The sequence below is a fragment of the Balearica regulorum genome, chromosome 16, assembly GCF_011004875.1.
Source record: "Balearica regulorum gibbericeps isolate bBalReg1 chromosome 16, bBalReg1.pri, whole genome shotgun sequence".
In the NCBI taxonomy this organism is placed as follows: domain Eukaryota; kingdom Metazoa; phylum Chordata; class Aves; order Gruiformes; family Gruidae; genus Balearica; species Balearica regulorum.
Genome location: NC_046199.1, coordinates 11,189,848 through 11,333,464, shown reverse-complemented (window position 1 = coordinate 11,333,464; position 143,617 = coordinate 11,189,848). Strand labels below are relative to the sequence as shown.

At 46.0% G+C, this 143,617-nt stretch overlaps 2 protein-coding genes across 2 annotated transcripts; both read left to right on the top strand.

Annotated features, from left to right (window-relative positions):
• Nucleotides 1–23,475: 23,475 nt before the first annotated feature.
• On the top strand, nucleotides 23,476–51,685 carry SLCO4A1 (solute carrier organic anion transporter family member 4A1). The gene is made up of 12 exons (XM_075768699.1): nucleotides 23,476–23,538; nucleotides 36,340–37,301; nucleotides 38,392–38,482; nucleotides 39,313–39,434; nucleotides 39,750–39,861; nucleotides 44,796–44,950; nucleotides 45,634–45,829; nucleotides 46,382–46,547; nucleotides 47,181–47,350; nucleotides 47,743–47,807; nucleotides 48,352–48,500; nucleotides 49,297–51,685. The coding sequence occupies exons 2-12, from the start codon at nucleotides 36,494–36,496 to the stop codon at nucleotides 49,444–49,446; spliced, it is 2,184 nt and encodes a 727-aa protein (XP_075624814.1). The 5' UTR covers nucleotides 23,476–23,538; nucleotides 36,340–36,493; the 3' UTR covers nucleotides 49,447–51,685.
• Nucleotides 51,686–81,264: 29,579 nt separating this feature from the next.
• On the top strand, nucleotides 81,265–141,920 carry NTSR1 (neurotensin receptor 1). Its single transcript, XM_075768774.1, has 4 exons — nucleotides 81,265–82,082; nucleotides 125,310–125,511; nucleotides 137,281–137,371; nucleotides 139,745–141,920. Exons 1-4 carry the CDS (start codon nucleotides 81,414–81,416, stop codon nucleotides 139,992–139,994), a joined length of 1,212 nt encoding a protein of 403 aa, XP_075624889.1. The 5' UTR covers nucleotides 81,265–81,413; the 3' UTR covers nucleotides 139,995–141,920.
• Nucleotides 141,921–143,617: the final 1,697 nt, after the last annotated feature.

Sequence of the window (143,617 nt, the reverse complement as noted above, 5' to 3'; positions counted from 1 at the left end):
TGCATTGCTGCACCGGTCAGAGCTACCTTTAGGAATCCCTCGTGGTGCACACCAGACCAGCTCCGCGCCTTTCACTTCTACTAATGTTTGTGAGCATCTAGTCCTTTGCATTTGGCATCTGGCTTTGTTTGGTCCTTGATGGACCACAGAGCAACCAGCGTGGCCGGAGCAGCAGAGATCAGCAGGGAAACAGTGGAAAACGCAGAAGCCCTGAGATCCTCAATGAAGTCTTAATTCAATTCTTGTTAATTGGTGTGCCTGGCTCTGGAGCACTTGCTGAAGTCTGGGAGATCCACTGCAATGTAGTCCTGCCTCAGTTTGTATTGAATTAACTGGTGACACTCAAGTCTTCAGCTCTGGGGTGATGTACGGTGAGGCTCCACCAGCCCTATCCTGGGAGGCACTGAGCAGCATCAGGACTGTCCACAGTTGTCACATCCTGCCTGAAGCAAATCCTCCACTTGGTATTCTGGGTGCTCAGCTCCTTGGACTATCAAGCCCTTGTGGCTTATTACTGATGTTCCCAGATCTGCCATAATAAATGGTGGGGAAGAAAATTGTCACCTATGAAAAAGCCCTGGGTGATATTGGGGTCCCCAGTGGTCCTGGTTTGGCTGCTTCCCAAGACTGGTGTTGAAGCAGAACCTCAGAAACAATAGCGCATTGTCAATAGGATGCACAGGACATGATTAATAAACATTAGGGAGCTTGATATGATCTGGCAAAAGCAGTACAATGAAATGAGGTACCAAAAGCAGGATGGAGAGGAGGGGAAGAGACCTGAGCAGGGTGTTTAATGACTCACCGGACTGTGAAATGCAGGGGAGAGCAAGGCTGGGAGAGAAAACCTTTTAATGAATTCAACATGTGTGCACCCTTTGAAGGCTTAGCTCCCCATTCCCCAGTAATGTTTGACCCACCTGAAGATACTGATCATATAGAAAATATTAACCAGTAAGTAATAATAATAGTAATAATAGGAGGAGCAGGACCCTCATCTCCAATTCATATTTATAATCCAGCAAATATCTCACCTAAAGCCAGAAGATTTATGGGTTTGCATCTATAATTAATATCCTTCCTTAAGCAAGAAAGGGTGTATTTTCATACAAATAAATCTGGTGTTCTAGACCTGGATTTTGAAGACTAATATTTAAATCCCCAGCAATACCCGCTTATTGATTCTATAGATGCATATACAACACAGACACACCACGCTCATATATATAGATAGCATTGTACATTTATTTTTAAAATAAATAGATATAGTTTCTCCTTTAAATGCAATAGATGAAGCTTAAGCAGGAAAAAGGAGGAAGATGGGGAGGTTGGCTTGGTGTCTGTCCCTGTTTCCCAAAGATTCCATTTGCATTAGGCCTGTTGTTAACAGCAGGGCTGTTCCTGGGCGCCAAGACGCATAAAGGGCTTTGAGACAAAGGCAATCGATCTAGTTTTAGTTTTATGAGGAAAATAAACAGTTAGGCTGATATAACAGTAAAAGGGTCAAACAGGGTCAGGGCTAATGAAGTGACTCACAGCAGGTTAAAATTAAAACACCCTTCTTTTTCTCGGTCCTCCCTTGCATACCTGTCCTGCGTGAGTAACCCCTGTGTCTGCCCAAAATCACACGTGCGGGTGACAGCAAAGCACCAGCTAAGGGTCCAGCCAGCTTGTTCAGGGCTGGGGGCAGGACTTGTCTCAGCTGAAGGTTTCCATCACTCAGCGGATGCTGCTGGAGATGGAAACCTCCAGCCAAGGCAAGCTCTGTCCTTCAGCTCCTCGCCGTGGCCACGGCATGGACCGCAGCCACTGCACGCTGCCAGGGGGGCTCAAAGGTGCCTGAAATCACCCCTCCAGGGCTGAATTGGCCGCTGGTGGTTGGAGGTTTCCTTTAAGGAGCTGTGTTGTAGGCTTGGAGCTTTGCAACCTGAGGGCTAGCTCGGGTCTCGTGGGGTAGCCCCCTTGCTAGCCCACGGCGGGTCAAGATCAGCTTGTTCAGTGTCTGCGAGCCTTGGTCTGCACTCAGGGTTCTCCTCTCAGTGCGGAAATGAGTTGGGTAAGCAGTCAAACCAAAACTAGGAAAGGACAGCTTCTCTGGTGCAAGCAGGGATTTATCTGAAAAATATTGAGAATTACTGGAAATTTAAAGGTAGGCACTGTTCCAAGGTCAAGGGTGTAAGCATCACCTCACTTAGTGGTACACTTACTAACAGAGGTAAAGTACTTCTGCTGTTCTGGATCCACAGAGTAAAAATATGAACAGAGCCCAGACACTTGTATTTATACTATCCTAAGCTGTATAACATCCCCATTTAACTGAGATTTTAATTATTCATGTTTAAATACTATTCATCAAAAAAAAAAAATCCCTTATGCACTCGGTCATTTAAGGAGCTGCTGAGTGATTGCGTGCCAGCGTGAGAACCCCGTGCAAACCTCATGGCACTGGCTGCCAGGAGTAGGGAAGCAGCTTCTTCACCCAAAATTACAGGCTCCCGGAAAAGAGATTATACACATGGGAAGGAGGGAAATGGCAACAATACTGGTGCAGTGCAGCAAAGCTGGTTGCACCCTGCTTTGGGGTGTCAGCTCCATCACCCGTGGGCTGCATGAAGAGGCAGATGGTCTTCTTCCTCCAAACATCACATTCCAGTGTCAGGAAGCCTCTGTGGAAGGGGAAAAGAAAGAAGCAAAGGAAACCTCCTGGCAAGCACATGAAGGAGCTGTGCTGCCCCAAGACCTAGTCACCGTGGAAAAGCTTTCCCTGTAGGCGTGTTGCCCCATGCACTCGCTCCCTGTATGATTTTTCCCCCGTGAAGAGCACAGGCTGTTGATGCCCAGACACTGCTCTTTACCTGCAGATGTGAAAGGGAGAATAAATTCATGGTTGTTACTCTCCAAGGCCAAGTACAAATGGCACAGGGGCTCGGGGAGCTGCAACCAGTGTGGGGTACTCAGTCAAGGCAGAGCTTTGCTGCAACTTCATTTTCATGATTTAGCATTCCTGCTGTAAATAATTGATACTAATGTAAGTGAGATAAGAGACAGACTGTCTGTGGGCCGGGAGGAAGTGGATCCTGGTGACATCCACCCGAAAATGCGCTTGCAGATTTATCTGAAATAAAAACGTTGAAAAGCCAAACACAAAATCTGAGAGGCGGGGAAGGGAGGAGGCATGAGAAAGGTAATCTGCGGATCAGCTGCGAGGTCTCTCTTCTCTCTAAGAAAAAGCTCCCAATATTAATTTCACTAACAAGAGAGCTCCAGCACTAACTATCACTTTTTAGCTCTCTGTAAACATTGCTCTCGCACTAGTCAATAAGCTGCGTTTGTGCGTTGCCAGAGAGCTGGGTGGGTATTAGCAGGGTTTAAGGAATCAAAACCTCATTACAGGGGGTACGTGGAGCGCACCCCTCCTCGTCAGAGACCATGCCGACAGGAGAATGCCAATGAGCTCGGTATATTTGATGCCTTTGGCTTAGGTTGTCTATAAAACAGCTGAGTACCAGGAAGGCGCTCTCCTGCATCTTAGTCTTTGAAACCGGAGAAGGCAAAATTCTATATCTGGTCCTGCGAGGGCAGCCGTGAGACGGGCGATGGAGACAGCCGCTGCTGGCGTGGAGAGGGGCAGATTTCCCTGCAGGGAGCGTTTGAATCCAGCACGTCCCAGGGGCCATTGCACAGTATCCTTTTCTAAATCCTGATTTTTGAGGCTGCGATTGGCATTTCGCATCCTCTGAGCAGTCTGTGCCCGGTGGCAAACATTCACTTCACCCAGTATGACGTAATGCCCCTTTTCATCCTGTCTAGCATATATAAAAAAAAAAAAAAAAAAGATAATGTCAACTGAAAAAAAATGACACCACTGTTGAGCCACCTTTACAGCTCTCCACTGAACTTTCTCTCTCTCCATCTTTACACCCCACCGGCGTTACCGGTTGCTCATCAGTGCAAGGACCTTCCTGTATGGACTGCAACAAATAAGAGTGCCTGATGGTTTTAAATTGCTGGACAATGCCACACATAAGTGAAAGAAATCCATAGTGGCAATTCCTCCATTTTTAACTATTTCTTTGTAAATGCAGCAAAGGGTCCCCCAGATCGTGAGTCTCCCATGCCTAGAGCAGGCAGGTTTGTTCTACTCATGTCCCAAAGGCCATGACTTTACGCATCATTCTGGTAAGCACATATTCAGAGCTCTGAGTTTGTTTTTAAAAAATACTTCTTAACCCATAGATTTCATCCAGGAAGCCAGATGAAAAGAGCTGCTTCAGAAATGCTAGGAAAGAGCAGCATTGACTCATCAGTGATACGGACGGAGAAAGCTAGAGAGACTTTCTCATCTCTAACGTGATTTTATGATTCAGTGAATAATGCATATTAGCATAATACTAACTAAAAAAAATCCATACTCATCATTTACTATTAATTAGTTATCAACATTATCCTATTATTAATTATTAACATTTACACTATCAATCAGCCCCTGGCTGACTGATAGCTTAAAATCTTGCATAAAGATTGTTACAACAGTAGCTACAGTACATCACATAATGTGCTTCACAGTCGGGTTGTCATATCCTCATCTATAAAGCTTTTTACTAATGCACTTTACAACATATCTTACAGTACATGGATGAAGAATGTGGCTGCACCCAGTAATAATTCCATTAATTATGAATAAAGCATTTACAAATGACATCCTTATTTAAAAATGGTGATGAACACATTTTGTTTTAATGCGGATGCACTGTGTAATTTGTAATTCCATAAAAAGCAATGCTGGCAGCACGGGTCAGGGAAAAAGGGCCAAGATCTTATGATCTTTACATCAGAAAGGGGAAAAAAACAGTGGAGAAAACAATTCACAAGCAACAAATGTTGGGATAAAGCTGACCAAACTCCAAAGTGATGGTTGGAAGGAATGATTAAAGGTGCCATGCGAAGCTGAGAGGCGAAAGACCTTACCCAATGACCTTGCATTGCGGTTGTGTCAATAAAACTCTATCCTGTATTAATAAAGTCTACATTTTCATTGCTTTCTCTCATTTGTGATGTTTTCAGCTGGCTGGCAGCTCACCAGGACTCATTAGCCACGCAGAGTTTGCCTTTGCAGTACCTTGGTACCGCTTTGTCCTATAGGCTTTCTGAGATGGCAGAATATTTATTACATGCAATATTTCAGCAAGGCTACTTACGTCAAGAGGCTATAAATACATTACTCTTCCTAGTTTACTTAAGGGATAAAAAGCGAGTAGCTAAGTTTACAGATCAGGCTCAAGCTCTATTAATGTGTGGTCTGTTCATTTTCATATATATCTCAATTGTTTGAAATTATTTTCCAAATGAATCCTGTGAGTGATTCTTGACTTACTGATCATTTCCGAGCACTGCTGGTCAGTTGTGCAGCGGTTGTGTTCAGGTTATCACATGTATTATGCAAGAAAGGTTAATTTAAACTTATGATGCTTTTTGGTAATAAAGCTGTGTATATTTATGTTGGTCATAGTTTTCAACTGAGAGCTGTGAGCCAAGAGCTTCTTACACCAAGGTTCTACCATTTAAATGTGTGCTAAACGGGGATGCAAAACTCCAGGCAACTCACTTCTGACCACACTGGCGAGTGGCTGAGACCTTTGGTTGTCAGCAGAAAGTCAGCAAACTCCTCCTGATTATTTTTTTCCTTAAGTAAGTTCATCAGTGGTTACAGCAGTCTGGATCAACAAGGTGCCCGGATAATTCACAGACCGTGGTGCCATGTACCTGTTAGCATGTAGCCAAAGCCAAGCGTGGTGGTGAATGCTGAGTGCGGTGCAAGTTTCTGCAGAGTCAGAGAGTCCAGAAGAAGAGACCTGGATCCATCACAGAAAGATGAAAAGAGATTGCCTTGGGAGGGACCTAGTTTTGGGTTCAGCCAGATCTTTTTGCAGGCGTCCTACAGAGATGAGGCTGCAAACCGGAGCCAAGCCAGGCAGGAATTTCATGTGAATTATTTTCACACCCCCTTTCAGCGTCCCATTCTGGTATTCATGGGTGACATTTAGGCAGTGCAAAACATGTCACCTGACACGGCCCTTTCCCCACATTTTCAAGTCAATAAACATAGTAAAAAGTTAATATATAGGGTTTATTGCCAGCACCGTCAAAGAGGATATTCTGCAGTCCCCCTCTCCTCTCAAACCCAGGGGAGAGCCAGGCAGTGTAGGAGAGACTGCTGTAATTACAGGTCCCCTTGTGCAAGGCTGCTTTGAAATTCCCAATATTTCTCCAAACCACCAGCAAGTTGTTTTTCAGAGCTGGCTGACAGAGGATTTATTTATTAAGGTTTTGGCTGTTTGCAGCAGTGGCTGGGCAGCAGCAGTTCCGCAGAGTTATCAAAAATCTATTTCCTCGCAGAGTCACAAGTAAAATATCAAACCCCCTCTGAAAAGCCGAGTGCAACATTTACATTTTAATCTCACAAAACACTTTCGTTTCTGACAAACTGTGTTTTTCTGTCTGCATGTTACGGAGAGGGAAGGCAGCGGGGTTCCAGGAGAAAGCTTTATAGCCCTGGGAGCGAGCGCAGGCTGTTTCCTATACGTGATACAGCCGGAGCGGCACGGTGACCTCCCCATCCGCAGCGACAGCAAAGACTGTCACCCTTCAGCTGCTGGGGCCAGGTGAAAAAGAAAAGCAACCTGGCCCCAAAAGCTAACGGTGCACGGGCATCTAGCACTGAGTTTGGTTAGCGATGGCATTTACATATATTAAAAAAGGTCTGGGGCCGGAGGAATAAGCAGCCCTGCACTGCTGGCTGCCGTGCACGGTCACTCCCAGCCAAGACGGGGGGTTTGAACGTGGGCTCATGTGGGGTTTGCAGTTGTCGTCTTCAGCCTCAGCTGCCAGCGACCCAGGAGCAAAGGTCTGCCAGGATGCACAGCTCTGAGCCAGGCCGGCCCTCCTGCGATGCAGAGGTTTTTCTTGCACCCCTGAGCAGGCTGTACACGCACTGGCAGCTCGTCCTTCCCCGAACCCAGCCACAGCTCTACTTTCACTGTCTCTTCACATCTTTGCCTGCAGGGCAACCAGGATAAAGTGGAGGTGCTGGTTGGACCCAAGCTCTACAGTTTGCTGTCTGGTGACGAAAAGCTTCTCTCTCTTTTCCCTGTTATCACCAGTGCTGAGGTCCTGTACTGCCTCCGTAGAATCGCTGCAGCAAGATATGAATTATGGATGAAATGAAAAATCCCAGCCCGGTGCACGGAGGGAATATGCAAAGTGCAGAGCAATCGCCTCTGTGCACGAGCCTTGCTGCGTGCCACCTTCAGGTGCACGATGCCCGAAAATCTCCGCTCAGCCTCAGCCTGCGACTCCCTCATCCCACGGGTCTCAGGATTCCCTCCTCCCAAGGGCTTTGGGTTTTGAAATGACCACATCCATTAATTTGAAAAGCATCCCCTTACACTTTGTGGGATCTTCATGTGGATGTACTAAGGGCGCTGTACGAATAAGCTTTCTTTTGAATGTACATGCAGAGCCTCTCCAGCAGTGCAGGCATCAGGCAGGATGGGTGTCTGCTCCCAGTGTGGTAAGGGCTTGCCCTGGGGAAATTTGGCATGTTGCAGGTCCCCCCACTCCAGATTTGCTCCTGAGCACATGAATGCACATTTGCAGTCGAGGTGCCGCAGGGAGCTGTGGGCAGGAGCCCCCAGCCATGGCTGGTTTGCAGGGGCGAGCCTGGCACAGCCTGCCCGCCAGCAGAGGAGCTCCCACGGGGATTTGCAGAGGCGCTGGCTGGTCCCTACCAGAGCTCCCTTCTGCGGAAGCAAAGTGAAGTGTTGGACAAGTAGTCACAGACTCTGGTTTTAAGGGTCTGTGATTTGGGGAAACTCAGTCTCTGTACTCATAACTTCTCTTTCAGAGAAGAAAATGCCTTTCAGAAGGCATTTTTAAAATGTCTTTTAATTTTTAAATGCTTTAATTTCTCCCTTGCAAGCATGGCTCTTTGCTTTCGTGCACCATCTAATAGCACACTGCAAATGTGTTTCCACACAGCCATTTCTGAGTGTGCAATATCAACATCTGTGCTAAAACCAAGCAGAAAATTTTCCCCTGAAGCAATATTTTGCTCAGTATTATTGTTACTTTTTCTTTTTAATGGTTTGCTTGTCATGGGAGCTCTTCAGCCCCTTAGTTTCAGGAAATGAAGGCTCCCTGCTTCTCCCTGCTTTTCAAAGCCAGCCCTGGCAGGCGAGAGCAACGTCACCCTTGTCCCTTCCGCTCAAAATGTTTTACTTAGCGCTCACTAAAATTACGCAGCACTGAAGCACCTCGTTGAACTGGGGCTCGGCCACCGTCTTCATCATCACACAGATGCCTGGTGGGCATGCCCAGGTGTGGGAGAAGGACCACGCACTGCAGCCAGACTAGACATCCTTCTTCAGAGCTCAGCTTTGCAGCAGGCAAAGACTACTGGTTGGAGATTGAAGAGATGAAAAAATAACTAAATAGAGAGGTTGCTGCTATAAAAAAAACCCCACAGGAGCCAATGGTCACCCTCCCGCGGTAGCTGAGATGCTGCAGCTGCTGCTCAAGGTCTGGTTTAGTTAATCCTCGTGCAGTGCTGTTATCCTGTCTGGGATATCAGTCAAAGTTTGTCCTGTTCCAAAAACCAGCATAACTGGATAACTGCAGGTAAAGAGGTGCTCACTGAAGGTATCAGCAGCACCTGTGCTGAAGGTGCTGATGAAGGTCACAAACAGCTGAGCAAAGTGCTGATTTCTGCCTGGGGAACAGCATTTAAGTGTTGTTATTCAACCTGGGCTCCCCCAGAGAAGATTCAGTAACCTCCTGTGTTTGCCCTGGCTTACTGCCTGCACCCTTTCCTTTGGGAACTGCTTTTCCAGGCCAGTTCATCACCCCTGGTGCCACAGTCCTCTCCATGCCCACCAGCATGGGCTCTTCCAGCAAGGACCACGACTTGAACAGGCTGTGGGATGCTGTGCAGGTGAAGATCGCTTTCCTGAGAAAGGGCTGATGTGCAGGACTGGCCCAAGGTGGGGAAAGGGAATGAAAGTCACTGGTTACATGCATCTGTAGCATCTCCAGCAGGAGAAAGTGCGATCAACTTTCAGCTCTTGGAAACTAAAATAGGTCTGATGTATAAAAGTCTGCTTTTGGTTTTTTCTAATTTGCATCTCTGTTGCCTTGCAAAATCCTTGAAGGATTTTGTGTGATGGCAGCGATGGTGCAGGCAGGGATGTCTTCTGGGGCCTCTGGGAGGGGGTGCAGTGGAGGACAAAGGGGAGCTCTGGGCTCTCTCTGCAAGTTGCGCTCAGAAATGGGAATGAAGCAAACGGCTCGTGTCTAGGCAGCGCTGCCTGCAAGGGATGACTCCAGCTTGGACTTCTCTGTCAGCAGTTTGCAGGTCTCTGGATGGACAGTTGCCTTCTCGCCCATCATCCTTCCCTTGCCTGATGCATGGCAGGTTGGCAGAATTAATTGATTGGTGTTTGTACAGGCTTTTGAATTTCTCCTGTTAAGTAGGCATTTATTATTATTATTTTCCATCCTAACCGCAGTGATGAATGTTCCCCCCGTGCATGTATTTAAGCCATCCAATGTGGGCTGCTTTGTTCTTAATTTTGATTATTTTAAGAAGTCCTTTAGCACATCAAATAGTCTCTGTGGATGAGGATTTATAGGAAGGTCTTGAGAGCTGTCAGAGTAATGTTTTTCCAGTGGCAAAAACTTAACCTCCTCTTAGATCTTTATTTCTGCTTCGTCCTGGGTTTGACGAAGAGATGGTGTAGCTGCAGCAAGTGCTCGGTTACAGCTATCAGGATGAAGGGGATGTGTTGTCAGTTGTTTTATTTTTGATCTCATTTGAATGTGTCAGTCAACTGCCTCAAATCAAAGAAAGCGAGAAGGAGCCTTTAATAGTTGTGATTGGAAACTTCAAACTTACCTTTTTTTTATAGACACTAAGTAAATGGTTGGCGGGCTCTTGTAAATCATAACATTTCTAAATATATCAGAGAGGCTCTCTGCCAAGCTGCTGGCGAAGACTGTGCTTATTCCTATTGACTTCTTTTCCCCCTTCAGATTACTTTTGCATTGGATAACTTCAAATCATAATGCAAAAAATGAGGGACTCTTAATGAGAGTAGCTAATGCTGTGATTAATGAAAGTGTAATGTGTGCTACTGTACAGCCATTAGAAACCAGTTAGTTAATTAGTGTAATCACAGAGGTGGAAATAATTAAAAGACCATAAAATAGAGGTAGCCTAATAACAACATTTTCCTCTGACCCAGAACTGGTGAGGATGGTTTGTTGTATTAGGAACAGAGACCAAAGTATCTGGGAGTAACCACAGTCAATGAGGTCTCGGGGTGGATCAGACAAGTATAAATAGAGCAGATTTTATAGCAACATAGTCCAGATCGCGGCAGAGTCCTCTGACAATGGCACTTCATGTCACAGCACCCCTCTTCCATCTTTTTCCATTGCCACAAGTTTCATGGCAAACTAAGCAAGACACGGGAACTTGTGGTGAGGCAGGATCCGGCCGGCTCTCTTTTTCTTACTCTGTTTTTCCCTTTTTTTCTTTCCCAGGTTATTAGCAAATACAGTATTAAAACATCATTCACCTTGCAGCCCCTGAGCTCTCCAGGTTTGGTTTTGTGAAAGGGAGAAATCAGTGTCCTAAGGTGCTTAAGAAGAATATAGGATTCCCTATATTTATGTAATGGTGTATTTATGGAAGTTATTCACTATAAGTTTCCCAGGACTCTCACAGCTGGCTGAAAAATCTCTTGCTAAGAGGGAAAAGTCTTTCTGGGTAGAGGAGAGCAGTGACCAGTGAGGGACCAGCCACTGCCGGAGCTGCTCCCAGGAGCTGGGTGCCAAGCAGACCTGCCACCCCGGCCAATCCTCACCCGCAGCCTGTGCGCTTGCAGACTGCCCCGAGTCCTTTGGGCAATACCACCACACTGATGTGCTGGTGAACCCTAAACAATCCCAAAATGCGTGCCTGGTGCTTCTCCGAAGGGTCTCCCCTGAACAGGGACTGTTCAGATTCATCTCTCATTAGAGACATGGGATGGTGTGATGAGCTGAATTTCACCCCCGGTGATTAGAAGTGACCTACCTCTTGCTGATAGACAAAATAGCTGTATGCAACAGGTTATAAAAATTCCTAACCAGTAATTTTCCAGTTGGGATGGGTCACTCCATCCACTATGGCCATCTCCATCGCTCTTATAATTTCTGCCACGGTTTTGTGTGTGTTTCATTTGAGCTGGGTATAATGAGCAAAGAAGAATAAAGTAGCTGCAGACACACAATCAACGATCATCTGCTGAAGCTGATGAATATGCTGAGACTGCTAAGTGGGTCTGCATTAGCTATTCACATGCTAAGAGCAATCCTTATTTATTCTTCTTTCCTAGGTGAATCTATTTTTGAATATCTTTTGTACTGATCTTGTCTGGGAGGTGGGAGGTTGGATGGAGGGTACCACCACTGCCAGGTAACCAGATTATTTTCATGAAAAAACCAGACACTGTGACACCAAGTTGGCAGCAAGCTGAAAAGAAGAAACAATGTGATGCCATTTAGAGAAGGAAGGAATAATTTTCCCTGGTGACACCTCTAGTGGGAGGCAGAACTTTATCTTCTCTTCGCAGCTCAAGTGAAGCATCACAGCAGTAGCATTAACTGTGCTTCCACATTTTCAGCATGTCTTTTCATTAACCTTTTTTTTTTATTGCTGTAGCAGGGAACACACTTTCCATGGAGGGTTTGCAGGGCCATTGCCGGAGATGCAAGCCCAGGATGTCCCACCTGGGTCCCCAGGCTGTGGCACATGTGGTGTGACTGCAGCCAAACGGATGAGCCTGGTGGTCTGTGCTGCATGTAGATGAGCTTGCAGTGAAGAAGGGAAATCTGATGTATTTCTACAAGTCTGCTGGAGAGAGGATTTTGGAGCAGCAGGTTGTGGCTAGCCTTGTTCCAGGGACCCTTTAACCCACCAGCTCGGCTGCGTAAATCACATCTCGGGACATCCTTGAGGATGCAGATGGGACCCCTGGCAACAACAGTGTCTTCATGAGAGAAAGGTGCCTTTTTCATCTGCACAACCCCTTTTTCCACTTTGGGCATCACTTAAACTTTCTCATTTAAGCTTTTCTTAAAAGCCACAGCTCCCGCAGCGCTGGGGCAGGTTGGTTGCGGATGCCTCTCGCCCTCCTGGCTGCATCCGTCTGCGGCGAAGGCTGCCCTCTCCCGACACGCCGAGTATCTGAGGGATGCGGTGGCTGAGCTGCGCGCCAGCAGCGTGGGGTCCCAGCACCCTCAGCCAGCACCCACCCTGGTCCCAGCCGGACTGTGCACAGCCCAGCGATGTCCCGTCCCAGTGAGCGCAGACCAACACGGCCTCATGCGTCCCCCAAGGTGGCCTGGCCCCATCACCGGCTCATGCCGAAGCTGGATCCAACCTGCATCGCCCCTCCGGCAGTGTGTGGGTGCTGCTGAGAAACCACCCAGAGCACTGCATTCCTTCTGCAGAAGATTTCCATTTCACCTGACCGATTCCTGCCCTCCCAAACCTGCCCAGCACCATTATTTTGTTGATTTTTTTTTTTTATAATCTGACAGTGTGGGAGTGAGTATCATACTCATCTGACTTATCTTTTTCCAGCCGAGTCTAGTCACACTGCAGACTACGTGGGTGACACCCAGGGAAAACCAACTTTAGCAGCGTGCTGCTCCAGGAAAGTGGCTTTGTACGAACAGCAATGCCAGTCAAGCACTTGTACCTCTGGGGTTTGTAAACTGCTGATCTATGAGAGATTAGGTTGTTTAGGTTTTTCTCCCCTGTGCTCTTGATCTTATTTGCTGAAAATAAAATGTCATCTAACCTTCCAGGAAACACCACAAGTCTTTGACCTGACACGAGAACATAAATCTTCTGTAAGAGTGCATCCATTCTGCATCTCAGGTCTCTGGAACTAAGTTCTGGACACTGGAGTGGGAATCGCAGCATCCTGAAGCTGGGACAGCAGGACCTGAGCCCCACAACTCTCCAGCCCAGGGAGCAACAGCCCCATGGGGTCAGGCACTGACTGAGCTGGTTTTGCACCAATATTCAATGGAAAAATTGGGATTTACTTGGCCTGAATCACCTTGAGCATCTTAAAGTTTTGCAGAAGAGGTGAAACCTTTCCCATCCAGCTCTGTGGGTCTGGCCAAAATAAAACACAACTTTACAGCTTGAAGTAATCCACCTTGCCCTGCTTCAGCCTCCCCATGTCACCTCCTGGGAGAGGTTTCAAAGGCTGTTGCATTACTGAAATTTTGGGCTCTGTATGCCACGCTCAGCGAGTGTAGCCTCCAGCTCATGTTTCCGACAGCGTGTTTCCTGAGCGCGATGCCTGCGGGTACCTAATCTTGGTACGCGATCAGCCTTTGTGGGTTGTGCCTTCCCTTGCTATTTTTGGGGGGCTGCAGAGGGCCTTCTGAGATGGCAGTGGGGCAGCTGTGGGGTTTGTATGTGGGGCGGCTGGCGAGGAGCTGTGAAGCTGTGTCTGCGTCAGGGTCGGAGCAGTGCAGAAGGCTATTTGAGTTTAAGAAGTTATTTACGAGAAGCTGCAGCTCTCGCGCTGCTCTACAGCTTTCTGCTCCCACCCACCGCAAGCGGTTTAAAAGACATCATTTTGCTCAAGAAGCGCATGCTTTTAGAGCCCGACTGTTTTACCTGGGCCGTATTCATCAGCGTGCAGCTGACTCCCTTGAGGCTTATTCCTGGAGCAAGAGCCCCTCCAGACCCCGCTGGACCCAGGGAACGACCCGGAGCCAGCTTTGCATTTTGCTGCGTTTCCCTCTGGATCAGGTTGGTGACATTCCGATTCCCCAGCGTGCTGGGGGTTTAACTGAACCTACAATGACACCCCCTCCAAAAGCCCAGAAAACTAAAACTTCTTTCCTTCTGCCTGGACCATCTTTCCTTGTTTTACCACTAGATGGGAGAGTGAGACCGGGCTAACGCAGCTGCTCCTGTCCTCATCCCGGTAGGAATTCCGAGGGGAGATGAGACCTGAGAAATGCCCGCGGGTCATCCTGCAAATCCTCCCATGACGGGACGGGGTAACCCCCAAAAGTGCACGGTTTGGGGGGGGCTAACATTTGCCTGGTGCTTCCCCTCGGTGCTGGTCTCCTGGCGGTAGCAGCCCCTCTGCCCTCATGGAAGGAGGAATCACTTACACAAAGACTAGATATATTCTTGGGGTGAAATACTTAATTTTTTTTCATATCCACCTCTCCTAGAGGGAGGCAGGGAAAGCGTTTGCAATTCATTCCTCATCCATGCCCCAAATCCTGCTTCCAGGTGACCCCAATAATTGCTTTGGGAGGTAAAGAATAAAGCATTTCTTTATTTCTCCTCATTTCTTCATTTCTTTATTTCTCCTCACTTTTTCCATGCTTTTCTCCAATAAGACTCTTGTGTAACGACACTCCCAGGGATACCATTTTCCCGCAAAGATTAAAAATAGGCTAGTGCAAGGATTCCACGTGCAGGAACAGAATTCGTGCCCTGGTCTGACATCGCTCGCCTCGGGAGCTGTCACAGGTGAGGGAGGGGAGGGTGCCCAGTTCATTAATGTCTTATTAAATTTACTTTCACTGCAGCACTTCCCATCTCCTGGGACACTTCCTGAGCTTTTGCTGAGACTGGGTGTGTTTGAGAATTATGTAGTTGCAGAAGTACATTCTCAACCAAATCAAAGATTTCCCAGCTTCAATATTGTTATTTTAAAGTTTGGGATTTTTTAAAATGAACAACCCTTCTTTCCTGAGATTTCACAGGTTCTAGAAGAAATCTCATAGTAGCCAAATTCTCTGAGTGACTATGGCACAATATGTAATCCTGTAATTTGGAAATTATATTTTGGGGGATTTTGCTGTTTGCCCAGCTTTCCTAATTTGCATGATTTTTAGAGAAGTGACTTAACTGATTTGTTTAATGCTTGGCACAGTTGGGCACTGAAAGCAAATAATTCTAATAACACCCCCACCCCCCATTACAATGCCCTTGTTATGTCTGTTGGGGTCTCCTGGCTTTGCCTTCACAGAAAATATCTGTCATTATTCTGTTAGAAATAACAGTGTCATTGGAAGAGGAAGTTTGTGGGTTTTCTTACTGGGCATAACTACTTCTATTTTCCATTAGCAACAGCCACCCCCACCCTCCTGTGTGTGCAACAAGGGCACGGTGTCACCAATATGAAGCACCAACTGGCTCATGCTGGTTACTGGGGAGGACTCAAAATCTCCTCTGAAGAAGAGAGGAGACATCTTTCTTTAGGTGATAATTACAGATGAAAAAATGTTGCTTGAAAGTAATAAAAAATTTGATGTTCCAGATCTGGCACATCCAGGGCATGTTTGCTTGTGCAAATGCAGCTTGTAGCTGCTGGGGAGAGCCTGGGGTGACAGCAGCAAACAGGACAGCCCGGGTGGGAGCATCCCTTGCCAGGGCTGGGGTTCACCCCACTCTGTCCATGGGTGGATCTGGGACATGTGGGGCTGAAGGTCAGAGCCACCACAGCGTGTCTCTAATAGTTGGTTAATCATATGTCTGTTTCTGGCCGTGGATACTCGTGGTAGAAGTTACTGCCCTTGGCCAACTGCCTGTGGCTCCCTGTCCTCCTCAGATGTCAAATGCTGGGCAAGCAAGTGGGGAAAAAAAATCTCAAATACTCAGGACCACTGCAGTAACTCTGATCTGCTCTGCCATGCTCCCAGTCTTTAAATCCCTCTCCTCTCTTCTCTCCCCCTCATTGTCCTAGAAGAGAATTAAAAACCAAAAAAAGCACTAACTGGAGAGAGGAGCTACAAAGTGACCGGTGGCACAGTGCACCCTTGTGATGACACAGGACCAGAGGGATGAGGACACCGCAGAGCCTGACTTCTGGCCTCTGCCGACTGCAGGAGATGCCGCAGCTTGTCGCTGTCTAATGGCTGTCGGCATGCCAAATGCAGAGTCAGGCCTACTGCAGCCTGGAGAAGTGGAGCCGAATAAGTTTCTCTGTAATTATAACAAGGAAATAGCACATGTATGTGCCGTTGCTTCAGGCGAGAAACACGCGGCAGTCCCCGAGCTAAAGCTGTAACCTGTAAACTTTTCCAGTATGTGAGAGTGAGACTTGAATTCCTGCTGCTGCAGGGCCAGGGGGAGGAGAGGAAAAAGGATTTGAGTGTGGACCAAGCTGCAGTCGATGGGACTCGTTTCAGGAGAGCTCAGCTACCCGTGAAACACGGGCCCTGTCAGGGTTGGGGCAGAGTCCGGCACAACGCGCCTGCATGCCTGGTATTTACTGCACTCGAAGGCAGCTCCAGCAGCAATATGAAGAGTGTAAAGTTTAAACTTACAAACCATCAATGCGGAGACCAGGATGGAGCAGCAGACTAACAAAATGCAGGCTTGCTCAGAAATGTTGTGTCAACACAGGTCGCAGCCAGAGCCCTTCGGTAGCTGGCTCACGGCATCACAGCATCCACGTGGGCACTCGTGGTGGTGACTGAGAGCAGCTCCATGAATTTGGAAAAGGGGCAAAGGAGTCTGCCTCCTCCTCAGGGGCACTCGGAGCTCCCAGCCGAGCGCGGAGGCGGGGGGTGTGCTGGTGAAATATGTGGGATGAGCTCCGTGGGGCTGTGACGGGCAGTTGCGTGATGGTGAGCACAGAGCACGAATTGAGTGACAACTATTACGTGGGTGAACATTGACCCCAGCACACCGGGGCATCCCCGGATGAGGGCTGTGCACCGTGGGGATGGCTGATGCGTCCTATGAACAATTAAAAAAATCAATTTCTGGAGCAATATTTTCTATGTTTGTAATCTCTGAACTAATTACAGGACTGGAAAATCAATAGCTATCTGAAAATCTTTCCAATACAGCTAACTAAGCGTGCTACATATCATGCTGCAATATATTCTTCACGTACACGTGATGCTCCTGACCATCTCCCAGATCATACGGGCAGACAATATCACTGTCATTAAGGGTCTGTACTTGGTTACACTGCAATGGCAACATTTATCAAAATCTGCAGGGAGAATTGGGCAGAGCGAATAGCACAGTAGGTGAAATCTGGAGCGACATTTGTGCCAACATTTTAAGTCAACAACAGAAAGAGTTGAAACACTCAGTTCAACAGGAATCTTCAAAAAGATTATAAAACAAAGTGATTAAAAGTTCATGCCTCAGTTGCAATGTTGTTTTTTCATCAGGCTTTATGGAAAAAAAAAAAGGTAAAACCCTTGGTGACTGAAAATAACCTCTTTCTCTAGTCTCCTAACGAGAGAAGTGGTGTTAATGGGCAGTTGAATGGTGATTATGCTTCAAAAACAGGCGTAAAAAGGAAGGGTGTTGCTTTGATGAATATGATCTGCTCTTGCTGTACAAACAGGCTGTGTTGACCATAGCAACTTGGTTAGAGCCAAACCCTGGTGCTGATGCTCTGCACCGCTTCCTGCACACCACGGGGGTTGCTGGGATCTTATTTGAGACGCTGCCATCTCGCTTGTGCCCTGCAAGAGCTCAGTGCACTCTTCCTTGGTACGGTGGGGTTTGTGCTGCTGCTAAATGAAGAGTAAATATTCCCATCGGACACGGTGCCAAAAGCCCAGCAAGCGGATAAGAAGCAAAGACCACAGTACAGGTGATTTTCCCCACACTCCTGTTTCATCACTGCTTGGTACAACACAGTGATGAATTCTGAGCTGTCACATACATACTCACAAAAGATTTGCTCTTGTTTTATATGTTTTTCTCTGATTATTTTTCATAGCTTTCTTTCCTCCCAGTGAATCGAGCAGAGAAAAAGTGGGACTGGGGTACATCTCTGCCCTCGCACCCTCCCCAAGCTGGGGGATTCCCACAGCTGCACCCACACACGCAGCTCTCCGAAGGTGGCTGATCCTCATCCCGGAGCAGAGCTTCGGGTCTAGCAGCTCATGAAGGTAAGGTGGAAAGTATCCCTTGTTCCAGCCTTCATCTCAGGACACAGGCCATAGTCCCTCCTAAGTAAGAACTTAGCAGGTTAGTTATGCTCAGAGTATTTAAATTTTGGAGCGGGGCATGACCCATGTAATGACCTGGACTGTAATTACTGTTATTATTACATACTGTTTGCACGTCCAGCTCAGGAGCTCCTGGGCATGGTGCAACACATCAGCACAGAGGAAGGAGACCCTCGAGGTCCTGACAGCCTGCCCGGAGCAGACGGCAGCGGAGCTGGACCCGAGCGTGGCCGGGGGTATTTATGGTAACAGCACTGCCTCCTCTGCACTCCCACGGTGCCGTGTTGCTAGTCTGGGCTGCCTTCAGCCAAAAAGCAACAGTTAGTTAGTTACAAAAGTATTGTGCTTATCACCATCACAGTCAAAATTTCCCTTGTAACTCCTAAGCCTGAAATAACTCAGAGCTGCGGGGTGTCACGTCCTGTTCGCACTCCATGGGAACACACCTACAGCTGCTGCACTGAATCATAGATTCGTTTTGGTTGGAAAAGACCTTTAAGATCTGAGCTTCAACATGTTTTCTCTTCGAACAATGCTGTCTTTGGACTTTTCCATCATTCTTCCTGGTGTAATGTCAAATTTTGTTGAAATAAAACTTGACTGGATTGCGAGAAATCACTTCTATGTCTATCTTAGGGAAAAAAAGGCTGCAGTGTCCGTGCATTGCCTAATGGAAAAGATCTGAGAAAAAAGAGCTTGAACACTTCAGAAATCTTTCAAAGAGAAGCTACAGCTCTCCCTTATCTCTTAAAATTAACGCATCACACTTTGTGCATGCTCAGCAGCAAAGTTCCTAATACCGTTTCCCGATGACCCCGAGGTACAGCATTGCGGTGCTGTTGCTGGCTGGTTTATGGAGGGCGAGAGCTGGACAAGCAGCAAAGGATCACTGCCTCCCGCGGTGCTCCCCCGGCCATCAGCACCTCGGGGACACCCCGAACTAGAGGTTTGCATGGAGATTATTGGGTTTAACAGCTGCCAGAGCATGTGTCACCCATGAATTCATCTAATCCTTCCTCGAACACAGTTACACTTTTGATTCTGCAATGCCCTCTGGCAACGGTTGCCGCTGTTTAATCAGGAGCTGTGCAAGAGTTTGCTTTAAACTTCTTACCTCACCCTTTCATTTACGGGATCCCTTGTGCTCATAATGATAAACGTAGTTCGCAGGGCTGAGCAGGATGGATTCTAATGCTCCAGTTTGCAAAACCAACAGGGTCTTACAGAGGTAGGATAACACAAAGTCTGGTAAAAATCCCAGGGGGGATTTTCAGAAGTGCGTTTCCCACTGCAAGCCATTTCCCACTAGCCAGCACTCCTGAAAAATCCAATCTTTATTAGTTATTTATTATATGTTTCCTGTGAATGAGTTTCTGGCTCAAATTAGAGTTATAATAAAACTCTAAAAAAAATCTTCTTTTAGAAAAAAATCCAGTTCTGTACTTCCTTCCTGGAGATTTGTTGCTTGTTCTGCAACAGGAGATGTGAATCATGGAAGTATTTATAACGGTGATATTAGGAAATGATCATTCAAGCACCAGAAATCTTTATTAGACATTATGTCTTTAAATAAATTGTTTATTACTATGTTAACCTAATCTTGTACATACATGCACACTTAACTATATTAAAAATGTAAATGTTCCCAGAACAGGACTTTACAGGATGAATATACAACAACTCTCCTTCTTTCCCAGTCAGCTCTGTGGATCTTTGAAAAAATGGGGATAGTTTCATTTGACGGGCATTAATAAGGTTTACATCTGCACAGATTTAGCCCAAAGATTGTCATGATCATCTCAGGTCCCACATGGCGTACAGGACTGAACTTGAAGAAACATCTTTCAACAGCCGTTGGTGACGGAGCGATTCCAGCTCTGGGAGCACCTCCAGCCAACCGACTTCCCTTCTGTGGCACTAAATTTGCATTCATTAAAACCAGAGTTTTAATGATTTATGGGGATTTATAAAAAATGGCAACCCAGACCTCCTGACACTCCCAAAGCTTCTCATAGAGGTACAACACATCATAAATCCATCCTGGTGTGAAATATTGAATGAAAATCATTGCAGGGATATCTGCGAGTGTTAACACGACCTGTAAAATCAGGGTTTCAGTCAAGCTAAAATGCTCAGAGCCTCCCAAGCCGGAGGAGATAGTAACCCATACAATAACAACAATATAATTATTATAATGTTAGTAATAACACTACTTATATAATTACCAGTCTCCTTGTCATTGTTCATTACCGTTACTGCCCTGATAATTCTCAGTTCTAGTGATGGATAGGATAAGAAATGACCCTGGGTAGAAACAACCTTTGGGCGCAGCACCAAGACCTAGCCAAGCAAAAACCTTGTTCCCTTTGATTTTAAAAGAGCCACCAGCAGCATCAGCCGCTGGCAGAGCTCTGTGTCCAGCCTGGCTGAGCTTCACAGGCGAGGGAGCGAAAGGAGATGGTCCTCAGATGAGACACGAGCAGATGTGAGGAAGATTTCGGCCAGTCAAGCAAAGCTGACGCAGGTCCCCGGCAGTGCAGGGGACAGGGCTGCGCCTCCCCATCGCCCTTCCCCATGTCTCTTTGGCAGAGGTGTCTATGGCTCGCAGCAGGACAAGGACTATGCTCTGGCGAGCACTTCTTTAATTCTTCTGCCATACATCTCTACCTTTGCTCCCATTGCATCCTTCCCCTTCGCAGGCTTGCACAGTCAGGAGAGAAACCGAGCGAGGCACGACCCGAGTTCATGCCGAGCCCCCAGCACCCTCGCGCTCGGGTCCCTGCCACCCTGCCCGTGCTCCCCCCAGCAAGGGCAGGGCTCTCTGGGCTCAGCCAGGCTCTGCCCAAACCTTGCCCGTCCTTTCCACGCCCTGCCTCCCCCGGCTTTCATTACATCACACACGCATCATGCCTTTCTGTAGCTTTGGCAAATGAATTCCAGCTTCTCCTATCCCTTAAATCAGCTACAGATCCTTAGGATGAATCCAGTCCTGGGAAGACGCTCAGCTCCAGAGGAACCTTCTGCCACTCACGGCAGCAAGGTGTGCATCGGCTCACGAAGGCTGAGCCCCGGGGGTTTTAAAATGCAGCTTAAAACAAACTTGCCCCTGGGACAGACTCTTTTTCATTTACAAGTGAATCAGCAGAGATGGCAAGACTGATTTGCCGTGCCACTGCCCAGCATCTTTTAAAGATTTTTGTAGGAGACATTTGTTCCAGGTGACCTCTGTCCTTCCTCGCCACACCTTCTCCCTTGGATCCTAACCCTATCAGTTGTTACTAGCTCATGCAAATCCAAGCTCCATATATTTACATCTCCCTCACCCAAGAGGTGTTTTTGAGATGTTGTATGAAAAATCACCAAAAATTAAGTAAAAGAATTACTCTGCACCTCTGAGGACAACCTCACCAAAGGCAGGATGGACCGAAATGTATGTGGAGAATTGAGCAGAACTGAGGAGCAGGGATGCATCACCACGAAGCTGGAGCCAGCAATGAATGTAGCTTGGCATGAGCAAACAGGAAATATGGGGGATTTCCCCAGCTCGGATGCTTTTGACACACTGCTTCACATTTGAACATCTGTTGTCCTTTCTATCCTGTTTATTTAAAATATAAATGGTTTGAAACAGGACCTTAATCATCAGTGATTGTACACCACCAGCCAAAATAATGCCCTAACTTTGGTGCGCAGGAAACGATTCATATAATAAAGCAGCATGGTGTGTGTCCACGGAGCAAACGCTTCCTGATTTTCCTGACCACAGCATGTCACAAGCAGCAGACTCTCCTACATCTAATTTTGCTTTAAAAGCTTATTCAACAGATCCCAACTTACCCCAGTAAGCAAAGAAAAACCTGCAAGAAGCCCATCCACCTCCAACTCCATGGGGCACAGCAAGGACAGAAGAAAAAGGCAGCACTTTCCAGCTCCATCCTGGAGCCACTGCTTCAGAGGAGGATGAGGAGGCAGTGATGCAAAAGGCACATTGCAGCAACCCAGGATGAGCCTCAGCAAGTTGCAGGGTCTGCTTCTGCCTGGGCTCCTGCCCTGGCTCTCGGTTACCTGTGGGTCCCTGAGCTCCTGCAGCAGCCATGGGAAAGGTGCAGCACTGCTGCCTCTGCACCGAGCAGAGATGGGTATGGATGTCAGACCTCCGGCCAGATCTTTGCCCGCCTTGTGCAGCGTTAGCTGGGGTTTTCCATTCCCCAGGTTATCCCATACACTCTGGATAATGGAGAGCTGATTGCACTTTAAAGAGCCAAACATACAGTGCCTGAATTATTTATCTTTGAACATGCAGAAACAGGCCAAATTCCCAAGCGATGTGAAACAGCCCTTATAAGAAATGCAAAGGGGGCTGCAAAAGCTGTGCTGGTAGACACACAAGAGCTGCATGGTTCAACCCTCACACATGCCCATGTCACGTCTGCCAAGATTCTTCCTGCCCAGGTGATTTATACCCTGGAGGGTGTGGACTGCTCAGGTGTGCGTGCTGGTCCAGAGACTCACCCCTGTAACCACTCTGAGTCTATAAACCAACCGCTGTGATAGCATGTCCCTGAAAAAGGCCCAAATAAACGTGTTAATGCAAATCAAAGGGGTCTGCTGTGTTCCCACAGCTTTTCTGCCCAGCTCCCTCAGCTCTCCGGTGAGTTACACCTCCTCAGCAATCGTTAACCCAGCCGTGCCCAGCCTGATAGCACATGGCCCTATATTGGACCAATAAAGATAACGCTGTGATAGCTGTGTTTATGCCCTAGATAAAATAATACCCATGCATCTGCTCTCCTACTTTTTCTTCCTTTTACGCCAGGTCAGCTCGTTGCAATAGCTGGAGGGAAAGATCAAGCTCCTGCCATTGCTCTCTGCCACCTCAGCCGCGGACGTGGCTCCTTTCAGGAGTTTCTCCCTTCAGTTTGTTGCACGGATGTACCCGAGAGCTTCCCCCTGAGCACCCCGGGGGTGCAGGGAGCCCGGGATACCCCGGGGCGGGGGGGGGAGGGAACGGGATGAGGGCGGGGACAGCCCGAGCCCTGCCTGGGGGCTGTGAGGCCTCAGGTGCACACACCGGAACGGGAAATTGGGCATTTTTCATAAGATGCACCTGCCCCTACCCCTGCTCTCTCCTTACCCCGTTTCTTTTCGCTCCCCCATCCCTCTCCCCTTACTGCCCCCTCCCCTTTTCTCCCCCCCCCCCGCAACATGGGATCCTCTCCCCCTCCCCTGCTCCCACCTATCCCCCTTGCCCCGTCCCTCTCCCCCCTCCATCCTCCCCCCGCGCCGCCCGCGTTACCCCCGCTTTCACTTTGGCCTTAGTTTCCCCGCCATTGGCCGGGTCGCCACCCGTAACCGCCGCCGATTGGAGGAAGCACCCGTCCGTTAAGGCAGCGCTCCCGCCCCGCCCCGCCGCGGGCCTGAGGAGCGCAGGGGTGGCGGCCAGAGGGCAGCGGCGGCGCCCGGCGGCAGGTACCGGGGCGGGGGGCGGGCACCGCGGGGTGGGGGCTTCCCGGGCGAGCCCCCCCTCCCCACACGGCAGGTCCTGCCGGGCGGTGCCGCACGTGTCTGCGGGAGCGGCCCGGGTATCCCCGAGGAAGCGGAGATGGGAGCGGATCATCCGCCGTTCGCCGCGGGGGGATGAAAAGCGCCGAGATGGGGCTGGCGGCGGCCCGGGGGAGGGGGGTGGGTGTGGGGGGTGGTTCGGGGCCCGGGGGAAGCGGTAGGGTGCCGGGCGGCAGGCAGTGCTCCAGCCCCGGGCGTGCGGGCTTTTGTGTGGGATCGGTGGTTTGGTGGCAGGAGCTCACGGCCGTGGTCCGGGGAAAGCCCGTCTTGTTTTAAAGGGTGGAAACGGGCACCAAAATAGCCAAACTCACTGAGTTTTTTCCATTTGCAAGCGATCTCCGGTGACGCTTCAAAACCGGTATTACTGTCTTGTAACTGAAATTCGTTAGAGCTGATTCACTGGGTCGGTTTTTTCCTTTCATCAAAACCTTGCCTTTCTACGGGAAATTAGAAAGCTGGGGAGAAAAAGGGGGGGGGGGAATAAGAAAAGTTAGTAAGGTGGCATGGCAAAATGATCCTTAGAACAAATAAAAAGTATGTTAATGATAAAATGACCCTTGCTTCAAGAGCGTAGTAAGTGAAGTTAGAGAAGGAACTGACAGGCAGCGTGCTGAGCCCAAATCAGAGCACTGTCATCGCCTTACCTGTATTACTTCTACCAACCTATTTGTTCAGATGATACAAATCAAAAGCATTGTTATAATAAAAATGCGTTTTTCAGTTCTGAGAGCTCAAAAGGCACAAGTGTGCATTAACCACGTGAGTTTGTTGCATTAACATTTTATTACCATTTTATAGGCTGTTTGGTTTTACCAGGCAACATACTACAAATGTGAAGTTATCCCAGTCTGGCACCTCCTTTTTTTTTTATTTTTGAGGGAGTTTTTTTAATTTCTGGGCTCCTACTTTCTATTGTGCCATTTGTTTGTAAAAACACATGTTAAAACAGCTTTTGAGGGGGAACAAACACAAAGGAGATCTTTAGAGACATATGCCTTGAGCTGTTGTAAATGTGAGAAAAAGAATGAAATGGCGGGAAGAGAGGGTTAGTCAAATAATGAAAAGAAAAAAAAAAAGTATCTATTTATATGCAAAGAGGTCTAGCCTGCAGACTACCAAAAACGATCAGAAACTGAAGCAGCAGCCCTCTGCGCCGCAGAGGGACCATCCACAGCCACCTGCCCCGCCACAACACGGCTGAAACCACGTTGGCATCTAGCGTGCAATGAGCGTGCCCAGGCGTGACAGCTTTGCCAGAAGCCCTGTGAAATAGCCACTCCACTGATACTGCCTTCATTTGCCCCGCACGTGGTGCGAACTCACAAAGTGACAGTGACAAAAACATTAAGCTTAATCTTGGGATGACAAATAAGACGGGAAGCAGCAAGGGTTAGATGTTCTTGATCAACGAAACCAGGAAATACCTGAGCAAGTACTTACTAGAAATCTTTACAGAGATTGGAGATTTACAGGCGAGGGGGGAAGATGGGATCAGCCACTAACAAAATAAATATCCACTGGCTCAGGGAAATCAGCATCCAGCTGCTCAGAGCCTCATGATTTCCGACTGCAAACTTCTCAAGGCAGCTTTAGTCTTTTTTTTGTGTGTGTCTTTACAGCATGGAGCATGTTGGGGAGGATCCTGCTCTTCAGTTTGGGGCTTTACAACCTGCGGTAGCACAAAAAGTGAATCATGGTTTTGCTTTGCGCTGCTTGCTTTGCTCAGTCCACCCCAAAAAAGCATCACTGAGCAGTTGGTTTGCTTTTCTTTATCTTAATTGAGCGTACCAAACCCAGAAACCTGCGTTTACCTACAGGGTTAGTCGCAACCCCCAGGTGAAGGTGCTTGTATGCCAGATTGCCAAATATTCTGCTTTACCATTTGAGTTTCTTGTTTTTCTCACCTAGTTCCTTGAGCTGCTGCCCACACATTGATTATTCAGATCCTGGGACGTTTTCATCTTCCAGAATCCCATTAATGCAACGGTGAACGGCAGAAATGCTTTGCAACGCTCTGCAAACTGCAGAGCTGACTGCTTGTTGCTGGTGAGTTAGCGACATGTTGAGTATGATTTCAGGGGAAAAGTTCCCCCTTTGGATTTTGTGCTTAATAAACCAAGGTTGCTGAGTTAAAGCAATGTGCAGGACTTGTTAACCGTGCACAGGGTGTTTTGGATGTGGGCTGCCCTGAAATGCATTGGCATTGTGGTCTTGATTTTGATGCCCACCTTGAAGGGTATTGTACTTCCCTAGTACATTTAAAAAAATGCATTATCTTGGCCCAGCGAGGGACTGATCCTTGTGCAGAGGAGCAGAATTTGGCAGCAGCAATAGCCCAGACCACACCACCGGCAGGATCAAGGGCTTTGCCCGCAGGGTCGGTGGCAGCACGGCTCTCCCTGCGCCTGTGTTTCGGCAGGTTTCCCAGCTGCCCCAGCCCTCTCTAGCTGTGGGATCTCTAGATGTAAGAGCTGCTCCCATCATGGAACCACTCTTCCTTTTCAAAACTGATTTATTGCTAGACGTCCCCATGATATAATTAGTTTTGTTCTATCTTGGCCTTGAGCGACCTCCTGGCGTACAAGCGGTGATGCTGAACTGGGGGATTTGAGAACAAAGAGTTTCTGCAAACACTTTCTGGGAAAATATTCTGAGAGAGGTCAAGGACTTCATCTGGTTTATGAATCCCAGACAAATGCATCCATCCTACTTCGTTAGCTGTGATGAGTGATTGTAGATGAGTACTGAGAGAGGGCCACTAACTTTAATAGATTTTTGCATCAAGACCTCTCGTTAGTACGGCGGACAGCATGAGATGAGGCAGTGAAGTGTTTAATATTAAACAGAGTAACATTAAATCTCTCTTCAGGCAGAAGTACCTCTAAATCTGGGATACTACTATGTTGCTGCTGTCAAAAACAATGTCATTCCACTTCTAAATTGTAGATGAGTTTTATGAGGAATGGGAATATGTTAACGGTGGGAAATACTCTGTTTATTCTTGTTTGCCTCAGTCAGCAAAGTACTGAGCCTTTCCAGCAGTTTTTGAAATTCCTGGAGCGGCAAAGACACTAGTCCCATTTCTTGTCTTGCACTATTCCACTGACATGTATAGTTACACTAAAACTGAATTTGATTGCTGTTGTTAATGGGTAAATGATATTGGTGTATGGCATCAATAATCTGCAGTCATTTGAATTCTTAGAGCTTGGCTTGGTTGCTTCAGGAAAGAAAATGAAATGCTGACAAGCTTTGTTTAACCGTTGTCCAGTGGTTTGAAGGAGTTAGGGAGTCGTTTTCATATTGAGAAAGCAAGGCCAAACACTTCTTTTCCCAAAAAATACTTTGGCTTTGCAGTGTTCTGGCTGAAAAAAATCCAAGAAAAAGTACTTTTTGGCATTTTTATAGCTATGGTTTCATATTTGGGAATTCAAGTGCTTTGGGTATGCTATGAGATAGGACTTTATTTTTCTAGATGGCATTAAGAGATAACAAAATACGTTTAGATTTTAGAGTTCTGTGGTACCAACCCATGACACAGACATAAAAAGTTCCCAAAACATCTGAAGGACACAGGCTTTGCTGGATTTTCTTTTCCCTCATAGCCTCTCCTTGGAAAACTGGATCAATCTTTTTAGCTTAACAAACTCCAAATAAATCAGATTTGAAAATTTAATTCAAGATTTCTTTTGCTTTAGAAGCCCCATGGAAAACAGAAGCTCAGCTCTTGTCCCAGCTGCACGGCTGCCCTACCTTGCCTTAGCTGGAAGGGCTTGCTAACGCCGTCCCTCTGTGATCGACCTGATCCTGCACCGCTCCAGCATAATTGAGGACAGGGCAGATGCTAATGGAGCCTTGTGTTAGCGTAAGAATTCCCCTCAAGAAAGGGATTTCCTCACAGTGCTTTCAAAGCAGCTTTACGGTCATCTTTGTATTGCTGGAGTGGATTCAGCTCCCGGGGGATTTAGACCCTTTGAGCCAGCTGTAGGTCTCCGTTACAACAGAATCAGCCTTTTCTGGAGTCCCCCTCTAGCCCTGATCAGCCTGTGATCCCTTTAGTGTTGTGTATATTCTTCTTTGGTGGAAAACCTTGAAAAGAATATTTTAAGATGCTGAAGAAACTGGATTAAAAGGAGTGAACAGGTATCCAGCCTGTGGTACACTGATTATCTCTCTCCAATATTCTTGTTTTAAAATAATTTGAAACCTAAAATATTCCATTTTTTTTCAAGAGGCATTAAAAAAAAAAAAAACCCTTCCTTGCTTACCACCACAAACCAGCCAATTTTTATTCCCTTGAATTGCACTTTACTTTCTGTGGAACCCCGCTTGCATGCCTTATGTGAGCAAACACTGCTAATGGGTAAGCAGTGATGGCAGGATCGGGCCCATCATTTCTTAGGGAACAGTCATCATAATCAGTCCTTGGTGACCTGATTCAAGCTGATAACCAAGAACAAGGTTATCCCGCTGTGTCCGTTTCTTGTAGCACCTTGGCGGGGGCTGTAGGATGCGAGCAGAAATGAAAAATGTAGGATCCTGAGTCAGAAATGAAAACCCCGCTACGCTGCTGCGTGGAAGCAGGAATCCCTTGAAGGCAATTTTCAGATTTCCAAGTAAGTCTATTCTCCAACAGCCGCTGTCTGAGGCTGCGATTCCTCATGTGTGAGGAAAGGGAGGGCACAAAGTAGAAGCTGTCTCCACGTTGGGCATGAACAGCAAACCCCTCTGAATTCCAGCAGATGTTTTGGGTTGACAATGGGAACGTTATATGTCTGTTTATTCCTTTGTCTCAGGAAGAAACACCATTTGGCAGCAATTTGCTCCCTGGCAGTAAGAATGAATTACTGACCTGATTGAGCGTTGTCAGATAAGACATGCCAGCCTGCAAGAGGGGCAGCTTGCAAACCGTGTGGTGCGTGCAGAGTGTGCACTCGCCTGTGTACGCACCTTTCTCTATACATTAGTATGTATATTGATGATGTGTGCGTGTGCGATTGCTGTTTCATACTGAGTTGAGTTTCTTAGGCCTGTTAATGCAGAACAGTATTGCTCAGCATTTTTCCAGCAGCATCTCTCAAAGGAATCGGCGGATTTTCACCTCTTCTGATCAGTGGGGATTTTTATGTATTTACATGCAGCTGGCCATGGAAGCAGCAGGCAGCTGAGGACGGCACAGCCAGGCTATACCTGCCCGTTTGCAACCTGTTGTGCTTTGTGGCCATCCTTGAGGTTTTCAGTGCTTTCTACCTTAGACCTTTGCTGTAGCCGCTGTAGGAACTTGCAGCACGAGGACTCATCGTTGAAACGGATCTGAGCTTTCTAAGGGAAGTGTCGTTTCAGGTTGGCTGCTTCTGCCCGCGCTTGGTGGCAATGCTCAGCAGCCCTGCAGGCTACCAGCATGCTGATCTCATGCTCTGTCCCATTCCCCTTTGGGTGTGGGTTCCCACCCTTCATCTGGTAGCTGTAATTTGTGGTTATGGTTCTGGTTGGGGATTTTGAGTCAGAAAATGAAGAGAAGTCATCCCTTGGAAAGTGGTCATCGTTTCCTCTTGATTACACAACAGGGATGTGCCCTCTTCAAAGAAATCCCAAAATATACCACAGTGTGTCAAGATCTAGGGTGTTACATGATCAAATGCAAATTAACTACAAGCTGACATTGTGTTTATTCTAAGTGGATGAAATATGATGAAGTATGATGCCTTGGTGTAGATCATCTTTGGAAGGTGGATGGGGAGGGCTTGGTGTTCAGAAACTTAGGGGCTGCAGACACCAAGTCAGAGGTCCTACAGCTATGTGAGCCTGTGCACTGATGTTGTCCAAACTCCCTTGGGCCACAAGAGATTTGTGCTGAAAGGGCTAATTTTGCACCCTTTGGCTTTGTGCTAGATCAAATACTGTTTTTGTTGTGGTAGCCAACATGAGGTCAGAATAAGCTCAGCGTAATATGTGTGGCTAATCCAACAAATATGATTATGTGTCCGTACCTGCTCCAGATCCTATCTGTATCTGTGGTAATGGGTGATATAGTTACACATAAAATAGTGATTGTGGAGGCATGGCTGGAAGGCTTTAGATAACCTGGATGTGATGATCTTGCAGTGGGCAACAGAGAGACAATAGGAATATGTAACTCAAATTTGATACTTTAAATGAGCAATTGAGAGAGATAAATCCCATTCTTAATGCAGAATTACTTCCTAGGGAGTCACCTGAGACATAGAAATTGGGGTTATTTAACTTTGTATTTTGCATGCCATAGTGACTTCCTAGGTGCTAATCTGAGGTTAACAAAAAAATGAACAGCTGGAGTTCTACTGTATTTTGCAAAATGGCCCATTTCAAGCAGTGAGTTCATTTAAGTGCTGTCTGGGAGGCTGTGCTGTTCCTGTGCTTGGCAGGAATCTCAAGGCTAATACCTAAGAGGATTAGAGAGCATCACTGAATGTTAAACAAGATCCAGGCTAAGCGGTGTGCACCAGTGAGCTTGTGCTCCGGGGGCTGTTTGAGGAAGCTATTACTTGCTCATCTGGAAAAAAAAGTGGGCTTGTGTGGGAAATACTCTTCCCTCAGCTGAATCTTTCCTGTAGTTTTTCTCTTGTGCTCCCACTTGACGCAGTGTTTGCACCCTCTGCCCGTCATATGGACTCATGAGCTCTTGTGCTTACTGAGGATGGTTCAGGGATGCTGATGATCAGCAAGTTTCTTTTTCCATGGTGCATTTAGCTCTTCTAACGTGCTCTCTTCAGCTCTGCATTCTCTGGTTTAAGAGAGGAATGGGTGGGCATCCAGCTCACCAACATAGGCTTGAGCTGGAGAACCTGTCATAGAAGGCTCAAGCTAAAGACTGTTGTTGACTGGTAGAGCAATATGACCTCTTGGTATATGATTTTCCTCAGAAAGTCCCTTACTATGGAGGTTAGGGGTTGGAAGGTAATCTTGTCTCAGGAAAAAGTGACGTACTAGGTAATTTGGATGTTGACCTCCAACCCCCTTTGTCCACAGCGTGTAAAAGAGACATGGAGGCCATGTCCCATGCCAGATGTTCTCTGCAGCACTGCGTAATGCCCCAAGATTTCACATAGACTTTTTCCCATGCTGCAGCAGAGATCAGGGATTTAAGATTTGTATTTCATATCAAAATTTTGATCTATTTGATCCATATGAAAGGAAAAAGGCATCAAGACCCTGTGAAGGAATGGTTCTTCAACAGCGAGGGTTCATGTGAAACCTGCTTCTGGCAGCTCCTCGCTTGCAGTCTGCAGTAGCATGGTGGGTGTTTCAAGGGAAAAATCAGTTGTGGAAATGTGCAAATTTCTCTAGGTTTTTTGAATCGGTGACTGTAGAAAGGAGGGTCATGGTCTGCATTAGAATATAAATAGTTCTGGCTCCAAGCACGATTGCGTTTCTGCATTTACTCTTAATCGATCAAGCCAAAAATAGATTCCCAATACCCTGCAAGAGGAGTGTGGCCTGGTGTAATACACGAATTGATCATTCAGTGGAGGGGTGGGGGGAAAAAAAAAGCCAGATGAAGGAGATATCTCAATGAAAAGGATGTTATCTGGCAGCGATGCAAGAGAAAACCTGTGGACAGCCTTTTGGAGGCTTTGCTACTCCAGCAATGACTGTCGCCCTCTGCTTATGAGGAGGATGCAGTAATTCTGTATAATATTAACACACCACGTACAACAGAAGGGCCTCATATTATGTGCCAAATCCTTCTTACTGTGGTGTGGCTTCCACAAAGTTTCATGGTATTGTTTCCTCTGTTTGACCTTTTTGGTTCTTATCTTCATACTAATCAAACCAAGAGGAGTAGGTTCCCGTAAGCCATGGTAGATGTTAGCGTTATTCTATTATACTTATCCTGTACTCGGTATCCTTGGATTGTGTAACAGGATATTGCATTTTTTGCATTTCTATTGCTTCTATCTTTAGATAGTAAATACTTGTCTCACATTCTTCATTTGAGTTTTGCTCATTTTGTTTCGTTTCTTGCATTACAGAGGATTTGCCTGAATCTGCATCTTTTGCATGGAAACAAAGAAGGGATATCTATAGGACCTAACTGTAATCATTGAGAAAAGCTGACCAAAGGCTCATGCAGAAACATTACCCTGAATATTAAACATCTTTAAATGGATTGTAAGAATCCAAATGATGGAAAATAACACCATGCTGTGGGCAGGGCTAGATATTGGGAAAATGCTGGTGGTGTATCCGTGTTGGAAGAGCCACGGAGACACCCGGCTCCATGGGCTGGCACGGTGGCTGGAGAGCTCGGTATAGTGCCAGCATGAAAACCTTTTCGTCATTGATTAAACTTACGGGTAGGAAAAAGATATTAAAGCAAGAGTGACATTAGGGAGAGGGAGTTAGGTATTATAACATAAAAGAACCTTTTGTCTGGCTAATCTTTGCTATGGCAGAGCATAGTGGCCCAGTTAAATCTGCTTTGTGCATTGGCACTGCAAGCTTTTAAAGATGGTCTAAAGCAGCTGCAGCCAATTGTATTTCCACAGATAAGCTGGAACAAATAAGTAGGCTCAGAAAATCTGGCTAGATTTATCTTCAAAGCATTTTCAAGCAGCTAATTGAAAATTATCCAAGCCCACTTTCCTGGTTTCTTGCATATTATTGTATTAATTTGCCAGCGAATGGGAAGTGCTTGGAAAACATACAAAGGATTTGTGAGTGCTAAGCTTTACTCTTTGGAATTTAATTATAAACGTGTCCTCGCTCATGTGATAATTTAAAGCCAGTTTCTGCTGCTCTCTTCCGTACTTCAGCATCCAGTGGGACTAATCATGCAAAAACACATCTCCAACGTGAGGGGTGGGCCAGGGCATTCTTCACCCTCCACTTCTAGATGCCTCCTCCCCTGCACTTCAGCTGTCCCTGCAGCACCGGCGGTGAGCACAGCGTTGGATATATGGTCAGCTGGCTGCTCTTTAGGTGTATTTCTCCTTCCTGAAACATTTCTGTGTGTGCAGGATGATGCTGTTCCTGTAAGAATTGCTTACAAAAGGCTCCAGGCTGGTCCTTGTGCTGCTCCCAGCAGGGGCAGCATCCTCTGTATTGCTGAACCAAAGGGATGCTTTTTAAAAGCGTGCTAAAAAATCCAAGGTTCACTGCTCAGCGCCCTAAGGACAAGCCCCATTCACAGGACCAGGACATGGATTTATCTCACTTCTGGGAGGCTTTTCCATTCCTAAACCAGCGAGTGGATTACACTTGATCCATATGGTGTTTATCAGCCACAACAGAAGTAATACTGACAATCCTCTGAAGCTAAAGTATCTGAGAAAAAATTCAGTGTATGTTACCAAGAGAAATTAAATGTACAAGCCCAAATGAATTTGTTCCTTTCTGGAGTAACATGAGCTTGGTACTTGGACGTGGACTTTCCCAAAGTCAAATATCTGTTTAGTAAGGTCAGGCTCACTTGCATGTTGGGGAGAATAACTGAGACCACCCAGCGCAGCCACCGAGCATCACCTGGGGCTGCTCCTCCCTGGTTTATGGTACATTTTCTGAGCGTTTTTTAATCGCCCATTCGTGTTCCTCAGCAAATATCTCCATGTATGCTATAGAATTGAAAAAATGATTAAGTCTGCTGATAAACCGTAAACTGGGCTCAGCTATGGAAAGCAGAAGTTATGAATAGATGTTATTTGCCACAATAATACCTTATAAAAGTCAAAAACCATAGAGTGAAAGGGAAGATTAACTATTATTGGGCATACTTCAGCAAATGGGATTATTTTGCATGTCAGTTATGAGTTAATTTGTAGCATTAATCACGGTCCTCAGCAGAGACACAAAATGTTTTTAATTGGTCCTGTGACTTTTAAAATGATCACCTGAGAAAAAGCTTGTAAGTTTTACTATTGATTTTGTAAGTTTTACTATTGATTTAATGCTAAACATTGGGGGGGGAGTCTTACAAATTTACAAAATACAAATGGCATGATTTCATTGCCTTGCTACTTTTGTTGTGTTGACTTGGCAATGTTGGCAGTCTGGAACCAGCTGTACAGCTGAAAAAAATTGAGTTAAAATCTTGCAGCAAAATGAGTAAATCTATAGCTGGGAGATAATAGCATTGGGACTGATTCAACGTAAGCAAGAAATCACCAGCTGAGTCATTAAAAGCAGAGATGAATGGGAAGCAATAAATGAATGGCTCAGATGAATAAGAATGATTAGGAAGCGCATGAAGTTGGTTGTGGTGTTTTTCCCCCCTAAAGGTTATATGTTGTCCTCTAAAGTGGCATATGGCCCCTATGAAAGCTAATATTCCCGGTGAATGTGTCACTGCCAGTTTAGAAACACTTAGAGAGAAAAAACAGCTTGGTGAACAGCACGGAGCGGGAACGGGCTTCCTGCCCAGACCACCTGGGTACAAGTGGTTAGTCCAGGACCATCAGGAGATGGCCAGGATGGGGCTTTGGGGGCAGAGAAGGCTTCTGGGGCAGGGGGGAACATCTGCTGCTTGCAGGAAGGACTGGTAGTTTTCTTGGAACCGTTTCACTCTGTGTTTACTGCTAAGTAGGACTAAGGGTAACCAAAGTCAAAGGGGAGGATGATGTGGGTACCTGGGTCCAGTGACCCAGCTTCCTGCTACTTCAAGGGAAATAAAACCCGAATGAAAAGCTGTAATCTCTTCCCTGACTCATGAAATACTGAACTATCAGTATCTATTAGTGATACATCAAACGAGAGATCCCAGTGCTGGTGAAGAGGCAGCAGGAGCATTTCCTCCAGGGCGAAGGTGTGCCCGTCGGGGAGCTCTTGGCTCCTGGTCGCATCAGCTAACAGACATGGGCTTTTTTTATCTACTGAAAGCAGTGCTAGCAAAATCAGTCCCCAGCCAAGCAACCTTCTTTACAAGTGCAGTCAAATATAACATAAGTCTTATGTTTGATCTGGGAAGTGTGCAGCTGAAGTCAGCTGGCTGCTGTGCAGGAGGCACGTTTGATTTACACTGGCATAGCGTGACCAGTTCCACCCCTTAGAGCCTGATCCAGTACCTAATAATTACTTCTGACTTTAATAAAGTTAGAGTGCTAAAGCACTATTATTTATTGTTTCCAATATTGCATCCAAAGATGAGAAAACAGATTTACAGCTGTAAGAGTCATAAGACAATTGGAGGGATGAAAAAGTGAAAAAATATAGTCTTGCATCCAAGGTATTATCTTTTTCTGCCAACGCATTACAACAGTCTGTCTCTGCAGCAAAATTCCAATGCCTGCAGTTAGTTTTTGCATTTACATGTTACACATCAAAGTTATCCTGCGCTGTACTTGGCCAGCTAAAGTAGAAGTTACCCCAAGGAGTCTAGCGTGGATGCAAAAAGCAGTGCCCTCCTGGCTGCCAAGCTCACCCTGCCCTGCACGATCATCACATTCCTACTGAAGCCTGGACAGTCTGCTCCCCAGACAGGGTAATTAAGATAGAATTATTTGCCAGCGAAAGGTGGATCTCATTTGTTTAACTTACTTAGAGTTGTTGCTACCTATTGTAGCACTACTGACCTGGATGTTTAAAGTTTGCTGGCACTAAGTGGCCTATCTGGGGTGGGAGCAGGACCTTGATGATGCTCTAAGCATCATGTTCTGCCAAATCCTCCTGCCCCGGTGCCTGCAAGAACTGCCGGTACAGGGCAGCACATTGGTACTCTTACACGCCGTTATCTACCAAGCAAATGTCAGTAAGTTTTTCCAGCAACAGGCAGATGAGATAATTTATTCACCAAAGGCAGCAATATTGCCAGGTTACAGTGATCTGAACAAGGTTCGTTTTATTGGGAAAACAGGTGCCTGTTTTCCCGTTCCCTGATGATGAGACTGATTGCTATCTCAAGAGGAACATTTTTATAGGAACCTCTCAAACAAATATTGGCAAAAAATGTGGGAAACACAGGATGCTTTGAAGATGCTCTCTAACAAAACAGTTCTTGCCTAGCATTTGTCATGTATTTAAGACCAGCATTCAAGGGACAACCTTATTGCGTTCATATTTATAGCTCAGTCAAGGCATTTAAGAAAAAATACTCTTGGTTGCCAGCATGATCAGGTGCTGAGATGCACAGGAACAGGTTGAAAGAAGGCAGTCTGCATCGGTAATCAGGTTAGAGTCAGCTGCCTCTGCCCTCCAGCTCCCTCCGAAATGGCATGTAGTCTAATTAGTTATAGAAAGGATTTTACTGAATAGTTGTAAACAGATCTGAGGGCTTGGAATAAAATCAATCTGACTGTGGAAACTTTTCAGGATAATTATAAACTGTTATTGGCAGAGTGCAAAAGAGAGACCAAAGGACTTTTAACAGTGGGGAAACTTGTAGCTGTGCACACCATTCTCTGCAGGGGGAAAGAGAAGGACAGAGGTTGTGGCTGGCAAAGTGGGGGTCTCTCCTCAGGAGGAAGGATAAGGGGCTTCAGCTGTACAGGTGTGGGTTTGGGGTTTTTGGGGTTTGTTTTTTTTTAATACTCTTGAATGTTTTGGGGTTTTTCTATAATATTAATTGTGCCCCAGTACCTGAGGTACCAACACCCCCCCATGGTGGAGGGCACACATCTAGTGTGAACTGCACAGTGAAATGCTAATACTTACTTAAAAAAAAAAAAAGGGAACAATATTTGAGGGTTTTGAGCATGGTTTTATATAAAGGCATGTGTACAAATTCTCTCTTCACAGATCAGAATGGTCTTGGCTCAGACCTTCGCCATCTCCCTGCTGATGTAAGCACCAAAAATTGCATCTCCCGCAGAGGCAGGTCCTCGCTGCCCCACGAAGCCACCCCGGCCACCAGCCCCGCCTCAACCTGCCGCTCAGCTCTGCGCTCCCGTTCATGGCAATGCCGCAGAATTCGACTGGACAAAATGGCTTTTGTTTCGCTCAGACGCTTGACTTCTCCCACCCGTCCCCTCCTCCCGGCGAGGCTGGCCAGACCTTCGACGCCCCGAGGGGGTGGGAGATGTGCGGCCCCCCGCTGAGCAACGGCACCGTGTCCTCTGGCGCGCCCAGCCCCTCCGACTCCTGCGCCGAACCCCTCTGCTCCACCACCCCTGGAGAGGAGGAGACCAAATACGTGTCAGCCGAAGGGGAGGAACTGGCGTGCGGCTGGGGGGCATTCACCCCCGGGTGCTTACAGGCCTTTAACACGTCCAAGGGCGTCTTGTTCTTCCTCTGCGTGGCCTCCTTCCTGCAAGGCATGACAGTGAACGGCTTCATCAACACGGTCATCACCTCCATCGAGCGACGCTTCGACCTCCGCAGCTACCAGAGCGGGCTGATCGCCAGCTCCTACGACATCGCGGCGTGCATCTGCTTGACCTTCGTCAGCTATTTTGGGGGGAACGGCCACAAACCGCGATGGCTGGGTTGGGGCGTGCAGGTCATGGGCTTGGGCTCCCTGCTTTTCAGTTTACCCCACTTCACCACAGGACGGTACGAGGTGCGTTTGGCAGCAGAAGTGGGCATCTGCGGGGAGAACCAGAGCCTGCCCTGCACCCAGGCTGCCTCCAGCCTCTCCAGCTACAGGTTCGTCTTCATGCTGGGGCAGTTCCTGCACGGGATGGGAGCCACGCCACTCTACACGCTCGGCGTCACCTATTTAGATGAAAACGTCAAGACTAACTACTCCCCTGTGTACATTGGTGAGTCGAGCCGGAGGGGCAGCCCGAACCCGTGAGCTGGGCGATGGAGGGGAGAGCCGGTCCTTCTGTCCTGGCACTGAACAGGCCACATTGAGCAGTTTCCCAGTAACAGGCAAGGTGGTGATCAGAGGGAAGTGGCAGCTGTTGGGGAGGTTTTGATTATTTATGGGCAGGAACTGGGTATTTTTACTCCTGCAATGCATACCCTGCAGATCAGGAGGTGCCTTCTGCTCCCAGCACGGGGCCAGCTGGGGAGAGCCCTCCAGCGTGCCCCAGCACGTGCGTGGCGTTAGCATCTCTGGCAAACAACCATCAGGCCATGCCCCATCCGTGCGAGGGGACATCACAGCTTTAGTGCCGTAGGACAGCAGGGACGGTCGCTGGGCTGCTCGGATACTGCTGGTGTAAAGCACAGCCAAGCTTCACCGAGGGAAGAGGCTCAGCTCGCTCCTCTGCTCTGTATCGCTGATCACTTAGCAATTGCAAAATACTTACAGTGCTATTGGGTGAAATTGCTGAAAGGGCTGATCTTTGAGCAATTTCAAAATTTAGCAGTCTGCCCGTACTGCTGTATCAGAAGGCTGTGCAGGAACAGGAGATCACAGGGAGATCATCAGTAATTTGATGATCTTTCCACAGCAACAAACAAAAATAAGTGCCAGTGGGGCCGCGTTTAGCGTAGACGTTGTGTATTGTCAGTGGGGAGACAACGCTGCCGCTCATCACACCAGCAGTCAGGACGTAGCACTGGGATCAGCTACATCCCTGCTAAATAATAAAACAGTAACTACATAAATATGTTTTTCCAGTGCACCAATTTTGCCTGCCCCATGCTAGAAGAATTCCCAGGTTGGATACAAAAGCTTCCCTGGAACATAAGTGTGAGATGAAAACTTGTTAAAACCGTCTGGCTTTGTTTCTCAGTGGCTTAGGGAGTGGGGTGTGAGGCGGCAGGAGGCTGAGCACCCCGGATCCAGGAGGGAATTGGGCCACCGCGGTGGGGCGGGGGATGCTGGGCACCGGCAGCGCTCCACGGCATCCGTGGCTGAAACGCTGCTGTTTCTCTAACACGGCTTGTTTTCCCTTTCAGCTGTTTTCTACACTGCTGCAATCCTTGGGCCTGCAGCGGGTTATCTGGTAGGAGGAATGTTTCTAAATATTTATACTGAAATTGGCAGAGAGTAAGTCGCTAAAAAATAATCTTGTTCCTTTTCCTTTATGCTATATGTTTCCTTTGGCTTAACAAAAAGAAACGATAATAGTAAATAGTCTGGAGAAATGAACCCGGTGGCTGGGTGGAAACGTGCCCGTGGTGTTTCTGGGAGGGGGGGCCAAAGCTGGAAGGGTGGCTTGCATTAGTGCTGTCGCTGGAAGAAAATTGCTGACCAACCTGTCAGATTAAATCCTTCCTCCTGCTACACTGCCTGTGTTAATGAGGCTACGAGCAGCAGGTGAATTTTTTGAATGAGTTCCCTGATGAGGCAGTGCTACCAGCAGAGCTGCTCGTCCTCCCGGTCATCCAGCCAGGATGCTTGTCCCTCCTTGCTTCTCAGTATTTGTAATTTGTTCTTATCTCCTTACAGGGTCTTTGGCAGAGGAATGGGTTAAAAAGGGGGAGCGGGTTTCCAGGGGAAGGAATGGGTTATTTCCACCAGTTTTCTTGCAAAGGGTGGCTCTGGGGTGGAAGAAGGATCATAGCAACCCCAAAGCACAAATGAAATGGGAAGAAGTGAATGTGCAAGCTAGAGATTAGAGAATTAAATTGTGTAATTCCCCTGTCTCGTTAAGCGGTGTGCTCTCCGGTGAGGCAGGCAGCAGTGTGGTGTGGCAGGAGGGATGGTGGATGTGCCTTCCCCAGCACGTCACCGTGGGAGAGGCCGGAGCTTGGTTTCCTTTGCTGATGTTCCCCCCGACCCCTGCCACCAGCTTCAGCACGAGACATGCCAAGCTGTCCCGCTCCATTTCAAACCGCCGTCTCTCCTTTGTGTCCTTTCGGCTTTGTTTCTTACAGGATCGACATCTCCCCGGAGAACACGCTGTGGGTGGGAGCGTGGTGGATTGGCTTCCTCGGGGCTGGAGCAGCCTCCCTCCTCATCTCCATCCCCATCCTGGGGTACCCTCAGCGTCTCCCAGGTACGTGGCCCCGCTGCGGCTCGAGGGAATTGGGGCCGGGGCTGCGCAGCACTCAGGCTTGCCTTGGGGCTTGCATCCTTATGCGCACGTGTAGCTGGGGACACAGGGGCAGAGGAAGAGTTTCCAGTGTTTAAACTGTAATTCCTACTTGAATTTCACCTCCACAGCTTTCCAGCTGCTTCTTTCCTTGCTCCTCCCTTGCAGCCGTTGGCAGAGGGAGGATGTCACATTGCATTTTCCCCCCGCAAATTCACTGTGTTGGTGAAGCATCCGCATCTCATGTGCTCCTTGTTCCTGTTTGCTTCTCATTTTCAGGATCGCAGCGGTATAGTGTGATGAGGGTGTCAGAGGCTCATCAGCTAAAAGACGGGAGCCACAAAAAAGCATCGGATCCGGACTTTGGGAAAACAGTTAAAGATCTGCCTCGGTGAGAAAACCACCCTGTGCCTGAGGTTCAGGAAGCCCTCCCCAGAATCGAGAGCAATGGGCCCAAACTGAGCTTGCTTTCTACAATGCTAGCTAAAAGGCTTTGCCCATTTTCAAACATAGCAATGACACTTTCTCGCAGAGGAGGTTGCAAAGTGCCCGGTCCCATCAGCGACCGGGGACTCTTGACAAATGGGCTGAACTAGAAATCATGCTGGGGATTGCAGGGAGAGCAGGGGACAAGGGGCTGGTCCTAGCTGTGGTTTTCAGAAACTCACGTCCACGTGTGAAGATCCACCTGCAGTCATGTGCAACATGCTGAGTTTCACCGAGAGTGGCTTGGTGCCAACCTTCAGGTGATAGGAGATGCACAGGCGTTGCCATCTCATTCCCTCTCCCCAGCAGCATTATTTCCTCCTGTCTGCTTGTGTCTGGCCTCACCTGGCCCAACTGGGTGTTGTCTGATGTCTCCTCCTCTCTATCCCCTTGGGGCTTTTCTTCCTTTCCTCTGTTTTTCCTTGTGTTAGATCCCTGTTTTGTCCTTTTAATGAGAAAAGAGAGGAAACAAAACCCCACCTCTTATAGCTCCATTCCAAATCCAGGGAACAAGATATCCTGCACTGTAGCTTTCAGTTCTCTTTGATTCTTAGTTTCCTTTTTAATTTTCTTTTCTTTTCCCTTTGCGTCTTCTATCCACGTTTTATGTGTTACTACTTATCTCTCCTGCAAAGCACTGACACAGCAGTGTGCTTATTCACAGGGCCGCGGCTTGGCTCTGTGCTGTGGGCGAGCACGCACGCACCAAAGGAGTTTTGGTAGGAAATGGTTTAAAGGGATCCTGGGTGGGAATGAGTGAGTGGCCAAAATTAAATGTGGTCTTTTAACCTGGAAACTTCTGCTATGGATCTTTGAAATCTCTTAAGATTTTTTTTTTTGGTGTTGAGTTGTATTTGAATGGAGGGCAGAGGGGGAGATGCTGCTTTATTTACAGCTTGGGTTGAGCTGGTGTGCAAGATGTGGATGTTGCAGAGATACCTGGCTGTTGATTCCTTTTGGAGCTTGCAGCCAATAAAGGGATTTTTCTGTTTTGTATTTTTCCCACCACCTTTCTTAGGGAGGAGTTTGCATCCTTGTGTGATGGCTGCCCCATGCAAAGGCAAACATTCAATGTTGCCAAACCCCGTGCCGCTGCCAGCAATTACTTCTGAACTTTAGTTGTGGCGTTTGCCTTTGTGCTGGCAGCGGAGGGTTGAAGCAGGTGCTTGGTACGGGAGTCTTCAGCAGCAGTCGCTCTGCGTTGTGTCAACACAACTACTCATGTTGGTCTAAAATTCTTGGGAGACTTTGCAGGAAGTTTACCAGGGGTTAAGGCAGTTTTATGAAGAATATTACATTGAACAGATTTCAATACTGTTATTAAATGGCATTCTTGACTGGGTGCCATTTTCCGAGGTCACGGTTTATTCTCCACACGGAAATTAAATTCAAAACCTGCATTTAAATAATGATAAGGTTATGACTAAAACCAACACAAATAGGGTAGCAGAGAGGGATGAAATTCAGCGGTTGATGCTTTTCTTGCTTATCTGGAACAAAGCTCCCACTGTTTCTCGGTGAAGGCTGTCTGACAGCAGGTACAGGGGCAGTCCCCCTTGGGGAGCATCTTCTTTCACCCCTTGTTCCTGAAGAACAAATACCAAAGGTGGGCAACTCATATCAAATAATTCAGATCAGTCCAGACCTTAGTGTGGTTTTTGTTTGAAAGCAAAAACCCAACAGACGTTTGTGCTCCCTGGTTTTGATTAATAAAAGGGAAGTGCCTTAAAGGGTTGCTATTCTGGAAACTTGCATTAAAGAGGAGAGCACATCTGTGCAGCTCTTGGGGACACGTGGACCAGGCTGGAGAGTGAGGCCAAAGGACACTGTTGCTTTTGCTTTAGTACTTTAGTAAGGGATTGGATGCTACACGTTTTCTCACAGCACGGACAGTAAGAGTCTCACAAAGATAAGCAGAAATACTGATGAAATAAAATATTATTCCATCCCATCAGATCCTTTCTAAGCGAGCTTAATGAATTGCTGTATTCACAGAGCTGCCTAAGAGCATACAGTATAATCCTCTGCCCTGAAGAGACTTCTGTCTTAATTCCTGCGTTGAAAAGGCCTGCTAAAATAGTATTTTCCTTTCTCTGGTTCCATATGATTGCTCTCATAAAATAACCCCTGCTGTCAGTGCAGAGGGATTCAAACAGAGGACACGTAGAGCTGTGCCAGGAGAGGAGTCTTTGTCCTAGCTAGCCTTGGACCAGAATTTGTGAGGATCTGTCAAGTGCTGATCTTCAAAACGAGAAGCTACGGTCAATATTTCACTCATCCCTCTTGAATTAGTTGGCATGGTGGGGCTTCAGTTTGTCTCGTGGCTTTGCTAGAACTTCTGTGTGTTGCAAAGGGAGGATGGTTTACATTCCTGTGGGACGTATGTGCTGCCCTCCGTTCCTTTGGTGGTGGTGACAGTAGGTGTCGTTTTGTGCTGGAAAAGTCCCTGTTCGCATGCTCTAAGATTGCATAGATAGCCACCTATAGTTATTGACTCATTAGCTTGTGGCCGTACCCTGTTACAGTCTGGGGTGTCCTGGGCACGCAAGTGTTCCTCAGAGGAGCAGGCTCTGATTGTACAGGTGGTCCCAACTTACTCAGAAGGGCCGTTACATGCTGAAAGAGTAACTATATGTGCCCATATCAGTAAAGACTTGCAGGATCAGGCTTTTTTAGATAGTGGGTTTCTTCTTTTGGCACTGCTGAGCTTTGTGAAATCTGTTTGGCTGCAAGACCTGAGGCCAGTCAAGACTATTCAAGATTTAGGTCATTTCTGGGTGTGGTTAAAATCCTACTGATAGCAACGAAAAGGTCTGTGGTGACTTTGGTAAGGTTTTATATGTCGTAGCTCCTCACAAATACATCTTATGTCTACCAATAGATTACATTACATGAGTAAATCCTTACTCTTGGTGCTGAAAGCAGTTCCTCTGCATTTTCCAACCTGCAAGTGTAACCTGCAACCTTTGGCCAAGAGGCACAAAGTCACACTGGTGCCAGGGACCAGTTCCTTTCTTTTCTCTTGAACTGTAAAAAAGTGAAGGCATTGTGCAATTTCTACATCAGCCATGAGGTCCACAAGAAGTGTTTTCTCACTAAGAGATTAGGCTTTGTGCTTCCAAATAAAGCACGGTTGAAAAGATTATTCCTGAAAAATAGTTTAGTAAATTAAACTAATCCCAACAGGTAGACAATGGTTAGTATAAAACCCCCTGTAATCAAGGTGTAAGAATGTGTGGTATTTCTGTCTTTCAGCTTCTTTGTTCTTTTGGTATAATGAAATTCTCCACTTTATGTGGGTAAAGTTGCATAAATCTGACTCTGAGCCTCAGCACGTCTCTCACTCGGTTGTACTACCGCAGATTTTCTCTCATTTCACATTTCCTCCAAGGCAGTAGGTGGTAAGTGACTGTGCCTTTCAATGCAGTGAACATCCCATGGCATCCCTGTCACTGCCGTCGCTGTGGGATGATGGGGTTGTGCCAGTCTCAGGAAGGAGGTGAGCTGTGGTACAGATCCAGGCTAGGCTTGGGGAAAGTCATGTGGCAGAATTTCAAGCTTGTTACAAAATGCTCCCTGCAAAGCAGTGTCAACCCTCTTGGTCCAATATCCGAGATAGTGAGAGATAATTGAGACCATCCTGTGTGCCTGAGGGCCTTTCTGTGTCTTGGAGATGGAATTGTTGCTGGATCATCTTTCTGCATATAAATGATACATGGCAATTTTTCAGGCATATCTATGGTTCTCTACTAAATCCCGGTGGGTCGAAAAGAAAATGTATTTGCTCAAATTATACATTAAGCTTAAAGTAAAACTGTGCTTAGATTGTGGGAGAAAGACTGCTTTCTGTTTTCCAGTGGGATATAAGGTATCTTGGAGGTGTTTCCTCCATATAGAAAGGCTTGCTTGGTATTTCCCCTGAGCTGCAAAACATGCATGGTTATCAGAGACTGTTATTCTCGTGAGGACATGGGTGCACATGAGTAGCATGTGCGTACGTGAGTATCTAACACAACTTTGTTCCTTGCTCTTAGTTGAGTCGGGATTCCCAAGATAACTGCCATCAGGGACTAATAAAACCTTGAAATGATTGAGATAGAGAGTAGTGTCTTTTCAGTATTGCAGCATTTAGGGAATGGAAAATACTCAGCCTGATCCTAAATGTTGGAAAATTACCACTGAAATAGTCCATACAGGCACCCTGAGTCTGAATTATATCACACAGACACTCTTGGTATCCAGTTCCCATTTTGAACATGCATATGGGATAAATAGACCCATCTGGTGCCCTCATGAGATCCACAGAGAAGAGTCCCAGATTATTCCCTCTTGTTTTAGGTGTTTGGTTGACGTTCCTCAGGTTCCCTTGGTGGTTGGCTGTAGCCGATGAGGCTATAAAAGACGACCAGAGTAAGCATGTCTGTTAGGCGCCTGAAGATAGCCAGGACAACGCCCAGTAGGAACTAAGAGCCAGAGCAGCTTGGCACATGAGAGACGTTATACAGGAAGGCAGAGTTTGAGGGCAAACTTTTTGATCCCCACCTGCAATGGAGACTATCTCCACAAAGCACCATGACCTACTCTGTGCAGGTAGATAGAGAGGTGAGGGTATCCTCAGCATCCTTGCTTGACTGGTGGGACTCAATAAATGTAAATGGAGAAGTTCCCTGATCTTTCAAACCACAAGTAACTCCCTTTTGGATTGTTTTCTTTCAAAGGAATGCAACCTGGTGGGATGCTACGTTGTCTTACCTGTGGTTCTTCTGACTTGAAGATAGGGGACAGACTTGAAATCAGAATGTCACAGTGACTCTATTGCGGTATATTTGTCCTTCCCAGATCAGTACTGCTGCTTCTGAAGAACCCCACCTTCATCTTCCTCTGCTTAGCGGGAGCAACCGAAGCCACCCTCATTGCGGGGATGTCCACCTTTGGACCCAAGTTCTTGGAGTCTCAGTTTAGTTTAAGTGCCTCTGAAGCTGCTACCTTTTTTGGTAAGAAAACCAGGTTTTTGCAATGTTTTCCCATTTTGCCTACAAATAGAAGAGCACTGTAGCCCCTTTAGAATGGAGACAAACACTCTTTGCAGTTCATTTACAGAGCGGTTATTGTCTTCAGCTATTAGATGGGATCGTTTCCCATCAGCACATCTGTACCAAGTGCGTTTTTCAGAGCTGTATCTACTGACATCAGGAGGAAATGTGTTGCCTCTGTAGCCATCTGTTACCCTCTAGAGGAAGGCAAAATAACTGTAGTCTGTTCCTTCTAGTGCATTACCAGCAAACGTTAACTAAGTGTTTTCCTCTAACGAGGGATGTCTGAACTGGGGAATATATTTTGTCAGCATCCCAAAACTGGGAAGATCCTCACTTAGCTGCCCTAGCGTAGGCTGAGGAAGTGGTGTCCAACAAGCATCAATACTCATGATGTTCTCCTCAAAGAGTCTGTTTTACGACCTCCAGGTAGGAAAAGCTGCCTTACCAGGCTCATGCCACATTACCTGAGCTATTACAAAGGACCACATACCATAGCAAAGTCCACTGAACTCCCACCCAGAAGTCATGCAGCAACCAAGGGGTTATTCTCATGCAGACACACTGCAGTTAATGTATTCAGACATGAAAACTCCTTGCTAACATTTCTAAATTTGCTTATGGTGGGTTTTTTTTTTTTCCAGGTTATCTGGTTGTGCCAGCCGGAGGAGGAGGCACATTCCTGGGAGGATTCCTTGTGAATAAATTTAAACTCCGCTGTTCAGGAATCATCAAATTGTGTTTATTTTGCACATTGTGTAGTCTGCTGGCTATATTCATTTTTTTTATTCACTGCCCTAACATGCCGATGGCAGGAGTAACCCAGATGTACAAGGGAAGGTAATAACAATCATCCCATCAGTCTTGTGCTGCATGGCCCTGGTCAGAATAGAAGGATAACTGGTGGTAGTCGTGTGTGAGTGTTGCTGATGGAAGATGATGTCCAGGCAGCCTTACGGGCAGGTACTGAGGGTGAGACCCAGAATATTGATCTCCTAACTTTTGTATCTGGTTGGAGTTTATGGAAGAGGCACTCCCCTTAGTGAGGGAGGGGAGATCAGCAGTGCCAGAGTGTGAGATACTCCACTCTTCAGTTGCCTTCATGGGGTCCCCCATCTCTATCCACTGGGATAACCTGGACTAAAAGTGGGACTCTCCAAATGGAGATGTCTCCCTGTGAGCTGGTCTCTTAAACTCCCTTGGTAGCTGTGGGAAAGAGACAGCTCAAGGACATGTTCAAGGTGAGATTAAACCCTTCCCAAGCCTGGCTTTGTGCTACTTGGGGATCCACTGCATCTCCTGCCATTCCCCCTTCTTCTCTTGCTCTACCTGTTTCCTCTTGGAAAATGCTGTTCAGTGTCTCCCCGCTGACTGCTGCCGTGTTTCCCTTAGTGCTTTGCCTGGTGGCCACCTAAACCTGACGGCAGCCTGCAACACCGAGTGTGGCTGTCTACAGGAGACCTACAGCCCTGTCTGCGGGAGTGATGGCATCATGTATTACTCACCTTGCCACGCCGGGTGCAAAAATGTGTCTGAAAACCCCAAGACTGGCAAGAAGGTATGTCTGAAAGCACTGTGTATTAACAAGGCGGCGGCACATCTTCTGCGGAGTGTTTTGGCTGGCTCTGCAAAAGTCTCCACAGGTTTGAGCTTTGCTGCAGATCAGTGTAAAAGGCAGGGACAGCCCAGTGCAGGTAGAGGATGCTCGCAGGCACCACCTGGGATGAAGGCAGAAGGTAGCTGAGGTCACCCTGTTTTGCTTCCTTCAGTGTGCCCAATTTTGGTTTTGCCTCGCTCTGGGTCAAACTGTGCCAAAATCCATGGTGAATCACCCAGGCAGGCGAGGAGCTCGGTAGGCACCTGATTCCTGTCCCAATGTTTAATTTGGGTCTTCAGTGAGCATGATGCACCTCCTCTTCCTTCCAGCTTGTTGCTCACAGACAGGCACAGGCTTGAGAGAAGGGTAAGGAGGACATTCGACATTCAAGGGCTGCCTGGCAAAGCTCACTTCTCTTATTTAATAACCTGCTTTGAAACAGAGGTCTATCACGAATGTAGCTTGATTTCTGCTCCACTCCAGGAGTGAAACTCGTTGGTTTCTGCCCTCCCTGAAGTTCTTTCTTTTTTAAGCCCAGCTGTGACTATCTCCGTTCTTTCCCTGGCAAACCACCCACTGACCTCTCTTTCCCAGGTTTATCACGAGTGTAGCTGCATTGAGGAAACCCTGTCCAGCTCCGGTGATGCAGAAGCAGGGAAATGCACCTCCTCTTGTGAGAAAAAGCCCCTGCTCCTGTCCTTCATGTTTGTGGTGATCCTCTTCACCTTCCTGAGCAGTATTCCTGCCGTCACCGCCACTCTGCGGTAAGTGTGGGTTTGCCTCATCCCCCACCACTGCTGCAGAAATCCACCTCTCTGCTTTATCCTGCTGGCTCAAGCCAAGAGGAAGGTGTGATGGGAACCACCTTGTTACTGGCAGCCTGGAGACATCGGGACTGATTCCCTTCCCTGTCTAGCTGAGAAAGAGCTGCCAATTATAAAATTTCCTATAAAATTTCCTATCCTCTGACATCAGACGCCTCTGTGTGTGTTCCAGCTTGCAGCAGTGGTGGGGGGGACATTGCACTGGGATGGATGTCCATCTCCAGAGGGTACGGAGATCCCAAGTGTGCTGCATCCGAGTGTGTGGCATCGCGGAGCAGGGAGGTGCCGTGCAGCCTGGCAGCATTTTTAAACAATCTGCTTTTGTTCCCCAGGTGTGTCCCTGACAGTCAAAGGTCATTTGCACTCGGGATCCAGTGGATTGTAGTACGAACACTAGGTACGGAACAGAGTGAATTTGGGCATGGGTTGTGGTCCCTTGGCTTTGTGGAGCATGTGGTAAGCTGTTACCTAAGAATAAAACACGTTGGGTTGGAGAAGAAAGGGGTAGGACACACCCTGTTGAATGGAGGATGTTTTCTTGTTTGCTGTCATTCAGAAAAACCTAGTTCCCTTTGCATGTGGTTTGCAAACTGAGTGAAGGATTCTGTAACATTGCAGGTGGAGTTGAAGAGAAATGTCCAGGCAATGTGTCCTTATTTTAAGAAAAAAGGAGCAGAGGTATTAAAGATCCTGTGTTTGTCTCTTGGCTCCTGTGCAACATGTAGGTCAGGATGGTCAGGAGACCCGCTGGGCTCTCAGATCGTGAAATTCAGTGTATTTTGGGTACCTTGTGTCCCTGGGCACAGCTGTAGATGTTGCAGGATGAGTTTGCTTAATCACGGTAGCAGCAGAGCCTGATTCTTTTCTGCAAGCACGTCGTGTCTTGTAAGGCTGGTGCATAGGTGCTGCCTGTGCTGGAGGTCCGCTCTGTCTTCCCGCAGGTGGCATCCCTGGCCCCATCGCCTTTGGGTCCATGATTGATAAATCCTGCCTGCTCTGGCAGGACCAGTGTGGCGAGCAAGGTTCCTGCTACGTTTACCAGAACTCAGCCATGAGCCGATACACCTTCATCGCTGGACTGGTCTACAAGGTGATGCTGCCTGTTAACTGCACTCTCTGATAAAGCCAGCAGGTTTTTCGGACACAGTGTTTTACTCTGGGAGAGAATTTTACAAAATTGGGTTGTCCTGATCTGCCCCCCCAACCCAAATTAGACCTTCACACAAGAAATGTTCTCAGGGAAGGCAAAAGCTCCATTTGCTTCTCACCAGGTAACGGTGCTCCAGGCACCATCATTCTCTTAAATTCCCATTACTTTCTAGGCTTACAGCTTCTGTTGCATGATATGAAATATCTCCTTTTTCTCCCAACAGTTACCAAAGTGATTTCTTGCTAGAAAAGGAGTAAAATATATGACTGCAGTGTGTTAGAGTGAGGGATGGCGTTGTGGGCAGGCTGTAAATACCCATTCCCTGATCACCGCTAGAAAATAAGAGAGCTTAGCTGCGCATTTCTTATTTATTAGCTGAAAACCATTATTTTAACTGCTCCCAAACAAGCACTTGCCCTAGATAGTGGTGTTTAGCAGTTGCTGTGATAAAGAGGCTTTCAAAAGGCTTTCAGCAAAAGGCTCAGGTGGTGTTGGTGTGCTCCAGGTGTCCATGTGGGGCTGAACAGCTTTCCACATTCTCATTGTCCCATTGCTATGGGGCTGGTTAAATCCAGATTTTTACCCCTTTTGGCTCTGTGCGCTGGTCTGCTGCCCAGGCCGGTCTTCAGCATCACCTCCCCCCCCAAAGCTTGGTCAGCAAATCTCATCCTGAATGAGAGCTAGGCAACTGGTTTTGGGGGGAGCAGAGAGTAACGGGATGTCTTCGTGGCTGCAGGTGCTTGGATCAACCTTCTTTATAATCGCCTGTTTACTCTACAAACCCCCGCCACCGGAGTCGGCTCCGCGCAGCTCGGACGCGTCTGAAAATGGCACCTGTGACCTCCAGGAACACAAACCTTCGCTGCCAGCTGAAGAGGATATATAACACCATATGCGTGACAGTGACTTTCTCAGTCTGAAAAATATGATGAGAAGGCGTTATGCAGTCCCTAGGGGTTTTTAAATTACAGTAATATTATCACTTTTTTTAGTTCAAGATAAACAATGTAATTAACCACTGGTGTGCTTGCTATTTTCTTAACAGCAGAAGCACATTTAAAATTGTGCGCTGATGCCATATACAGTTACTCAATTTTATTTAAAGAAAGGGCTACCGTAGCTTTATTCTATGTCTGTGACAAGTAAGGACCGCATTCTCCACTCGTGGAAATAAGCACCGGTAACTCCAATGGAGCATGTGGGGTTTAAACCACCAGAGGATCTGGGCCCTAATATCTCAATTGTAAAGCAAACTGTAGCAAAAATTCTGTTGAGACTTCCTAAGCCTGAAAAGAGCCTTGCTGTCCTGCAGTCTGCATTGCAGAGAGGATGGCTGGCCCTTAAACTACTGCATGCAGAGCAGACAGCCCTGACAGGGTCGTCCTCCTTCCTGTGACACACAGCTTCGCTCCTTTTGTTCAGGAGCAGGTTAGCTAATTACGCAAATTCATATTACTGTGCAATGGGAGATAGGTTTGAGATTTGTCTAGCAAATTCATCAGTACACTACAGGCAGCCGTCCCCGAGAGCTGCCGAGCACTGTACGATCACTGCCTCATTTCATTGCAGGGTTTATACCATGGTGACACTTCATTTTTTTTTTTTTTTTCCTTACACTGTTTAAAGGTGATGCCTTTTGTAATGTACTGTGCAAAACTTGAAGTTACTTCTTGCTGTTTGTTGGGTGCGGGAAGACATGAGATACAGATCTATGCAATGCTTCTCTTCAGTTGCTCTGTAAAGACATGGAGTTTGGGTGGATGAGAAAAGTCAGAATGAATTTAACTTGTCTCTAGACAGCTAGCTTAAGGGATAGCTCGCCCTAGGACCAGACTCCCTTGTGGAAAGGGGATGCTGACTTGTAACTGGCCTGCTTGCCAGTCGAGAGGGCAGCATTCCCAAAATGACCTTTGAATGTGCACTTCCAATATTGACCAGGACGTTTGAGGGGGAAAAGTGAAATTTGGAAGAGCATATGTCTGGCTTACCTCTCAGCCCAGGTCAGGCAAGGTTAGTGCTTAGTCTGCCTGTATTTGCACAGTCACACGATCCAGGTACAGCTCCGGGGGAGGGCTGTGGCCAGCCCCTGGACTCCAACACTGTATAAATCACGTTCACGGGGACGGGACCTACCTTACTGAGCTGCAAAACTGGCACTTCTTTTGTGCCAGCTGCTACTTAGAATTACTTTGTAGATGTTTTTGTATATTTTGTATATTTATGCTTTCATAAATGGACACGGGATGGGCATTTGTTTCCTTTGTTAGCCAAGGACCAACTCTCAGAGCAGAGGTAGCGCTGTTCCTTTTGCTGGCAGGGATGGTGGCACTGGTAGCGTGGGCGATCGTCAGGTCCACAGCTGTTGAGAAAGCAGCTTCTTCCATTCGCGGATCCCATTCCACCAAAGCCAGATAGTGACCTTCCTGCTTCCAAAGCCCTTGTTTCCCAGCCTCTGCCAAGTACTGGGAGAGACTTGAGCATCTCCAGGAACTGCTGGAAAAACTAGAAGTGCTGCGGGTGAGATGGAGGGTGGCTTTTGGCTGCTTCAACACGGGCAACTGGTGCAGCTTTGATGGGGCACAGCGTGCGGGAGAGCCCTCTTTCTCCAGGGAGGCAGGATTAGACCCACAGATGCAGGAGTTAACCCGGACACCACCCAAACACCAAAGGCTTCTTCACAACCTCCACCTGGGTTTGGAGCTACCTGCAAACATGAGCCTGTCTCCAGGCCTTGCCCACTGATTGCCCTTCCCAGCTTACAGATACTTCGGGCACAAGCAGGGATCTTAGATGGAGAAAATGCATGAATGTATTTTGGGGACTCATTTTATGTATCATATATTTATGAAAGGTAGAAGTTTTCCTTTATATATATGGATATTGCAATGCAATTCTAGTGTTTCTGAAATGAGCTTTATCTGAGTGTGTTGTTTCTAGAGCAAATAAAAGCTCACGGGATTCTGGGCATTTATTGTGTTGCTGTGGGACCGGTAAGTCATGGGTTTAAGTAAGCAGCAACAAGATGTTCCTGTTCCATAAACAGATTATGTAGGTATACAGGTAACTTAAAATATTTGAAAGTATGTTTCCCAGCTTCGTATGAAGTATTATATTGCTATAAACACATAGAAATATAACCAGTACTTCACAGGTACTTGTGTGTGTGTTTTTCATCAGTCATCCCCCTTTCCCAGGTGCTGTCCCTAGCAGCGGTGGGCTGGATCCGTGCTGCTGGGGAAGCCCATCCTGCGGAGCCTCCTGCTAACAGGGTCAGGGCCACCCCATGCGGGTCCAGGCTTTGCTGCAGATCGTTGTGGTGTCCCCAAGGGTCTGCAAATCCACCCAAGGAGGAGAGTTTGGATTTAGGTTTGTGCTTAAATTGTAGTGTTAATTGAGCCCCACATGGATACCGGAGCTGCAGGCAGCATCGTCTGGCTGGTGGGACAGCAGGTGACACTGAGATCCTGTGGGTTGGCATCTCCTACTGACTTATCCCCCATCTCAGGAGGAGAGGCTAATTGCCTCTCTCTCAAGTAACATTTGAAGGCAAAATGAGGTTTTTAGTTGCTGAGAAAGAAGAACAAAGAGGGCAAGGTAAAACATTTGCTGCCCTCCATCCACAGACCACAGAGTTTCTCCCAGACCTGTGCAATGTAAATGAGGTCAAAGTCCTGTGTCACTTATGGTTTGCTTAAGGAGTAATTCATGCTGTCAAAGAATACAAACACAAGCAGGGGTTGGTATTGAGGGTAAAGCCACAGGGCAGTAAAACAAATGAGCACCCACAAGAGAGTCCAAGCAGGAAGAACTGAATGTTATTTATTGTGGACAAAACCCCAGGCAGTCAGCTGTTTCTCTATAGTGAAGAGTTTCTTTGGAACCTTCCTGGAGGTTTCAAAATAACAGCAAATAAAAGCTTTGAATGTGATACGCAGATGGTTTTGCAGAGCTTCCTCCCCTTTTCCTGCTCCTATGGCCTCTCTTCTACGCCCAGGTGTGCAGAAGAGCCTCCGTGCCTCCCCATTCCGGCAGCTGCACCCCCTTGGCTTCCCGTGCTTCCCCCCCTCGCAGCCCAGCCTTCCTTCTTGCCATAGACAGGAGCAAATACTGGTAATTCCCTTTTTGTACTTAGATTCACTTTTTATCCTTAGATTAATAGAATTCAGGAAAGCAGGAAAGAAAAAAAAAAAAACACAACCAACAAACCACAACTGATTGGCATATTTTGACTGCATCAAAAGAAAGAAACCCACCTTTTTCAGGTGGGGCCAGGCCCTTTTCCTGACCGCAGCCCGTGGTTTTGCGTGGGGCACGGGTGGGGACCGTGGCCCCGGTGCCGCTAGATGGCAACGGAGACGGCAGCACGGCGAGCGGGGCTGCCCTCGGCACCGGCAGTGCCTCGTCCCACCGTGGCTTTGTGCTGGGTTAGAGCAGGTTCTTCTTGCTTTATAGAAAGGAGAAAGGTAAGATCGGTGAACTGGATTCCAGATTTGCACCAGTAAAATGGCATGTATATTTTATAAGATCCAAATAAGGTCCAAGGTAAACTTTTAGCATCTAAACTCAGTTCTTTCCAGGGAAAATAGATATTTGTAATCAGAAAGTGATGCAGCTGGTGAGGGTCCAAACAGACCAGCTGTATTATTTTTACAAAAGTTGATAAATTTTTATTTGAAGCCTTCTCTTCCCAAGCAAGGATGGAGAGCTCTGAGCTGTCAATCAAAAAGCAGTTTCTCTCTTTATATTTTCCCTTCTTGATTTTCTTCTCCCCCCAAATGTGATCGTTGCAATGGCTATTAGCCCGAGCCTTTCACCTCGCTCTGAGTGACATGACGATGAATCCCCCAACTCCACTTCCCAAGACGGCACCGTCCGGTGCGTGGCTCAGCCATCCAGACTCACCTTTGCGTTTAACCCTAAAAGGTTATCTACCTCTGTTTGGAGGGTAATCCGTGCTGCTCCCCCTTTACCTTCACACACCGTTGTTGCTGTGTTGTCACTAAGCTGGAAGCGAAAAGTGAGGGGGGGTTTGGGGGGTGAAGGGCTAGCTAAGGGGGTGCCAGCCCCCCGGTGCTGGGCCATGCCCTGGGTTGGAGGCTGGTGCTGTGCAGCTCTTTTCCCTTCACTGGTAAAGCTTTGGGCGGTGGAGCTGCTGGGCTTTTTTGGAAAACGTGACTTGCAAAGAGCCAAAGCTGCCCCTGAAGGGGAGTGAAGGCTGTGATAGGGGAGTGGAGAAGACATCTCTGCCTTGGCACAGGCTGGCAGGGGGGTATGTGGCAGCAGCAGAGCAATCTGGGCGATGCAGAGAGGGATTCACGGGTGATTTCCTAGCTGCTTCTCCCCATAGCAAAATTTTTCCTCGGCTAGCCAAGACCAAGCGGTGTTATTCTGCCCATGCAGTATTAGACTTCTCGGGTCTGACCCTCCTCTTGCTTAGAACAGAAATTGAATTGACTGAAGTCAACTAAGCAACACAGAGCACGGAACAGAAGTGAAAAAAATAATTAAACTACAGGAGGATGAAATCTTTATATCCCCACAGGAGATCCTTGTTTGTTTTTGTTGTGCAGAAAAGCCTACCTGTGTTTTCCTGCGGTTGCAAAGGACGCTTGTTTTGGAGCACAGCAATAACCTCAGGGTGCTCTGGTCCGGCTGAACTCGGGAGAAAAGCTTTTATTGAGCCCAGTGGGCTCTGAATCAGGCTCACAATTAATAACTTCTCTGGCTTGCTTTAAAACCAAATAGCAATAAAGAAGAGTGGCAGATTAAAGGAAATGTGTGTGTTTTACCAGCCTGGGCAGACTCAGTCCAGCAAGGGGGGGGGTGGTGGTGGTGGCCAGGAGGTGTGTGGGGTGGCTGTGGCTCTGCTGCAGAAACGGCACTGGATTTCTATCGAACAGTTTGAGGGAATTCAAGGGAGCAGAATGTTCTGGCATTTTCTGTGGTCAAATTTATTTCCTCTGGAACAGAATAAATGCCAACATTTTCTTGTCTTCCCTCAAGTTTTCATGTTGACCTGCACAAAGCAATTTTAGAAGATGGAAAATGAGACCATTCTGCTCCTGTGACTGAGGCGCTGTGTTTCTTCTGCAGCCAAGGACCCTCCGTCCAATTTTCTAGAGACACATAGAAAACTAAATCTCATGTTAAATTAAGAATTTCAGTTGTGTTGCATCTTGCCTGCTTCATTACTCTGTCAGTTAATACAGGGTCCTGAGAAAGCTCCTAGAAGTACATACAGTGGGATGAGCCCACCAAAAACTCTCATTGCAGACCTACCCTTGTAGTAAGGGGGAAGCAGAGCTACTTTAAAATTAATATTGCAGTAGTTCAGTGAAACACTAATGCACTAGTAACTATAGAAACTGTAGCTCTAGACATGAATGTTCGACATACTAATATGCCCTGGTTCAAACTAATACAAAAAAATGTGATCTCTTACTATTCTAGCAATCTAGTTTAAAAATAAAAATTCTGTTCCAAGTGGAGCGATGCTTTGAAAGTCAATGAAATCACAGATAAAGCCCTCCACCTCACCAGAGGTAAGAATTAAAAATCGTGAGGTATCTGAGCCTTTATGGCATTACAGATAAAATCTGCCCAGTAGTTGTCACCTAAGCAATATCTATGAAAAATGTTTTAAACAGGAAAAGTAAACTGCCCCTCATCTCCGCATGCCTTCATTCCTAAGGATGGCTTGGTGGAGTATTTGCCTTGGGAGAGGCAGACACTAATTTTTATTTCGGGGGGAAAAAAAAAAAAGCGCAATAGGGTCAAGCTTGATGCACCGAAACAGGCTGGATTTCTGCTGCCATCTTTGCTACAGAGCCCTCGACGCTCCGTTAATGGCAATTAACTTCCTTCACCGCGCAATGAGTCCGCAGCAGCTCAAGGGCAGGTGGTGGCACTCACCGTGCTGAAGGCAGCAGCCGAGTGAGTCAGGTCAAGCTGTGCCCCTTTGCCATCGCTCGCTGAGAGCTGGCGTTACGTGGAGCTGCGGTGAGTTACGCTGAAATGGTTAGACTCGGAGCAAAAGGTTGTTGGGCACCGTTAAGTTTGTGCTTTTTTACATCAGACAGGACAATTAGGGGTTGTCCATCTAAGTCACTTTTTAAAGACTTGCTGCTCCCTGTGCAGAAAAGCAGCTTCTCCTGAGAAACAGCCCAAATTGCTAAAGAAACCCAATCTGGGGCTTTCCAATGTGTGATTAATCTTTCTTTAACAAGATGTTAAAACTTTATTTTCCTTTTTTTTTTTTTTTTTACATGATAATCTGCAATTCTGAACCAGAAAGCTGGGAAGATTATTTGATTTTGTGCAATCCTTTTAACACTTCACTTGGATCTGCTCTAAGAATATTCTCTTGCTAAAACATTGCAACATATTTCTTTCACATTCTCTCTACTCCGGGGAGCTGGGCACTAAGCAGTGTGTTACCTGCATCTGCGTAAATCTGATAAGCAGGAAGAAAAACTGATGAAGCCTTGGGGTAGTTTATCAGTGATTTTTTCAGAGATCCCACACTTTGTAGGTCTGTATTATTCTGGACTTGTGAGCATTTCTGGTATCTTATCTGCTTCTTGTCTTGCTCTGAATCAAATGATGCTCTTCTTCCCTTAGAGATAAGCCTCATCTCATTTTTTCATAGCTCTGTTATCACGGAGATCTCAGTAGCTCTGCGTGGGATGGCTCATGGGAATGCCCAGTTGGGTTTTACATTCCTTGTGAATCCTGTGAACGCTCAAGAAGCAGGAGAGCATCTGGTCCTCCCCGAGATTCATCTAAACAACGTGCTCCAGCTTTTTGGGTGCTGGGGCTCCGGGGCGGGTCCCTGCTGCGGCCCAGAGCAGACTGGTGAGCTGCTAAACCTCTGCCTTCAGCCTCAAAAGTTTAAAAGCTGTAGGGAGAACTAGGAATCTTCCCACATCATCCCCACAATGTTCTCCTGCCTGTCCCCAGGGTGGGCACGGGGGGGCTGTGGGTACAGGCACGACCCAGCTGCTCTCCGCCCTGGGGTGCCTGGGGAAATATCTCCCTCCGGAGCATCCCGGAGCCAGACGGGTGGTGTTCCTTGGGGGGCACAAGCTGGAGAGCTGGAAGGAAAAAATAAAAAGTGGCTGTACTCATGTTTTGCTAACCTAATTAGGCAAAAGAAATATCGTTAATGTTCTGCGTGTCTAATTGATTAACATTCCCACTAAGCACAAGGTTGCTCTCATTAGCAGAACTTTGTAGCTGTGAATGCCTCTTTGCCTGAAGTTGTAAATATGTTGCGTATCTAGAAGGCACATCTCATTTCTGTCTTCGCAAAATACTTAGCATTTTTATATGACTATTAGTGATGAGGGGAAAGGAAGGAGATAGGAGAAAAGCCCTAAGTACAGAAAAAGCAGAAGGTCTTGGAAAGTGAGAGTTTGTTATTTTTCATGCCTCGTTAGCAGTAAAAGGCAGCAATTTTTTTTTTTCCTATCCTATAAGAATTTTAAAGATTTTTCATTCTGCATCAGAAAAAAATATTAATCTTTGGGGCTTCAGTGAGCTGAAAATCTGGAAATACACAATTAATTTCCATTAAAATTAATCAAATTTCTAAATTTTCATTTTGCATTTCTTTTTTTTCAGTTTCATAAATATCTAAATGAAAATTTATTTTGTGCCTGAACCAGGAATTTGCAGTTCATAAAAGGCTAAATGTGAGAAGATTTATGTCTCTTGCTGAAGTCCAAGACCTGGGTGCCTGCAGCACCAGCCTGCCCTCCTCCGTGCTGGCAGAGCAGTGGGTATTCCTGGGGCACGACTCGTCTTGAGCAAAGGCTGGCGGCAAAATTAATTTCTGCCATGGGATGAGATGACCGGTGTGCTAGGAATGCCCTTTTTTTTTTTTTTTTTTTTTTCCCCCACTGACTATGGAGATAACTGGTTCACATGCAGATTTCTACATTGCAGAGACCTAATTTTGATGTGAAATAACCCCAGCCATTTTGCAGCGTCATCGAGTGCATTTTCTACCTTGGAAAGGAGAGCACTGATATCCCATCCCATCCCAGGGTTTATTTGGAGTCTGTGCCAGCAGACAACAGAAGCAGCGGCCGCAGCCATCCCTGTTTTGCACATCTCCTTGTCCCCAACCACAGCTGAGCCCCTCTACCGGGCAGCCTGCTGTTAGACAGCAGATTAATCAGACTGATACCATTGCTATCTGATAATAACCCCAGCTTCTCTTCTTTGATGTCTTCTCCACCATCATTTTGATGGATGCCAAACGCACAGGCAATGGGGGAATTTACAGCAGGTTTCCTGAACGCTCCTCACTACCAGCGACGGGCTCTGCCCGTTATCCCGTGAAGCCTTTCCCGCAGCCCAGCTGCCCCTTGCAGGGACTGACACGCACCGGCCAGAGCGGATTCCCAGTTTTCAGCGGCTGCTTTTAGTATAGGAATACAATTAAATTTATATCATCAAATTATTCCTTTTACAAGTGACAAAATGCAAATTCTGGTTGCATTTGCCTTTTCCCTTGTCCTACCAGAGGGAAGAGAGAGGTTATAAAAAATATTAAGAGTTCCAGACTTTCCTAGGCAATTTACCTATACATAAGTTTGATACAAGATGGATTTAACTTGCAGGTGGGCAGCTTGAGAGGCTGTTTTTTCTGACCACTTTGCCCAGTTACCCTGAGGACCGTAGCTGTATCTACCTGGTGCAGTTTTGCCCAGCAGCAGCAGCAAACACCCTACATGCTACACACGGCCCACCTGAGCCCCGTCAGGGCAAATAAAAGCCCAGAGCAAGGCCAGCAATACAAACCCCTCCGTAATCATGGACCAGGCATTGCCTTCCCCGGTCGTGTTTGGTCTGGGACCGGTGACAAATCCCATGTGAATCTGGGTCACGCCAGGACAGTGACAAACGAGCGGCACAGACTGTGTGTGTTTTGGCTTTTGCTCGCAGCCAGCCCCTCTGCACGTTGTGAAAAATGGTTTTATTCTTCAGGAATGTACATTTGAAAAAATTGCAAAGCAGTTTAATGCAGCCGATTGAGTTTTATGCTCACTTCCTACATAATTGTTATTGAATTTTGTTTCTGTTTCTTTGAGGGGGGGAAAGTTACTTCCAAGAAGCATTTGCAAATTATTGTATTTACAGAATTATTTTTGCATTCATGAGCTCTCAGGGGAAGCGGTGGGAAAGGCACCAAGACTGGGTACATTGTGATCTGACTCACAGATAAACTGCTCAATGGATCCGCTTCCTAGACTGCTGCTATTTTATTTATTATTTTGTTTTCATTTTGCACATTTCCGCTTCAGTAGCCACCTTCCTGGCATCGCCCATGCTTTTTATTTCAGCAGGGGAGAGAAACCAATGGCTCAACAGGTTAAAAAAAAAATCCCTTTACAAATGTTGCCCCATGCCCGGAGGCAGCTGCGTGTTAGTGAAGTTTATTCCTGCTTTTTTCTGAGTCCTCACTCCCAAAGTGGGAGCTCACTGCAGTGAAACCCAGAGCTGGGACAACAGTTTTCCTGCCTGGAAAAGGAGTGTAGTTAGTGTGTTAGGAGATGGGGACAGATGGGTTTCAAGCAGCAGCTTTGGGAGGTGCTTTATTAACCCTCCTCTTCTGAGCAGCTATCCTGGGGGTCTCTCCCATCCCCGTCACCTCCTGCCACCTCTCCATAGCCACGAGGCTCAGCCTGCGATGGGGCAAACCCCAATGCTGTATTAAACCAGACAAATCCCCTTTATGTCTCTGCAACTCAGGAAAAAGCACTCATCCCAGACCTGGAATCCTAGCTCTTTTCAAACATATAGTTTTGGGTGTTTTCAGCCTAAACCAGAGCTTCTGTGGATTTGAGGGTTCCTGCCTGCTTCTATGCCAGCTTTGGTTTTTAAAGAAACAGCATCTTATCTTATTCTGCCCAGGATCACAGCAAATCCTCTACCTCTTGAGAGCTTTAGTTACCAGCTTTCATGGAATTCTTATACAAATCCTGTAGGTAGATTAAAACCAGGTCTGAGCAGCTTAAACCCCCCAGGGCTGTGGGCCCAGCACCCCTCGTCCCTGGGTATGGAGCATCCCCCGTGTAGCCCGAGGTGGGGGACGACCCTCCCCAAGCATCTGCCACTCTCACACCGCAAAGGAGGCCACTAGCTCTCGCCTTCCCCTTCCTGAAATCCCTGAAAGAAATAAGACAGACAGGAAGTTTTCATCATCCCTTGGGTTTGCTCAACATCAGGAATAATTGCCATGACAACATGATTTTCTGTGTGCTCTATCAAGCCAACCTTGGGGGCCACGGTCCCCATGAGGACTTGGGTGTCCCAAAGGTTTTCTGTCACATCTTCCAGCCCTTCTGGGGATGCCTCAGATACCATGGGGGGTCCAAAGCAGCACACATTATATGTTCAAGCACCCGAATCCTTCCTCAAATGTCAGCCTCTTTCGGAAATTTCATACTGCAAAAATCCACCTTGCTTTCCCTCTGGCATTAGGTTTTTGCTTTATACTGTGTATTGCAAGAACCATGAGCAGGAATATACATACACACATATAGAGGAAGAAAGAAACACTTTAAATGAAAGATCAAGTTATGCATTAAAGATTAAGGAAATGCAATTACTGTAGGAACCAACTGAGAGCATACGAATGCTGAAATGGATTAAGGAGGAAGCGCTCACCCAACATTGCCACATTTGCTTCCGTAATATCCTGTTTATAGAGATAAATCTAAACGCAATACGTAGTTTTAAAAGAGCAACATTTAACCTCCCCCATGTCAAGTATTTTGATTTAGGCTTCTCTTAATGTGCCAGATGTAATTAAAACCCCTAAACAGCTGTTAGAAGAGGTGAAAATATGTCCTTTCCTACCTGCAGACGATCAAAGATATATAATTGAGAGTACACAATTAAGACGACACCGGAGAGAGATCATTCATGATAACCTTTTCTCTGTGCGCTGCTCTGACAACAGTAATGTTACAGGCTTTCCTTACCTCCCTCTGCTCTGCAGCATTCCCCGTCTCACTGCCTGAAGCCTTTCTCCTTTACACACATAAAGGCACAAAATTCAGACAGTGCACTCGCGGGTGTCTCTGCGGGTAAACGCTTTTGGTGCAGCCCCATCTTAACAGAGCCACTGATATGAAGAGCCTAAACCAGCATCCTCTTGCTGTCCCACTGGCTAATTAGGTATTAAAAACCTGGGTGATGATATTAAATGAACCCAGACTGGAAGTTACCTTGGAAAAGATCAAAGTGAGATCAAAGCTAAATCTTGTCTCAAGATAAGATGAAGACCAAGTAGATTAAGTTAGAACTCTGCATCAGACCCAAACACTGCCAAACCTTCACAGGTTCCATTTTGAATTTGGATCAGATAATGCAAACATTTGCACATTTGCTTATTTTTAGGAGCGTTAGGTCTGAATTAAAACACGAGGAGGGGTAGATCTTACCTTTCATTGCTCAGCACCTGAGCAATCCGGCTGGGTTCAACCCGCCTGCGTGAACAGGCTCTGCGGGCTCTGGGTCTCAGTGCTCAGGTCCATCTCTGACCCCCTCCTAAATTATAGTGTCTGCACAAATATCCTGGGAACTGAAAAGTTTTACCTGCCTTTTTAAAAGTTAACATGAGAGAGACAGAGTTAACAAAAGTCATTCCTCCAGGCCAATAACATAAATTTGGAAATGGGCTTCTTTTTACTAACTTGGATTTTTTAAGCGCTATTCCTGCTGAAGAAGATACCAGAAACCAGAAAACACATGGCGAAACCAGTAACTGAGAGAAATGCTCTTGCTTCCTTCTTACTCATTTAAACCTTTAAGTTCCTATTGATTCAATGTTCATCAGCTGCTTTTCTCCTAATTAATCCCCTTTGGTGAGTTAACCTTCCTCCCACTATCTTCCCTACGCATGGGCTCTTCAGAGATGTTCTGAATTCTAAGCTGCGGTTAGATTATGGTCCACAAAGAATAAAGAAACAAAGAATAACATAGCTGCAGGGAACAGAGGAGATTCCCCAAATCCCATGTGTTTTGTCCTCCTGGCTATGACAGCACCTCACCTGTTCTTGGTGGCTCTTGTCTCGCTGACATCACACCTGATCCTGCAAAGGTTTTCCCATATGTTTGCCTACGGAGTTGTGAGCTGTGTTCTCAGCTGCTAATTCGGGTAATATCATCACTGTAATAAGAAGGGGGAAAAAAACACAAAAAGAAAAGAAGTCCTGGGGCGTGCAGGGAAAATTATGAGGCTTGTTTGTGATTTCTCATTGCTTTCTTGATCAGATCAGTGGTTGCAGTAAACAAACACACACGTACATAAATTCGCATAGTCTAGCTTTTTCCAGAGCATACTCTCCACAGACAAAATATAAAAACCATCATAATTTGATACAGTAAGTGGCATAAAACTACTTGACATTTTTCATTGTGAATATCAAGATTGTTTTCTTGCCACTGCAAATCCCCGAGGATACATTATGCCTGGTTATCTGCGTTCAACACATTTCACAGGGGGACATGTTATAAGAGAGGCAAGGCTGACAAAAATAAAAATTCACTTGAACGTAGAAGGCAAATCTATTTCTTGTTTGGCAGGCTCTGGCAACTGATACTTAAACAGCTCTTCATGCGTGTCGGATACACACACGGCACTTCAGCTGAGGAAATAGCTGCCTTCCAGTCTGGAGGAGAAACAGGCCCTTTGCACTACCCGTCTGATCATAGATCATCGGAGCTGAAGTTGCACAAAAGCTGCTTAAGTGCATTTCAGTCTGGGAAATTCAGAGCTGCCTTTGTGAACTGGCTACGCAGTTTGTATCAAAGTGAATTGGTTTAAACATCCCACCCTTCCTGGGCTTGAATACACCCCTGCCCACGGTGTAAGGGAGGAGAGGGGTGGTGGAGTTCCTGCTGGGTCAGCCAGGCAAAGCCAATGTGCAGTTTTGCACCATTTCGGGGTGAATTTGTTGTCTTCCTCCACCAGACATGGGAGCTGGAAGAGCTAAAACCCACTGTAGGACTCAAAATATTTCAAATTATCTTGCCCAGTGCTTTACCCTGGTGGAGACTTGCCTTATGCAGAACAGGAAAACTGAATAAAAGCTGGGTAAGAGGAAATAGCTGGTGGGACAGGCTGAATGCTTCCAGGGCGGCTGGTGGGCTTTCATTTTTGTATTCTCCCTGGGCACTTCATCGGCCACCTCATCTCCTGAGCTGGCCGTGATGCTCGGCACTGCGGGAGCTGGGGTGATGGTTGGGGTCCCCTTGCCCACAGCCCCGGGTAGCTGGAAGCTAGCTGAATGGCACAGGGGTGGCAGCTACAGACACTCACCAACCGATATCAGAATTTATGGAAAATGGGCAGCAGACCCAGCTGACTCCCCTGGATCTGGTGAACATTAATCCCAATGCTTTGCACCAAGTGAATCACAGGAACAGAGCGTGCTTCATTAGAAGACATCCTCATAAGTTATTAATTATTATTTAGACTCAATACCAGACAGCAAAATTTAATCAGCTGGCATTGTGAAATGGCAATGAGGGAAAACTCTAGTGAGCAGCTAATTACCAGAGGCATTACAAAATTGCCCCTGTGGCTTTAACTACTCATTTTGCCATATTCGTTAGCAGTCCTGCTCTGCCTGTTTTATTTCTGCTAAGGAGAGGCTGCAAGCATCGCTCCTCTCCATCATCCCCCCGCTGCAGACCATCCTTGATGACCTACCGTGCCTCCGGCCAGCACTTCGTGGGTGAGACCTCATGGTTGGTGGCACATGGGGAGGAGAAGAGGAACCGAGATGAAGGATGTAGGGATTACGTTGTGTTCACCTGCAAAGCCAGCTCACCTGGTCCTTGAACATTGAAAAAGAGAGTGACTTTCAAAGTGACCTGCCCAAAACCACCATTACGTGGATTATAATGCAAGAAGAATATTCCCAGTCCTTCCTCCTTTTGATCGTGCCAGTTCAAACTGGCAGCAGAACCTGACTGCCATAAAGAAGATGTAGCTTTCCCCTCTTTCCATTTTTTTTCTGTGTTTCAAGTCTGTTAACTTGTTCTCAAGGCTTCATTGACTTGACAATAACATTGTTGCATTAAGATCATCATTCACTGTTCCTCAGTTTTTTTCCTTTTCCTCACTGCTGCTGTCATAGGTGAAGGAGAGAGTCCTTTAAAGTGAAATGGCGATTAATTATCATCGTTGCTGAGGGATGCTGAATTTCCCAGTCATAACTTCGTTGTTAATTTGTCTTGTAAGAACAGCAGAATGGACCACCGGGCTCCTCTCATTTGCGTTTGGAAGGTGACCTTTTAATTAAAGGCACCGAAAGAGGATTACCCCGTCTGAGATGGCAGGTCTGAGGGGTGAGCGCAGCAGATGTACAGGCAGGGGGATAAACTGAAGATCGCCGCTAAGCTGGCGGCAGAGAGCAAAGAGCACCGAGGGGTCTGCAGGGACGGAGACACCCAACCTGCCTGGCAAGGGAAGGCTTTGCAGCCAGGCAATGCTTGCTGCAACCCTTACTCGAGCAAAACTAGGAGAAATTATGGGATAACCTCAGCTTCTGGATCTCCTGTGGAACTCATGGGGGCTGCAATTGCTTGGGCAAAGCTTGTCCTTTCTGATGTGTTCAGCCCTGAGAACTCTGTTGGAAATTCCCATTCTGTTAATGCAAATGGAAGTCATCACTGGTACTGCTGGGACTCATCTGAATCCCCACTAAGAAGGAAAGGGAAAATGCTCTAGTAATTGCTTTTACTGGCTTGTGGCTATTCACAGCACTCCCTGAGACAACACACATTGTCTGAGAGCTTTGTGCTCCTGTATCTGAGTCCTCTCTTTGTTTAAAATTGGAGTTATTCCTTTCTCATTTGGCTGATCTCCTGGGCAGACAGCAAAGCCATATACTTTTTAATACCTCTTGGTAATCTTGCTAACAGCAGTTCCAACCCCCCCAGAACTCTGTTATTTTCATTTGTCTCTTTAAGATGGAGGGACATATTAATTACTCCCAGGACTCAGGAGAAGCTTCTTGCACACAATCTCAGGGTTGCTTCTCAATATCCATGTCAAACAATGTTGCATCTCTGTGATATAAGGAAAAGGAGGGGAGTAAATCCCTCCAAGCCTGAAAGGCTAATGCATTAGCTTATTGCCTCCCCTACCCTCACTAACACCATAATCTGATGGAATTAGGAGAGATGGTCCAAAAACCAGGAGAGTGGAATTTTTTCCTCCAAAGCCATAGGTACCCATGAACCGCTACTGCACATCTCCATCTTTGCTGAGGAACTTGTGTGAGAACTGATGCTACCGTATCCGAGCAGATGTATAGGAGCAGAGCCATATGTTTTAATGGGTTGTGGTTCCCAGGGGGGTTACTGCAGTCGCTGTCCTGTGGAAAGCAGCCCTTGTTAGGAAAGGTAATATAGAGGCTGAGGCAAAGCATGTACCTTGACAGGAGATGATTGCACAGTTGTAAGAAAGGAGTGTTTAAGGTCTCTGTGATTGCCTGGAAGAGGTGCCAGGGTTTTCTCACCAGCTTGGCCCCTCTTCCTTTCTCCTATCATCACTTGGAGGGGCTCCATCCCGCAGCTTCATCTGCTTGGCTTCCTTCAGCGAGAGCTCCGCTGCACTAGCGCTCGTTCACAGACACCCTTCTGCTCTGCTTACTGCTAATTAAGTAATACAGCTTCTTTGCCAGCCACCTGGTGCCTTTGTTAAAAGAGGAGCAAACCTCAAACTGTTCTCATTTCATTTCTAAGGATAAAAATTGACAACTTTTCTCATGTGTAGAGTCATGAATGTGTAGGAAATTCAGAGACCCCATCAGATGCCTGATCCTAACTTAAACCCGACCCTCAGAGAAAGAGACACCTGCTCAGAAATCATTTGTCCTGGGCCTTAACTATTGTGCAGTCCATGCCCTCTCCAATGATCTATACCGTGACCTTAAGTTCTCACTTGATTTCGCACTAAATGAATGAAATCATACCGGTGAATGCAAGCTGGGTAGAGCATCCTGTACCAAACAGGGGAGAGATTTTGTGAGTATTTCATCACATCCTGGCCAAGGCCAATTGGAGGAATAATGAAAAGTCACAAGGTATATACTGTTTCATGCAGAAGGTGATGGAAAGCAGGCATGAGAGGCTCGGCTGGTGGCTGGACTTGTGTTGTGGCAAGGGACAGCTGCAGCTCTGGATACCACGATGGGCCATCTGCGATGCAACAGTCCTGGGGGAAAGAAGTGGTGGAGAACAGAGCTGAATCACCCCATCCATCAGGCTGCAGAGACAGTTTATATGTACCGTGAGTCTCATACATGCTCATGTTTGCATCTCACACATCTTGTATTATTCACAGCTTGAAGCTATAGCTATTTGGCTGAGGAAAAGACTGTCGATGGATCCTGATTTGGTTCACACCCTGCAGATAGTGGTGTTGCTCCGTTGTCTTCACCTGAGTAAGAGAGATCTAAATGCGGCCAATGTGTTTTGTACGCTGGAGCGACAATATGCATATGCTTATGCAGACTGTCAAAGGACACATAGTGGTGGAACCGGGAAATTATACAGGCATTGGAGAAACATTAGATGATATCATGTCTCCAGGGCCACGGGGCTCTTAAAGCACTACCCCAAGCCATGACAGTACTGATCGTTCTTTGTGTTTCATTGGCTTTTGGGGAAAATATTATGCTTAAAAACCTGCAGGACCTTTTGAATCACAGAGACTTTCATTAACATAGGAAGGTGTTCCAGTATTGTCATAGCCTTCCTTCTTCTCCACTTCAGGAGCTTCTTCAGAGTCTAAGATGATGTTTGTAGGTCTAGTTGGAATCTGGAAATGAATGAATAAAGAAGAAACCAAAAGGAAATTAGTTATTAACCACATTACACACACACACATAACCAGGCTAGCTCTTTCCGCAAGCCATGTGGAGAAAGCTGATGTGTACAGATTAATTAGACTTGATCTTCTGGTTGCCAAAGAAATATAAATTTGCTATGCCATAAATTTGCCACTCTTTCTTTCTTTTTTTCTCTTGCTTTTTATTTTCATTTGCCTTTAACAGAGTTTTAAATGCTGAATCCAATGTAATGTGCTTCCTAAATAGCATTAGTGCTGAGTCTAAACCAAACATTATCTGATTAAATCTTGACCCAAATGAGTTTGTCTACTTTCAGTGCTTCTAAATACATATTTACCATATGTTGCCTCATATGCTGCTTTTCTTTTTTACTGATACTTTGATCCAAATGTTGTAGTGCTCATATGTTGCTTTTAGTCACGAGTCAAACAAAGTTTCAAGTTTGTAACCACTTTTACAAGTCTGAAAATTAAATAGCATCAACATCCTGGTCAATCCTGATGTTGCCACATCTTCCCATCTCCGGAAACTGCGGACAAAGCTTCAATGGACGTACGTCATTCCTGTGCCGAGTCTGCCCGAGCACAGAGCACCTCGCAGCTGCCCCAGGACCCCTTTTATGGTGCAATGTCATGGATGGGTTAAATTAATCTAATTCTCAAATAAAAAGCAGTCCATGGCTCCAAACAGTCCTTGCAGCCCTGCACTGGGTCTAGCTGATCCATTAGTCCTTTGCACAGGACGAGTGTTCAGGTGGACCAGGTCCCTGAGCTGCCACCACGGGGGCAGCCAGCGGTGGGGAGCCAGGGTCACTGAAATCAGAGCACAAACGCACCTTGGCTTTCTTGGAGTTATTGTACACATCTGCCCGAGGCCGGGGATGGTGCCTGCTCCTGCCCTGGCTATCTCCCCCTGAGGTTCCATCTCCTTTCAGCCATGGGAAGGGCAGAAAGCTGAGCAGCTCCTGGGGGCTGCAGCCCACAGGTCAGGAGACCCCCATGGGCAGCTCTCAACACCATCCAGCTTGGCAGTCACAACATCACAAGCCTTTTAGCAGCTGCCGTGACTCCAGCCCCGGGTCACACTCGAATTCTCAAACGAACCAACACAGAAATGTGTCAGACTGGAGCGAGGGCTTCGGTTAAACAGAAACAGCCTGGCTGGTCCTGGGCTCCTCTTCTCCAGCCTCCTGCAAGCAAAATGTCTCTTCTGCTGGGGAAGGCTGCGTTCTCCCACTGCTGCTTCATCACACAGTATACCCCCTGCACATTCCCATGCAGCTTCTCATCGTCACGCAGCAAACTCAGCCTCTGCTTCAGAAACTGGCTGTTGTCTTCCTGCCCTTTCTACGTGCAGGAGGCGATGCCCAGTAGCAAGGGGCAGCTGAGATGGCAGTGGGGAGCCAGGAAAGCCCGGCCAGATCCTAGAACAGAGCTAGAGAGGTCCCAGTCACGAAGCTGCAGCAGCTGCATTTCCACCAGTGCCCAACCCCACCGTTCCCAGCCCCCTGGGCTGCCGCGCAGATGGGCTGAAGCATCCCAGAGGCTCCGTCAGCCACTGGGAGCTGCAGGAGCAAGGTGACAACCAGTGCCATTTTCCTGGGCACTGGGTCCAGCTCTGCCTGCATGTCAGGTCCAGGCCAGGGCAGGAAGAAGCACGAGGAGGTGTTTTGCAGGTATTGGGCAAGCTGACCCCTTCACCTGCTCAGCCATTCTCTCTGTTCTCCTCTTCAAGGCTGTTTATAAAATCTTCATGTTAGCTTCAAATAAGTGTCAGTCGGCAGACACAGCAGCAAAGCAAGAGATTTTGTGAGCCTGGGGGTATTTTTATTCATTTACAAATGGCAAGCAGAGGGACACCATCTGTTATGCAGATACATTTTTTTTCCTTCCTACCAATCGTTTCTGTGTTTGCAGCACGGACAGTCCCATGAGTCTGTCTTGCTATTGTTCATCAATTTTATAAAAAAGCCGTAATAACATTCAAAGTGTCTAGGCTGGGACCTTCACTGCATTATCTGCATCTTCCTGAGCAGCAAGTTTCAGTGATCTGCGGGTCCGGACGTGGCACGTTTCTTCCCAACTTTGTGGTTACGTATCTGAGATGCACAGAAGGAGAGTTTATTTCAATGGGTCAGATGTTATTGGGGGGGACAATGAGAGGAAAATCAACAGGCACAAACACACAGAGAAGTGGTGGTGTTAGAGGCCATGTTTCCAGGTAAAAGAAAAATACTTTGGGTTCCCACCTCTGTTTTAATTTACACCAGATCTGTGCATCTGTGGCTGAGGCTGTATTTCCTCATTGTAAGTCTTTGCTCCTATATGAGGATTTTCAGGCTGTTTTTTTTTCCCAAAGTGAAGCCTCTACCCAGCAAGCAAATTCCTCACATGGATATGGAGTTTCTCCAGCCATCAGCTTCTTCCTTGGTCAGATGTATCAATCAGGTCAAATCCTTCCTGAGGTGCCTGGGGAACTTCTTTTTCATTCAAATTTCCAGAACAAACATGAGAAGATTGTATGGATCATGTTTCTAGTCTGCTACTTTAAAATGTCTTGCTTTTTAGGCTGGACATAAGGCTTACTAAGATGCATACGTTTACATAATGTTCAAACTTGGTCATCGACTTCGGTCAAATTTGGCAGTGCCTACAAAACCTTTATCTAGAAAATCTAAATCTTCTTTAATGGGCTAAAGTATTTGCACTGTTGAAGTGAAAGTGAACATAAATACGAGTTTAATATTTATCCCAATTTGTTCATGGATTTTGTTTTCAGGATGTTATCCTTCTGTGAGGGTAACATAAATGTAAGTTATTGGTGATAAATATTCACACTTAATTTCTCTCTCCCAGCCCTCTTTATGCTCACAATAGTTGCTCTTGCTTGAGCTCTTCCTTTTTTTCCCTGTTTCCTAGCAAATTGTAGTTATAGGTGAAGTATTTTCTAGTTCAAGCCAATTTCTAGAATTATTCAAGCATTTAATTTAAAAAGAAGCATGTAATTATAGCTAAGTACTTCAGAAAATTTTAATCCCTATACCATGAAGCTGGCTTGGAGTTTCTGGGAATGGATACACATCACCTCACCACAGGCTGAACCGAGACCCTGAAATAAAACCTGTGAACTAACACACTTCAGCTTCAGCTGCGTGGTCATGTCGTAGCACACTCAGCGTTGCTTTTGGCTGATACAAAGATGGTCCCATTAAACACACCTACAAAAGAGCATCTCACGGGAGGGGTTTTCTGTCTGAACAGCAGAAGTTACTGTGTTTAATTTAAATATTTAACATTTAACATCCTCTCACCCCACACTCAGAATTTATTATAAACATAGGGATTTATATCTTCTTTTTGCAGAAGAAAATCTTCACTGGACAGAAATGGAGAGGGAAAGTAAAGGCTACTGTTCCTCTCATGGACTCAAATTCACACATGTTCGCCAAACCATATTATGTATAGTATTTACATATATTATGCATACCATCCATAATTATATGCATTATTGTACTGCTGGTGCTGAGCCGGGTGCTGGTAACGGTGGCTCTGAGCAGTAATAGCAGGTTACCCACAGTTTTATTGCAAACTGGGCTGCTAGCTCTCTCCTTGCTTTATTCCAAGACAAGAGCATTTCTTTGCATATGATCACACAAAATATACTTCACTCATCCGTGCCAGGATGGAAATTGCACTCCAGGATGGGGCTTGCTGTTGGAGCCATGGGAAAGCCATCATAAAATCACTTAACACCATTGAAACCACATAGGACCAAACATCACTGCCATGATATCAGCAAACCCAAGGGTCGCAGGAATCGGACCATTTTAAGGGAGGTTGTGTTTGAGGTGTTTGCTCAAAGCCAAAACCGAGCATGAGGATTTGCTGCTATTTTCTAGGTTGGCAAAAAACACATAAACACAAGCTGTAATTATTAGCTCTAAATAGTAAGATACATGTACATTGAGTTAGAGGAAGGGGATGGATTTTGGCCCTGCTATTTCTCCACTCATTTTGATGTAGGTGGTGGCATGGGAAGGTTGAAACACATTGGTGGTGATATCTGAACCTGTAAGTTAGCTCCCAGTCAGCTGGGAGGTGGCAAAAATCACAAATTCCTGATTTCTGGAGCAGGTCTGGGCAGTCAGGGAGGCTCAGGACTCACCTGTGGAGCCCGGCCTCCGATCCGGGATACAATGGAGACAAGGTGCTCAATGAGGTTGTGTCTCCATCCCCTCTCCACGAACTGGCAATATTCAAACCAAATTTACCTTGTAGTGAGTTTCATGTAATGTCTTTCAGGAACAACAGCAAAACTTGTGATTTCACAAAGAGAAAATCAAAGATGCTTACAGGGGGTTCCTGTTATTATTGATGCTTTTTGGGATCTGTCTGCATGATCAAATAAGATAACGAGAATTGTGGTGATTATTGCTGTCATTAGCAGTTCCTCTCCAGCACAATCTGATGATGAACAATACCAGTGTTTCTGGAAAACTGTGCTCCTGGTGAGCGCAGGCCAGCCCATCCACTGGGACGGAATGACAAGGCGTTGCAGCAGGTCTGCCTCTGCACCTCCTTTCTCCTCCTGATGAGACACAATATGGGTGGAAGACTGCACATTGCTGTGCATTGATTTTGAATTGCTGTGCATTGATTTTGGTAGAGAGTGGAGGACAGGAGTGCTGTATTCACCAGACGCTGGAGGGAAGTCCTCATCCGGGGGAAATGTCCTCCTGATCCAGCTGGATCTGGCTAAGGCAAGAGGGGACACTTCTGCTTGTGGGGGAAATCTCATCTTCATAACCTAGAACCACCACTTCAGATCCCCCTGCATGTCCTGGACAGTGAATCTCCAGGAAATCGGAGGCACGTTTCTTTGTTTCCAGCTTTATCAGCTCTTTGGAGCCAGCAGGATTGTTCCCCATGACTCTCTGATGTGGGATTGGTTGAAGCCCCATCTGTGAGGATACTCTGGCTGCACCAAAGTCTGGAAGGGACATCTCCATCAGCACCTGCTGTTTGCCATGGAGCTGAGCAGAGCAGCTCCCTAACAGGTAGGACAGGAAGAAAAGGATTGTCTCTGAAATAAATGGTCCCTGGAGGAATTATAATAGTAGGTTATCACGTGGTGAGGCTGGTGGGAAGGTGGGCAGAGGCTTGTCAGTGAAGAGTGATTCACTGGATAACTGTTTTACAGGAGAACTCGCAGCACTAATCACAACTTCTCAGTCGATAATGGCTTAGAAGAGTTAAATGAAGAGTGAAAATAGCTTCTTGCCTTTGAGTCCTCCGTGAGTATTGCACTTGCAAGGAAGTCAGCAATTAGGCAAATTAAGAATCTATAGAGAAATTTTCCTTCAACGTCTCTAGTTGGCTTTTAGCACTAGAAGAAGAAACTCAACCCACCATGAACTGAACATGAGACTATTGCACCTCTCCTGGATTAGGAGCATCAATTTCTCCCAAATACTCTATGATTCCATTCAGAAGTCAGAACAGGATTAGGATTCGTCCCTCAAGCAAAAGTACCCACTTGGACTCCCTGTCTTCAGCTCTCTTCTAGCATTCTTTGAGGTTGGACAAAGCCGAAAGGAAGCTGTGAGCTGCCGTTGCAGAAGCTAACACTGAGTTAAGCGCTAAATGTCCTGGGTCAGTTCTCACCATGGGCAACAGGAGGGAAGGGACCGGCTGTGACAAGACCCTGCAGTTGAGTTCTGTGGTGGGTTGATTGGTTGGTGACGGTGGGATTTGCACACCTGCTGTCTCTATCTGCTGTCCAAAATCTGCTCTAAGATAGTTTTGCTTAAATAAGCAAAATTGCCTCTTAACATATTCCCTTTTAAGTCTTGAAGTAAGAATGCATTTGATCAAAATGTTTCTTTTTATACTACTTAGAGCTCAGCTTGAGATATGTCATGCAGCTAACTCAATACCTGCAAATGCCCTTTAAATCCAATAAAAGACGAACAGATAAAGTGATCTCATCATATTGCCACAGGATGCGTATTTTACTTCTCATAAGTCTGTCCTTTTTCAAGCATATTCTCAAATCTCTTTATATGGCAAACAATCGATTTCTTATTCTGTCTGGTATATTAGGCTTGTAATAAAATGTGTTTGCATTCTTATCAGGGAAAGCAGACAGCCTAGCAGAGGACAGAGGCATATTTCTAAGCTCCTTGGAGGTGCTTCTGGAAATTGAAGATCTCCATTAAGGTACAGATACAAGCAGGTGGGAACTACATAGCTTCCTAATGCATCAAAACATAAGTCCTCACAAAGATGCATTTAAGACTTGTTGCTTGCTCAGCTCATTTGCCAGTAGTTTCAGAGCTCTCCAAGTGCTGTTAGTTTGTTATCCCCCCAGTTGTTATCCACCATGGAAATATCTCAGGTGCCTCTGTTTCTCTAGCAAGACACCCCAATCACATGCCCCACAAGACAAGCTGTTTGGAGACAACAGATAAAGAACCCCTGAAAATCTGTATAAATAGCTCCTGACATTTATGGTCAAAGCCCCACATTTTGTTATATGCCACATATTATTATACGCCCCAAACATTGGAGAAGCTTTTCCAAGTGTTGGCCTTGCTTTACAAATTAAACTGTAGAGGTGAAAGAAAGTGTTGCATGTGTGCTTCTGCCCTCTAAAATTGTAACTTGTGCAAACAAAATGGGGACAGATTCTGCCATTCTGACTTCAGCATGGTTTTTAGATTTTAATTCCTGAATTGCACAGGTTCTGTTTCTCCTTGTTCCTCGCTGGCATTTATCCTTGCACTGAGGTCAAGCTGGCCATCTTGTTGGCATGGCTCCAGGAAAGGCAAAGGCTGTAAGCGTGTCTCTGCACCATCGCCTTACACAACATCCGTGCCAAGCTGGCCGGTGGCTGAAAAATTTGCCGGAGGATTGACTGAAGAATCAGAGCAAATTCTGGAGAATCAAATCATTCAAAGACATCTTTTTGTTAATTGAACTCTGTTCAGCTGTCTACCAGTTCATCTTGCAGCTACTTTTGTGGCAGTTATCATCATCATTACTTCTCTGTTTACCATGTAGTGAAATATGACTTTCTTTGATGCAATGATCGTTACTGGGCAAGAAGGACTCCATCTAATTTTTCTAACTTATTTCACATCCCTGTCATCAGTGTGGCTTTGCTGCTGTTTGGCAATTTCTTGTCTGAATGCACCCTTCTACCCAAATAATTTTCCAGACTTTTTCCTCCAGCATTCAGCCCTGCATTCAAGGCTAGGTGGGCAGCTTTTTCTATTTTGCTGTAAAGTCATGTACTGCACTAAGTGAGAACTGCTTTTTGTTTCAACATCCATACATGGGCTTTGTGAGCAAGAGAAAAAATGCATCCTGTGTTCTTGCATAGATGTGTGAGCTGGAAATATGCCTTGCATATACATCTATTGGGCGTCTCACTGTAATACCCACTCGAGATTTCCTCGGTTATAACCATACTGCTCTGCTAAGCTCCCCTTTAAAGTCTCTCCCAGTATGTATGAGATCTCCGTATTTCCATGTGTTTGGAGAAATATAAACACAGTAATTAATTATTGTTAACAGAGGCCATTTTGGGATGAAATATGTTCATGAATTTCCCTTCCCCTCCTCTGCAACTAAGCCTGTGGCTTTTCAGTGATGTTAGACTATGAGAGATGGTGGGTTGGATAAGGCTCCTCATGAAGACTCTTCAAATGTTGCAAAGTCTGAGCTAGAAACAAGCTGTTAAATGTCCTTTGCACCAGTGAAGGACTCTTTATTTCAAGACAAGAGGTGGATTCTCTTCTTTAGAAGGTATTCTAGAAGAACCTGAGAAAAAGCTTGTACCGTGTTTTCTTTGCACCATCTGCTATAGTCTTCCACAAGAGAAGCCTTCCCCCATCTCACAGGCACAGCAGCGTGCCCTGAGGAGCAAATGATCAATTCTAGCAAAGATACCATTGGATCACCCCTTTGCTTTGGCATTAGGTTTTGAAAAGATATTTGTAGCTTAGGCAGGACAGCAAGCAGAGGAGGGAACTCTCTAGAAGCAAAAAGGAGCACATGCTGCAAGAGCAGACATTTTTTTCTGTAAGATGCAAAAAATCACTTCTCGTTTTAACAATGAAACGGCTGGAAATATTTGTCCTTGGAGTCAGAACAGTTTGTGATTTATGAGAAAGTTTAGAAAGATAGCTATTGTCCAGAGAGTTCCCCTTCTCAATAAACATCTTTCCACTAAATCAACCAAAGATTTATTTGAGACAAGCTGTTTTGGTTTTTTTCCAAATGTCTTCAGTACCTGCAGTTCCCCAAACAGCTCTGCTCAGTTTTACAAAAAAATCACAGGCACTGAACACAACTACAATCAAGTATCATGCTGAAAGGCACTGAATGAGCTCCCTCCCTAATGCAGGCTGGTCTGAATTAGCCTCCCTGGCCATTTTTTTGTAGATTTTTTGGTAGATTTTTTTGTCTTTTTTCATCCTCTGGCTGTTTTCTTGCAATTTATTTCAAGTAATCCCAGGGTTGCTCTATGCTGCAGCCTGGGGCAGGGGCTGTTACCTAAGTGTGGGAGCCCTTTCCTTCAGGGTGGCTGCAAAAACCACTGAGCCATGACCATAGAGGGGAAAAAAAATCCCTCTCCAGGGACTCTCTGCACACTCTAGCAGGGTTAAAACTATTTTGATCATCTCTAGGCCAAGACGCTCTGACTGAGAAATCACCTGGGTAAGTCTGGCCAAGAGAAGGAAGAAAATCAGCAAAGCTTGAGGTGTGAGATTGTGGTTCGGGGGTGTTAGGCTGGGTCAGGACTCACGGGGTGAGCCGCTACATCTGCAGATCTGCTAGGGTCTGCGGGACTACTCAGCGAGTACCTGAGGAAAGAAATGTCCCCAGGCAAACCCATGGAGACGCGTTCCCGACAGTTCCCTGCCCCACGGGGCTGTGAATAACCCCTTCCTTTTAGGTTCACATTCGCCATCGGAGCAGCGGGTCCTGCAGCAAAGTTACCGAGGGAGCCACAGGACGGGGATGGGACGGGAGCAGCAGGACAGGAACGGGGCGTCTCTGCGCTGAGGTCGGGCTGTGCCCAGGCAGCTGCGCGATGCCATTGCCCGTAAGGGCAGGGATGGAGTTCAGGAGCCTCTGCAGCCTCTCGATCTTCCTCCTGGTAACGGTCTGGAGGAACCTTCTCATCACTCGCAGAGGCTGCAGACCAGTGTTGGCATCCTCTCCTTGCACAGTGAGAGGGATGGCAGCGTGGGCTTGGGAAGAGCAGGCACAGGCAAATCCCGGGTGAAAAATGGGAGGATGTGGGCTCTTAAAGGGAAGAATAGCAGGAATGAGCCAGACTGTGGAGTACAAATAATACGTAGTTACAGCAGGTCACAGTGTGCTTTGGAAGACACAAAGTGCCAAGTTTTCAAGTCTGCTGAAGTGGCACAGGGTAACTCAAAGGCAGTGTAGGGCATCCCGGGAAAATTTCCACCGGGAACCTGTCTGGGGCTGACCCTGCTGTCTCCTGCAGCCCTGGTGTCCCCGGTGTAAGAAATGGGCTTTCCTGGGTGGAAGGGACCAAGGCAGTGTCTGAACAAACGTCATGTCGTTCGGTGACAAGCAGCCAAGGAGAAAGCCCTACCAGCCCGTGGTATTTCCAGCATTTAATTAAAAGACTCACACTGGGAAAGAGCACAAAGCATGCCCGGTGCTTTGTGTGTTTCCTGAAATCCAAGGCATTTAACAGGGATTTGGGAGCTTTTCAAATGTATGGGAAGGTCACTGGGAAAAGCTAAGTAAGAGTGTTTGGCTGCCGGGGATTTTTACTGTGCTGCTTTTTCATTTGCATTTTGAAATTTCCAGCAACGCTGAGATTTTGAAAAACACCAGAAATTATTTGGGGGTATGAGAAAATGAGGTTAATCTGTGCCTCTTGAGTTTTCCTGACAAATTATGGTGCGATGTATGAGGACAAGGGACGGTGCTGAGCTGGAGCTGGAGTATTCCCTGGCAGCGCGGGCTGTGCTCCGAGCCCGCACCGCTGAGCGGAGCTGTTGGAAGCGCCGCCGGCAGAGCCACTGCAGCTCCGGAGAGCCAGTGCTGCAAAAGCAGATTAAATCCTTTAGAAATAGAAAACTGCCTGTCTGCGTGTGCGCTGAGGGTGCCAGCACCCTGCCTGGGACTGAGGCGGAGGGTCCCAGCTGCAGCAAGTGCAAACTCTCCCTTTGGACTCCTCTGTCCCTTCTCTTTATATTTGTTCCTGGAATAAAACAGAGGATTGCCGAAGGGAAACCCTGTGCGCAGTGTGAGCATGAATGCCTATGTCTTGAACACATTTATTGCATATATGAAGATAAAAGTGTCTTTATTGCCATGAGGAGTCTGATTCTTGTTGCAGTAACAACTCGGGAGACCCAAAACCTACTTTATCTCTAAACTAAAGCAGTGGAAATCTCCTGTGTGTGTACTGTTAACGTACCACTCTCTGTCTGAGACAAATATTACACGGTCTATCAGCCGGTACATCTGCTAACTTTAAAGGGGTTTTGCTAAAGTAAAGGACTGAATTTGACCATGCAGCACACAGAAGATGATAGGACCTGTTAAAGGTGTCTGGACACCTCATTTCCCAGCTCTCCCTTCCCAGAGATTGATCCTTCTTCAGGTTAATTCTCTTACCAATACCATCATACACATCCCAATGTGTTCTGCTTTCTGGGTTGCTTTTTTTTTTTTTTTTTTTTTTAAACCTGCCCAGGGACACAAACACTGGGGTGCGTGATCATTGCTCTGCACCGAGTATGGTCTGTCCGCTTTGCCAACTCGCACACCAACGCGCTCACACTGCGGAGTCTCAGCAGGTTCCTCTGCTATGGAAATCAGAGGCAATAAATATCCCATGTTTTGATTTAAAACAGTTTTGATTTAAAATACTCTCCTGAAATCCATTCAGCCAAAGGCAGTAAATAACATGCAGCGGTTGGGAATCTTTTGTTGCCCATCCAAACTAGCAATACTTTATTTTGTAGTATGTTGAGGGTAGGAAGGGATGCACTTCCATGTCTGTAAGTAACGATACAGTCAATATTGTCATAAATGAGGCTGATATATGTGCCTTTTTCTATCAACCCTTTCTCTCTGACTTCTTTGTTTTTCAAGCACAGCATCCAGTACAAGCCCTGTACACTCCAGGATTTTACCTTCCTAACTCACTTTAGACACTCCTGACTTTTAGGGAGAGCCTGTCTGTAGTGAGTCCACTGGGAACTGATTTTAGAGGCTTGAATCAGCCCAGTGTTACCTGACACGGGAACCTGCTCGAACAGGTATTTGGGGCTGGGTGCCCGGACCCCAACGGGAAAAAGGCTGATGCTGTCTCTTAGCACCTGCCTCTTGCAGAGTTTTCTCTCTTCTGCTTTCTGTGCCCTTCAGAAAAATCCCACCCAGCGAAATCAGACAGGAATAGGATTAATATGAAAAATTTCTAGAGGTTCCCAATCACAACTGGAAAAAGCAAAGATGAAAAACACTTGGGTTAACATAAAAGGGAGTAGGGCAACCTGTGGGCCTCACATCTTGGTCACTGTGGGACCCTCAGCTCAAAGTCCAGGCACTTTTAATAGATGAGGTCTTTAGGTGACATTTTCCTGCAAGATTTTAAGTAAATGCCTTGCTGTAACATTTGAGATCTGACTTCTCTTGGTTTCCATGATTCTTTCCCTTTTTAAGCCACAGACACACACATACAAAATATATTAAAACAAGCCTAGCTTAGCTAAAAGGTCAGCTAGTTCAGAAACAAACAGCAGGGATTTAGGTTGGAGGCTTTGGTGCACAAGAAGAGAGCCGTGCATCTCCGGCTCTGCTTTTGCTTGAAGGGGAATATGGATTAAAACCTTGCAGAGAGCAGAAGTGAAGGCAAGAAGAGATACTTTTGTCATTCGTTTCATTATCCCACACCAGGAAAGGGACTTCACACATCCCCCAGGCCACGCACTAGCAACAGGGAGAGTAAAGGTGTGTTGGATAGATGTGCTACACGGCGAGGCGGGAATGGGGTTGATGTCTTCCTTTGGCAGGGTCAAACCTCTGCCTGCTCCAAGGCCAGGGTTGGCAGGGGGTCAGCTCTGGACCAGCAGTAGGTGTGCAGCTCTGTAAAAGTGATGCAAGGACAGAAGGTAAAACCTGCCTGGACCAAAAGCTTTCTGAAAAGAGAGGGCAGAGGTTGACCCCTTTCCATCTGGAGAGAGACAAGACTTTCTTTTACCTTCTCCTTTACAAGAAGTGACCCACGCTTCTGCATGGGGAATGGTGAGGTTGCATCCCAGAAGATGAGCTCTTTGCTCAAACCCAGATCTATGAGAAAAAGAACAGAGCAGAGATATCTGCCTGTGATAGTGAAAATGTTTCATGTGTGGCTGAGACAGACTTGCCAAGGAATTAATGGAATTTATTTAATTAATTAGTTCATAGAAATATTCTACTGAGGCCTTAATGATGGGAGAACACAGCCCATTCGTTGGCCAGTCAGTAATCTCCTAATGCACTTTTATGAAAGGAGAGATTTGGCTGGTACAGACTGCACCAGCCTGTAAAGTGTTGATTGTAAATCAACAGCCACATCGACTCCAGGTAGCTGATATTTCAGTGTGTAATTAGAATTATTTTTTAGCTATATCTCTTGATACTCCCTGCCAGTACTTGGCGTGAGGGAAAGTGGAGGAGGCAGCACATGGAGCACTTGGGAACAGCTGCTGGGACAGAGCAGGGAGATGCAATGCTCTCCTTGTTAGCATTGCCTGTGTGCAGAAACATGAGGCAACAAAATCCAAAACAGAGCATTTCTAGAGACAGCTATTGATATAAATGCACACATCCACACTGTAAAATTAGACCAGCAGATGGGTATCTTGTTTGTGGGGATAGCAATTGCTTTCCACAAGGCCAAAATGAAGTTACAGAACCAGGAACTCTTCATTATAGACAAGGATCCCAAAGGAACTCACTTGCTGCCTCTGTGGGAGAAGTGCTTTATCCAGGAGCATGGATTTGTGCTGGGACCATGGGGCCATAAGCTCCCTCCAACCTGGGGGCTGAGGAATAGGGACACCACGCAGCCAGGAGAAGGCTTGCATCCCAGCTGCTGCTCTCCTTCAGACACCAGTAGGTAAGTACAACCCACTACTTGTTCCATGTTCCACTTTTCTTCTTCAGGATAAATATTCTTGACCCATCCCAAGAACCCATCCAAGGACCAGGAACAACAGGTGAGACCAGCTGGGAACACCAACCCTGACAAACTCCTCTCAGCCAATAGAAATTTCATAGCAGAAGCTTTTAAATGAAAGGAACATTGGTGTTAAGAGATTATTAGTCATTCTTTAAACTAGTGTGGGATGAGTGCCGGAAAACATTTCTCTCCAAATCTGTATGAATAATAAGACTAAATAAATCTGATTTTGGTTAGTCTTCCATGGTGGTCCTATCAGATTGCTTTAAGAGGAAGAAAGTTTGGGGAAATATTGACTTTTGGTGGATGGCCGTGGAAAGTTCACTATTTACATGCAGTGATTATTTGATTGACTACAGGATTAGATATCTTCTTGCATCAAACAGATAAGCAGTCTGCAGGACCTCAGTGCACACAGATCCCACTGGCTATTGGGAACCAGGTACCCAGCACCTGCTAATGAATGAATGGGACAAATTACGGCTGTCTTCGGACAAATCAGTGATTCCCTGAATGGGATTTTCCTAGATCTCTGTGCATTTGTAAAGAGGTTTATCATGAAGACAACTGAGTGGACAAACAGCTCACTGGAGTTTCACAGGGCAGCTGGCCGGCTCAGCGCCCCAGGCCTGAGAGGGTAACCCCACTACAGACTGCTCATCCTCGGGGGGCCCTTTCATGTGTCACCCTCAGCATCACTGTGGCACCCCCACAGGCCCTGCCCCTGCAACAGGGCAGCTCAGAGAGGACCCCACATATCCAAACCTGAGGATAGGGGGATAAGGGAAAAGTCACTGATGGGGACCAAAGCAAAGCTGCGGGCTGATGCCGCTGCTGTGCCATGGTGCTGAGGGTGCCCCAGGCAGATCAGGGCAGAAGTAGGTGTTTTAAAGTGTTTTTCCCCTCCTTTAAATGCATTTCTCCTAGCAGCAGCAGCAGGTGGGTGGGTATTTGGGGACTAGCGAGACATATGGATGTCCAAGGGTGATGGAGTATCCCTGGTGCCTCTTTTCTCCTCGGGAGGGGGGAGGTGGGGGGGGGGGGGGGTCGGCTGTGCTCTGACCCCCTAGCAGCTCCTTCCCAGCCCCCAGCTTACGACCCAGCCCCTGTGCCTGACTTTGCGAGGGATGGAGAAGGAGGGGTCCCACCGAGGAGGGGCTCTGCAGCCCAGCCCGGGACGCCCTCACTCCCTCCCCTCCCCGGGCCCTAGTTTGGGGACCGAGCTGGGGTTGTAAAACCCACCTCGGCGACGGGGAGTGGGGAGGGGGGGCCGAGCCGAGGGGCCGCCCCCCCCCCCCCCCCCCCCCGGGGCCGGGAAAAGGCAGCACCAGCGCAGGCAGAGCCGGCGGGGGGTGCGCGGTCTCCGGCGGTGCGGCGTCTCCCGGCGCGGCTGTGCCAGGCAGGCGGGTGTGTGTGTGTGTGTGTGCGTGTGTGTGTGTGCGTGTGTGTGTGCGTGTGTGTGCAGGGAGGCTGCTGCCCTGCCAGGGCACATCTGGGAGCCGGGGAGCTGCGGGGAGGAGAGAGCCGGAGCTGCGGGCTGCTCACAGCCAAGGCTGCTCCGGGCGGTGTGTGTGTCTCGCACACTCACACGCACACGCACGGCAGCCCGGGAGCGGCAGGCGCCTCCTCCCCGCCGCATTAAAACGAACCAAGTTTCCACGCCGGGGGCAGCGGCACGTCGGGGCGCGGCGGCGGGTCCGAGCTCGGCGCCGGGCGGTGCTGCGGCCCCGGCGGGGCCCGCCCGGCCCCGGGGATGCACCTGAACGCCACGGCCCCGGCCGTGCCGGGCAACCCCCTCCACCTGCACCCCAGCGGCTATGCCAACGCCTCCAACCGCTCCGACCTGCTCCCCAAAGGGCCCGACGAGGAGGACTTGGACGTCAACACCGACATCTACTCCAAAGTGATGGTGACCGTCATCTACTTGGCCCTTTTCTTCGTGGGCACCGTGGGCAACTCCATCACGGCGTACACGCTGGTGCGCAAGAAGTCGCTGCAGAACCTGCAGAGCACCGTGCACTACCACCTGGCCAGCCTCGCCTTCTCCGACCTCCTCATCTTCCTCCTCTGCATGCCCATCGAGCTCTACAACTTCATCTGGGTCCATCACCCCTGGGCTTTCGGGGGGGCCGTCTGCAAGGGCTACTACTTCCTCCGGGACGCCTGCACCTACGCCACGGCGCTCAACATCGCCAGCCTCAGCGTGGAGCGCTACATGGCCATCTGCCACCCCTTCAAAGCCAAGAGCATCATGTCCCGCAGCCGCACCAAGAAGTTCATCAGCTGTATCTGGATCGCCTCCTTCCTCCTCGCCATCCCCATGATCTTCACCATGGGGGAGATCTACGGCAAGGACCAGAATCCCGACTCCCTCATCTGCACCACCATCGTGGACGCCTCCACGCTGAAGACGGTCATCCAGGTGAGGATCCCGGCGGCCGGGGCTCCCGGAGCAGCCGGGGTCGGGCAGCCGCCTCCTCCCCCGGCTCGGGTGGCCAAACTTTGCGGAGACAGGAGGGGGAGGCTGGGGGGGGGGGGGGACCGGCTCGGGAAGGGGGGTGTCCCGGGCAGCGCTCACGGAGTGGACCGGTGCGTGGTGCGGGCAGGCGAGATTTGGGGGGGGGGGGGGGGGCGGGATGTCTCGGCTCCGCTTGCTGTGACCCACCCCGCACCCCCTCCTGCCCCACAGCGCCGGGCTGAAACCCTGCACCGCGGTAAATCCCGCACCGCGGTTAATCCGGCCCCGGGCCGGTGCGAGCCCCCCCGGGGGCTCCTCTCCCCGCGCGGCCGGTGCCCGGAGCTCACGCTGTCCCGGACCGGAGCCCCGTGTGCCGCAGACCGGGCCCCGCTCTGCCGTGCGGCCGCCGTCTCGGACAGGGGATGCTCTGGTCCTCCCCAAATGTGGCAGTCCGTGGCCAGAAAACCCACAAATCTCCGCCCTTTCTCCGCATCTTCTGCGTTTCCTTCTGCTGGAAAGCGGCCAGCAAGATCGAGGGAAATAAAACCAGCACCCTCCTTCTCCCAGTTTCTCGGGTTGATCCAGAGCCCATTTCCTCCGTGTAGTGACAGATCCGAATTTCAGAAAGTTTTGGGAGCAAGGTGTAGCATAGGCATCCAAAAAGAAACTGCATCTTCAAAGCCAGAGGCTAGTATTTTTGCTGTTGTGGGGAAATCCATAGCCGGTTTAACTAGCAGACCCCTCCTGACTTCAGAAAGGCTTTGCTGGTCTCCACACACCACTTAATCTAACACGCTCATGCGTGGAAAGGATTTCAGCATCAACACTTGCTGTGCTCCAGCGCTCTGAGGGGTTGAAGCATTTGTTTACTGGAGCATTAGACTTGAAAAATGTAAGAGACATGGAAGGAGAGACAGAAAGAGCAAGACACCAATCTCCATAGTCCCTTTGCTGCCAGGCTCACGTGTGATAGCTTCTCAATCTTTTATTTTGAACATGAATTTCAGGTGGGTTTAATCAGCAACCAATTAGAATTTAAAGCTGCATGTGTACTAAAGCCTTTGAGATGTTCCCACAGTTAAAGGGAGGGAATTTAAATGCAAACAAATCAGAATCATTTCTCCCACTAAAAGCGGGCAAGGGTACAGGCAGTTAGATTCAAGCCCAGAGCCTGTAGGTGCTTAGACATGTCTCTCCAAGTTTCCCCCAGGACTACTCCAGTAAGTGAAAATTCATCTTACACAGAAGCACTGGATTCCCTCTGCATTTTGTCTTGATACCTAGCTTTCATCTAGAGATGGTGGGGGCTGTGTTTCTGCTGTAGGTGCTTTGTAGATTTTGTCAGTGGCAGCCCAGTGTACTTAACCCAAATTCTCTACTCTCTAAGGAGACGTGAGCCATCTGATTTGAGAACAGTGTGGCTGAAATGCATTATTTCCAGTCATCTTCCTCTTAGGATTAAGCTGATGCTCCTTGTCACCGTGATAGGGCTAAAACCAGAGGATTATTTCCTAGCCATGTCTTTGGAGACTACAGTTTAAACAATTCTCAACATATTTTACAGTCTTGCTATTATTCAGGCTATCCTTATTCTGTTAGCCAAGAAAGAAGTAGGTAGACATAAATGCAAAGTATGTGAAGTTCACCTGTGGGCTTTTCCTCATGGTTTTTTTTTTTGGTTTTTTTTTTTTTATTTCACTTGTGAATTGATTTAAAGGTAAAAAGAAAGAGGCAGCTGTTCTGGGGTGGGGGGAACCCCAAACTCTACCATACTATTCCTTCTCATGAGATCTCGTTACAAAAGTAGATTTGCTAAGATAGGAAGGTTGTTTAACGGCTTCACTTCATTCCTCTGAGCACAGGGAAGCAGCACACAACGTGATGCAGCACCCTGGACCAGGGAAGGCTCCAGAGTGAATAAGCAAAGCAGCTGCAAGTCAGGTTTGAAGTGCATTAATGGAAACCATTGCACAGCGTGTGAACGGGCAGTCTCATGTTGTAAGCTCTGCAGAGGTTTAAAAAAAGACAAATAATGGAAGACCTGTGAAAGAAAGGGTGGTGGTAATGTGGAGAGTGACGTGCAGAGGTCTTGCTGGTCGAAAGTCTGGAGCCCTGGTCTTTCGCTGTGGATTCAGGCTACTTTAGAGCAGGTCTTTGCATCTCTTTGCATTCATTTTGTGTCTTTAAATTGAGCAGAGCAATGATGCACTTGCTCAAGCTGGCAAATCACTTGTAATAAATCACTCAACATATTTCACTCCTCTTCCTGTTTGGCAAGCTGTCTAAAGCAAATCGGGATATTTTTTTTTTTTTTTGGAAGCCATTAGTTTTCCAATAGGTTTTATTTGTTGACTGATTGAAAGGCAGTCCCAGAACAGAGCAATTAAAACCATTTATAGACTAAGAGCCCAGTGTGAGCTATGGTTCTGCTTGGATCAGAGCAGGACAACTTTCCTCCTTGGACTGGAACAAGCTTCCCGGGATGAATATTTGAGCGTATTAATTTAACATCTCTCTTTTTGCAAAATCCTCTCACTATTTGCTTTGAATATTTAAATTTTAATGGACATTTCTGAGTGAAATTAGACTGTGTGGGAACAGTCAAGTTTCCTTATAAGAAGAAAAAAAAAAGTAACTATTCAAACAACACTCAGCATATTTGATTCTTGCTTATATTACTGAACTTGTACCACTTAAGCTCCACAACAACTGTAAGAAGTAATTACTGGTATTCTTCCAGTAATTACAGATTGCTCAGCGCAGCACATGCTGATAAGCAGGAAGAGCAGTGAGATGTTCTGCAGGGTGTCACCGTGTGTCACACAATCAGTACGGCCGGGCACTGCACATCTCACCTCATACCACCGAGACGTAAGCTCTGTGTGGCCTCTGATACTTAATTCTTTAGAACAGTGCTATTTCCCAGCTTTGTTTGTCACTATCCTTGCAGCTGCTTAAGTCAGCCTGTGAATCTGGTTTATTATGTATTCTTCATTGCCAAGCTTGCCTGTTACTTCTGTCAGTCAGGGACGTCTGGTTTGAGTATTGGCATCAGCATGGGATCTGGTAGCAGGAATAAGTCTGTTATAGCCACGTTACTTAGGTCTAGTTAACACTTTAGCTGGCAGCCGTCCTCTAAAATACTGCAGCCAATTTTAGGGTTTTTTTCCACATAAATTAAATACCTCTTAAAACTGTCCCCATACAAGGAAATTCATGTTTTCATGCCACTTCAGCTGGAGGAGGCTTTAAAAGCTACTCATTGTGGCAGAAGCAGGTAAGAGAGCTCCGAGGCAGAATGAGATGTTTCCCCTGCTCATTTTGGGTCGATACCTGTGGGTTTGGCTACTTCACAGCCTTGCTCTTGGCTCTGGTGCCAGCTCCCCTGAAACAGAAGCCCATGGAGTGTCGTCCCATCCCACCACGTGCAGCCCTGCGTGCCGTTAGCATCATACACTCTTGGCCCTGTTTTTCAAAAAGGTCTGAATTTTCATGGCCGGGTGTCTGTGCAAATTGATTTTCCTTTATTGCTTCTCACTTTCTTACCATCATACCTTTTTTTCTGGAGAGGTCCTTAGCAGACCTGAGGAAAGAGGGGAAGTTGAAAGAAATACCTACAATCTTCAGCATCCTCAGTCCCAGCACACAGAGTCAGGCAACTCCTTGACCTAAAATCCCAGGATTTTAACTGAACCTGGATCAGGCACACATGGGGGTGGGGGGTGGGCAGCTCTCTGGCACCCCATAATTCACGGGAGAGAGAGGAACATGTTTTCCTGCTGCCATGGCACAGTCTGCACTTGGATGGCTCTGCTGCAAAATGTCCCCTAAGTTATGGCAAGTGCCTGGGTAGATAGTGTCTGACACGTGCTAATGTTTTATTTGCATGGACAGCTGGTGTGAAGCCATTTATTAAAACACATGGCAGCAGGCCCTGCGCCTCCAAAAATTGTCACAGCTCCGTCAGCTCCAAGTTGCTCATTTGATAGGGCAACTTCTTGGGAAGCACATTGGGAACTTCTCTGGACCTCCTCACGGGTTTGGGTGGACAGCTGGTTTGCTGCAGTTCTGCTCTGCATCAGCCCACCCTTGCGTGGCAGCAGCTCGCCTGTCCCTCCAGATCCCTCGTTTGTTGTGTTTTATGAAATCTGCTCATAGTTCAGACGATTTGTAGAGTAAATAACACTGCACATTAAATAACTGCTTGCCCAGTCTTCTGCTTTCTTTCTTCCTACATTTCTTCTTGTGATGCCTTCGAAGGACTGTGCCAAAGAGCCTCAGGTCTGAAGGGGACAGGAAGGAAGGACCAGATGTTGAAGCAGGTGAAGCCTGGCTCCTTGGCATCCATTACCACACTCTTCCAAGGACACCTATTCAATTCCCACTTGTCTGAGAGGCCCACAAAGTTATTAATTCCCTGCACGATGTTGCAAACAGTCCCTTACATGCTCCTCCGGTAAGGAGCACCTCGGCGGGGTGGTGCAATGAGATTTCTGCCACGACGGCACACGGTCGGTGTGTGGATGGCAGGGCCCTCTGTGGTGCTGTGTAAATAAACATGACAAGCATCTCTCCATAGTACACGAAAATAGCAACCCATAAAACCAAATGGCTGAATTCTCTCCAGGTTTGCTGGCAAATCATATCCAGGATTAGTCCATGGCTTCAGTTCAGGAATCCTGTGTTTATACTGATGTTGACTAGAGGAATTGAAGTTGGTTTCTTTTCCTTAGGTCACAGCCAAATTCCTACTACAGCTTTTAACAACGGTACTGTTTTAAGTTACTCACTACAGCTCCATGCAGTGATCATCCCACCCGTTGGGCCCGGCTGATAAAACTATTTTGGCTACACACGCAGGATCTCTGCGCACCAGAGAAGCCCACACCTGGGTGCTGCTAACCCCTCCGGTGGCACAACAGATCGGCACCTTTGTGGCAGGACTGTGTCCCGTCAGGTCACGGTGCCGCCAGCCCCTCGGGTAGGCAAGAAAATGAAGATGCTGGTGTTTAAATGTGTCTGGATCTGTCCCCACAGTGATGGAGAGAGGCACCCATCTCGGTGGGGATGCCCATCTGTGGTGGTGTGAGCAGCCCTAAAAAGCTGCCTTTTTTCCACGGACTGCACAAGGAACGCAGGGCTTTAATTCAGCATGCGCATGATGACAGCCCAGCCTGCCTAATCCCAGCCCGTTTACACTGTGGTCCATCTTGCAGCTAGATCTAAATTAAATAAGCTCTTGTGTTCATTGCTTTACATAACCACTTGGCCTGCTGTGTTTTGCCAGTTCTTACATAATTTCTTCTTTTTTTTTTTGCTCCCCAATTGATTTTAATTCACTTGATTTCTTTTTCCCTCCCCCTTCCTGAGATGTCAGCTGGAGGGATAATAAAAGAATGAGGAAATGTGGCCGATCAATTTAGCTCTTAGGTTTTCCTTTTAACAGCAGTTTGTAAAGGCAGAAGAGATGAAGGTAATCTAGTGGCTCCTCTTCCCAGAGAAAAAAAAAAACACAAAACCAACAAAAAACCAAAAACAAACCTGCAGCTGCCTTTAATCTTCTTCCAGATCATTTAAAACAGCTATTTAATTGTCTTCTCCCTACTTCCCCCCTCCTTTCCCTTAAAGGCTTTTACTATCGTCTGTGTGCAGCATCTGCTTGAGACTCACAGATGGCACTTTTGCTTCCTGACGTTTAGAAATACTTCTGTGTCCTGCCTGAGGCACGCGTGATGGACAGCATCCCACTGCGGGACACGTGGGTGCCTGGGCAGGGGACAGAGCGGGCTTTGGGCTTCGATAGTGTCACCATCGTGTTTTCCCTACTGTGAAATTACCCCTTGCTGAGGGGCACGGGGCAGCGGGTGAGCGAAGGTATCCGGAGAGGCTGGGGAGCGTGGTGGGCTCCAGGGCTGACAAGGTGGGAAAGGCTGAGTGTTGTGGCCATCTAGTCCTAAAGCAGATAACATTAGATGCCAACACCAATGTCAGTCCCAGTGCTGACATCCCTCCTTTCCCTCGCATTAAGCAGATGAAGCTGGGTTATTACATTCCCAATCTGCCTGGTTGCTCTCTGGTATAAGCCACCTGAGCCGTGTGAAGCTGGTGATGCTTCCAGTGCTCACCCTCCGCATATCTCTATACCCCATGTCCCTCTCACAGGTGTCAGCACCTTCAGCCTGGCGTGGTAGAGAAAAGCGGATTATGAATTCTGAGCTTTTCCAACCTTTTCCCTACTTTTGTACACACATGAGCACCCTGCAGTCGCTTGTCTGGTGTGACCATCTGAGGTCAGTCCAGTCTCAGCTGCTGTCCCCCACCACCCTCTGTAAGGACACATCTGAACAGGGGACCTGGCCAAGCCGGTCTCTTGGTTGCACAAAGAGCTGCCTTTCTCTGAGTGATAAATTTTGCTGTCTTTATTACGGAATTTGAGTTTGTATTTTTAAAATTCCCTTACAAAATGGCAAGTGTCCTCACTAGTCCCAGACCTCTTTGAAATGCAAGCCAAGAGTGCTTGGCATCATAATTAATGCTGGTCTGGCATCACGATAGCTGGTGGTCCAGCAGCTCCCTTCCTCATGGTGGAAGGAGCATGGAGCTCCTCGAGTACGGTTGGGCATTGCTTCCACCTCGCTTCCCGGGGTGCAGATGGCACCAAGCACAGGGGCTGCTCTTTGGCCATGAATTAAGAGTGAATCCATAAGGCTGCAGCCTAGAGGGTGGCAAGACGTGCCTTCCAGGATGAGGGACAGAACAACCACGCTTGCATGAGCCCTGGCATGGAAAGGGACCTGGGCAAGCCACGGGCACGAGGCCAGACGCTGCTCCCCTGCCTGGCTGCAGGCACCAAGCACCCGTGCCATCCCCTGCCCAGGCTGGGCTGAATAGCTCCATTCTGTAACTTTGTGTGAGATGTGATGTCTTGGAAAGGTTTGGGGTTTTTTTCCCTTAAATGAAAATCTCAGGGGAGAGAGCCAGCTAACTCATCATGCTCTGATAACACCAGCCCCCACATTTTGCCTCCCATGGATGCAATTTCTTCTATCCAATTTCAAAGCATCTTAGGTGTGGGATTAAAAAAAAAAAAAAGAAAAAAACAAAAAAGGTGATGATAAATCAGTTGAGCTGATGAGTTATTCAGGAAACAAGTGCTTAGGGCTGGTTTAGAAAAGGTGGTGGTGGTGGAGTACTAACCCTGACTGAGTAGCAGGAATTTCTGAGCTGCTGGTTCTTTCCCAATATTTTCCTGCACTGAAAGTAGCAGTCGTTAAGTTTTCCATGGATGGGAGGGAAATAGCAGTGAGACAATTTTATATCCCTATACCCAAGTGCTTTCCTGGTGCATCTGTGCGTGGACATTCATCCTCCTCCCTCCCTGGGGTACCAGAAACTTGTCATCACCCCTGCTCCTGTCAGGACAGAGGATGCTGTGGGACAGGGCTGTACCTTGCCGGGGAGCGCTGCTCTCGTCCCCGTCCTTTGGAGAAGATGCGTCTGACGGGCTGGAGGAGCTGGTCACCCACAGGTGGTTCAAGGTGTGAGATTTGCTTCTCATCTCCTGTAGCTTTTTCAGTTTGATAATTCTCAGTGCAGAGAGTGCACTGCCGGGCATGGCTTCATGGGGGCTTCTCTTCTCCTAAGGAAAAAAATAATAGAGTGAACAAGGTCTTTTTAACTGAACTTTGTTTTTGAGAGAAAGTTCAGTGAGGTTTCTTTGAAGCTTCTAAGATCTCAGGGACTACAGACAATTGTCAGTTGAAGACAGAAATCAAAGAGATGAGATTTTCCTAGTGGAAACGAAAAAAAAAGGGGGAAAATGTAAACTTTCACAAAGTCTTCAGTATCTGAAAGGTGGGGACAAAAGCATCTCTTATATGCAAAGTGCTCATGAAAAAGCTGGGAGTACCTCTAAACTATAAAGCCATGAACAGAGCAAAAAGCATATTCAGTATCAGTAAATCAGGGAGGCATTGGAGTGACAGCAAGGCTGGAGGACGTGCCCAGGCTTTGGTGGTGTTGCTCATGGCTGCGTTGCCGGCTCCGGCAGAGCAGCCCCTCGCCGTCCTCCCGGGCAGCCTCCCTGCCCGCCGGCTCCCTCCATGATTTACACCCAGCCTGCGGATGTACATCTCCCCAGATGCTGAACCCTCTGCAGTAAATCTCCCTTTATAAAACCTTCCAGATGTCTCTTTGCCAAGTGAATTCCTAAATATATAAAAGAGGAACACGCAGCCTAGACAGGACTGGGTTTATAGCTTGATTTCAGCATTTTCCCTTCTCTTTGAAAATACCTTCTGGTACTTTCCTGCCAATTATTATTCCCTCTAGATAATAAAGAATAAATTTAGGGCCATTGCTGTTACAGCCAACTTGCACTCTTGAAACGGATGGTTTACCTTTCTTCAAGAGATTTGTTCCTCCGGAGGAGGAAATAAAGGAGATTTGCAAACAGTCCCTTAGCACGTGGTATGCCCATCAAGAGACTCCTGGGATCCTGGAAGCTGCCTGAGGACCTTTATTTCAGGGACTCAGGGTGGATCTGGTTTAATCTTTCCATGCCTTCCCACTTGCTGAATGACCCCAGGAGAGATCACACTTCAGTGCAACACTTCGGATGTGCCAACAAGCCCTGCCTCCTGCCGACACCAGGGGGGGTTGGAGCTGTCATATGTCAAAATATCATGAGTTGTCCAGTTACTCTTTCTTTGGGGCCAGTGAAGACCTGCTCTTCCTTTGGCTGGAGGACTTGCCTGACTTTTGGATCCTGCAGGATGGTTTCCACTGCAAGAGAAAGGGCTAATGCAAGGTTGTCTTCTCTGATAGACACTGCCTTACAGAGCCAAAGAGTGGACTTCTATTTTCTGAGCAGGCAGTGAGACTCCAGGAGAAAGTTACAGTCCATTTGCTCAGGTTTCTGCCATGCAATGGATGTGCCGGTTGCCTTCTCTTCCTGGGCAACTCAGGACCCTGCTGATGGGTCCTCTCCTGCCCTGCAGGCTCAGCCTGATGGATGCTCACCCATTGCCTCGGCTCTGCTGCTCAAGGCTTTGTGTCATGTCTAGCAGCAGGAGGAGCAATCTCATCCCTTAACCATCTCATTTTCTTCCTCCTTTAACCTTGAAGAAAGTGGTCTACCAACTTATCAACTTCAGCCAGACCTGCAGAGCAAAGACCTGCTGTGTATCAGCTATGAACACTTTGATGCAGGATGTCATTTAGCTCAGCAGACCCCTATTTTTCATCAGGACTCCAGAGAGCTAATTAATGCAGTTATTGCAATGCCCCATGCTATTAATTGTAACATAACTGAGAACAATGCAGGTCTGCAGTGCTAAACTGAATAAATGTGGTCTTCTACTTGGTAGGACTGTTGTATCACCTTGTTCCCTTGGAAAACTTGTTTAATAAGTCCATAATTATGTTCAATAACAAATTAACCATCTTTTCCCTCCTATTTTATGATTTTTTCAAAACCATCTTATAAAAATGCAACTCAGCCACTGGGAAAGTTCAGCTTATTGCTTGCATAACTATTGATTGCTCCTGCAAAGACCTTACATTTTAGCCTCACAGGGACAATTTATACATTTTAATATACTCGTTTATTCAAAAGAGAAACTCACTGGAATGAGTTTTCCTCCCCAAAGCCTATGTTTTGTGTTTTTATCACTGTCAGTCACAGGCTTATGACACTGTCATACTTACTTGTTCCTTAACTCCAAGTGTGTAAAGTGTAATAAAGCACTGTAGGAGGAAAGGAAAATACAGGTTCAGACAAATAAATAGATATCTGCCCTGAGGATGCAGTGATGGGGTGGTGTGTATGCCCCAGACACCTAAATAGACTGCAGTCACTAACCCCAGGGACAAACTCAACCCCACACTTGGTCTCCTTCACATCACTTTGGCAGGTACCAGGTGCTTCCCGGCCAGCGCAGGAGGGCTGTGTGATGAAAAATACCTCAAAAGGCCAAAAAATACGGAGGAATTTGGTCAGAAAGCATATCACAGTGCAGCAGCCCAGCAGAGCAGGGCACGTGGCCAGCCTGGCAGTCCTGGTCCAGCCTGGAGATCAAACCGTGCCAGGAAACAAATCCTGTATAACACCTGAGGCTCGGAGGGGCAGGGAGGAGCTGCCGCAGAGAAAGACACTGGAGAAAAGCAGCAATAAAGTAACCAGTAAGTTCACTGCCCCTTCGGCATATGCTTTTTTTTTCTCCTCTGAGAAGTCTAATTGATTTTTTTTGCTCCCATCCCCAGCAGTACAAGAGGAGGTACAGGCACAGCCTCATGCGTGCACAGTTACCGTGAAGAAAATCCATAAGCAGTGCGTGAGGAGGGGCAGAGGGAAGCAAAGGGCTGGGGGTTGTGGCTTTTTGTAGCAGGTTGGAATAAACTAGCAGGCTCTGAAAGCTGCTCGGGGGTTTAGCGATGGATTAGTGTGCTGGGCAGCCCCAGGCAGTCAGGAGGGCACAGAAACGTGGTGTGACATTGCATTGATCATATACCTTCCTCCAAATATTTGTGGTCTAATGCCCTGGGATGGAGGGACGTTTCACATCCGTGCTGCCATAGGTACTAGGCTATTCCTGGTGGCCAGGGCATTTCTCAGGGTGATATGTATGTGTTTCCCAGGACCAAAGCCCCATCTCCTGCTGCCCAAAATCTTCTCTTGCATTTGGGCTGCTGACTGCTGCAGGGCTGCTGGAAAGCAAGTGCTGTTTGTGTTGCACGAGCCGAGCCCCTGTGCCCGTGCCACCAGCCGTGCTCGTGCCCTCGCTGCTCCTCTGAGCTCAGCCGCAGGCAAGATGTACCAGGGGGAGGGGGGAGACCTTGTCCCCAAAGCTCTTCCCAAAGGGCCTGTGCCGTAGGAGTCACTGTCCCACTGCTGCAACACCCCGTGTTTGCTCCAGGGATTTTAATGGTCACCATCAAAAGCTTCAGCTTTCTCATTTTTGAGTCCATCTATCACTTCATACACTCCGAGGCCAGGAATAGTTTTCTTCAGTTATTTGCCTAAATGAATTCATCTCAGTGCAGTTTAGCATGAATGTTTTGTTTTTCTTATTGCCAGAAGAGCAAGGCTGACTCTGTTGCTATAAATGTTTATATATCGGATGAAAAGACCGAAACACTTGAGGTATGTTGCTGAACATCAGCTCCAGCTATACTCTTTTCTGCCCAAGGAAAGTGTCCACAATACAGCCAGCACTACCAGAGTTTGGGCTGGCACTACAAACCCCACTAAGGGAGTTAATTGCCCCCCAAAATGAGTTTCTCAGGGCACCAAGATGGGACTTGCCATTACTATTTCCTCCAGCGAGTCAGGCAGCCGACCAAATCTGTACAGTCCACTGTTAACAGCTCTCACGCTTGAGTCTGCAGTGGGACAGCATTTGACTTAAATATGGCCTTTAATTTATTTATAACTGCATATCCAGCACTCGGTATCATATTTAATGCAAATAACATTCAAGTGAAATCCCTGCTGAGAGGCACATTATGAAGATTAACAGCCTGGCTTTTCTATTACTCCAGTTTATACGGTGCCGATTTGTGCTCGGTGCTTTATAGGCAAGTCTTAAAAATATTTGCACCAAGAAATCTGTAACTAAGACTGCCATTTTGCAAACAATCAGTGCCTGAAAGCCTGCTTGTGGCTCCACAGCCAAAGGAAAGGGCTGGAGGCACAAAAACATCTGGAAAATGCTGACATCCAGGTAGGCAAGAACCTTGAAAGGTAATCTCCTCTGGTCACGCAATAGGCCATCAGTGAGGGTTTTCTTTCTTTTAATGATATAGCCCACTTCTCTTTTAAACAAGCTGTCAGAAAAATTTATCTCACCATGTTTAAGATGACACTGAACATGTTCTCATGGCCTGCAATTATCTGGAGCTGGTTTATTCCTTTGTATCTTCATGTGATGAATTTGTCAGGTATAATGCTGTGGGCTCAGCACCTCATTATGGACTTTGTTAATAGGTTTGTGTCTGATCTTCTGTCTGGGTCCTTCTGTGTCCCTCCCACCCTCCAGAGAAGTGAATGCCCTGCCCAGGTCACTGCCCAAGTTCACTTTTCATGGAGGAGAAATGTGACCAATGTCACCTTGTGAAATGTGGCCAAACCCATTAGTAGTTGCCAAGACAAGAATCAGTCTTGTTTTGCTTTTCACCATGGATCAGGCTCACACTCCAGCTCTGCAGATGTGCTGGTTTTGGCTGGGACAGAGTTAATTTTCTTCATAGCAGCTGGCATGGGGCTGTGCTTTGGATTGGTGCTGAAAACAGTGTTGATAACACAGAGATGTTTTTGTTACTGCTGAGCAGTGCTTACACAGAACCAAGGGCACCAGCACCAGCAGCAAGTGGCTAGGGGTGCACAAGGAGTTGGGAGGGGACACAGCCGGGACAGCTGACCCCAACTGACCAGAGGGATATTCCATACCTTATGGGGTCATGGTCAGCATATAAAGCTTGGAAAGAAGAAGAAAGGGGGGGGAGACGTTTGGAGTGATGGCGTTTGTCTTCCCAAGTCACCATTACATGTGATGGAGCCCTGCTTTCCTGGGATGGCTGAACACCTGCCTGCCATGGGAAGTGGGGAATGAATTCCTTGGTTTGCTTTGCTTGGGTGTGTGGCTTTTGCTTTACCTATTAAACTGTCTTTATCTCAACCCACGAGTTTTCTCACTATTACCCTTCTGATTCTCTCCCCCCTCCTGCCATGGGGGAGTGAGCGAGCGGCTGGCAGGTCCTCAGCTGCCGGCTGGGGTTAAACCGCGACAGCAGAGAAGCTGCTTCTGGCTCCACCACACCGAATATTGCAAAGGGGCTTTTGCAGGACACGGGCTCTGCGACTTGTGTTGAGACTTGTTTTGGCATCTGCTCTGCAGATTGCCATCAAGGTGCAGTTCTGAGATGCATAAAGGAAAGACACAAAACTTGGGGTTTAACCTGCTCCTTGGCTATTGCAGGAAGGAGTGTTAAAGAGCAGGCTCCGTGCAGATAAACAGCCGTGGCTGTGGATATTGAGATCCTGAGCCTCCAGCCCTGCACAAACAACATTAAAGCATGGTGCATGTGCCAAAGACCTCAGTCTAAATAATCACCGGAGCAATGCCACTCATTCCCTGTGGCATTGTACAGATACCAGCTCTGTCACCGGTGTACTTGTTGCTCACTGAAACATTTCCTCTTGTTGCAGAGGGGAAGAGAAACCTTCCCCCTCCTTTTGTCTAAGAGAGGTCATGCAATGGTGAGACCTCCTGAAGGCAACTATTGCTTGAGGGCAGCGTTGGGGTGTCAGGAGGGAATAACCAGCCAGCTATAACTGGAGACAGGTCAATGCAATGGCAGCACGGCCAGAAACGCTGCCTAATCTGCTGGTTGTTTTCCAAGAGCATCCTCGAGCCAAGCAAATATCATTTATTCTTTAGTGTCTAGCAAGAAAGGAGTTTTGTTTGAAGATAGAGCACTAGCAGCTACAATAGCCATTTTTCTGAGAGTCAAAGAAAATGGCAGAAACCTATTAGACCTTCTAGCTCACCACTGAACACACTCTGCTCAGGAGCAGCAAAAAGCTCAGAGAATTTCCAGCAAGAGATCCATTATGGATGCATTTTCCCTCAGTTCATCACCAAGCCAGAGTATGCAGCTCTCACTGACAACATGTCTCAGGGCACTGCTTCCACTGAAAATAAAACCATCATTAACCCAAAGAAATGGGACTTTTAAAAGGGGCTGGGGCAGAGAGATGGTAATAATAACAAAATGCAAAGAGGCTGCAGCTCCCAGCACCCAGCTGCCCCAGCTCAGCTCCCAACCACAAACCCACCCCACCAGCCTGCACCCTTCCTGCTCCTCCCAAATCCCGTCAGGTCCTGTCGGTGTTTCCCACGGTCTTGCCCTGTTTCAACAAGGTTTTGGCTTGGTGCAATCCCTTAGCAACCTGCTCTTTAACTTCACCCTCTCTAGGGTGGCTCCCCACTGCGTCAGCAGAAGGCTGGTGGCTAAAGGAGGTGCTGGAAGCAAGAGGAGTATTTCAGGTTACAAGCGTCGATAGGGCTTTAGGATGGAGTAGCTGAGCTGTGTCAGAGGGAGCTACTTCACTCCTTTATAAGAAAGAACAGGCATCTACTTCACTAGTGATATTAATGCTAGGGGTCCTCTAGGAAAAGAGAAGGAAGATGAAGCATGGCAGGAGCTATTTATTTCAAGAATGAGGTGCCAGGTGCGTTGCTGCTTGCCAGCTCTGTCTCTTCCAGCAAATGAGGTCTCCTACTCCTGTCACTCCCTGTCTAACCTGAGTTCCCCTAAAAAGGGTTAGAGAGATGTGATCTGCAGGGAATGGCTGTATCACAGGGAGACGATGCAGGTCTTCCACTTTCACGAATGCTTCTTTTTTCCCTTTTCCCCCCTTTCTATCAATGGAGATGTTTCAGATATATAGTGATGTTACAGTCAGAAATAAAGCTGGCTTGTGCCTTCATTACTTTGAAACAAGTGTGTTTGGGAGGGGGAAAATTGCAGGGCATACTCCAGAGGTTTTCTCCTATCATGTAGTGCTGTGCTAAATTCCATCCCTTAAATATTGCCCAGGCAAAAGTTGTTTTTAAGGGCTCTCAGGCATTCGTTGCGAATGTGCTCTTGCACAAAACAAGTTCAAATGATGTTTCTGTTTCCTGCTTTGAAGGTTGCTGGTTTCTTCCCCATAAAATAATGGAAAACTTTGTTAAACTCATCAACCATTTAGGGAAAAATGTAATTTACTCAGTTTCAATTAAAACAAAAAAACCTAAAGCAATAAAAAACCCACTGGCAGCCTTTAAAAAGTTGAAGCAAAGAGTCAAGGGCAGAAACAGGGCAAGAAATGAGAGTTTTATATACCTCCTGCTGGGTAGTGATAGAAGAGGCCTTTGTGCCTGCAAAACAAAACTGGTTTTCTGTTAAAGCAACTATTGACTCAAACTGTACAAGTGCAGCTGTAGCTTTGCAGAGAAGCCGTACGGCAATGAACAGACTGACTTCCTCGCATCTGCTCGCCCCCGCTCAGCCGGTGCCCTGCCTCCGAGCTGGATTCAGCTCTTTTCACAAGAGACAGGGACCGTTCTCCCTTGGTGATGTAAATTGGAGATGTGCCTTCAAATTCAGCAAGAACCATTTCAGGTGATTTTTCACTAATGTCAGGAGAAGGGGCAGGTTTGGGTGATTCGTGTGGCTTTTCTTACTTCCCAGTTTTACGGGGCTGGGCCAGCGTGGCTGTGACGGGGCTGTGTCTGGCAGGGTGCACTCCCTTATTTTCTGTGCGGATTTGCACTAACACCTTTCTGAGCAACCCAAATGGGGAGAGCAGCTTGCTTTTAAGGCCATGGGTATCAATCTGGCTGTAGAGATTATTTTGACTTGTGGCCTGTGGGTACTGTTGATACAAAATTGAAGCACAGCTGAAAATTTCCTGGGCATTAATTCCTTTTCAGCAGCGGGCTTTCTTCCCTCTCTAGGAGGGCGTTTCACACCCCAGTGCCTTAAACTAAAGGAAAACCTTAATAGTTAGCAGATTTCCCTCTATTTCTGTTCTACAAATCTCACACAAGCACGTTTGCAAAACCTGCTTGTGCCACATGGAGCCATTGCATCGACCGAGTGGCTACTGCTCTTCAGACCCAGCATCCCCTCCGGAGCGGTGCTGCTCTTCTGCCAAGAGCCACCTCGTGCCTGGGGCCTCTCAGGTCAGCATCTCAGCAGCGAGGAAACCACTCGGGTGGAGAATGGGTCTTACTGCCTGGCTGCCTGCACTTATAAACAGACACTGGTCCCAAACACAGGGTTGGTGTCACAGCAGGGCAAAGCTGGTTTCATTTCTAGCAGCTGGGTGAGCCCAATGCTTCCAGCATCAACCCTGCCACGCTGCTTTTATTGTGCACGTGTGTTACACCAACATATCTATTGGCATAAATCGTGGGCACATGGTGAATCGACAGGGAGATTCCTGGGAATCTCCCAGGAACGGGGCTGGAAATCAAAGACCTCTTCACCTGTGTATAAGGGGCTGTGCCCAGCATCCTGGGAGGCTCATGGGGAGAAAATCCTTTCTGGAAATGAACCTGATGAAAATTATTACCAGCAAACATCAAGAAAGAAGCCATGAAAAATTACTTTCCAGGCTGGGACAGTGGTTGTTTTGACAGAGTTTTCATACCTTCATTCGATATTCCATTGAAGCTTTGCTGGAGATAAGCAATCTCATAGAAAACAGGGCTTTTGTGTCCAGTCACAAAGAATGAATTGCAAAGACTGCTGAGGAAAGCAGAGTTATTATCCAGGGAGACAACAAATTCAGCTGAAAATAAGCGTGGCTTTTTCATTTATAATTCTAGCTGCAACTTGTTCAGAAATCTGGCTCCAGCCAAGATGATTGGGCTGGAAATGGGGCAAATCAGCGATGAAATGTGCGTTGGTCACACCTAAGAAACCAGCTTGTTTCAAGACTTAATCACAAAATGCTCCCAGCTTCTCCTTCTGCTCACAACATAGCGTTCAGCTAAAAAAGGGTGTTTTTAGGAGCACATGGTTAAGGCAGTAACATGGATATGAAGCGAGGCTGCTGCCGTGCCAGCCTCTCCCGGCTGCTGGGTAAAGTTTTGTGTTTAAATTGTTTTAAGGTAAATGAGACGAGCTTGCCTGGAGCACCAGCATCAATCCCATAGCAAAACCTGACTGATTAAATAAACAGAGATTTCCCTGTTATTAGTGCTGTTTAGATAACTTTGAAATGCTTATTATTCAAAGTAAATGAATTACATAACCTTTTCCCTATTTTTGGTTCAAGAAGGAGTCAGTGAATTTCCTTTTTCAGAGCAGAACATTTGTGCTTTTTACCGTGATTCAGGGAACAGTTTTGTACTTTGAAACCAGTGTGCGGATGATTCACGGTGACACACTTTGTGTTGGCAACGGGCCTCGTCTCGAAAGCCTCGATACACCGCGTGGTCTGGGCTGCACCACTCCAAAATTTGGGCTTGCAGCTGCAGCCACCTTGGGGGAACCGGCTATAAAGGGATTGACCCTGGACCACACCAGAGTGCAAGTTAGCATTAGAGCTGGTCTTTCATTATCTTTTGTAGTTAAAGTACATCCTTACATTTGTGATAAGTTCCATGGGTCACTTTACTTTTTCCTTTCTTTTTTTTTTCTTTTTTTGCCTTTTTCCTTTTTTTTTTGCCTGCTTCATACATGCAGTAACTTTGTTGCTCAGCCCTGGGCAGTGATGAGGGTGACCATTGCCAAGTTGTGGATGCCCATTCCCTGGCCAGGGACACGAGCCACGTTGGCAATGTGACCCAGCTCCTCTTTTCATCACTGTGGCTCTGCGTCAGGCAGTGTTCCCGCAGACTTCCATCATGGTTTATGTCCTGTAACGTTTTGTGGGCATCCTCTGGTTTGGAGCTGTGGGGCTTTTTTTTTCTTCTTTTTTAATGCAAGACAGATAAGGTGCAGGAAGGGTTGGTGTGTGGGCTGGGTCCACTCCCCAGAAGGCTGTCCTTGCTGCACTGGAAGGAAAGTCATTTCCCACCCTAGTTGTCCCTGGTTTCTATCACTGTTAAGTGAGAAGAGACAGTGTGATGCAAAAGGTGGTGTGGAAACTGTGCTGTTTAACTGTCCCTTTAGTGTGTTATCTATCAAAGTAATTACATGTGGCTCAGGAACCTCAGACTGCTTCAACAATATCATTCTCCTGTAGCTTTTCTAAATCCATCTAATTAAAATGTTACTGTTTCATTCATGTTAGTTTGCATTTTAAATAAGGAGATAGGGACAGAGTGGCTGATTGGTAACTTATTGTCTGCATGGGTACAGATAAGCATTAATCACCCTGTCATACTCATGCTTTCTCTTTCCTTATGCATCTCAGACATCAAATCGCAAATAAAGGGGAGAAAGAGCCTGGGCCTCGGTGACACTTGATTTGCTTCTTCTGTTGGGTCTCAGAGAGGGACGGTGACATGCCCTTGCTGGCTGCTGGGGTAGTCGCTGGCTGCATGTGAGCTGCATTTTGAGGAACAAGGGAACTTTCATTCCAAAACGAAGTTCTGCTTTGGAATTTAATGTGCTTCCATCTCCTGTTCCCTTTAATTTTCATTACATGTTTTATCACTGCCATGCACCTGCCTCTTTGGTGTGTCAAGGCAGGGGAGGGAGGAGAGCGAGACTGGGTATGTATTAGAAACATAATCTGAAATAATCTTCTCCATAAATAATGCGACATGGCTCGGCAGCCCCTTTCTCCCCTCATATGCCATGATTTGCTCCCAAAATGGTCCACGTGCAGCAAGCACACATCCACACCACCCTTGGGAAGCTCAGCAGCCGCAGGCTCCATCAGCCTTCCCCGCTCCCTGGACGCAAAGCACATCAGCCACGGCGGAGATGATCTAGGCACGTTAAATGGGAACGGAGGTGCAATACTCAACACGGCTGGGTTTTGAGGTGGGGAGCTGGAATCTAATCATTTAAAATCCCCCTGCTCCAGGTGTTTCTGTAGCCCTGAAGCACGTGTGCTTTTGTAGGGTATTTTTAGCAAACTTGAGTTTACCGAAGGTCGTAGAGAAGTACAGCATCAGCATCTGGAAGAGCTGTCATTCCACTTCCAGTCTAGCAGGAGTAACACATTGACTTATTTATGAGAGCAGTCAGCTCCCTTCTCTCTGTGTGTAACAATCTGCTTTACCTCTCCCAGCACAGAGAAATAATTTTATTGTCAACAATTCTGTGTCCTTAATAAAACCTTAAAGCAAATTAAGCAAGATTTGAGGGAAATGGAAATGTTCCCAGATATTATTTTTTTATTCTTTCCAAAATATCCCACTCTTTCACTGTCTAAACCAACAAACAGCAGTCACTGCTCTGGCCAAAAGGAGGAGGAGGAGGAAATTATTTTTTTCAAAGCATGAAGACTGCTGGATAAATCCTTGGTCCCAGCAATTCCCAGTGGCTGTGCAAGCCCTCGGGTGTTAATGCCATGCTCACATTTGTTGATTTGCTCCTGTTTTGGATCTAGCTCCATCTTCCACCCTGGGAGAGGGACTGGCAGCATCTCACCAACACCAGCAATTCCCAGTTAGCTTTCGTTCCATCTCTTCTGAGCTGCACCAACAGCCCATCCTTGCAGCAGGAAAGGAGCCTGAGTGCATAGCAATCTTCAAGGAATTCATTAAATCTTGCAAGACAACATCCAAATATTTTGTGCCCAGTAGGAGAAGCTTAATCTGTTAGCTGGAAAATGCCCGTGTCAAGAATGACTAATCTCAGCCCAGATGATATATGAAAAATGAAGATATTTGTTGCTCTCCGCAGAGAAAGATCCATCAAAATGGCAAGAGTTGCTCAACAAGCTTGAAGAGGAAGAGTGCAAGCCATGACAGCACTATCTGGCTTATTTATGTCATTGTGTGTGGATGCTATTGGGAGATATCTGGGAGAGGACATGGGGAGAAGTGTCCCCAGCCAGACTGTCCTGGGCACGTTGCAGGCTTCCACCCGCGACCCTTCGACCCCACAGGACCTTCCCTGGAGCCATGACTGTAGTAGGTCCAAATATTTTATTCCAGGCCCCAAACAGAGCTTGTGTGGCCAAGGATGAAAAATCAGAAGCAACAGGGAGGGGAGGCTGAAAAGGAAGCTAAAGTGAGAAGAAATTAGGGCTGCCCATGCTGTGACTACCTATCCCCAGGTAGGCATGGGCTGCTGTCAGTTTTTCTTTCAAGACAAGACCGATATCCTTCCAAGATCCTTTGAAGACCAATATCCTCACGCCTTCAGCAGCCAGAAGGGCTGGCTGTTGGGTGACACAAATCAGAGACTCTGTGCCATGGCTGTTGTGAGCCTTGCCTTCCCCTAAAGAAAAGAGAACCTAATCTGTGGGGACAGGGAGGTCATAAAATGATGATGAGCATCACAGATATGCTAACGACCAAGTGTTCGTAAGCTTTTTCTAACAACTTTAGTAATTTCCTAAGAAGCACCCTGAGCGGGGTGGCAAGTGGCTGTGGCTGGAGACATGCTAAGAAAGGACGATTGAAATTTCAGGCGCTGTGGCCTGGCCCCAGTCCTTTGCACATGGCAAATGTTAGCATACTCAAGGTATTTGGCAAACTCAAGGCCCACTGCAAGATGGATTATCAGCTTGGAAAAACTAGTATTGCTCTGCTGAGGTCAGTTAACATTCCTATGGTGCTGCACAGTTTGTACACATTGGGGATCTGTTCAAAATGCTCTTCAGCTCAGAAATAATGAATCCTTCAGGCATGTATCACGTCCTTCCCTGCCTTACAGATGAGGGAGCTGGTCCAGATAGTTGGAGGCGTTTGCTTGAGGCTGCGCCTTGCTTACGGCAGAGCAAGCCCAGACCAGCCCGCTCTTTCCATGTACCACAGGCTTGTGACTAGTCTTGTGGCTTTCCTTGTGACTGCTTTTCTTGTTCAGCAGCTGTGTTTTAACGACATTGAGGCTATTTCCTGAACTTTGGGAGCCAGGCAGTCATATGCCAGAGGTAACTGGTGCTTTTCCAGCAGCTGGGTTTTCTGCCTGAAGTGGGCACTGTATTTGTGTTTATGGGGATGCCAGCCTGATTTTATTGATTAGATTTTGATGGTACATCAAAAAATGCTTGCCATGAGTATGAGCAGTCCAGAGCTGGTTAGACAGGGTAATGTAGTTAGGACTGTCAACCATCAAGACAGGCTTGGCTGAAAAGCCAGAGACACTAAGCTAAAATGTCCTTGTGCTTCATCAATATAATTATTTTCATGAAAAATGCCAGTTCTTATTAAACAATTGCCTGTCATAATTGTCTCTAAAGCTGTCATTACCAAGGAGTCAGCTGTCACTTGCATAGATGTGCTTCTGGAGAAACACATAGATGTGTTTCTGCCTAATTCTAATGAAATTGCCCGGCAGACCATTGCTACAGAATACAGAGATAGCCCTGGGGCGCAGAGGAGGGTGATACATCTCTGCCCTGGCTTTCCCCAGATGCTGGTGTGGTCTCTCCAGGCTGCAGTGGCAGGAGAAGCTGATCCTCCCTACTGTTCCTGTTCATTCCTTAGTGCTTGTCACAGGAAAACTGAGGTCAAAGACTGTGGAGATGCATCTGCCCATGGCAAGAGCTGCACTCCTGCTTCCAGTGCTCATGGGCTGGAGACGCTATTTCTCCTTCATCCTGCCTTTCCACTGGAGATGTTCCTCGTGCACTTGGGAGAACAATATGGTTTGTGGTTTTGTAGTGAAATAATTCATTTTCAAAGGAAAAAGTATGGTTGGGTCAAACTGAGAAGAATGTATTAAGAAATTTATCAGGGATGGGATAAACAAAGCAATTAATTTGGGGTTGACCTACAGCACTTTGTTTGCAAATAAAACATGTAGTTTGAGTTGAGGTGAACCACCTTGCTTCATTTTTGGCTTAGAATCCATCTTTTTCTTCTTTCTTTTTTAGCTTAGGACAATTCTGAAATAAAACAGAAGTTCAGCATGGGGTTTTTTATTTAATATTTTGAAATGAAAAGTGTTAGTGTTTCCAGAGAGAAAACAAGTGTTTATTTGAAAACACTGAAATAGTTCAACATTTCTCCCCTTTTGTTTGTCAATATTGTTTGTTGAATTTAACAGGAATCCTCAAGTAGCTTCTGATTTCCTTCCAAAAATTCATTTTTCATCAGATTCACCATTCTCAGAAGATTATTTGTCTGTAACTGCTGAATACTTAAGCAAGGGAAGAATCCTGTACCTCCAGGCTTGTAACTCCCCATCCTTTTGTGTCAGCCTGCACCTGGGTGATTTTGTGAGTTGGTGGAACTCGAATCAGGGACCTCCAGAAGTAAGACCGTAGCGTGTTACCACCTACATTAGAGGCTTCATTCTGTAGGAGGGGATGTAAAAGACACAGTTTTTGCAGTGAGGGTGCGTATAGCAGCTATTCAAAGTTGACAACACAGGTATAACAAGCTTCAAGGGGCACAAGATTTGCTCTTTCACTTAATCATGGCAATTAGGACTGCTTCAATTATTAGAGATTTCTTACAGGACAAAGACGTTTTTCAGTTGTTTTTATAACTTGTATTCCTGCATCTACTCAATCCCTGTACTTTTCATTACCTTACAACAGTGTGTAATATATTCTTAAATGCACAAAGCTTTTAAATTCTCCAAACAGATCTTTCTGGTTATATTTTTTGTACAGCTTTCACTGTCTCACTGCGATGAGTCAAAGCATGTCTGATTTGGCTTCATCAAACCCTGAGCCAGGTTCCATTTCTTTTAAGCTTTTTAATTAATGCATAATAAATAAGTAAACCTATACACAAATTGTCCCCTAAAAGTTAGGCACAATTTTCTTGGCATTCTCTCTTGATTCATTTTGTTTAAAGTATCTGTCTTCTAGTGTGTCTTTTTTTTCAGTCTGCTCATGTTCCTTCACTGCTTAAGATCAAATGTTTTTCCTTGTCTATGCCGGGTATATACAAGGGAGATCCTGGAGGAAGAGTACTTAATAAGGTTTCTAATAGGTTCTAAATATAATAATCCAAACAATACTTAAATGGCTGGTGCCTCTCTCTTTATGTTTGGTTCAGGCTCTTTATTTCTGATCTCAGGTTGTGAGACTGAGTGTATCATTAAAGATCAGACAAATCCCTTTTTTTCATCTATATGATCCCTGCTTTACCAATAGCGGTGCAGCAGAGCCGAACTTCTGAATGCCTTTTCCACAACCCCAGACAGGTCCTGTGAAACATTTTGACGCACTCGAATTAGGTTTGAACTCTACCTTTAGAATGACAGCTGGTCCTGGTATCACATACACGCATTTATACAAAAAGCCATTTCTTCATGCAAAAGGAGAAAAGATCAAAGAAGGTGGTTTCACAATTACCCCGAAAGAGCTATTGTAGAGCCAACAGCCTTGGCTGCTTGTAGCAACTGCAGAGACCTGGATGTACCTGGATGCCCACGGGTTTGGGGTGAGTGAGGAGTGACCTACACTTCTCAGCTTCCTCGTACAAGCTGTGAACCTGATAAAGTGGTCAAAGCTGGCATAACCCTGCCATTGTAGCTATGCTTTTCCTAATAAAGCAGTGCAGGGGATAGAAGGTAAAATTAATAAGAACTGTAAGTAATGGAGAAGAAAGGTATTTTCAAAAACAGGCTGGGTACCCTCAGAGAAGGATTGCAGTGTGATTTGGGCTGGAGATGGAAAGTTGCTCGACAAACAAATAAAAAAAAGAACATCAAATAGAGCTGGATCTGATGAGAGAGAAATTAAGGTAACCAGCAGCAAAGCCTGTAAGATTCAGATGGTCAAGGAAGACAATGAGAGAAGGCAGGAGAAATGTGCCTTGATGTGGAGATGTCTGGATATGGGCGACCCAGTTGCAGCATCTTCTCTGTGTAAGCAAGGGGAAGCAGCATGTCTAAAACATCCCCAAAGGAAAACATTCACAGCAGTGACGAAGTGATGCACAGCAAATCCTCCAGACAGGCTGAGATCTGGCTCTGCTTTGGCAATTGTCCTCTTCTCTATCACTCACATGTTGATTGTAAACAACAGCCAAGCAAGGAGTTGAGTCCTGAGAACGTTTAATTTATATCTTAAACACAATCAAGTGATGCCTCCCTGAGCTGGTAATTCAATACAAGCTAAATGGAGGGAATGACTCACATTGGTTCTTCCCATTCCCAACAGCTTTACCTGCAGTGCTTTACCTTTACCAGCTCCATTTAACCACATCAGTCATGAAGGAAGCAGCATTTGCACCCTTGCTTACACCTATTTTTGAAACCACATAAAGATAAGAGAAAATCAGAAAGAAAATATGCTACCACTCTTAATGCTTTGCCCACGATGACCCATTGCTTCATGAGAGAGATCAGATTGGTGTAAAACAAGCACTCACTCTCGTTCTTGCACACCCTGCTTTAATATGCCCCCTCCTCCTTCAGCACTTTCAGTGCCAGTGGAATAATTGAGGACATGGATGCTTTAATTTCCATGACTTGGTTTCAGGGTTAGCAACATAAGGCAATTAGAAGAGTCACTTCTCCAAGGTACCACAAATTCCTTTAAACAACCATGAACATTGCTAGCAGGCCAAATTCTCTCTGCATTGGTGAAAAGGCATGTTTTTTTTCCTAAAATCTAAATTTTACTTTATTCATTTATAATATCTGTGTACTCAGTCTGCCAGCCTGGCATTTAAGCTCCCCCGTAGATGTTTTTATTACCTTTAGTCAAAGCAATATTACACAGGAGTTAGATTGAGGTATGGAAAGTCAGACTTCCCAGGGTCACTTGAAGGCTTCATACAAAAATAAACCTTGCTAGAAAACAGAGAAAGTTGTTGTGAAAATGCTTCTGAAGAAGAGGTTTAGATCAGATCTAGTTATTTTCTGCCTCCACTTATTTACCTGAAAAACAGGAATAATAGAAACTTTCTTGTACCCAGAAGGGAATGGACAGTTTTGCTTAATGAATCATTTCATGTCTTTGTCCATAAAATGCTGAATAAATTCAATGTACTTCCACCATCTCAGTGTTTTATATGCTATTCTGTCTCCATGAAAATTCATTGCAGTGCCTGAATACTGAGCGCTAATGAGAATTCTCTGCACTTAAAGGGCTGAAATTAAAATATCGCAATTACCGAAGTATCTTCCATTAGATGGAATTATTTATGAGAACTTGTCACTTAAAAGACTCTCAGTTTTTACTGAATCAGAAATCAAGAAGTTTCAGGCTGTTGTCTTTTTTTTTTCTACCACACTGACACAGGAGCATCTCTTCCTACATTGCAATGAATTACTGGGGAGAACAGAGTCTAAGATTTCTTATGTGTCTTCTCTAACCACTGTGGTTCAAGTAGAGTGTCTCAAAACAATTCAGAGCTGAAGAACTTCATCTTCACCAATTTTGATGTGCATCCTTCTCATGACTGGTCCTTCATGAAAAGTGAATCTGGAAGGACTCAACTTATTGTCCTAGCATTCAATTTAGTCCTAGGTGTTAACCATACGGAACATCACCCCACCAAATAATTACATTTTTCAGCATTTTTGGCAGAGACAGACCTGAACTCGGCATCCCAGATCTTTTATGCCCCTCCTCACATCTTCAAAATGTGGCACATTCATTTTCTAAGTCCACGCTCAGATCCCAGCTGACTAGGTCACCCCTCTAATAATTTGGAGCTTCACTACAAGCAATTTCTTTTCAACTAGAAGAGGTAAATAATATTAGAAGTGAGTCTGTCATCCATTGTGAGGCATGATTTTGTAGGCAGAGAAAATATCTTTTATTAAAATAATGAACTGAACTGAAAAACAAGCAAGCAAACAAAAGATCTTGGTGAGTTCCTGGGCAAGCAGATCCTTCTTTGATCTCAGGTAGGAGCAGACACCTCCAATACAAACCAGAAAATCAAACTGACTGTAACTTGCCTGTTAGCAGGCTAGCAGGTAGGAGTCAGTTTTGTCCCTGTGGTGCAAATATGCTGACACAAGAAGATAAGGACACTAATACCCGTGGGTGCCTGGCAGCAGGAGAGGTATATATAGTCCCTGGGGTGGGGGTGAGCTGGGGGGTGTCCTAGTGTGCCATAAAAGTGGTATGGGTCATGTTCCATCTTGTGTTAGTTAAAGCATTGGCAGTGGCTCATCTCAGTAGAAGGTGCTTGTGCTTAAAATACATTCCTTGGTTTAAGGGTAGGAGGGGTCACTGTGAACCTTGTGTCTTCATTAGCCTTTTGCAAATAGAAATGGTTTTGAGAAGTGAATAGTAAGACTGCTGGTTCTCTGTCCCTGCCTTATTGTTGAAGGGAGAACAAAGACTGGAGAAATTAATTGTATTTGAAAGGTATCAGATAAAATTGAAGAAGTCATCAGTCACTGAAATGAGGAGAATGTTTCATTAGAAAGCCAATTTGCCCTTTATTGAGACTGACACGCGCAGGTACTTGCCTGGCAGGATCCATCAGCTTTTGGCTGCAAGGCTCTGAGCAGAGGCAGCCCTCTCCTTGACGTACGGGCTGACCCTGTCCGTCTTCCCATCCCACATCAACCTATGTTCTCAGGAAATCCTGGAGAAAAACAGAGTATCTTTAGAACATTTTGAGACAGAAATCAGCCACCAGAGAGGCACACACCAGCAAGGGCGGGGGCTGGAGCATCACTTCTCCTGCTTCTCACCTGGGTTTCTGCCAGCGGCTGAACCTCTGCACAGGGAAGATGAATGGGGTTTGGCACATCACCCGTGGGAGGCTGCCAGTCCCCACACGAAGCGACGCAGCTTTCTCCTTGGTCACTGAAATGGTGCCAAAGAGACCGACTGAACAGGTTGGATGGAGAGGAGCAGCAAGAGTGCATCTCGCCGTGACAGAGGGTACAGGGATGCTTCCTGAGCCTGGAGCCTGCTAGGTTTAACTGGGATATTTGTGGGCAACGTGCTGAGGCTGGCACACTGTCACCCTGGGCACAAGCTTGGGGCCAGGAAGGGTCAGTATGTACAAGCGAGCTCACAGGGTAAAAGCCAGGAAGCAACAAAAAGGCACTTTTTCCCAAGTCCCCGGGCATCTCTTTTCAGCAGGCATCTCACCCGTGCCAGGCTGCGGTTTGTGTGCACAGGAACGGCATTCAGGGCAAGTCAAGCATCTTCTCTCTGTATAACTGTGAAAGCATAAATGCTCTGCCTGCCCGAGAGGAGACACCAGACACAGCGATGCCGGCTACAGCACGCGGCAGCGGTTCGTGCCGGCAGCTGCCGGCTGCCTGGAGATCTGCTTTCGTGGTTTGCACTGACCTTTCCTTGATTCATGCAGTAATGGACGTGACACATGCTAAAACAATGGCAGTGTTGTCCAATAACTTCTATGTAAAAGTAGCTTTTTGCAAAGAGATGTAAGGAAAAGGATCAAAGGACTATTTCGCTGTCAAATTTTTGGTGTATGGGATGTTCAACAGCAGCGTCAAACAGAAATGTAGTATGTCGGTTCACTGTTGGGGTAGGAAAGCCAGATGCTCCCAGTGCTCCAAATAAAAGGTGCTTCATTTCTCTGTGCTTGTTCTGAAACCAGTTTTTAGTAGTGAATTAAAAATTTAAAAAATTAAAGACTAAATACTCAATTTTTGGCTATGAATATTTATGACAATATTGGACTTGCAAATCTAAGGTAATTTAAATGTCAAAACTGGTGTAAAGTCTTTCCTTTGGAGGATAAGTCAGAGAAAATTAATCTTGATTACAAGTCATAACATTGGGAAATTAGCATCTTAGGGCATCAGTGATAAACACTTCTGTACTATCCCCTTTCTAAGCCATGTATTTTACAAAGATGAGAATTAATTTTAATAAAAAAATAGCCCCTTAATTAACTGGTTAGGTAATTAACAGGGAAATCCTGGTTGCATTCATGAAACTGTGATTATTTCATCTTGCTAAATCACCTCGTCTTCTGCAAGGACTCTGCCTCCATAACTGTTTGGAGAGGAATGATTTCTACCTGAGGCTGAGTCTTGTGTCTGGGAAGCCTGCCTTAGGGGTAAAAGCAGCAATTTTTGCACTGAAATTCTTGTTTTTAAAAAAGGAAATTATTTCAGTTAACGCATAGCAAAGGCCAGTGTAAGCAAGTGCCAGCAACATCAGCTGCAACGTCTCTGTGAGCAGAGGATGATGTTACCTACAGCCGCACTCAGATCCTTGAACAGGACCATGAGTTACTGGGTACCTGCACAAGTTTAGCTCCTGATTCTTGCATTGCAGAAGTCAGGGCATTGGAAGCTGATTTCTGCTCCAGCAGAAAATCAACATTTCAGCCACTCCTCCCTGAAGACTTGTGGTTTTGAGAAAGGTAAATCTGAAAAACAACCCTACTGTTAAAAGGCTGCAAATTACAGGAGTTTGAACTACCATGGGGAAATAGAGATTTCTCTAAACCTGCAATCAGAATCTTAATTTAAGGAATAGCAATTTATATCTTTGCAGGCAGCCATGGCTCCATACAGAATCCAAGGAGTTAATTAACCCAGCACCTCAGACTGGCTTCATCCATCAGACTTTTAGCCAATCTCAAATGCTACGGCCAGATGCTTTGGGGTAAGATCCAAAGAAATTTATAACAGAAAAGAAGCTAGCCCACAGACAAAACATCTTCCTCATGCCAGTCATCTGGTGGCTGGATTATGCCTTAAAACAAAGTAGGTTACATAAAAACTGTATTCAGTAATGACTCCTCAGCAGCTACACCAGAAACAAATCTGACATTTGGCCTATTAGTCTCATTTGCAGTCTTATCCCATAGCTTTTGGTCCCACATATTCACTTTGCACTTTAAAAAAGAAAAAAAAAAAGAGAAAATCAATTTTGAGAAATGGAAATGCAATCAGGACTTTTCTTTGCTATGGTTTGCAGTAGAGAGCCATGACCTTCTTGATATGTTTTGCCCTGGGATTGTTTTCTGAAAGACCGTGCAGATTTGGGGTTACGGTGGCCTTCCAGCTGTTCAGTTAGGCTTTGGACCTGCAGCTCATTGGGACCTGACCTGTTCAATGCAGTGGGTTTTAATTAGCCAGCAGAGACATTGTCACCAGGGAAGGATGGCTCTCATACCTGCTTTCCCCTCTAGCTACGCTAGATTTAGGATTTCTCTCTCTGCTTCCATCTTTCCTTGCTCGCCACTTGAGCCAACACATGCTTCCATACTCTCCTCACCATATGTGTATTTACCTGCTGATTTACCCTCATGGTTTTGTGAGGCAGCAGGTCAGCACTCTGGAACCTGTAGATCCTCTGAGCCCCTTGGAGATGCCAGGTCTCTCTGCAGCCCCGCTGTTTGTCTCATCCCTCTGGCAAAATGACTTTTCTCCAAAAACGTGCCTCCCCCACCTCTCCTCAGGTTGACACCTGTAATTCTACAGTAAAAGCAGCAGAGTGCATAGTATTACTGTAAAAATATTAAATAGGCCCTTTTAAGTAGTCTGGAAGTCTGTGCATGAGTAATCACCCTGATTTCTCTTAGGGACCTCATGGTTTTCCATACAGTAATGTTTTGAGACCTAAGGTGATGTCTCCACAGCAGCCCTGAGCATCCATTGCAGCACAGGCAGACCCATCTCAGCCAGCTTTAATACTCCTATTTGTGAAAGGTGTTAGTAGCCCCACTACTGCAGCGCCGAGCTAGCTGAGCCAATGCTCACCAACAGTCTCTCACGCCCCGCCGCAGCTCCAGTTCCTGGCTGGTTCAACCCTTGCATCCATCTTGCATGGAGAGCAACCTGTCTCAAAGCTTTAGGCATGGAAGTTGCTCACTCAAATGTAAATGCACAATTGCACCCAGTTCTCAAGCCTCCTTTGAAAAAAACAGCTCCAAGCATCTCCAGCTATCATGCTTTCATTTTTGTTCCTTTCTGCATTTATCTGGGCCACTTGTATTTCATCCTTACAACACAGAAAAGAAAAAGAAAAAAAAATGAAAAGTGATAAACACATCAACTGAAAGTGAATGGGCTTTTTTTTTTTTTCCACCCTCTGGACAGATTTCTTCCCTTTCCTCCTCCAGCACTTCACATCCTCAGCTCTCCATCTCTCTCTTGCTGTAAATATCCTTAGCCATGGATGGACTCAGCAAATGTACCGAGGAATGCACAGTGCTGCAGAGAAACCAACAGCCACACTCAGATCACACAGGCTGGGCTGAGAAAGCACCTAAAAATGATGCATATTATTAAAGGTCCTTCCCAGAAAGAGAAGCTGTCCAGGATGGAGGCTGTTTCACAGGCAGCCAAGACCTGATCCTTTGCAGCGGGAGCTGGGGATGCTGGGGCCAGGAGGAGGATGAAGCAGCAGTAGTGCTGAGAGGTGAAGGGGACACAGCTTCCTCCTGACCTCCCGGCTTTCCCCCAGGCATGGTCCTTGGATTTGAACACAGTGACTACGATGTGCACAAATTTTCTGCTGGTCTATTTATTCAATAACAGCCACTGCAAGTACTCTACGGGAAAAGGACTTTATTTCAGCTGCTCCCAAAGTCATCAAGAACAGACCTGAAAAAACAGACTGTAATATAACAATATAATGACATTTATGGTGATTAAAGCTGCCCGACAAGAGCAGACATACCGATGCACACCCATTTACGCTTGGAACAGGAGAGGGCCAAGTTTCTCCCAGTTCACACTGTATTCCTGTTTGTGTCCCGCTAGCATTCAGCTTACGAACTGGGGGATGAAATGTAATTAATGGAGGACACACAGCTAGTGTGTGATAAAGGAAGAAAGACAAATCTGGTTTTGTGTTAGATTTATGCCTTGCCCACAGCAAGAGTGAAAAAACAAAAGGATTTGGCCAGCACAGAAGAGACGCTCCGTGCAATACAAATGCAAAAATAGAAAACTGCAGGGAAGCAACTGAAATTTTCTCAGGTTTAGTAAGATCATAAAGAACCTGAGACCTTCATGAATAGTCCCATGATGATAAATCAGTAAAACAATTCTATAAACAAAAAGGTGCTTCTTGATTTGCCTTGGTCACATTGCTCAAGGGCAGCTGAGGGAGATAATTTTAGTCTTCCTCAAGTCACTACCAAGTCAACGCGTTTTCTTGGTAGCTCATCCAATCATCCTGATTAAGAGATGCATAGTCGGGTCTCTCAGAGCAGCAGGAGAGAGATTCAGGAGAGGCGAGCGCACACTCAGCGCTACTTGACCTTGCTTGTTTCCGAGAGGTCAGCTACATTTCCGAAGCAGAACATCTTGAAGGAGAGATGGAGATCTCTCCAGCCCACTTCAAAGCTTGATGAGGAGAGGGACAGGTACTGCCTCCTGGGAAGGACTGCCATGGAAATAGGGACTTCAAGAGGGCCTTACAGCATTAACTTACTCTAAGAGAAAGCTAAAACCTCATACTGCTAAATGTCACCGCTGTACCAAGGGTTTTACGTCGATCAGATGTTAGACTAGGATAGGTGCTGGCTGCTGCTCCTGGCTGTGGGGCACTACTTTAGGCTGCAATTATTTTGTATGAACTGGAAAATAATAAAGACAAAAGATCCGCACTGCCACAGCTTAATAATGCAACTTGTGGAGGAACTGCAGCATTTTCTCTGTAAATTGAGGAATGTTCCAAACTTCAGCTTTAAAGTTCAGACCCCCAGAGAGATTGTTAGATTTTAATTGCTACCTTAATCAACATTTATTAGTGCTAACCAAAGCTCCTCATGGATTTAAAATTCAACACATTTGTCAACTACTAATTATTTTAAGCAGACAAGCTGTTATTTTACCAGCTATATTAATGTGACTTTTCAGCATATGTGAAATATTACAAATAGCTGCAGAAAATTTGATCCTAAAACAATTCAACAGATAAATCATTCTTTGCCATTATCTCACTTGTCTCTCAGACACCTATAGCACCCTTTACCCCCGTCTGCCTCCACCTCACCCAGCAGAACATGCAAAACCAGAATCAGGTCCAATGTGTTTTTCAGTAGGAGAGTTATTTGTTCTTTACATTTGTTTTTTGAAATTAAGTCTCCTCTAAATCCTTCTGTGGTGTGCGTGCCTCATGCATCAGGCTGAAGGCCTTGTTTATAGCAAAGTCTCTACCTTAAATCTTCAGTATCATCCTGGGGGATGGCGCTGATTTATTAATTACCCTGCACTCTCACTCTGATGAGCGTGTGCTCGCCTGTCATCCAGCTGCTGGTTGCATCATCTCCATCTTCCCCCCACGAAGGGCAGGAGAGGGAGGGGGGTCACCAATGCTCTGCACACCCACGCTCTGGCCCCGGTGTGGCACCCAGCCTGGACGCCAGCGGCAGAGGGGAGCCCAGCACCCCGCTCCTGCACGGCCGTGCTTGGCTGTGGTGCTGCCACGTGCCAGGGGTAAGACTGAAGTTTGATAGTCACCACGTGAGCAGAACAGACCCACATTTTTCTCTGTCATGATCCATCGACCATACATTGCCAAGAGAGTGTGGGAAGAAAGAAAGCAAGCAACATTTGATTTAACTGTTTACTGCTCTTCACAGTTAGAAATCTTTGCTTATTATACTCCCATGCTTACGCCTTTTGCTTTATTCTGCTCCTCAAACACTGACTAGAAATCCCCACACCGGCCTGCTCCCTGTAAGTAACTTCATACCCACGTCGGCAAAAGCCATCCGTTTTGATTATCAGGACTGAAATGACTCAATATTAACAGAACAAGAAAAGATGGGGGAGAATTGACTGTCACCATGGTTTGATTATTTTTTGACATGCTCTGTGAGAGACTATCCAGTCTCATTTGTTACAGCTATCACAAGCATGAACTGAAGAAGGATGGAGTAACAAGCAGATGTTATAGAAGCAACAATCCCAGTATCAGCTCAGAAAAACAGCTGCTGTGATTTATTTGCATGGCGATACACCTCTAAGACACACGTGTAATCTGTCCTCTCATTAAGGCTGCGGTGGCTGCCACTCCTGCACCCGTCCCAGGCTGCAAAACCCATGCATCGGGAGCAAGAGCGTTGGATGTGCTGAGCAGTCGTAATTAAAACCGCCCTGCCTAGCAGTCATGGCTAACAGCACAGGAAAGAGGATGATTTTCTTGGTTTTGACAAGGACATCGTTAGCTACCTTCAACAGAGAGCATCAGCCCGTACCAGGGGAAGCACCAAGCCATGGAGGCACTTTCTTTGGATGAATGTCCACCACGTGAGCCCCCACGGCTTGTGCAATGCCCAGTGGAAAAGAAGACAGGCAAGAAGATAGACTGCAAAATCTGGATTGGGATTACTCAGACGTCAGGAGCATTAGGCACTGTATGAACATTTATTAAATTATTTAGAGGGCTGACAAGCAGCAGAACTGGAGAAAACAAAATAAATTGTGATAGGCAATGGGCAATATCCCCTTGGCAAAAACAACTAGGAACCAAAATACCAGCAGATAGTGAGAACTGAAATCCAACTGCACTGGTAAATTATTTAAAGCATATTTCCAACCTGTCATTTGAAGCTGAAGTATTATTTCCCCTTCAGTAGAATATAGCTGCTGGGGAGGGTGAGGGGGAAATAGTAACAAAGACCTACATGTTCAAAGGGAAAATCAAGAACATTATTCACTGAGTTTTCGTTCAACCAAAAATATTGCCCTAAATAGTGCTATGGATTACTAGACCTGAGGAACAAAGCTGAGGCCAGTAAACTGACAGCGTACAAATTGACTTTATTATTGTTTGCAAGCAAAATTGGGTAAATTTAATTAATTTACCTAGTAGCTCAATGTACCCAATCACAGGAAACTAAGAAGTAAGATTTCCTGAAGGAGGAAGGAGAGAAGATTTTAAACTTTCAGGTTAATGATGATGGAGGATCACCACTGCTGCCCTGTCACTTCTTCCTTCCTCCATCACTAGGTCCAGGAAGGCAGCAGCAATCCTGGGCCAAAACCCTTCTGTTTTCACTTCCATATATCCCTCTTAAATCGGTGGCAGGAGGGCCTAGATTAACTGAAGTCAGATGTTCAAGTCTGCCAAATCCATCTTCATCATCTTCATCAAGCATAATCCTAGTGAGGGTTTGGGGTTTTTTGTATTTTAGGTTGGGGTTTTTTGTGGGTTTTGTTTTGTTTAGGGGTGCTTTTTGGGTTTTTTTTGTAACTGTTTTACTCTTTCATTTTTCTAAATAAACAGTCTTTTATCCTTCAGTTTTATCAAGTGATAAAGCTGGATATCTATGATGTACAACCAGGCATTCTGCAACAGACTGTTGCAAATCTTAAAACCTTCCCATTTACCCATTATCCAGTCCATTATTTCCAGGATTTCCTGAAGTTCACGGCTTTTCTCTCTCTTTGGGAGCTGGAATCAGGAGAACCATGCAGGTTTGAGACTGGTCTCCCAAAGATCAGGAGAGAAGGATGTTTTCTCTTATGAATAGTTATAATGAAGGTGGTTTTCTGGCATTTAGCAAGGTAATGAAGAGCTCTGAGGTCCCCAGGGAGTTTGATACTTAGGTATTACCCTTGTGTACAATTAGGAATAATAAGATTTATATCAAACACTTACGTATGAATCATACCTTTTTGCTATTACTTATGATAAATCTGAAAATACTTTAGGTCACAGGATTGTAACTATGCATAGAAATGAGGTTAAATAATCTTTTCAGGTATCCAGTCAAGCTCAGGAATGCCACCATTATTCAGTGCTCTGACATCTTTGCCAACCCATCATGAACAAGAGACCCATTTAAGTTGTTCTGCATCAGATGTTGTTTTTTATGAACAAATGATTTCTCCGTGGAGGGAGATTTATGAATGGGAAAGCTGGAGGAATGTTTTTGCCATAGAGATATGATGGATTTTTTTGTCAGTATGCAATTTATTTCCATCTGTTCTGTATCTGATTAACTCCTGCAGAGTCTGTGATTAACTTAACTTCTCAAGATCATTAGCTGCTCTGCATTCCCATTATAGTTCATCAGTGTGGGACCACACACAGGCTTGAAACTGTTATACTGACTGGCCGTTCTCTCATGACGGCCATGGATCTAAAGAAGGAAGGCACGGTACCAGGGAAACATCAGTACTCTGGAGCAAACACAAAATGCTAATGAAAACGGAGTTTAAGCAGATCCTCCTTCTGATCTCAATGCTAGAGCTAAATTAAGCCCTTTGGAAGAGTTCATGTCTGGTGTAAGCCATTTGGAGACAACACTGGAGGCAGCCAGCCAGCACAGAGAGAGAGATCGCTAGCCTGTGAGCGGTTCCTGCACATCACCAGGCTGTACTGAACAAGTCCTCTTTTGCAGTGAGTTGCAGGCACTTGAACCTTGTAGATCTGAAAGTACAGCACAGACTGCAAACAGTGCGTGCTGTCGCTGTAAGCCTTGTAGTAACCTGCATTTTCTTCTGATATAAATATCTACCAATACAAAACCTGGAACACCTTAACAGAAGCAAGCAGCCAGAGCTCATGCACAAGTCTTTTGTATTGTCCTTTGGATTGTCTTTTGAGGGGTTTTCCTTTAGTGAATAAGGCCAGTAAATGGATATGTCAGTAACAGAGACTCAGATGGCCTTGCCATGCAATTAATTATCAGTCTCATTAACATTAATGGGTGCAAGGCAGTAGCATCACGGGAACAGGGCCTGGTCCGGTCACTTGGGAGTATCCATCAGATCCATCTGATAGTTTATCTTCAGACTTGTGCGCTCTCTTTCTTCACCTAAGCAACAGTATCTGCAGTCCCCTATTCCCAGACCCTGTCCAAAACAAGCAGAAAACTGGGACTCCTGCAGAGGTCTGAAACACAGAGGTTTGGCCAGTTCAAGCTCCTGCAGCTGATGCCACCTGAGGTCAGCAAAACCCACTGAGTTATTTAATCAGAGGTAGATTGGGCAGGATGCGCCAGCATTTGAGGCTTTTCTTTGTTTTCTTTTTCCATGAATGACACACATTTGATGTCCTGCTCGTCTCCGTGTTTAGATCAGGCTCACATCCGCATCACTGCCCCGACTCCCGGAGGTTTAGCTGCTTGTGACTGCCATCCGTCTCCTTGTACCCACACAGCTGTGTCCTAGCTTCAAGGTTTGCTTCTGTAATTCCTAGCTGATTGTAACATTTTGACATCAGATACCTGTGCCTGTGAGCAATGCTTCACATCACCGTAACCTTTATTTGAAATGTCTGGGTTTGATATTTAACACTTTTGAAAAGGCATTGCTGAGGCAGAGTGAAGGTGCTCCTTAATCTCACTGGTCTTCAGCTCCTGGAGATGAACAGGGGAGCTGTTTGGGACGGGATTAGAGCAACTCACACCATCACACTCCATTACCTTGGAGAAGATGTATGGCATCCATACTCACCTATAGCTGGATAGAAGAGGTACAGGGCTTACAGTGTGGTAACAGAGTCTTTTGTGGACATTTCTCAGAATGTTTTAAAGAGAAAGTATTAGTTGGAGTTTGGTATCTTGTCTTCGGTCATCCATTGAGTTAATGATGGGATAGAATGTCCCATCACTTGGATCTGCATCAGATATTCACATACAGTTCCTGGTTACGAGGCAAGAGGAGAGCCATTTCACCCAGCTGATGAAGTCCCTCTGTATGTCAAGGCAGTGTGGTTTGTGTCGTGCTGTCTGGTGGTGTGAGGGCACCCTGCAGGGATGCAGGATCCGACCGTACCCACATGCAGCCGCCAAGTGAGCCTGCCCAGGGCACCTAGTGCTGCCCATCCACGTCACCAGACAGCCTCCACCCGAGGGTGACAGCTGTGTCACACCGTATCACACTGTCAGGGCTGCTTGAGACAACAGCTGCCAGAAATAAAACGTGACAGGCAAACCTGCCTGAGTTAAAACCAGCAACGTGTAAAGATCGAGCTGCTCCTCAAGTACGCTGTTAGAGCTCCAGATATACACACAGGCTCCAGCACTTGGCCCTGTTACTATTTATCCAGGATTTGTGTTTCCATACCAGGATGCACTTGTCCGAGATAAGGACCGGCGCCTGTATCCTGCAGTACAGGTCCCCAGTAGTGCTCGATACCCGCTCGCACATTTTGGATTCTTTCATTTAGTCTCTCACTTCCATACTCTTTTAAGCTTCCTCCTTGAATCTGCAGATTTGATTTAGATATTTATTGAATAAATGACTAGAGAGAGGAAAGATTGGAAAGTTTTTCTATTAAAATCTAGTGCTAGTATACTCAGAAATTAATACAATTCCTCTAAAATTTCCAGAAGAGCTGAATTCCCTTCCTAGGCTGCAGGTTTTTGGCTTCCACATTCCTGTCTGTACCAGGTAACAGCTACAAAAGCAGTTGCTGTTTTTTCTATCACTCACAAACGCAGACCTCTCCTGCCCTGTTGTATCTAAGGAATGGCATTTAGCTGATAACGGCGAGATACTTGGCATGGAAATTTGGAAAGCTATGCAAAGATGGGACTTAATTAGATGGTAATTTATTTACTGGGGGGGAAAAAAAAAAAAAAAACAAACCAAACAACTTTGGATTTATCATCAGATACATCCTGTGAACCTCAAACACGAGTGCCATTGCCAAATGCTCCTTTTGGCATGCCAACACCATGTGCCTTTCCCCTTCCTGCTTTGTCTTCTACAGGTTGCTGTATCCAGGAATGCGGCACTGTGCTTATTAAAGGCTGAAATTATCCACTGGGTGGTTAAAAAAAAGCTAATTCTAACCACTGAGTGAGATAACTGGTAATTTTGTGAAGTACATTGAGTCAAATAAGATTTTTTGGCAGCCGAATGTTGATGTAGCAGAATGTGCTTTTCTGATTGACATATGCTAACAATACTGCCTCCACAGTCAGGGGGAGGATAATTTACTTTTCATTTCCATTGGAAATGAGGTGAACCAGAATGTGGTAGATTGTTAAATCCCAGCTATGTGGTTTAATTGTTTTGCTCAAAACCACGAATCAAATGATACTCTGCATCCTCAGTCCTCTCCATCACCACTTCCAGGAAACCAGCAAAGACAAATCTCCTCCTGAGACAGTTTTCAGCTCCTTTTGGGTTTCTCAGTCATTTCCCCAGGCATGTCCTCAAGGGGTGGCTGGACCAGAGGAGAGTCTCTGCAATGAGAAATCATCCCCAGCGGAAAAGAGAAAGGCTGACAGCCGTTTCACAGCATTTCCCAGCCGGCAGGCAGGCATGCTGTGGGGAAATTAAGTACGAGAGAAGCTTAGTCAGTCTGGGTGAGGCTTTACCAGCTCACCATCATCCACATTTCTTCTCTCCGTTTCAATTGTCCTTCTCACATCCACAAAAAGGAAGGGGTAGAAATTGCTCTGAGCATCCCAGCTCACTGCTGGAAGGGGCCATGTCTCCAGAGACGTGGCACTGACAGAGACCAAGAATTTGGCTCTGCTGTCACCCCATTTATCAGACAAAGAGGGAACGTCTTTGGTCTCTGCCACAAAACCTCTGTCATAACCCAGAGCTAAAATTGTCCCTAAATGTCACCTACCCCTCATATCCACTCCAGGAGTCTTACTCCAGGCAGGGAATCCCGGCTGCTGCTTCGTGGGATGCACTGGTGTGGGGCACCACGCTGTGCTGCTGCTGCGACCGGCATTTCAACTTCATTTACTTTGTGGGACTTTATTTACTTACTTAGAAAAAAAGTCCAGCTTGTGGGAAAACACAAGACACAAGTTCAAAAATCTTTTACGATCTCAGTAAAGGAACATTTTCTCATCAAAGCTCTTTCAATTAAAATATTATGAATAGTTCTGGTTCTTGGCTTTGTTATTATAAATACTTCCAGTGGAGGTGTTTAACTTGCTACTGTATCTCCAGGAAAAGCCTTTAGCCTAATTTTTTACTTTTAACTACTTAAGTGCTCCAAGACCTCCTAAAGCATGTGCAAACACCCATTAACAGTTCTGTACCCCTCAAAGCCATGCACGGATGGACCATGGGAACAGTCAGCTGCAGGTTGAGTTTTGCTGGGAGCGAAGGTGACCTGTAAATGCCTCTAATGTAATATTTTCCCTCCTCCCCTTCAAATACATATAAGACAAAAGTCTGGGCTTGTAGGAGGGATGGAAAACCTATCTTCTTCCAAAGTGGACTGTGAGTCTGTGCTCCTCCAGAAGTCATCTTGGAGCACAAATTAATAAACCTTCACAAAATTTCTGATTTACGGGACTCATTTAAGCCCTCTGGGGAGTTCCTCCGTGAAGTTATATGCTCATCTTCTCCATCACCGTTGTGAACGAGCTGATGTCCGCTTTTAGTGGTAACCCAGGGAAACCACGGCAGGCAAATAATTTGAGGGACGACTTGGCAAAAGCAAATCACATCAGCATGCTCAGCAGAGCCAGGGGAGCAGTTTGCTGTAGAAAAGATTTAGGAAGAGTCACAAACCCATGCACTGGCATCTGCTTTTGTGTCAGTTCATTTTGCTGGTCCCTTCCCCCATGTCTCTCCCTCACTCCTGTTTGGAAGGAAGAAGAAAACTCTCATTGTGCCAAATTCTCTAGTCTCATGCAAAGTCTGAATTTTGTTGAGCTGACCAAGAGAGGCTGATAATTGGGTTTTTTCCCTTTCCCCCAGAAGTGTGACTTAATTTCCATAAATTTCCATTTGTCTTCTCATGAGCTTACGAAGTCACATCCCCAGCTTTGCTCTGTCTTCTGTGTCCTGCAAAACCCTGAGTATTTCAGCTGGAATTAAAATCACCTTTGGCAATAGGGGGCTAAGAGAAAGCTGGGATGAAAAGTGCGGCATCGTTAGAGAGCCAGGGAGGCTCAGAGCCTGGGCAGGGCAGGACCCCCACGGCCACCAAGTCGGGGCCGGGAAGATCAGCGTCACCACCTCGGCGTTGTACCTCTGAGGACTGGCTGGGTCAGAGCGGGGTCACTGCCATGTCTTTGCATCCCTCGGGTGATGGGATATCTCAGGCACACCTTCATGGGGACAGGGTCTAGGCAGAGATTTCTGCTGGGAGCTCACCCTCAGAAGGGATCCATGTCATCACCGTCCTGCGCAGCGCAGGCAGAGAAGAGTGTTACTGCTCAGGCAGTGCTGGAAGGGAAGGTTGCTGTTCTGTGCGAGATGAAACACAGTTTGGTCCTGAGGACTAATCCCATCCCACAGATGCTGCCAGCCTGGTGTTTGAATGGCTTTCAGGACTGCACTGATTACAGGAGCGACAGCAGTATGGAAGTGGGTTAGTGTTTCATTCTCTCCTGCCAGTGGCAAACATTGTAGTATTGGATTTTCTTTTCTTTTTTTTTTTTTTTAATGAGGATTTAGCACACAGTCACAGCGCTTGCGGTGTTGGGTTTTTTTACACTAGAGAGCAGCCAGTGCTAAGCCTTTCCATGCACAGCTCTGTGCTTCTGCCCTGTGCTCATGCCGCACGTCACTGCCCGTCACAGTGCTGAGCAGAACCCTCGGATCTGGTGGGTTTACACCAATGCAAACACATCAGCTTTAACGGAGAGGAGAATCAGACTGAACCACAGTTGGTGATAGTAGAGATATGGCCAGACCACTCTGCTTCTGCATCCAAACAGCCCTGAATACAGAATTAGTGTAGATCCATTAGCGCATAAGCTGTCCTTTCCATGGTGAGCCAACATAAAGCCCGAGACTTTCAGGTCAAAAATGAACCTGGACACTGTCTAAATCCTCTTTCCCTGGGCCAAAGCGATCTGTAAAGGTATATAAGGACTCAAAGGCTCCCACAGGTGTTCACTGACAGCCATAGCCACCTTAGTCCCACTGAAGTTAGGAGTTTCCGTGCTGTAAAAAATCCCATTAAACACCTATACAAGTCTTCCTGCTCCTGAAGACCTTTGAACGTGTCATCCTGGGATCCCAGACCAGCTCCTCTTGAAGCAGGCGGGAAACTTTCCACTGGCTTTGAAGAGGCATTTGAGGCATCAGCTCCCGCAGTGTGCAAAGTCACCTGGAAATGAATTGTTGCTGCCCTGACCTGCACAGTGTGCCGGGGTCTGGACTCGCACAATCCAGCAAGCAGCTCGTCAGAAAAAATACTGAATACAAGGAGCCTGCAGGAGGAGGATTTGCTTTTCTGGCCTTTATTGTCCTCGAGAGTTTGTGTTTGCAAATAATTCTTTCCACAAATTAAAACCTTCTGCCTCTGGGGAAAATATTGATTATTTTTTTTAACTATATGAGAGTTTTGGTACAAATCAAGACACGGAAAAAAAAAACCTTTAAATATAGTCTTTCATAGAAAGCATGCAATTTTCACACTTTTACTATAACAATTCATAAAAGGGAAAGTCAATGCTATTCTAGCCAATTTCCCAAGCTCTTTAAAGACTTCACAATACAATTATGGAATGAATCAAGGCTTTAAATAAAGCTCAGAAAAGACTTTTTGAGTTCTGCATAATTATATTAGGCAAGACTAATTCATAGCTAGGGCAAAGGTTTTGAATGCAAGCCAATAAATTCTGAAGCGCAGATGACAGAGCAAAGCGTTTCCAGAGTTAAGCGTTTCCTTTTGCTGATGTGCAAACATTGTTCAGCAGTAGAAAAGAAGGAAATTCAGCAACTAAAGCCATAGAAATAGGAGTGGGGAACTACAGGGGTCGTTTCTTAGTCTGATCCGGTAAGTCCGAGCAAATCATTTCACCCCTGTGTGCACCAACACAGCCCAGCTGCATCGTGAAGGTTAAATAAATGAAGCAAGTTCTTTACAAGCACAAATCACTCTCTCAGTGAAACCGTGTCGTTTTGTGCCACCAGAGAACTTGGTCCCTATTGCTTAATGATCTTTCTTTGTGTCTTGAGGTGACTCCAAAACATAACTCTTCTTTATACGCTGAAGGCTGTGAGATGTGTTATTTTTTAGAAGCTTAGAAAACTTCCATATATTTAACAAAATGGGCGATTAACAGCTTGTAATGGTGGGGTATATCTAGGAATTTCCTCAGTCCACAGAGGAGCTCTATTATTATTACCAGCATAAATGAGAGATGATGTTCTCACCATGTGGGTTGCGAGAGACGAAACCCAGCTGGTGCTTTTGCTAAACGCGTTGAGCTCTGGAGCATAAAGCTGTATAGAGACTTGATCCATCTAAAGAAAACTTTGGCAACAACAACACTGCCTGTCTTCACCAAAAGAGGAGTTGCATCTTTCTCAGATTTATCAACAAGGATACTTAAGTGCCTCTGATTGCCAGTGCACCTGCTTCCCATATGCTTATGTCCTTGTTATTTCTTTCTTTTATGGATCCCCTGTAGCATCCTGGGGTGTGGTTGGATTCTTTCTCCATCTTTCCATTCATCCCTGGCGTTTTTCAATCCCTGCAGAGCAAAGAGACCACACATCTGCACGAGATGATACTGAGCGTATAGCAAATGCTTGTACACTGAGGTGATGGTGCTGTGTGGGTGGGTGGAGAGGAGATGTGTCCATCCGAGCAGATGGAGCACCTGTTTGTAGATGAGGCTTTCTGCAGAGGGACGTGGGGTTGGCTTGGAGTGCAGGATGGCTTCTGTGTTTTAGAGTACCAAGGTGCAAGTCATGTGGCTATCTGGGGAAGAAGTTAGAACACCTTGTAACCCTGCCACAGGGCAAAGTTCCCTATTGGTTTTAGTAGTTTTATCTTTTTGTCATTTTATCACTTTTAATAAAATTTCTTCCACGGTGATTTGCAGCACACAGTTTAATTCTTGTTAATATTTTGAAATTTTAAAAATTTAAGGGGCTTTTGATTCATCACACACTCATCTCAGAGATGTGCTGAGCCTCTCCTGAGCCATACAGCGGCGAGGATGAGCCCCGCAGGCACCCAGCCCCTCCATGCTGCAGGGAGGGTTAGCACGGCAGCTCACCACCCCACCACAGCAGCCTTGACACAAATATCCAGGCAAATCCCGCACATGCCTCTGTTTCCCTGGGCTGCCGTTTGCTAAGCTCAGCTCCAGTGGGGTTTCTAGACAGCACAGAAGGTTCTCATAAAGCCTTCCTGCTTTTATTTGACACGAACAGTGACTTCCACTTGATTCAATCACTGCTTAATTTGATCCTCCATTTAATTTTATCAAAACTGTAGTAATCAAATAATTTGTACTAAAAACATTACGACTTCCACTTGTTTATTCTGATCAATTTTAATCCTTTAAGGCACAAGGTTTATTGGATAATTTGATTAGGAGATAACAAAAGGCTATCATTAAATATACAAGGAAAGGACAAAGCACAAAAAAGTAAGTTAAAAAGATCCCAAGGAGTGCTCATAAGAAAGAAAAATGACAATAACATGCTGTTATTTAGAAGTCGCGCTATGCAGAATGAAAGCCAAGAAGCATCCTGCTGTTTGTGAGATGAGATGAATGGCATGTTTCGGTCGAGACATTTCTGGCAATGAACTGCACTGAAAAGGGGAAGACAACATAATTGGATGCGAATGAATCTGCCTTTTTTGAGTGTTGACCCACGTGAATGAATGTATGTCCGTGGGGGTTGAGTTTTCCCTCTGTGCAATAAGCCTTCAAAAGCCAAAGCCAGCAGAATAAGTGGAGGGACAAGATTTCCACTGCAGGCTGTTTCTCTATTGCTGTGAGAAATAGAACACAACCTCCTGCTCCACTGATCCTTCTCATCCCTTGACCGTGCCGCATCTCTCCCCCACAGGTCAACACCTTCATCTCCTTCGTGTTCCCCATGGTCGTCATTTCTGTGCTCAACACCATCATCGCCAACCAGCTCATGGTCATGTTCAAGCAGGCTGCCCAGGAAAACCAGGTTTGCACCATCGGCGGGCAGCAGACGATGCTCAGCATGTCCATGGAGCCCAGCCGCGTGCAAGCCTTGAAGCATGGCGTGAGGGTCCTACGTAAGTATACATGTATCTTGGCATGGAAGGGGCTAGAGGTGTCGAAGTAAATACGATTTGAAGAGTAATAGGTTGAAATTGGTAAATGCTTTCACCCAACACATATTTTAAATTAAAAGTAGCTCTTTTTGGAAATCCAAATTGCCCCCAAATGCTTTGGCTTTTGGCCAAATTGTCCAGTTCTTGTCTCAAAGCCCCAGAATTTGGAAAATAAAATTGTTTGTTCTCTTGGTCTCTTGGTCTCTTTCCTTCCTTATCTATTTCTTGCTGAGTCACCAAGAGGTTTCTAGGGAATTTTGTCTTCTATTTTCCACTATTTTCTTTTTCTCCCAGAAAAATCAGATCAAGAAAAGAAGCTAGAGAGAGATTTAAGTATTATTTAATTAATTGTGCTCGACGGGGGAGAAGTTGAGGGAAAAAAAATCAAATTTAAGGAAAAAAATCTATTTCATGTTCTATGAAACAGAAACAACTTGATAACATCACGCTGTCCTCTTTGTTTTTCTCTTTCTGGCCAGCTCCAGCCTGAACACCTCTTTCAGCTGGTGCTGGTTTTAGGCTTTGAGTGTGACCAGGGGACTGGACATAGCACAGGGCATGCAGCCCCACTGGCATTGCCTATGGTAAATTAGATGTGCAAATTCCTCTCAGCTGTTACAAGCAGAGACTTTGGAAGCCCAGTGTTGGTGGCTTTCCTTCCCCTGCTCCCAAGGTAAAAGCAGGAGCTGCTCTGAAGGTGTTCTCTGCTTCGTTGGAGGCGTGTGGAAAATCAGTTTTCCCCTGAAGATACACACATAGGAGAAAAGATTCTTGCAGTCAATGACAGCTTTAATTCATATTTCAATTTTCCTCTCTCTGTTAGAAAAATATTGGCCAAATGACTCAGATTTTTAAAAAAAATTGATCAATTCAGACTCTTCCTGATGTTTCTCCTCTTCAAAACTTTGATAATAGCAAAACTGATTTGACAGCAAAACATTCCTCATGTAATCCCATACACTTGATGTTTTATAACATCCCAGAAATAATTCCACTGCACACTTGAAAACCTGAAGTGAGACAGTGGCAGAGGCGATCTCTGTGTTGTCTACGGTGGGAGAATTTCCCTAGTCCTGTCTTGCACATAACATCTCCCCAGTCAAGCGTTCAGCTCTGGGGTAAGGTGACTCCAATTTATCATCTCCCTTCCTGGGGGCCAAATGTCTCACTATAAACCCAGCAGAGCTCCTAAGGGATGAGTGTGCACCCTTCTGTGAGTTGCACTTTACCTTCTCCCATCAGATATTGCACCCAGTGTTTTACAGACTCTGACCCAGATAATCACAATATATAAAAAAAAAGACATTTTTTGCCCAAAGCAAAATTAATATGCAGCAGATTTTTTTTTTAAAAATGCTACTTCTTCTATAGAATCATAGAATAGTTTGGGTTGGAAGGGACCTTTAAAGGTCATCTAGTCCAAATCCCCTGCAATAAGTAGGGACATCTTCAACTAGATCAGGTTGCTCAGAGTCCTACCCACTATGATTTTAACTAAATTTTGCAGCCCTTTGAGGGCTGGCTATCTAGACATATTTCAGTCAAATTCCCAAGCCCTGTTTTGGAAAATACCTTCATCCATATTTCACATGCAATAAAGGGTTCACATTTGCACATGCAGTGTCTCAAAGAACATTGATAGCTGTGAGCACAAGTGGCCATTCATGAACTGCTCAGGTGGGTATTCATAACTTCATGGGGAGACTAGACACAATTGTGTTCTCCATGGATGAAGACAGAAAGAGATTAATTTATATTTTTTTTTCTGTTCTTCCAAACAACCACATTTAGGGTAATCATAAATAATCCTTTTCTTTTGCCTTTGCTTGTTGATATGTAAAGCTAAAAACCGGACCTGCTCACACAGAGAGACTCTTTGAAAAAGCTGAACTAGCCCAGCATTTTAATGATTCATTCAACAGCAACTTAAGCCTTGCATATATCACTTTATTCCTTTTCTTTTTCTGCAGAGCTTTGGTTCAGACAAAGGTTAAATAAAAGATTCTGCACCCAGGAATTGAGCTGTACTGCAAAATACTGGATGGCTTAATTAAATAAGCTGAGGAAAAGACCAAGGAATCTGGTAGCTTAAACTGACAGATGATAAAGCAAAGGCTGTTCAAAAATAGTACCCCCAAAAAATCTAATAAAGTATGCCAGTACTGTTATTAAACTGTGAGACTCCTCATGCACATTAGCCAGTGAGAGTTTGTTAGCAGAAAGCTTTCTGACTGGTGCTTGTCATGGCAAAGCTCTTGGCAGCTGAAGTGCTTTGGCCAAGACCATAAGGAAGGAAATCTTGGCCCTAGAGAAGCCACCAAAAACCTCCATAAGATTTCTCTCCAGATTTTTCCAGCTTTTTTTTTTACAAGGGATATATCCCACACAGAGCACTATGCCTATGCTATATGCAAGTTGTCATGTGCACCCCGGCTTCGAACACTGAGAAAAAGGAGAGAAAAACCCAGAAGACATTAAATTCCCCATAATTATCTTGTCAGGCTGCGGTTATTTACTGTCTCTGCACCCCAGTTAACCAGCATCCACCCGGGGATAAGAAGTGAGCCTTGGTTCGGCACCGAGCCTGCCAGGATGGGGCCATGCAGGTCCCTCGGTTCCCTGCTATCTTTTCCTGTTTCTTAACACTTCTGCCTACTGCCATTAAGCGAGAAGCTGCCTTTTCTCACTTGCACTACAACATCTCACACCTCTCTCTCACCTTTTAGTATTGTATACTCTTTTAACATCAAGAAGAGGGAGCTCTTCATGAATAATAAGAGAAAGACCTAAATTTACACCTGCCATTTCCTGGGCATTGCTCGGTGGTGGTGGAAGAGCATCCCTCATCAACAGGTCCACATTTCCTCCAATGCACTGAAAAACAGCCCTTCTTTCTCTGAACAATAAGCTTAATTTTCTTCTTCTTCTTCTCCAGGCAAATTTTTGCTTTTGTTATGTATTGCAAAAGTTGAGAAAACTTAGCAAAAGCAAGGGCTTCAGTCTGGAGCCCGAAATGGTGCAGAAGTGGGTCAGACGTGGCACCGTGGGGCCCCGTGGCAGCAATGCACAGATTTTATGTGCATCTCCACAGTGCCGCCCTGGGAGCAGGACTGAGCTCCCTTCCCTGCTGGGAGGCAATGAAGGAGCGGGCACTTGCCCCTTTTCTGGAGTGAGGAAGATCCAGCAAATAAGAAATCTACTGTCAGTATTGTCTGTGATTCACCACATCATGCAGAAAGGCTTTTTTTATCTAGCAAGTGTGAGTGAAACCCTGCTTCATTTCATTTTTCAGATGCACTTGATTACTGGAGGTGCTTGATTCACATTTACTTTTGTCACCTGTTCCTCACAATTTATTTTTTTTATTTTATTTTTTTTTATAAACCAGGCCTCTGAGCTGTCTGAAAAGCAGCAAAAAATAAACAAGGACACACATGATTTATCCTGGGATCCAGGGCAGCCAAAACCATGTACACAGTCTAGGTTAGTTTATGGAAGAGGATGGAAAAAGAAAAATGATACTTGTCCACACTAATAAAACTGTTGGCACAAAATAAGAGCTTCATGGGGGTCAAAGTATTTTCTATTTCCAAAAGTGAACTTTGGCCTGAAGTACAGAGAGCTTGATTTTGTTTTAAGAGTGAAATGTTTCAGAACTTGTAAAACTAGTGCTCAGAAAAGAAATTTGTGCAGTTCATGGTGTGCAGAGCTGTTGGATGAGATCAGAGCAGCAAACACCTTCCTTCCTCCCTCCAGATCTACTGAGATTATGTATTTATTTGCATTGAAATATGAGCTAAAAGTGGTCAGGCTAACAGCTTCATTCAAAACATCCACAATATCATTTTCCTCCTCTTTGGTAGCATTTATGTATTTTCTTGGCTCTGTCTGAAAATGGACATGTACAAAATAATTAGGGAGATCAGGATCAAGGAACGTGTCAGCCCTGCTGCCTGGGAGCCACCTCATTAATTCATTAAGTATGTGATTTCTGATTGTAATTCCGTCTCTGCTGTCAGCATTCACCAGGTGTGAGGATCCAAACTCAGAGACCTCGAGGCGCTGGCAGCTTCCCAGCTCTTTTGTGAGGGTAACAGGGCAATGTCTGCACCAGTGCTGCCTCTAAAAATACCTCCCGCCAAGAGATTTCATACCCTCCTTCATCCATCCAATATTCCTTCCATTTCTCCAATTATAAAACACCTCCAATTTTTCTTATTATTCCTTGGCTATACGGTAGTGTTGGGAAGCTGAGTCTTTTGGGTGCTGTGTGATGCTTCGTGGAAGGGTGAATATTCTCCGATTGCATAGCCAGATACGCCAATCATTTGATAACATCCTAAATAAATCTTAAGCACACACATGCACACATACATCCTTCAGAATAAGCAGCCTTCAGCCGGCAAAACCTCACGTACACTGCCCAGACCATCGCACACTGTATCCAGACGTAGAGAGCCAATATAAACCTTCCCCATCTCAGTCTCACATTTCCAAACAGCTGCTCAAAAATCAGGACATATTTAGCTTGGCTCAGTCTGAAAGCACTGTTTGGCCACCATGTCTTCTCAAAAGGGGACAGTTTTGTGACTAATTGTCCCCATCAGTACAGCAACCTGCAGCCCATCCTCCTCCGAGCAGCCCTCCGCACCTCCCCGACTGCCCGTCGGATCGGTTCCCACGTGGATGGAAGGAAGGAGCTATGGAATGGCAGAGCTGAGCTCTCATCACAATGTTGAGACAAATTGATGGACACCAAGGGGAAGCTTTGTGCGTCCCTGGGTGGACGTTGGTTAAGCCTATTAAAATGTGATCAGTTCCAGGTAGCATTTGCTCTGTTACAGAAGCTGCTTAGTGAAAGTAATTATAAAGCACTTAGAGAGGTTTAACCAATTAAAAGAATATCCTTCAGTCTCCCACAGCCGGCTGGCTGATGCCTCAGTAAGATGCTTTTTAGGACATGAAGTCAAACAACATTTTTTTACTGAACGTCTAAGAATTTTGAAATTATGATTTCAGGGTTTCTAGTTTCTTCGATACTAGACAAATGCCAATTATTAATGAAGTATCCAAGCAGCCCACATTTAATTAATTTGTACATGAATAATTCCCCTTCTGAACAAATGTTTTGAAAAGTTCATTCATTTCTCTGCACTGATGTTCTAAGTCAGAGCTATCTGTTTGAGGAGGAAAATATTGCTGTGAGATTTAGTGTAACCATCCCGCAAACAGGAATAACAAATAGCAAATACTTTGCAGCCACAATACACAGAAGAGAACCAGTCTGAAAATCTGCTCCTTAAACAGTTGTATTTTGTAATTCCTATATTCTAAGGAAGACAGATTTGTCCATGAATCATTTGTTTTGCAAGAAAAGAAACTAAATTCATGACAGTTTGTATCTCTAATAAAAAGTCTGAACAACTCCAAGTGGAGTTCAGCAAAACCCCTGTGACATTAAGCGTGAGTGGAAGCTGAGTTTAACAGCCGAAGTGTCACATTGAAATTTGGGAGGATAAATTAGCTATATAACAGTTGTATATATTTCCCAGAGATGTTTGTACATGCAGGTTTACTTTACAGGCTGCCAAGTGACATAAAGAGAGCAGTATCGGAGCGCTCTATAAACACTCTCTGAGGAGCAGAAAGGGACCACGGCTGCACCTCTCGGGACAGGGAGACTTTTTTCTCCTCTCCCAAGCTGTGTCCCTTCGCTGGCACTGCAGCTCAGCCTGCTGAGGCATTTCCACTGGGATTCAGGCTCTCGCAGTGGCATCTATGAAGACAACTCTAGGGCTGGTCATGGCCAGCAAGCAGATTTTCCAGGTGTTAAACCCGGTCCATATGAGTGTTTAAAAAGCTAACTAACTGATGTGTTTTTAAACATAAAGTCTGGCCAGGGTCTTAGTCACTGCAGAAGCATGCAGTAAATACAGCCGCAGGGTCCCTCTGCAGCAGAAACCATTCGAGGAGGAACAAAGGACACGTGAAACTCAAAACTGTAGAGGAAAGAAGAAAGGGGCTGCAGAGGATGCCGGTTTGGGTTATACCTGATCTTACTGAATAGAAAGATTCTTGAACCTGGTGAGGAGAAGGCAGGAGCCCTTTTCTGTCCTTCAAAGGGGAAGTTTTCTTTCTTCTTCCTTCTCCTCCAAAAACCTGGACATCCCTCAGGGAAATGGCACAGATGAAATTTAAATGGAATCAGGCAACTTCTTATTTCTTTTCCCCAAAATTAATTAGAAAGAAGCTGGAGAAGACATCCCAGTTTGCACTGTATCACCAAGGACGTGCTTCTTGGACCCTGTTCTTGGGGAGCTTTTAACTTTCATTTTCTGCCTTGCTCTTTATGGATGAAACCGCTGCCAGTGGACGATTTAATCACCAGCATGAGCAGGGGCAGGAATTCGCATAGTTTTTCAAATCTGTCAGTTGAAGCCATTGAAAATCAGGACTGGAGAGTACAGTCTGAGTAAAATACATTGGTTTTGCATGACAAAAGGTTTTTCTATTCTCCCTGCTGTCTCGCTGCCATTAACAAAGAAGTATTTAGGGGAACATGGCTCCTTTCAAGCAAGGTAGCATCTTCTACCCCTTAATCTGAAAAAGAGACAATTCTCCCTTGGTAGGAAAAAAAGAAGGAAAATGATACAGAAAGATAGAAAGCAGATCTCTGGCTGCTGGGAATGGAAATTAAGGAGTCAAATCCAATGTTTACACTGCTCAGCAACACGTGCAAGAGCACAGGGGGATTGTATCCAGCAAATGCTGAGTGTTTTCAGTGGAGCTGAGGGCTCCCCAGGCCCATTGCTATTCCCAGTTTCTCCTTCTTTGCTCTCCTGAGCACCACTGGTCTCCGACCTCTGCTGATTGTTATTGACTTTTATGGAAATCCTTTCTTCTGCAGCCTTGTGACCCAAATACCAGCATAACCAGTTTTAATTTTACTAGGCTCACGCCCACCATTGCAGCTCCCGTAACCAGTAGTTTGGGGCCCGCTGGTATAAATATTGCCTATGACCTGTCAGGTAGTGCATCGTGTTAACATAAACAGTGCCTCAAGGTTTAACGAGTCAGTGCCAGCAACATCTACACTTGGCCCAGATTTTACCATCTCCCAAATCAAAAGGCACAGTGACACTTGCTCCCCTTTGTGAGAGGTTCTCTTGACTATATAAGTATATAAAACTCAGGAGCTTTGAATACACAAGGACTGTTTCTCCAGAAATCAGCATTAATGCAAATCCCTGACATGAGCCCCCATAACACTGTCTTATATTTTATTAGTACCAGCTGGGGTGTGCATTCCTTGGGCAGCGTTGGAGACACACGGCCGCTGGTGAGCCGAAATGCAGAAGAGGTTGAGAGATGTTGTTCAGGTGGGTTGGTACAGACCCAAACAGCTCCTGCCTTTGCCCAGAAATTACAACATGCTGTTCCTCAGCTGTATGCATTTCAGCTCCCCTTGAAATGCAGACAAAAAGAAATAAATTGGCCAAAACCATCTGAACAAAACTACCAAGGAATGCTGGATCTGAATGTCTCTGGAGGCCTTAGCAACAGTGGAGGTGGTTGAAAGAGGGAGAAGCATCGCTCTTCTCCTGGAGAGAAACGAGGACAGGATGGAGGGATACCCTTGCCGAGGGCCACCCTGGAGCCGCAGGGCTGTGACTCAGCGCAACCCCGGAGGGGATGGGAGAGGTAAAGCGAGGAGGAAAACACTACCCGAGTGCTTTGTACTGCAGCAGATCCCTGGGGTCCCAAGTGAGTTGGCAGCAACGGCACATTACCCATCGCTGTCCCGGTGCTCTGAGTCATGCTGAGCCCCAGGTGGCCCCAGAAGGGGGACAAGGCTGGAAATCCCTCCCAAGTGTGGCTCCTGCGCTCAGTCAAACCAGCCACCGAGCGCTCGCCATGGTCCTTTTTGCACATGATATATTGCTCCATGCTTGTGCTAACCCAACATGAGTTTTTTGAGACGTTGGCCCTGGAGAAGGGCTGTCTCCCAGCTTCAGTCACAGGATACACACAAGGTAAAATAAAATACTCAGTGCAATCTAATATAATTTAACTTCCAGGATTGCTTCCACATCCAGTTTAGTCTGAAAATCAAGGCTGGCACAGTTTAAATCTTCTTTTGCACGATGAAAAAGATGTCACTCAAAATTTATGTTTCCCTCTGCAGGACTTCCTGCGCAATAAACAAACAAGGACTCATCTTCCACCACTCCTCCTTCCTCTTTCCCCTTCTTCCTTGGAATGCTGTTCAAATGAACAGAGAACAGAGCCATTATAAGACAAAATGGAAAGCCACAGGATGCAATAATTCAGGTTTTAATACAGATTTAAATTAGGAGTTTAATTTCGAAGGGAAATGAAGACGCTGCTCGGTGGAAGGATCATTCCCTGGCATCCCCAGCACACCAGGGTTGGCTTGCTCGGGTCCCCTCTCTGCTCCCCAGCTCTGGGTGGATCTGCAGGTTCGGCACCTCGTTTGCTCAAATGTGAGAAATGTCAGAAGTTCACGGAGTGGCCCTGCTCCTATTCAAACCACATTGAATTGATTAGAAGTGAGGGATGGGTCTGGTTTATTTTTAGTTCAAAAAACAGAGGCAGGAAATCTCCAACCTCACAAACACCATCCTGGACAGTCACCCCCATCACGCATTGCGTCAAATCCTTCCCCTGCAGTGCTCAGCTCCAGCAGGCTGACCTGCTCCACCTTACTTCACCCAAGAAACCCATGTGTCAAGACTTTGATGATGATGAAGATGTCCTAGGAACTGATAGCAATAAGAAAAAAAAAAAAAAAGCATTTTGGCAGTCACTTTGCCCAGCATTTTTTTTACAGCTCATCCGTTTTGATAAGCATGTGCTCAGGGAGGCACAAGACAGCAGCAAAAGGCACCAGGTGTCTGGGAGAAAGGGACACTTGTGTTCTGTATCAGACAAAAGTTAACACCTTCCCGCATGTCATATCCATCCCTGGGGAGGGGACCCAAGAGGGCAGGATTGCCACCCTAAATCTGCTTGATCCCTTGTATGATAAAATTGAAACATACGGATTAAGGGTGAGAAATACAGGTCAGGGTCTCCTAATCTGTGCGGCAGAGGCTGGCGGCACAGAACCACATAGCGTGCTACCCAGCTGGGATTTCAAAATCAGACCATAAGTGTCTCCAATGCACTTAGCTATGTGTTTAATAGAGTTTTAATTGCAGAGTGATTGCATGTGTTATTACAGAATTACCACAGATTACTTAATTGACTATTTGTTTGCTGAGGTTAAGCAGATATTTCTCTCAATATGTGTTTTTGCTGCTATAGATCCCTGCCTCCATATTATTTGGCACAGCGTTGTCTGAGCAGCAGCAGAAGAGATCCTGTACCAGGAGAAACCCACTTTCATTTAACATGTTGGTAAATTTAACTGGCAGATGTGTGAAACTCTCAAAATTTGCTTTAGAAAGAATCCAGATCCTGCCATTCTTAAAGAGCTGCGTGCGGGGGTAAACAGCTGGGAAGTGCCAGTGCATGGAGGTTTCTGCAAAAATTATGATGTGCCTGAATGAACTTGTGTTGGGAGCCATTTGGGAAGCTGCTTTCACAGCCTGAAAATCCAGCTAATCCTGTACAGGCACTGGGAAAGCAGATGGCCTGGAGCTGTGAAGTTGGCTTGTTCCCGTTGGCCCAAGGCTGATGGATGGAGAGGGAGAGGCTGGAGAGTATGGCTTCTCCTGTGTCCCCTGGGCGGGATCTCCTGGGGAGTCATGGGTGGACTGCTCCATCCAGGGCAAACCAAAGGTCCATCTGACAGAGAGATTAATTTCTGGAGGTAGCCAAAAACAGGTGCTCAGAAATGTGAAAGAACAAGGCAGGCGTCCAGCACTCCCTCCGAGCTTCCCAGTGGACCTCCCCACTTCTGTGCCACATGTCATCTAGGGGCTGTCCCCATCAAAGTCCCATCAAAGGTCCTCAGGGCAGGATCAGACACAGGTCAAATTCATTCACTTGATGGCGTCTGAAGAGCTGCAGGCCATCTAGTGATGAATTACATCTGCGATCACAATGACCATATAGCAGCCAAAAAAATTCAGATTGAAATCATGAATTCACTTGGACAAGAGAATAAAAACAGACCCTCTAGCCTTCTTTCCAAAACATTCAGTTGCCTAAAACTTTATTGAATAAATGGCTTTTGCAGCGTTCCTGGAAGATGCTGTTATACATCATGCAGGCTGATGCTAAAAGAATATAACCATCTCCATTGTTAGTTATGTGTTTAATAAGAGAGATAGCACATAGAATTGAAGGCTGTGAATACGGAGCTACATGCCAGTAATTATTTAATTTCTGTACGAATTAGGCAGTAATCTGCTAGTGATGACACCCATGAAAATAGGGCACAGACCTGTCCCTCCCCACTCTGCTACTGAAGCCTCCCCTGTGCCTCTTGGCTGAGTAACTGTGATGGGGAGATACAACCACAGCCAGACTTGCTCCTCCCGGACTGCGTTTTTCAAGGGAAACACATCTTCTGCATATCTCCACTATGAGCTATGCCATAGTCCTTGTGAGAAGACAGTGCCTGGGTTTGGGACATATCCACATAAATAGTTTCAATCCCAAGGCAGAAGGAAAAGCAGCCTTTGCCTCCATGTGCCAAATTCGCATCGCACTGGTGGTGCGTAGCTCTGTAAAAGAGCTTTGCTGCTTCCTCGCCCTTTACAGGTCACATAAAGGACAAGAGTGATGCGGCCCTTATTCTCTGTAGAGCAAATTTGGGATAAAAAATTAACATAATTATTTTATTTAGCCTTGATTTTCTTCTTGTCTTTTATTGTGTTATGTTTTAACTGAGATTTCTTTATTTCCTGCTAGGATTCTGCCAGAATCCTGTCATTTCATAGAGAGGTTGAAATGCATATTACAAAAGGAAACAAATCTTTCCCTTGATTCCTTGATATATCTACTTTTTAATCTAGATTGACAAACGCACTCTATCAACAGCACTTTCATCCCTCAGAGTTGTCGCATTTTATTTTCCATTGTTTGATGTCCCTCAGCTAGAATCTGGAAAGGAAAAAAAAGAAATAGCGTCTTTTTCCGCTTACCCTTTAATTAATCATTTTTATTATGGCAATGTCCAGACCCAAACATCTTGTAATCACTGTCTCAGGTATTGCAGAAATGTAGAACAAAAGGACGAGCCTTGCCACCAGAAAGCAGCTCCTGAGGCTGTTTAATGATCCCCAGCACCATGGGGACTGCGGCCAGTGGCTCCGCGTAACAAACTAATGGGATTACATTGTCCCTGGCTCCCTGTCTACCTGGATGAAAAACATACGCTGTCTCTGCGAGTACTTTGGACAAAATACCCAGTGCCACAAGGGCATGAAACACAAGGACTGATGCAAATACAGTTTTGTTTAAGCCAGTGTCTGAGCTAGGCATGAGCAGTCCTTTATCTGTATCGGAACTTCTTGTGTTCATAACATCACTGCCCCCGTGCTTTTTGCTATTTTCTATTATTTCTGTTAAGCTTGTTTTTACAGACATTTGCTGGCTGGTTGTCCCTCAGGGTTATTCTTCGCACAATGCCAATGGAAGAACAAAGTGGGGCTTTAGGAAAACAGTTTCCAGCGATAAACACCACACAGACAAGTCCCTTTTCCACCCTCGATGAAGAATTGCTCATTAAAAGTAATGGTCTCTTTTCATACCTTGCAGGTGCTGTGGTGATTGCCTTCGTGGTCTGTTGGCTCCCTTATCACATACGGCGTCTCATGTTTTGCTACGTCCCCTCCAGTCACTGGACAGAGTGAGTCACGAGACGGGGGACGAGCTCCCTCCATGCCAGGACGGGGTTGGGGTGAGGCTGGAGCTGGGGCTGCCGGGGCACCCGCAGACTGGGGGGTGGCGGTGGGCATCTGGGAGCAAAGGCGTTCTCCACGCAAGGGGTTAAAGCCTCAACCTGCTAATTATTGTTTTGTTTTTTCTTTTGAATTTCTTACCGTGCTTGCCAGCCAAATTGAGGGCCCTAGTTTTATCATCTAAATTCCCCAGGTGTGGGTGAAGGAAACATTAGCTTGAACCGAAACACACCATCAGCCCCTCCACCTCCTGTGGCTGCGACCACAGGCTCGACCTCATTAACAACCACAATGGATGTTCACCTCTGACGGTCCTTAATGAAATGACATTTGCACAGGAGGGTTTTGTACACCCGAAGTGCATTGCTGTCTCCGTGGCAGAGATATCGATCACCGTCCCTAAGACGGAGCAGCTCCTGTCAACACGCAATTTAGCTCCACGCTGCTGCGTTTCCTCAGTGACAGGAGAGATTACACCAGTGGGGAAATAGTTGTGCTGCTTACTGAGTCTGGGGCAGGTTATTTACTGGGTTTTGCAAGGAGTGGATCAAAATTAAATACTAGGAGTTGCCACTGATTAGAAAATGTCCTGATTCTCAGAGAATTTAGGGATAATTGCACGTCTATGCCAAATACACGTGCACTGTTCACAGACGTGCAAGAGCACACAAGCAGCTCCGCGCAGCCTTTCTGCCACGTCAGAGTTCCTCAGCAAAGCAACCACAGAGCTGATTATTCATTTTCAATATGCAATTAAGCACTAATGCTGTCTGGGGATACACACCCAGGTAGCCTGAGACGCCATGAGATGTGGTCAGTGAAAAATGTGTCACACTGTTACATCCCTGTTCTCCCTGGGACCAGGTCTGTTTCCTGCAATGAACAGGAAAAGAAAAAAAAAGTATCTACAATACCAAAAAGCATAGCAACTATAAGACATTAAAATTTCATAAACGTCAGGCACAAAAAATAGTAATTTACGATATAGCAGTCTACTGAATGGAATTGTACATCCATCCATAGTAAAAACCAAAACCTATCTTCAGTCATGAAAACAGAGCTCTAGGCACACATTGGGACTAACTGTTGTTTCTTATTTGCTTTCCTATATGAAAAACACTTAAAGCAGCAATCAATTATGTAACGACCGCATTTGCTTTCAGCAAGAGGGGTAGAGAAGTCTGTCTGCAGTTAGTGTGAATTTATGCATTGTGGTTGCATTCACATATTTTTTTTTCCTCTTTTAAAAGCCATGAGCAATTTTAGGAAAACAGTGAATTTACAGGCATATTATGAATGGTGAACTATCAGTATGGTAGCTAATCAAGAGCTTGCAGCAGCTTGACATGATCATTTATAAATGCATGTCCTTGTCCCTGAAGAAGAGAAATTTTTGCTGTATTAATTCTTTACAACTACATAAAGAAACTCTGCTTGTAGGAGCTGGATGGGCCATGCAGTACTTGGCAGTGCTGAGGGGGTGTGGAGGGATTGGTGATGTACTCCAGCACACGTCTATTTATCTTTTGTTAGACAGTGCTCAGACTAACAAAAAGGTCTGCAATTTCCACTGAGATAAATGATCCCGGGGAACATCTTCCTGAAAATGAGACCCGTGTTGTTTATAAATGCTTTACCAGCTCAGAGCTGTTGATCTCAGTTGTCCCAAAGAAAGATATTTCCAAAAGATTAAAAAAAACCAAAAAAAAAAGAAACCAAACAACTAAGCATTTTCAACTAATTCTAGTTGAAAACTTCATATTGTGATGGTCAGGATATGTTTCAAACGCATGCCGTCTTCAACTTGCCCCCAGAATAGAGAATGCTATCCAAGATTACAGACAAAACCCAAGCCAGGGACCCACTGAATGAGCTGATGCAGCTCTCGCTGCCGGCGGAAGGAGAGCACTACATCTGTTACTGGGTTTTGGCTCTACTGCAGGCTCTGTAGACCAGAACTGCAGCCAGAAAAGTCAAGCTAATGTATATGCATGACACAGAAACAAATTTCCATCTGGCTTCTCAGTTTCCAGAATGCTATTTTTGAAGACAAAATGAATGCACGAGGTGAATATCATGTCCAGACCCAGGGCATAAATAAGTTTCTAACTGCCAGTGATTGGGGTAAGACATTTGTAGAGGCATTTCACCTACGTTTGGCCAGTCCCAGTTGAAAACATGTTTTCCTGGTGGCTCCTGCGCCATTCGTAAGCTCAAGTCCCCAGCTGAGAAAGGTTAGCTCATGTTTTCCTCAGCCTTGTGACTATGATTTCAGTTCTCCACACTCTATTTATATTTTTGTCTTCTACCTGTCCTTGCAGTTTCCTTTTCAACTTCTACCATTACTTCTACATGCTGACAAATGTCCTCTTCTACGTCAGTTCAGCAATCAACCCCATCCTCTACAACCTGGTGTCTGCAAACTTCCGACAGATCTTCCTCTCTACACTCACACTGCTGTGCCTGCCATGCAGGAAGAAGAAAAAACGACTGGCCTTCACCAGGAAATCCAACAGCATCTCCAGCAACCACACATTTTCCAGCCAGGTCACAAGGGAAACTACATACTGAAGCCAAAGGAGGAAGGGAAATGCATTTCATCATGGAGACAAAACTTGAGAGAGGCCTCTGTGACTTTCATGCATGGTCTCCAAAGTCATGTTACACCAGTGTGTTTAGCAAAGTCATTTTTGTTGGAAAAATAGGCTTTGTGCTGCCAGTAACTTTGAGGTTATTTTAAAGCATTGGCCTTGCCTCTTGTGAGTGATGTCTACACGTTTTGTAACTTCAGTCTGGCATAAATCCAGGTGCGGTGTTAACTGGGAAGCCAAACTATGTTAAACTTAGGCAAAACCATACTGCATTTCATCCTTTTCTCAGTGCAGAGATGCCACGTTCACATCCAAGGGTTTGAGATCACACCTCTTGGTCGCACCGAGCAGAGTGTCTGATGAGGAGAAAGCAGTTTTGAACAGAAAGGGATGTTTTTGGAGAGCGGACATGCTCATCTATGGGATGTTCAATGAACAATGAGTGAAAACTCAGGGAGCCAGGTGGTTATTTTAGAAATATATCTAAATTATGATTAATATGACCTAGATGCTCAAGAAAGCCACTCTGGCTCCTTGAAATTAAATAACAACAGATGATGCCTTACCTAGATTGGTGTGGCTGTGGCCTGGGGAAATGGGGGTCATCTTTTACTTTAGGGCATATATAGTGCCTGGCACAGTGAACCCCCTCTCTTGCTGGTAATGGTACTGCAACACCAATAAATAATAAAGTCTCTGACAAAGTCAAGAATGCAGACACCGTGCCCAGCTAGAGTGCTGAAAATGAACAGAAATGGAAAATCTTACTGTTGCCATACAGCCAAATCCTATTTTCTACCAGGGAGAACAGTTAGCTGGCCTACATTAAGAGGTGAGAAAACACCAGGCTCATGAGGGCTCCAGGCTGCTGAGATAAGAGCAATTCTGTGGGATCTTCAGATTTTTCCAGTTTTACTTGTTTCCTCACCGTTTTCACAAGGTCTCAGAGGTTATACCAATTGTAGGCAGTAGGGCCCTTTGTTCTACGTTTTCTTTTAATTTTTTTGCTACCAGTCCTGTTGGCACACCAATTTGCACACACAAATCTTCAGATAGTGCAAATGAAGAATACAATAAGGTCTAAAGTGGGGAATCTTAGCTCTAAAACAACTTTCTTTTAGCAAGCCAGAGAAACAGAAACAAGACCTGAAAATTCTCTTTGAAATTTCTCAGCTGGCCAGGACAGGTAGCGTGAACTTTTCTCCCATATGGTTCAACCTCTAACAGCCCACTCTGTGATGCAGCAAATTGCTCCAGAGCCTTTAGCACCAAAAATCACAGGTCTCTGGGACAAGCTAAAGGGCTTTCCCAGCTGTCACATCACCAGGTGGTGACCTGCATGGACCTGGAACCAACCAATCATCCTGTGCAACCTCTGCTGTGATTTTGCTGGTGGTGACCTTGTGTCCCCTTTCGCACCACACTTCATTAGGAGAGCAAGGCTTGCCTCTTTGTGGTGACAAACTCTAAGCTTTCTGGGCTTTGCCCATACCGTGTCACGCAGCTAACGAGCACCCTTGGTACGTAACAGAAGTCTCAATGCTGGAGATGTGGATCTGTCCCCGGTGAACCATCACATAATGACGGGGACCAGTTACTGACCCACTGCATACTGATGACTTCTCCTATGGTATCTCATGGGTTAGGCCCTGTTGCAGTCAGGGCATAGAGAAAATACCTGTGGGGCATTCGCTGTGAGTTGTGAGTGATGGCTACCTACTTCCAAGGCATTTATAACCTGGCAGTTGTACAGAGCTACCTACCATGGCAGACCTGGCTGCCATCAGCCATGACCTCCAACCACACCTACCAGGGATGGGAGGTTATTTTAATGCCTAGTACAAAACCACTCCAAAAGAAAGTGCTCGAAATAGAAATCAGTGGGGCTTTAGTTTCTTCTGATTCAGCCAAACTGCAAGCTCTGTCCTGTCATGTCTTCTTTTAATTTTTTGCTAGTTTCTTCTGATTCAGCCAAACTGCAAGCTCTGTCCTGTCATGTCTTCTTTTAATTTTTTGCCCCGGTTGTACCAAACAGAGGGCAGAGATTATATTTGACAAAGCATTTTCATTGCTTATGCACAGTTGACTCCTCTTTGGGAAGAAAAACAGGCAATGGCACACACACAAACACACACACAAACAAAAAAAAAAGGCAAAAAGGAGACTGGTCTCCTTGGAAGGAAATCTGTGAGGAACCAGCAAATGTTATCTGTGTGCGTGTTAAAAATGGCTTGGGCAGGTTGGAAGAAGAAGGTCTAGAAGACCCGTACATACTGCCTTGTGGGAAAGTTCAAGTACAATGAGCAGAGGAAGTCTTAATGTCACACACTTAACATTGGCCTTCCAGGCAAGACACTTTAGATGTTTCTGAAGACAACCCAAACTTTTTAACTTAATTTCTAAATAGAGTCAACAGCTGGGAGGTGGTTTCTGAAACCTCCCACAGAAGCTGTAACTGTGTGTTGCTTTGACTTTCATTAGGATTTAACATCCTGCGTGTCTCAGTTGCTTTTGAAATGTTAAACATTAATATACTTGTTCAACACCAACCTGCGGAAAAGTGCTTGATTATCTTAGAAAACACTGTACAAAAATTGTTTCACATAAAATGCTTGGCTTAGATTTCCATTACTGAGATACACTGGCAGCGTACAGAATATTTGATCACAGCTCAGAGAAACTGGTAGGTTTATTTTTGGTTTGACATGAAAATGGGAACAAGCTGGAGTAAAAATGAACTTATCATAAACTCTTTCCACAATGTTTGTTGGGCCACTCAAGTCCTGAAGAGCTGACTATTTGGGGGGATTTATCCGAGTGGTTTGCTGGCTTCTACAGCTCTGTTCCTGCAGTTTAACACGGGAGCAGACCTGAGTCTATGGCCTTAACATGAGATTACAGCTCAAAACTACCTCTTCCACTGGGCAAATCTGACTACCTTGAGCTGAGAAGTGGAAGTTACAGCTGATTTCATCCTCTTCCCTCCTCACCTAGTTTTGCTATATTTGACCTAGAGATTTAGTTTCCTTGAGCTCGAAGAAGTGAGGATGACTCACTGCAAGACCCCATGGTTTTGTAAAGGAAAGCATGGTACCATAGAGAAGAAAAAGGTATGAACTGCCCAATATATACCAGAAAAATGGTTCTTTCCATGCCTTTTAATAATGGTTGAACTACTAACCCAACAAGATATAGTTTTAAACCTAATAAGTGGCTTTTGCCTTTAGACAAAACACATACTCCCATCCTTTGTATTCCTGTCTTGTCTGAACTCTCCGTGGTGCAGAGAGGTGAGCGTTGGTGCAGCATGCTGCTAATCTATGCAAATTTCCTCTAAGTGTTTTGAACTGTTTGTTTTGACTAAAAAAAAATCTGTTGAACCCACAGATGTGAAGTGCTGCCAGATGGATTCTGAGAAATTCCCTTCTGAAGAGAGTCTATCAAGTGACCTCTTCAAATATTATTTTGAGGTTTTGTTTCTCTTCACAGTGTTTTTGTCAGGGCCATCCGTTTGGCAGTGTGTGAAATCAGATTTCCAAAGCCATTACGCTATTCAGAAATTTCCCCCAGACAGGACTTTCTCACCAAAGGCCCAGTACACAT

What these genes read in the sequence shown, in the direction of transcription:
- NTSR1 (XM_075768774.1), top strand. Translation starts at nt 81,414, where the DNA reads ATGCACCTGAACGCCACGGCCCCGGCCGTGCCGGGCAACCCCCTCCAC. An exon ending in GCATGGCGTGAGGGTCCTAC is followed by an intron (nt 125,512 to 137,280) that starts GTAAGTATACAT and finishes CATACCTTGCAG; the next exon opens with GTGCTGTGGTGATTGCCTTC. An exon ending in CCCTCCAGTCACTGGACAGA is followed by an intron (nt 137,372 to 139,744) that starts GTGAGTCACGAG and finishes CTGTCCTTGCAG; the next exon opens with TTTCCTTTTCAACTTCTACC.
- SLCO4A1 (XM_075768699.1), top strand. Translation starts at nt 36,494, where the DNA reads ATGGCAATGCCGCAGAATTCGACTGGACAAAATGGCTTTTGTTTCGCT. An exon ending in TATACTGAAATTGGCAGAGA is followed by an intron (nt 38,483 to 39,312) that starts GTAAGTCGCTAA and finishes TGTTTCTTACAG; the next exon opens with GATCGACATCTCCCCGGAGA. An exon ending in GCCGTCACCGCCACTCTGCG is followed by an intron (nt 47,351 to 47,742) that starts GTAAGTGTGGGT and finishes TTTGTTCCCCAG; the next exon opens with GTGTGTCCCTGACAGTCAAA.